Raw genomic sequence first — 144,179 nt, forward strand, 5'->3', positions numbered from 1 at the left:
TGAAGCATTTCAACAGAAACCTCAAAGGCAGCAGGAAACAACTGGGTTGTTCAAGCTGCGCGTTGCTTCGACCTGCTTTTGTTGGTTTTATTTTGTGGTGGGAGGGTGCTTACGGAAGGTTAGAATCGCAGTGAGTGATTCTATGTCACGACACTGGAAAAGTGGCAAAGAAAGATTAACAAGGATAATACCGAAAGTGAAAGATTGCAGCTGTCAGAATAGAACAGGACATGGTTTTATTCCACTGACTCTGTTTTGTTGCTCCATAGTTATAGCTGATGGTGCCCGAGGATAGAAATCACAACTGACTGGAACAGTCACTCGTAACAAAATGAGGTCCATTCAGGATAATGGGCACCAAATAATAAAGTATTTATTCTTCATGGGATGTGGGCGTCGCGAGCTAAGCCAACATTTGTTGCCCATCTCTAATTGCCCTTGATCTGAATGGTATTTAAGAGTCAACCTCATTGCTGTGAGTCTGGAATCATATGCAGGCCAAACCAGGCGAAGACGGCAGATTTCATAGAATCATAGAAACCCTACAGTACAGAAAGAGGCCATTCAGCCCATCGAGTCTGCACCGACCACATTCCCACCCAGGCCCTACCCCCATATCCCGACATATTTACCCACTAATCCCTCTAACCTATGCATCTCAGGACACTAAGGGGCAATTTTAGCATGGCCAATCAACCTAACCCGCACATCTTTGGGAGGAAATCGGAGCACCCGGAGGAAACCAACGCAGACATGAGGAGAATGTGCAAACTCCACACAGACAGTGACCCAAGCCGGGGATTGAACCCAGGACCCTGGAGCTGTGAAGCAGCAGTGCTAACCACTGCGCTACCGTGCCGCCCCTAAAGGACATTAGTGAACCAGATGGGATTTAACGGCAATCGACTATGGTTTCGTGGGTCATCAGTAGATTTTTAGTTCCAGATTTTTATGGAATTCAAATTTCACTATCTGACGTTGTAGGGTGCTAACCGGGGTCCCCAGAGCAGGTCCTTGGTCTCTGGATTACTATCCCAGTAGCAGTACCACTCCACCACGGTCTGCCCTGAAACTGAGTGAACAGAGGGATGAAGCAAACGCCGGAAAATATTTAACTCAGTATTGGGCAACTGTTTCAAACAGAGAGCAGGAGGCCATTCAGTCCCTTGCGGCCGTTAAACGGGGATAGCAAGAGGCCACGGAGTCTGCTCGGCTTGGAGTTGCACCATACTGGTTCTTTATCTTTAGTCCTTTGTTTCATATCCACCCTACCCCATCACACGCGACTCTCCTACTGACCAAAACCCCATCTATATCAAGTATTCAATGACACAGGCTCCACAGGCTCACGATTCCCTGAAAGAGAAAATATCTGCTCATGTCTCTCTTAAATGGGCTACTCTAATTTTTAAATGGTGTCCCCGAGTTCTTGACTCCACGATAAGGGGAAACATTCACTCAGCATCCACCCTTGACAAGTTGGCGTTTCCTTCTTCTAAACTCCACTGGGTAGAAGGGCCAATCCCCTTTATCTCACCCCAGAAGATAACCCATTCATCTTAGTCAAGTGAACGTTCACTGAACTGCTTCTGATTAAATTATACCCTTTCTCGAAGAAGCAGACCAAAATGGTACAAGGCGCCTCAGAAGTGATCCCACTTAGAGCTTGTGCATCTGTACCAACACTTCCATACTTTTATCCTCTATTCCGTTTGCAATAAACTCCAATGTTTCATTTGCCTTCACTTGCCTTTTTTGCATTCTAACTCTTTGTGATTCATTAATCAGGACACCCAGAACCCTCTGCACCTCAAATTTCTCCCTCCACTCTCTCTCTGTTCATCAATGATACAGACCCAACGGTCCCAGCTCTTGCCGGCGACTGGCCCATTGCTCTCAATCTCTGAATAAGTATATTGTTTAACAAAATTAAAATAAAAAAAACCGTGGAGGCAGAAAATCTGAAATAAAATCTAAAATTGTTGTAAAAACACAGCAGGTTAAGCAGCATCTGAGGAGGGAGCTCCAGTCCAATATAACTATTCAGAATTAGAGTCATGTGGACGCCAAATGATTCTGTCTCCATTGGCCCAGCCAGAGCCTGTGAGCAGTTGCCACATTTTCTGTTCCGTTTACAATGATTACTAACAGATTTGATTACAGAAAGAGGAGTGACCCACCCTCACCCCATCTCATATTTGTTCCAATGATTTGAAAGGAGCCATCAGATGCCAACTTCACCTCTTTATGTGCGCTTCTGGACCGGATTGAATCGTGAGAAGCCAAGAAGCATAAAAACATACAAACTAGAAGCAGGAATTGGCCATTCGCCCCCTCAGGCCTGCTCCGCCATTAAGTTTGATCATGGCTGACCATCAAAGTCAATATCATGATCCCGCCTTCTCTCCATATCCCATGATCCCTTTAGCACCAAGAACTATGTCCAATTTCTTCTTGAAATCACACTATGTTTTGGCTTCAATGACTTTCGCTGGTAGTGAATTCCACACATTCACCACCCTCTGGGTGAAGAAATTTCTCCTAACCGCAGTCCTAAAAGGCGTATCCTCAACTGTGACCCTTAGTTCTGATAGCGATGGTCATGGAACTGCGGGGCTATGTCAATCCTCGACTGCCTGAGTGTCGAGAACATCTCTGGACAGCACCCGTTTACTTTTCAATACACTTTCTTTTTAGGGAGAGAGGCAGTGAGATGAATATAAAGCGAGGCGGGGTGCGAGCGAGATATGGAGTGAGATATTCAGAGTGAGGGCGAGAGACAATTCTATTCAATCAGGTTTGCACCCTCTCCGGGTCTAGTTCAACCTCCCTGAGGTGTCTGCCCGGGACTGAAAGAAGGGTTCCCTGTGCAGCTTACCCAGGATTCTCTACAATTGGTGGCACGGTGGCACAATTTTTAGCACTGTTGCCTCACAGCGCTAGGGACCCAAGTTCGATTCCCGGCTTGGGTCACTGTCTGTGTGGAGTTTGCCGTGTCTACGTGGATTTTCTCCGGGTTCTCCGGTTTCCTCCCACAGTCAAAAAATGTGCGCGTTAGGTTGATTGACCATGTTAAATTGACCCTAGTGTCAGGGGGATGAGCAGGGTAAATATGTGGGATTACGGGAATAGAGTCTGGGCGGAATTGTGTTCGGTGCAGGCTCGATGAGCCGAATGGCCTCCTTCTGCACTGTAGCGATTCTCTAGGATTCTATGAAGCAGAATGTCCTCCATTTTGCGAATTTTGTAGCGGGGCAACTGCACGCCTCTGCAGCTCCAGAGTTCCCCCCTTGTCACCAGAATGTATTCGGGATGACCTCAGAATTGTCCAAGTGAAACTGCATCTGCCACTCCTTTGCCCACTCAGTTCATTTTGAAATCCCCTGTTCCAACCTCCTTCAGTTCGTCAATCGTGGGGGTGGGGCTTTCAATCAGAGGGGGAGGAGCCTGGCCAGCATATGTACGTCACTTCGTAAAACATTTCGTGACTCAATGATTTCAGAAAAGGAGTTCGGCTCCCAACAAGACACAACGCCCTTGTATTGTTATCTTTTTCACTTCCCTGTCAGAAGAAAGGCCGAGCGAACAACATGTTAGTGTTACTGAGCCTCGCGATCTTACTTCAATGTGAGTGATTATTAACTCATTTATTCTTACCTCTGCTATTTTTTCTTTCTATCTTTCTTTCCCTCTCCACCTCACAGATTATCCTAGTTCTCACCTCTTCCTCTCCCGTCTCATTGCCAGGTGTGAACTCGCAAACTATCCGCCAGACTCCCGCCGTTGTCTCCAAATTTCCCGGGCAGAGTGTGAAACTGACCTGCTCTGTCAGGGGCTCCAGTAACCCTGCTATGTTGTGGTACAGGCAATACCCAGGAAAGGAGCTGCAGCTGATGTTTTACTCCGCGGTTAGCGGTTCCGTGAATCCAAATGAGCCGGTGGACGGTTTCTCCGCCGAGCGACCGAGTAGCTCTGAGTTCCACTTGAATTCCTCCAGCCTGCTGGTGAAACAGTCGGCAGTGTATTATTGCGCCTGGAGTCTTCACAGTGACTCAGAGAGATGGAGCAGTTCAACAAAAACCCCAAAGGCAGTAGCAAACAGCTGCTTCACAAAACACTGCGTGGAGCTTTCAATGTTTCTTCGTGCAGAGCGAACATATTTTTCAGAATAAAATTTGGACCACTGGCAGTGTGAGTAATTAGAGATAGAGCAACACTGGAAAGTTCGGAATGACTTCGGTCATTGGCAAGATTTTAGAGATGATGTGGAGATGCCGGCGTTTTAACATATGCAATGCAATGCCGGGAAGATTTTAGAGTCCATTATTAAAGATGAGATCACGGAGTACTTGCAAGTGCATGATAAAATAGCGATGAGGCAGCACGGCTTCGTTAAAAGGAGGTCATGTCTGACAAATCTGTCAGTGTTCTTTGAGGAGATAACAAGGAAGTTAGATAAAGGAGAACCAGTGGATGTGATTTATTTAGATTTCCAGAAGGTCTTTGACATGCTGCCGCATATGAGACTGTGCAATAAGTTAAGAACCCATGGTTTTAAGAGTTAGATCCTGGCATGGATAGAGGATTGGCTGACTGGGAGAAGATAGAGAATGGGGATAAAGGGATCTTTTCCAGGATGGCAGTCGGTGATGTGCCTCAGGCGTAGGTGTTGGGACCACAACTTTTCACAATATGCATTAACGATTTGGAGGAAGAAACTGAAGGCATTGTTGCTACGTTTGCAGGTGATACAAAGATATGTAGGGGGACAGGTAGTATTGAGGAAGCAGGGGGGATGCAGAAGGACTTGGCCAGGCTAGGAGAGTGGGCAAAGAAGTGGCAGATGGAATATAATGTAGAAAAGTGTGAGATTATGCACTTTGGAAGGAGGAAGGGAGGCATAGATTATTTTCTAAATGGAGAAATGCTTAGGAAATCAGAAGCACAAAGAGACTTGGAAGTCCCTGTTCAAGATTCTCTTCAGGTTAACCTGCAGGTTCAGTCGCAGTTAGGAAGGCAAATGCAATGTTATCATTCATGTCGAGAGGGATCGAATACAAGAGCAGGGATGTAGTTCTGAGGCTGTATAAGGCTCTGGTCAGACCCCATTTGGAGTATTGTGAGCTGTTTTGGGCCCCGTATCTAAGGAAGAATGTGCTGGCCTTGGAAAGGAGGAGGTTCACAAGAATGATCTCTGGAATGAAGAGTTTGTCGTATGAGGAACGGTTGTGGACTCTGGGTCTGTACTCGTTGGAGTTTAGGAAGATGAGGGGGATCTTATTGAACCTTACAGGATACTGCGAGGCCTGAATAGAGTGGACGTGGAGAGGTTGTTTCCACTCGTAGGAAAAACAGAACCAGATGTCACAACCTCAGACTAAAGGGATGAACCTTTAAAATTGAGATGAGGAGGAATTTCTTCAGCCAGCGACTGGTGAATCTGTGGAACTCTTTGCCGCAGAAGGCTGTGGAGGCCACGTCATTGAATGTCTTTAAGACAGAGATAGATACGTTCTTGATTAATAAGGGGATCAGGGGTTATGGGGAAAAGGCAGGAGAATGGGAATGAGAATCATATCAGCCATGATTGAATGGCGAGCATACTCGATGGGCCAAGTCGCCTAATTCTGCTCCTAAGTCTTATGGTCTTATCGTCTAATGAAACGGTGTTTGGGTAAATGAACAGCGACATTGCCAGATTACAATTACCAGGAAAAGTCGAACATGTTGGATTTTCAGCAAAAGAGAAGGTTGGGGATGAGCTGATGGAGACCTTTGGAACTATTAACCAAGTTTGATGCAGGGAAAATGTTCCCACTTGTGTCGGACACCAGATTGAGGAGATCATCACAATAAGATAGGCATTAATGAATCCAATCGGAATTCAGGCCAAAGTTCTATGCTCAAACCTGGTGAGGGACTTTGGGGTGCATGTCCAAAGATCCGTGGAGGCAGCAGGATAGATAGATAAGGTGGTTAAGAAGCCATATGGGATACTTAGCATTATTAGTCGAGGCATAGAATACAAGAGCAAGGAGGTTATGATGGAGCAGTATGAAATGCTCGTTAGGCCACAGCTAAAGTATTGTGTGCAGTTCTGGTAGTCACTCTAGGATGTGATGGAACTGGGGAGGGTGCAGTGGAAATTCACCAGGATGCTGCCTGGGCTGGAGCATTTCAGCTATGAAGGGAGAGGGGTTAGGGTGGGGTTGCTTTCCTTAGAGCAGAGAAGGCTGATGGAAGGACTGATGTAAGTGTACAGAATTATGAGGGCCATGGGGTAGATGAGAAGAAACTTTCCCCTTACTGCAGGGATGGACAACCAGGGGAGAATAATTAAGGAAAGGGGCAGGAGATTCAGAGGGACTTTGAGGAGAAACATTATCACTCAGAGGGTGTGGCAATCTGAAACCCATTGCCTGAAACTGTGGTAGAGGTGCGAACCCACACAACATTTAAGAAGCATTTAGATGAGCACTCGAAACACCATCGCAGACAAGGCTATGGACCAAATACTGGAAAATAGGAACATAATAGGTCGGAATTTGATGGCTGGTGCAGACACAATGGACAGAAGGGTCTCTTTCTGTGCTGTAAAACTCTAGTAATGACAAGTAATGATACACATGGAAATAAAATAAAGACAGCAGGAGCACATGAAAGAAATGGCCGATTGAAAGAAATGCGAAGTAACAAGAGAAGAGGATATTTTTTTGGGCGCTGAAATTTTCCTTCAGCAGCCAGCAGAGGGCGCTCCAGGACCAGAGTATCTCACAATATTTATGAAACATAGAAACATAGAAGTTCGGAGCAGGAGGAGGCAATTCGGCCCTTCGCGCCTGTTCCACCATTCATCACGACCATGGCTGATCGTCCAACTCAATAGCCTAAACCTGCTTACTCCCAATAACCTTTGATCCCATTCACCCCAAGTGCTATATCCAGCCGCCTCTTGAAGATATTCAATGTTTTGGCATCAACTACTTCCTGTGGTGATGAATTCCACAGGCTCACCACTCTTTGGGTGAAGAAATGTCTCCTCACCTCCGTCCTACATGGTCTACCCTGCATTCTCAGACTGTGACCCTGGTTGTGGACACCCCCACCATCGGGAATATCCTCCCTGCATCTACCCTGTCTCGTCCTGTTCGAATTTTATAAGTTTCTGTGAGATCCCCCCTCATTCGTATGAACTCCAGAGAAAACAGTCCTAACTCAGTCAATCTCTCCTCATACATCAGTCCTGCCATCCCTGGAATCAGCCTGGTAAACCTTCGCTGCACTCCCTCGAGAGCAAGAACATCCTTCCTCAGAAAAGGAGACCAAAACTGCACACAATATTCTAGGTGTGGCCTCACCAAGGCCCTGTATAATTGCAACAACACATCCCTGCTCCTGTTCTCGAAACCACTCGCAATGAAGGCCAACATAACATGTACCTTCTTTACCGCCTGCTGCACCGGCATACTTACCTTCAGCGACTCGTGAACAAGGGCAATTTCCAGCCATTCAGGAAGTAATCTGCCTTCTTTTTGCTTCCAAAGTGAATAACCTCAGATTTATCTAAATTATGCTGCATCTGCCATTGATTTACCCACTCACCCAACCTGTCCAGATCAAGCTGAAGGATCTTTACATCCTCGTCACAGTTCGAGCTCCCACCCTACTTGGTATCAGCTGCAAACGTTGAGATGTTACATTTTGTTCCCTCATCCAAATCATTAATATATATTGTGAATACCTTGGGGCCCAGCACCGATTCCTACTCTTTGTTTCCTCTCTACCAACGAGTTTTCTATCCATCTCAATACACTTGCCCCAGTCCCATGCGCTTTAATCTTGGACAGAAGAAAGTAAGTAAGCTCCTCTAGTCTGTTGCTGAAGTTTGAAGTTTATGTTTTAGTGTCACAAGTAGCCTTACATTAACACCACAATGAAGTTACTGTGAAAATCCCCTTGTCGCCTCACTCCGCCACCTGTTCCAGTATACTGAGGGAAAATTTAGCATGGCCAATCCACCTAGCCAGCACGTCTTTCGAACTGTGGGAGGGAACTGGAGCACCCGGAGGAAACCCACGCAGGGAATGTACAAACTCCACATAGACAGTGACCCAAGCAGGGAATCAAACACGGGTCCCTGGTGTTGTGAGGCAGCAGTACCAACCACAGTGCCCATGCTGCCCATGTGCCACCACGCTGCCCCTTCCTGCCATGCTGCCAAATGCACCGATCCTTAAAATTCCTTCTTAAATGCCTAAACTATTCAGTTACCTACCCCAAAATATTTTACAGCCATGGGAATACAGACAACCTTTTTACCCCTTAACATTTGGTAGCATTCTAGTCAAAGTGCATTCCACACCCTCCAGGTACAATATATGCTTCCTAAAGTGCGCAGCCAAGAAGTGAGCACAATGCAGCAGGGAGTTCATTCAACCCATCGAGTCTGCACGAACTCCACAAAACAGCATCTTACCTAAGCCCTCCCTTCCATCCCCGAAACCTTGTGCATTTACCATGGCTAATACACCGAACCTACACATCGTTGGACAATAAGGGACAATCGTGCATGGTCATATTTACCTAATCTGAACATCTTTTGACTACGGGAGGAAACTGAAGGAAATCCACAGGGGTATGGGGAGAATGTACAAACTCCACACAAGACCAGAGTCAAACTCGTGTCCCTGACACTGTGAGGCAGCAGTGCCAACCACAGTGCCACCAACGCTTGTCCAAAAGATATCAAGGGTCCTGTAACTACTCAAGTGGAACGTCCTCCATTTTTATGACTGTTCTGTTGCTGTAACGGCTGAACCTATGATTCTTTTTTGCATCTCTGTTTCCCTTTCTGTTCAAATCTTTGTTCACTCACGAAACCTATCTATACCACCTTGCAGTCTCCTTATGTCCGCTTCACAATTTACTTTCCGACGTGTCTCTGTACCAAGAGTAAACTTGGCAACCACACTTTCTATTCCTTCAAATACGTCACTTATATCGTAAAGCATTGTGTCTCCAGCACTGATCTCAATGCAGACAGCCCGTTACATCTTGCCAACTGGAAAATGACATCTATCTTTACTTTGTTTCTCGCACAAATATTTTTTTTTGTTTCAGGCTGGGAGCCCTGCACTCATCCCCCTGGCATACCTCTAGTTACGTCTTGCCACCCAGAAAATACCCATTTACGGCTTCCCTCTATTTCCTATTAGCCAACTGATCTTCAGTCTATTCCAACATGGCATAAATTACACCACCAGCTTTTATTTTCCACATTAACCTTTGAAGTGGCACTTTATCAAATGCAGTCTGGAAATCCTAAGTATAGTACATCCACTGGTTCTGCTTGATCCACGGGACATGTTACTTCTTCAAAGAACTGAAATAAATTTGTTAACTATGATTTCCCTTGCCCAAAACCATGTTGACCCTGCCTGATTACCCTGAGTTTATCTGAGTACCCTGACATAACATCTTCAATCATAAGTTCGAACCTTTTCTCTATGACAGATCTTAAGCTAATCGGCCTGTAATTTCTTGCTTTTTGTCTCCTACATTTTCAATATATGAGTTACGTCGACTATTTTCTAATCTATTGAAACCTTCCAGAATCTGAGAGATTTTGGAAAATTGGAGTATGTCACTCGCTACTTCTTTTAAGACTCGAGGATGCAGTCCATCAGGCCCCGGGGACTTGTCAGCCTGCAGCTCCAACAATTTGCTCGGTACCACTTCATTGGTGATTGTAATTTTATCGAGTTCTTCCCTCCCTTCCAATAACTGATATACAGCTGTTTCTGGGATGTTACTTGTATGCTGTACAATGAAATTGTTGCAAAATACCTGTTCAATTCATCTATAGTGTCCTTAATTTCCATTATTAATATCGCAGATTCACTTTCTTTCGCACCAAGCCTCATTTCCTCTTTTTAAGTACGTATAGAAACTCTTATCAATTTTTTAAAAATTCTAATTAGCTTTCTTGCTTACTCTAATATTTCCCTTCTTGTTCATCTCTAAATAATTCGCTGCTGTTTTTATGTTCTTCCACCCATCTTTACACAATTATATGTTTTAAGTTTGATTGCTTCTTTAAATTTTTATCTAACCACGGATGGTAGGTCCTCCCTTTGATTCTTTTTTTCTTGTTGGACTGCATCTGTTCTCTGTATTCTGAAACATCCCTTGAAATGTCGGCCATTACAATACTATTGACTATCCTTTAATCTCATTTACCAGTTGAATTTGGCCATTTACCAGCTATATTTTCATGCCCTCATAATTGCCCATATAAAAGTTTAAAATAATAGTCTTGAAACCACTCCTCTCGCTCAGCGCCTTGGATATGAAGCCATTATTTTATTCTATCTCGTGACATAATTTTAAGTCCACTGTAGCTTGTTTTCTGGTTGGTCCCAGAACCCTCGGTTCTAAGAAACTATCCCGAAAATATTCTATGAACGCCTCATCCAGGCTATCTTTGTCCACCTGATTTTTCCAGTGTACATATAGTCCAAAATCCCCATGATTATTGGCGTATCTTTCTGACAATCTCAATTATTTCTTCCTTTCTACTATGTCCTACCGGCACGCTGGCATAGTGGTGAAGTCGGGAATGGGTTAATGAACTTTGTCACACTTAAGCATTAAGGCCCGAACTCTGTGATTTTGTTGAGAACACTGCAGAGTTCATGTTTTTGTCAGAGTTCGGTGTTTTTCATGTCTGTGCCAGATAAGAAGAACAGCTATTCTTGTTATTCAGAAATGCGATTAACCCAGCTTGAAATAAGCTAAACAGTCTCCATTTTCATGTACCTTTGTTTAACACGATGCAGTTGACATGTGTGCCTTCTGTCTTTGTATAACCATAGATTTATATATATATATATTCATCATACGTTATTCATCTTATCCTGATATAAAGTATTATACAAACTTGTATGTATATTAGTTAACTTGTTTGTGCAAAACCTGTGATGTTGTTTCAAGGATATAAATGACGAACAATCGTGGCCTTGGAGATCGAACAAACTACGCAGAGGAAGATACTGCTAATACAACAAGAATCTCACCATGAACAATGACAGACATCTTAGAGAATTGCAATGTAATAAGGGCAGGGCCCGGGACATATATAAACTCTGTTCTTACTTGTGTTCGATGAGAAGGCTGGGGGTCCACTGTTAGGAACCTCACTTCTCCCACAATTGTGAAAATAAACACTGCATTTTGAACCACTAATAGTGTCAGAGGTTTTTTGCCTACAACAGTGGTTAGCAGTGCTACTTCACAGCTCCAGGGACCTGGGTTCGATTCCTGGCTCGGTTCACTGTCTGTGCGGAGTTTGCACATTCTCCCCGTGTCTGCGTGGGTTTCCTCCGGGTGCTCCGGTTTCTTCCCACAGTCCAAAGATGTGCGGGTTAGGTTGATTGACCAAGCTAAATTGCCCCTTAGTGTCCCGGGATGCGTAGATTAGAGGGATTAGTGGGTAAATATGAATGTTAGAGGGATTAGCAGGTAAATATGTAGGGATAGAGGGATAGGGCCTGGGCGGGATTATTGTCGGTGCAGACTCGATGGGCCGAATGGTCTCTTTCTCCACTGTAGCGTTTCTATGGTACTGCACTTTGCTTGAGGTTTTGCTTCCTGATTTCGCCCGGCGGCTCCTACCTCTAATATACCTGCCCCCACCAGAGAGCGCACTTTCCCCTAACCATCATCTCGACTGTTTTAAACATTATAAACATGTCAATTCGATCACGCTCCAAAGTTCTGAATCTATGGAAATGCAGGTTAGATTTATCGACACTGCTGACTTTATTAACACTGTTTCACCGACACATCGTTGCACCTGTCTGATGTACTTGCACTGCAAACTCTTTACTGTTTTTCCCCTCTCCATTCACCTGTGAATGTTCCTATGGCAACCTTCTGCTCCCAGCAGCCTTTGCGTTCCACCAATCAGAATGAGACGGGGGTTGTCCAAAACTGCGCTTATTATTTCCCTCGATGTTTTGTAAAGTCCAGGCTTGATCCTCTCAATACGCCAGGCTCCGGATCTCGAACCTTCACTCATTTTGAGGGGAAAAAGAGCAAAAGATGCACCTGTTACTGGGTTTGATAATCATATTTCGCGGTAAGAACATTTAATCATATTTTGCCTCTTTCTTTGTCCCTTACTTTATTATTGCTTCTCATTTTCTTTCGCTCTTCTTTCCCGTCCTCCCTCCCCCTCGTTCTTCCATCAATTTTCTCTTTCTCTCTCCCCGGGAATGTCCAACTAACTGGCCTTCTCTTCCCCACCCTCTTCGACAGGCGTGAATTCACAGACTATCCAGCAGACCCCTGCCGCTGTCTCCAGATCCTCCGGGGAGGCAGTGGAACTAACGTGTTCCCTGGTCGGCACCAGCACTGCTTCAATGTTCTGGTACAGACAATTCCCGGGAAAAGAGCCTCACTTGATGTTTTACTCCATGGCTGCAGAAAGCGTGAATTCAGAAGGGACGGTGGACGGTTTCACAGCCGTGAGACCGAATATGAATAAGTTCAACCTGACTGGCTCCAGCCTGCGGGTGAAGCACTCGGCCGTGTATTACTGCGCCTGGAGTATTCACAGTGACTCAGAGAGATGGAGCAGCTCAACAAAAACCCCAAAGGCAGCAGGAAACAGCTGCGAATGATAAAACCAGGTGGTGTCGGATCCGCTTCGCGTTGTGCAAAGACCTCTACAGACATGTTCATCACAGGGACAGCTGCCTCTTGACTGCGGTTTGAGAATCTGCTGATAACCGTTAACCCACTTCTCTCAGACTCAAGGCCGCTTCTGACGTGCTTATCAAATGATGTGTTTCCAGACAGAAAATAATTTAACCCCTTGATTCTCTTAGCGTGTCGAAACAGAAGCCTGCACTGTCTGAACTAAAGAGGCCGTTCCAACCATTGAGTCTGCGCCAGTACTCTTCGTAAAGTCAGTCCAGTTAGAAATCTCAGCCCTCTTCAATGATCCCTCCCGATTCTTTTCTCTCGCAGTTCTTCATCAGCTTCTCCGTAAATGCTAGTGAATGGTGAATGCTATTTTCCTCAAACACGTTTTGTGTAAGCGAGGTTCACATACTCACACGCTTCAGAGTAACTGAATGGGTTTATTACTGACTACTTTATAGTCATAGTCCCAGATTTGGTCGTTCCTATCCAATTCGTGCCCCACCCCCACCCCATCCCCATCTCCGCTGTCTTTTGACCATAGAGTCCATTTAATGTCCAACGTTCCCCCTTTCAAATATGTATTCCATTCTCTTTCGAAAGTTATAATTGAATCAGCTGCTATCATCCTATCAGGCCGGGTCCCAAGGACTCGCTGTCTCCCACTACTTTTTCTGCCAACTATTAATTCTATGGTTCACCACCCTATTACAGTGGAATTATTGTCTCATTGTTAACCTTATAAAAACCCAATATCATTGTGAGCACCTCTCTTACATCTTTACTTATCATTCTGTGCTCTGCCTTGTATATGACACTGCTGAACCGAGGATTGGGATGGAGTGTGAGTTACGCAGGAAATGGAGGTAAGCTTGTTAATCGCAACCGGATGCTTCTTATTTAATGAGCTACAGAAGAGGGGCCTGAGTGGTCCCGAGCTCATTAGTTTAAACAGCCAAGCAGTATCGAATGAAGCTATCACGCTACGTAAAGTTTATTATCTAATATTAATGGTGTCACTAATTTCATGTAAGTCAAAGTAACAAACCTTTGGAGAGTTGTCGCCTCGCTGGTAGGAATTTTGTCTCGAAATCAGGAGATGCAAGGGCCGACTCTTTCTCCTGAGATTTGAGTTCATCATCTAGGGTAACACTCCCGAGGTTAGTGCAATAGGAGTTCGGCATTTTCAGAGATGCCGAATGCAAATAAGACGACCTCCGTCTCGTTGGAAATAAGTGACCCAAGGGCGGAATTGATAGAGTAGGGAACTTCACAGCAGTATACTGAGTCAACATGTATCCTAGAATATGCTCCAAAAAAGCCCAAATGCACTGCTCGGATTTATTCATTTCAGTTATTGGGAGCTCGCGTTGCTTAAATTGGCAGCCGCGTTGGCCCCATCAAAACAATGTCGAGATTGTATCGTATTATTTCTTGGTGTTAAGATTTGGGACTTTCTGAGTTCGGGAAAGACGCTTTATGAATGGATGATGTCGTTTTCCCCATATATCGTCCCTGTCTAATCGATTATTGACTAAAACGATAAACTAACGGATGTCTTATTCGGCAGGAATACTTGCCTCTTACGTGGATCAGGCGCCATCCATGCTAACGATTGCAGCAAGGAAGTCTGCGCGTTGAAGAACGCCGTATGTTCTGATACAGACAGTGATCAAGTCGGAATTAGAAGCTCATTTCTATCATGCTGGAGCAAGGGCTGTCACGAAGTACACCTCTGAGTTGTTTGGGGTATCAGAACCAGCAGAACGCTGTTTAGTTTCGATATGAGGGACGCGGCTGTCTCTCACACCGCTCTTTATTTCTGCGCTGATACTTCCACCGCGTTTGAGAAGGCGGATCCACAGCAACGACAGCCTGCACCCAGGGCTCCTTTACACCGGCAGATGGCAGAATTCGGTAGGTTTTTCTGTTATCATGGAATGATATGGTAGGAGGAGTTGAATCTGATCACGTCGCTGTGCCGACACTTTCAAAGAACTATTCAGTAAGTTCTAGTCCCCTGCCTTTGTCTCATAGCTCTGAGAGAGTACCTCTTTCAAGAATCGAGCCATTTTCTTTATTGGTAAAATTGGCTCACTAGTGGGATATTGCATTCCAACACTTAAGAAATAGTGACATAAAAAAACTTACCATATGCCAGCTGATCCTTAAATCTGTCTCGTCCGTTGACCGAATCTTCTGTCACTGGAAGCAATTTGTCCTTAATTCCACTAACAAAACCCTCAATAATTTTGAAGAACTCTATTAAATCTCCCGCTGCAATCTCCGTTTTCAGGAGAACAATCCCATCTTTTCCAGTCCCTCCACATTAGGCCACGCCTCTGATACGGTACTGGTAAATCTGCTTTGCACCTCCCTTAGGGCTTGAAACAGTTCCAAAATTGTAGTTCCCAGAATTTGGCACAACACCTCAGCTTAATGGTGACTCCAAATGGTTCAGCATGGTCTCCTGCAATTAATCTGCATTTTTATATTGAGGTCGCATTCCTTTATGGGCTTCTCATTTGGTCCTTGCACTTCCAAATATAGATACGTCACCAGGTCTCTCTGGCACTGAATCTCCCCGTTATTCATTTACATTGTTAGTTGACAGCATTGGATTGAATGTCACTGCTTAATTTCCACCACCAGATGGCAGCACAATTGGGAAGCATAGCTCTTCAAACCCACCATTCCACTCTATCATTCAGGCTGGCAATTTAGTGAGTGATAATGGTCTTGACCATTCTGCCTTGTAGACAGAAAAAGAGCGACTTTAATAATGACTTTAACAACAATAAAGGCAATATTGGCTTTAAAGGGTTATTCTGGCTGAGATTTAAGAAAGTTGGGATATTCGGCCAACTTATAATTAAAAACAGATGCAGGTCGCAAAGTTGCTGTGAGTTATGACCTGGTCTGGGAACTGTGATCTGAAGCTTCCTGTGTTGACCAAATATGGGGAGTTGTTTACTTTGAGTTAGATCTGATGGCACCAATGTTTTATGGGTTATATGTGAACTACATGCAATCTGAATCAAGAATAATGGCGCTGTTTACAAGTAATTTCATTAGCTGCTCGAGCCATGGGATCCGTTGCCAGTTACACCATTGGCTGGGTGCCTTATCGCCAATAAAAGCAGAAATCAAAACAGTTCTCACTTATATTTGATGTACAGGTTGAACAGTATGCACACTGGAGAGGTGATGGCCTAGTGGCATTATCGCTAGACCATTAATCCAGAAATTCAGCTCATGTTCTGGGGACTCAAGTTCGAATATCGTCACGGCAGATGGTGGAATTTGAATTTTTAAAAAAATGTCTGGAATTAAGAATCTACTGATGGCCAGGCAACCATTGCTGATTGTCAGAAAAACCCACCTCGTTCACTAATGTCCTTTAAGGAAGGAAATCTGCGATCCTTACCTTGTCTGGCCTACATGTAATTCCAGAGCCACAGCAATGTGGTTGACTCTCAACTGCCTTCGGGCAACGAGGGATGGACAATAAATGCCCATGTTCCACGAATGAATAAAAACACAATTTGTAACTTGCCTAGTAGTGAGAAAGTAAATGAACTTCTTCCAAGTAAACACAGTAAGAAGTAACGCAAACACTGTTGTGATCGTTCAAAACATAGAGTCGCGCATTTGGGTCGGATTTAATACCAAGCAAATATGACGACGAGGTATAGATAGATATCAACCATGAGGGCATAACAACATATTTTCCCTATCCTGGGCAAATGGGCTAGGAGGTTAGCACGAAACATTATTTTATCTTAACAAGAATTAAGTAAACTTTATAAAGAAATGGTCCTACATGCAATTAACACCTCATACGGCCAGTCAGGGGACAATGGAAAATGAAATCAATAGCTGACTATCAGCCCAGGAAGCCAATTAGAAACTGATCATGTCCAACTAAACCATCGTCTCATTTAGACGAATCAGAATGCAACAACGTCATTGATCGCGCTGTGGATTATGGTTCTCATTGAGTTAATAAGCGAAGCTATTCCTGATCAAATTGCGCAGCAAGTACCCGCGGCCAAGAAAGGAAGTACAAGTTATGGGGAGAGAACAGGGATCGACTGTCAACCTGTTCCCAGAACCGAACGGAAACCAAGAGCCGTAGTACGTTAGTCAAGTCTTTGATAAGTATAAATCTACAATTTATTAAAGATTTCCTGAGTCACTTCACCAAACTATCGCTTGTTGCCTAAATGGTTGAACTTTATATTTACACAATTGACTTCAAGTTCAAATAATGCCTCAAACTTACGGGAGTAATTCCAAGAGGATAAGAACGGAAATCTGACCGTGATTACCACCCCTGGAGTGTTTTGGTTCATGACACTAGCACCCAAGAGGTAGATGACAGCAGGATGAATAACCGATCATGTCGTCAGAGCCGGTTAGTATGACCAGAGCCTCCTCCCCAGCTCCTGCGGCTCTGCTGTAAGTATATACAAGCATGCGAGGCCATTCTGCCTCTCCGACCTGTTTGTGCTGCATGTGTGCAAGAGTTGCTGCAATTCTCAGCGTCCATACCATTCCAGATTCTGGCTGTTTCAGTTTCACTGTTTTTTGTACACTGATTAGAACAAGAATTTTCACACCCCAAGTCTCACCTCTCCGTCGAGGCACACCAGAGTACAGGAACACGACAACTTGCATTCCTATGGCTCTCTTGATGGTCACAGGGCGGATAGACATTCTTCACGGCTTTTGAAATCGAAGAATCATAGAATCCCTATAGTACGGAAAGAGACCATTCGGCCCATCGAGTGTGTACCGACCACAATCCCACCCAAGCCCTATTCCCGTAAACCCACACATTTACCCTGCTAATCCCCCTGATACTAAGGTCAATTTAGCATAGCCAATCAACCTAACCCGCACATCTTTGGACTGTGGGAGGAAACCGGAGCACCCGGAGGAAACCCACGCAGACAGGGGGAGAACGTGCAAACTCCACACAGACAGTGACCAGAGACTGGAATTGAACCCGGATCCCTGGCGCTGTGAGACAGCAATGCTAACCACTGTACCACCGTGCCACCCTTTAAGTCTTACACTTGAAGCCGACAATCAATAAATACACAGCGGAATCAGGCAAAGAGCAAAGCTATGTAGTACGCAGGAATAACAGCAGGGAACCACACATTTTTAACAAGTTAACCCATGCGTTTAGCCGTCTGGGTGAAAAAAATATAAATATTCTCAGGCGCGTTTACACGCACTGCACCGTCAGTATTCAATCTCTCAACCGTCACAATGTAAGCAATCTCGAATTGCGCCTTAGAGCTGTAGGCAGCCCTTGGATCTCTACCTTAATTATAACCGGGGGCGGGCGGGCGGGGCTGGGGGGTGGGGCGGACGGGCAACTGAGCCAGTAACACAACAGGTTCCACCCACCGCCAATCGGATAGCTGCAATTGGATACTGATGCAGATCAGGATTTCTGATTTGTTCGCATTGTATTCCACCAGAGCGCCTGAACAAGACCTCATAACGGAAGTGAGAAGTAGGAAGGAAACAAGACTCTCTCCTGATGTCACTTTGAAATTGGTCCAGTTGCAGATTCAGCCGCCAAGCCTGCAGGATGTTCTTATCGTTTCTCTTTGTTATCCTCTGCGCTCTGTTTTCAAGTATGTATTCCAGATTTATAACAATACTGGCGCCAACATTATATCAACGTTGATCGAAAGAGATTGGCAAGAAAAGCAACAATTTTATACTAGCGGCATTGGCCTGATGTTACGTCTTTGAATATTTGCTTAAACTGTGTGGAACATGATATGTGATGAAATTTGGAAGTAAATACATTTTACTCATGGTTTTCTTTTGACTAAATGACCGTTATCTTAACTAATAACGCTAATCGAACGAATCTCAGGTCATCCCTTTTCTCGCTGACTTACTCGCCATCTATGTTGCACATATCTTCTATTTATTTGCACCGATCTAACCTTTCTCTGTGTATATTAAGTCTGTCTCCCATCGTTTTATTTTACAAGCTAGTTGGTATCAATATACTTAGTCTACTTATCCGTTATCCAGCACTATCCCGCCAGTTATATATCTCTTTTTTATCTATAGATCGGTTGATGGATACATCCATCCATTTATCCATCATTTCTGTTTTATAATCTATTCACTGTCTATCTATAAGTTTATCTATCTATTATCGATCTATGAATGTTTCTACACATCTGGTTATTATACGTTGAATGGTGCTCTGAATTTTGTAAATATTTTCTTTATTTCTCCAGGCAAAACATTGGCAGAAGTGATTCACCAGTGGCCAAGGGTGCTAACGTCGAACAGCGGCGGGCAAGCAGAGCTAAACTGTTATCAGAATGACAGCAGCAAATCAGTCATGCTCTGGTACCGGCAGTACGACGGCAATGGTCTCATTCTAATTGGTTATTCTCGCACTGGAACGTCACCCGCTTATGAAGAAGACTTTAAGGGCGAGGTGGAGATTGAAAGAGCCGAGGAAAAAAGGAGCACCTTGAAGATCTTAAAGGTTAAGGCTGCAGATTCTGCGGTGTATTACTGTGCAAGCAGTGAGCACACGGATGAAGACTGTATTGGTGGCTGTACATGAACCAACTTCAGAACCGACCTGAAGCTAAAATTCTTGACAAGTGTTAATGCCTTTCCGCTTCACAGGCTGGGTTACAGCTGGTGAGTGATACATTCAGCAAGAGCTTGATGACAGAGGAAGTTTTTGGAGGTGAAGGAGAGGCAGAAAGAATGTAAAAAAAAGGTTCCCCAGATCTTCGTGTTCATCCTGTTATGTTTTCATACCTCGTTGAGTATGCTAAAATCCAGTCAGGATCACTGTTCTGGATTCGGTTAATTAAATTTAATAATTCGTGGTCTAAATAGTGCAATACGATACTGCAGTGAAGCATGGAAGAAGCCATGGAATAATTCAACGTACCATTTCCGACCACTTAATTTATTCATATTTGGACAATAAATGTCAGTAATATTGGTTTCGTTTAAGTTAAATTATTCATGTCACAAGTAGGTTTACATTGAAGTTACTGCGAAAATCGCCTCGGCACCGAAATCCAGTGCCTGCTTGGGTGCACAGAAGGAGAATTTAGCATGGACAATGCACCTTAGCCAGCACGTCTTTCCGACTGTGGGAGGAAACCGGAGTACCCGGAGGAAACCCACGCAGACACGGGGAGAACGTGCTGACTCTGCACACTCAGTGACCCAAGGTCGGAATTGAACCTGGATCCTTGGCGCTGGTGAGGCTGCAGTGCTAACCAATGTGCTACACTACTTTTCAGCATGAGCGTCCAGATTCAACACATCTTCGCAATAGGTTCAAATTCCACCAGTGCAGCTGGTGTAATAAGTGTCCAATTAATAAACTCTGAATAAATGCTACTGACAGTAATAATGACCAAGAAACACTGGCTCGTTGTCAGAAAAAACATTCGGTTCACCAATGCTCCTTTAGTGATGGAAATCTGCCATCCTTGCCTGCTCTGTCTTGCAAAGGAGGCAGCAATGTAGTTGTATTGTTACTGGTTTAGGTAATCCTCTGGGTATTCAAGTCTGAATGACTAGTGAAATTTGAATTCAATAAAATCTGGAATTACAAATCGAATGATTAACTTGAAACCATTGTTGATTGTCGTAAAAACCGCCCTGTTTCACTAACGTACTTCGGGGAAGGAAATCTGCTCGACAAGGCAGTCGTGTCGTGGCATTGCCACGGCATTAGTGATCCAGAGACCCAAACGATCTGGGGGCCCGGTTTCAGATCCCACCATGGCAAATTTGAATTCAACAAAAATCTGGGATTTAGAGTCCAATGATGTCGATTGGCGGAAAAACCCATCTGGTTCACTAATGTTCTTCTCGAAGCAGTAGTGACAAGTATTCTCTGGGTAGGAGAGTTAAACAGCTGTTGCCAAGAGTGCTGAAGTAGCATCACTACTGACAGAGCTAGCAGAGATCTGAACGGCATAGCTGCTAGATTAGATCTGTGGCGGGCGTTGGGAATCAACAAGAAGGGAGGTGATTAAAGTGTAAACCGCATTGCTGCGGATCTGGAATCGCATGTAAATGACAGATTGCCTCCCCTGTCCTCACCCAACACATGGTCCACCTCGACGACGCTCTTGGAAAGAGTGATTAGAAGACGATCCATGTGGAGACGAAGTTTTCACATTGAGGATATCCTCCAGCATGTTGTGTGGCCTTTCTAAATTGGATACATTTTGAACAGATCTAGAAACTCAAATCCGGTCATCCATGAGGCGCTATCGGCCATGATAAGCATAAATTTATTTAACCACAATCTATAAGCTCACGGCATACCCCCACTCTACCATCACCACCATGGGATCACAATGATTTTATTCAGAGTGCAGCCGGGCATGCCAGGGGACCACCAGGCACCCCATGTTGTGGCAACCTGGTGAAATTATATTATAGGGCCGCTTGCATGCCAAATATTATCAGCATAGACAAGAGCTAAGCAATCCAGCAACAGGAGGAAGACAGTCCACAGATATCCCCATCCTCAGTGATGGGTGGAGCGCAGCACATAAGTACAAAATACAAGTCTGATCACAGCAGTCAGCAAATTTAATTCAGTCCATTGGATATCAAGAAGCTGATGAAAGGACTGAATTCTACTAAGGACAAGGCCCCTGACAAACTTCTGGCAATAGTATCGAAGAACTGTGCTCCAGAACTATCCCTGTCAAACTGTGCTCCAGAACTATCCCTGTCCAGACCCAAAGTCTTCCTGCAGAATTGTAACACTGGCATTCACTGACAATCTAGAAATCCTGTCGACAAAAAGGACAAATCCAACTGGCAAGTTACTGCCCGGTCAGCCTTGGAGGGCCGACGGGCCTGTTTCCTGTGCTCGACTGTTCTTTGTTCTTTGTACTGTTGATCATCAGTAAAGTGATGAAAGGGGAATTAACATTGTTATCAAGCAGCACTTACAGAGCAATAACCTGCTCAGTGGCACAGTTTGGGTTCTACCAGGGTCATTCAGTGCCTGACCTTATTAAAACTTTGGTCCAAACTTGGAGAAAGGAACCGAATTCCAGAGGTGAGGTGATAATGATTGTCGTTGACATCATGATATAGTCTGACTTTGAGTGGCATCAAGGAGCACGAGTAAAACTCGTGAATGGAAACCAACTGAAATTCGGGGGCAACTCTGCACTTGTCTAAAGCACACGTAATACAAAGGGGAATTGTTGGGGTTGTTCGATGTCAGCCATCTCCCCCACCAAAGGACATAATTGCAGGAGATGCTGAGGACATCTCCCGAGGCCTAACCTTATTCAACTGCTTTATCAATGTCCGTTCGTCGATCGTAACGGTCAGCAGTCATTATAAATGCACAATGTTCAGCACCATTCGCAATTACTCAAGTACTGAAGTAGTTCATTTCCAAATGCAGCAAAGCTTGGACAACATTCAGGCTTGGGGTGATAAGTGACAAGTAAGATTGGAACCACAAAAGTTTCAGGCAATGACGATCGCCAAAGGGAGAGCACATAACCCATCGCCCGGTCACATATCGTGGCACTGCTCATTGAATCCCTCATAATCAGCATCCTGGAGATTACTATCGAACTCGACCAGCCATATAAACACTGTAGCTGCAAAGGGTGGGTCTGACACTTGGAATTCTGAGGCGGTGAACCCACCTCCTTACTCCCCAAAACCTGTCCACCACCTACAAAGGGCCAGTCCAAAGTGTGCTGGAACACTCTCATCTTGATTGGATGAAGGCAGCACCAACACAATGAAGAAGCTTGACACCATCCAGGACAATGCAGCTCCCTGATTGATAATCCATCGATCACATTTAACTGTCAGTCCCTCCACCACCGATGCACAATGGCAGCAGTGTATACTATCTGCAAAATGCACTGCAACAACTCACTACGGCTCAGCACAATCCAGACCCACGAACCCTACAAACTAGGGAGACAAGGGCAGCAGACACATTGGAACATCACCGGTTGAAAGTCACCCTCCAAGCCACATAGGGACCTGACCTGGATCTATATCGCCGTTGCTGCAATGTCGTTGGGTAAAGTTCTGGAATACTCCCTAACAGCAGCGTGGGTGTACCTACACCATACGTACTGCCAGCTCAGGAAGGCAGAATTAGAATAAGCTGGTGACGGGATGAAATGAAGAAAGGTAGGTGGAAGCTAATGTGTATCATGAGAGAATCATAGAATCCCTACAGTGCAGAAGAGGCATTCGGCCAGTGAGTCTGCACAGACACTCCGGCAGAATGTTGAACCCGGGTCTCTGGAGCTGTGAGGCAACGGTGCTAACCACTGCACTACCGTGCTACCCGTAATGGATCACAAACACCAATCTGGACCTATGTCATTACCTGAAACCGAAGAGACAACTAAACGCATGGTGGATTTCAAGATATGAATTAAGAGGTCATCCCTAGTCAGCTGAACACAGGAAATCAAAGGGTCTTCTCCTGGCACATTGTCGCCACTCCTGCTTCTGTATCTCCAATGAAGTCTGTGGCATAACATGCCTGCAGTGTGAAATTCCTATCTAATGAACTGAAGCGGAATGAGGAACTGAACTTGACATGTTTGCTATATCAGCAACAAATAAATCAAAGGTTGCTACCATGATGCTTTGCAATTATCTTCGGCGTGCTGTTTTAATTTTCCAGGTAGGTTGGTCAGAAAAAAGAGCCCATGAAGGGATTATTCTCCTTGTATTAAGTAGTGCATGTCTAGACTAAAATACATTTCGAAGAAATATAACTGAAGTAATTGAAACAGGAAAAGGCAATTGGGCTCCTCCAACTTGTTAAACAGCAAAGCCTTTTTGTTTTGTCCTCCTTCACCAAAGGAAATCCGTGTCACCTTTCCCACCTGATCAATTCCTTTAATCGTGTGAAATACCTCTTTACCTCCTATGGTCAAAGGAGTATGAATATGCGTAGATGCTAATAATACAGAGACGGCTGCTTTCCCGTCCATCCAGGCTGCTCCGCACATACGTCATTTATAACAATGTACAAACTGCCCATCCGCTCAAAACAATGTGAACACCTGGGACAGGATAAAAATCGGACTGAAACCCAAGCTAATTTCTGGGGAGCTATCTTAGAATTGCCTCTCCGACCACCTTTAAATTCTAAAAGTTACAGCCGGAATTATCCGTTGACCTGCTAATTCAGCACAGTGCGTACCTTTGGCAAGTGGTATTCCATGCCCCAGACAGAACTTTGCGAAAGCTTACTTGAAATAATTCAGATTAATATCAATTGTACGAGACGACAAACTGTTCCAGAGGCCATTGTTATTTAAGGAATTAACAGTACCCTGAAACTTAACCCGGATCGAACATCATGCAGTTTGCAATAATGGCCCCTGGTCCTCCCTAATCTGGAACGATTGTTTTAACCGGAACACAATTTCTTCCCTTCATTATATAATAAACCTCCATCAGACCACCCTGAGGCTTCTCTACACTAAGGCACAGACAGACTACAAGCTCTTGTAGCCTATATCAAAGTTACAGATTCATTAGGCCAAGAAAGAGGCCATTGAATACTTTGGGCCCAAACCTGCTCTCTGTAAAGGCATCCAATCTGACTTCCTCTCCGCTATAACGCTGTAGCCCTGCAAACTTATTTCGCTCAAATCCCCGCCCAATTTCCCTTTCAAATCTTCTCCTCCTCCAGCAACCTCCTAGCAACGAACTTCAGGCCTTAAACGTTTGTTGCGTGAATTTATAGAAGTTCTTCCTTACAACCTCCCCCATTTCGCAGGCGTTTGGGGACTCGTCGACGCCGCCATTTCTGGGACCCATGTTCACTTGTTTCAACAGCCCTCCTACCGGATGAATAGGGACGGGTAGCTTCACTGCAGCACAGGAGAGCCAACTGGAGTCACCCAAGAGAGGACTGGCTTACAGTCCCACTCGGAAAGGCAAACGCTGCTCCTTGACAACTCAGATATTTAAAATATCCACCTCAGCACCTTTGCGAAAGCCTTAATATCACCCTCATGAGAATGAGCCAAAAGTGAAAAAGTGTTTCCGAAGCTCTGTTGCAGTCAATATATTGTAATAGAGTCAAACAATGAACCCATTCACTCTCGAGTTTGCTGATTGGTTTTCCACATGGGTCTTCAGACGCCCTGGGGAATGTATCTTCCTTCCTCTTCTCCCTTTAATACCTTCTGTGCACATGTTGAACCCATCCCACATGGAAAATACTGCACTTTATCCAATGAAACATCATTTGCCAATGAGGCGCACAGTCCCTCGAAACACGAAATATTCAACTGAATCCAAATAATATCTGCGGACCTGGCACTCGCACGGACCTTTCTGTAACAATTTTGCACCCACTTTCCTCCAGCCATTAATCGATGTAGCACACTATACAGACAGTAATACATTTGGTAGCCAGACCGCTGTGGTTCCTTATCGAAAGGTTTTCGAAATCTAAGCAAAGAACGCTTACTCGCCTTCACTCATCATCCAGAAGCTTGGTTTTACGGTGGCGAACTGATGAAGGGCAGGTCCTCTGCTCATTCCTCCACGCCCCTCAGTCCTGAACATTTTTCTTCATTTTCTTGTAACAAACTGAACGAATGAATCAATTTCCATGAGCAATGAGAGCTAAAAGGAAGAAGCTGAAGGCACCTCCGCCAATTCTGGAACCCGGGATCCAAAAAAGGGCCAGTATTAGATGAAGGCAAGTATGTAGACTGTTTGTGGGACGAGATGAGGTTCAGGCTTGGGTTATTTTCGCTGGAGCTGTGAGGGCTGAGGGGTGACCTGACAGAACTGTGCAAGATTCTGAGGAACATGGACAGAGTGGATAAGGAGCAGGTGTTCAACTTTGTTGAAGGGTCAGTCATGAAGGGACACAAGTTTCAAGGTAAGGGGCAGGAAGTTTAGCGAGGATGTGAGAAAAAAATCTTTACTCAGAGGGTGGTGATAGTCTGGAACGCGCTGCCTGGGAGGGTGGTAGAGGTGAGTTGCCTCAATTCCTTTAAAAGGAACCTAGATGAGCACTTGACACGCCATAATTTCCCCAAAATATTCTATAAGTTCATGTGACAGGCTGATTTTATCGATCTGCTACATCAAATCCATCTACAAATTAAAATCACTCATGATTATTCCTGCACCTTCCTTACAAGTCCCCATTATTTCCGCTTAGAGTGTAGTTGTTGCCAGGAGGGTTATTAAGCTATTCCCACACGTCACAACTTACCTTTGTTATTTCTTATCTCTACGCCCTCGGTAATGACCGAACGACAGTGTAGCTCTCCCTCAGTACTGACAGCACAAGACAGTACAGCTCCTAATCAGCGTTGATCTTCTGGCCGTGCATTACTCCCTCAGTAATGCCCTTCAGCAGTTCGGCACTCCATTGGAACTAAATCTCCAAAATTGCATTGTAACGTCAGTACTGAAGCTCCGGCAGTACCTGGTTGGAACAGTACTGTCCCTCCGACACTGCGGCACTCCCTCGGTACTGAAGATCGTACAGTGTTACGCTCCCCAAATATTTGATCTCCCGACATTGGCTGCGCTCAGTCTGCCTTCCTACATCGGCAGTGCAATAATCTATTAATAATCCCTTTTGGGGTGCAGCCATGGATTTTGTGGTCAACTCTCTGGAGTAGAATCACTGGCAATGTCTGGTTTGCAAGTGAGAGGGTTATCAACTGAATCACAGATAACAGTCCTTGGACTTCCACTCGAGAGTCCAATTGATTGGTATTGGTCTTTTAAGCGACATTTCTAATCTTCAATCATGGACTGGCAATGGAGGTGGAGATCATTGATTTCGCTTTCTGTGTCGTTATGGGCGCTAGGTGTCATCATTGCTTCAAAAATACTGGTAGATTTTTGATGTCCTTCTTCTCCGTGGGCCCGAGGCTCTGCAATTCCCTTCTTTAACATTGTCACCTTCCCTCTTCCTCCGCCGCCATAATAACTCGTGTGACCCGCTGTGAATATTGGCTTATATAATTTCCTTGGGAAGTTTTGTCAATGGACATTAAAGTCGCTATGTAAATACAGTTTGTTGTTTCGTTACAACCTCTAGTGGGGTGTGGTAGGTTTTTGAACTGAAGGGTGGTTTGCTTGCACCTCTGTGACATTACTGGCAGTACAGTAATAGGTCGCCTCATCTTCTGCATTCGCCCCAGTTATATTCAGGATAAGGGATTTGGTATCAGTCTTCGTCGCTTGGTACCTATCGGAGACGCCTTTTTCTTTCTCTATGTCCGTGTTGTAGATGTATGAGCGCAGAAGCAGCCGCAATCCCCCAGTTTCCTTCTGTTGGTACCAATACATGTAATTCAGCATTTGGCTCTGTCGGCAGTCGAACTCCACGGTTCTTCCCCGCTCAACGGACTGTCGCGTTGGAGATTGGAAGATCCGGTGCTCCTGACAAATCACATCTGTAACAGAAAAATGGAATCAAATTTAAAGGAGTGGCTGGCTACTAATTTTATAATGAGCAAATGGCGCAGCAACATTATGAAGTGAACAAGTAGGAGGTTTATTGTTAATATCCAAAAGTTGCCCAGCCAGGGTCTCAGCTCCGCCCTTACATCCGTCACATTTGCCTTCCCTGACTGGTTTAGCGCCAAAGGCAGGAATTTCAATTCTAAACATTCAGTTAAACGTTTCAATTTCTGTAAAATAAATATAAAATCATCAAATGGAGTGGGCGGACCAAATAACTTACAAGGCAGCATTAAGACAACGAGGCATGAATCAGGACCCAAGTACATTCTGCCTGGATCGTATTATTCTCCGATTCTTGTTTTCCTGGTTGTTCGAGCCTCTTAGTTTTATCAACGGCGATACTGTATCTGCGATATGTTTAACCCGGACGATATTAAACTTCCCTATGGGCCTAATCAGTTTATAAATCAGCAGTGGCTCAGTGGAGGCTGCTGCGTTTATGGCCCGCGTCAGAGACGGAAGCAGAGTACGTCATGTGATAATGTAACGTGACAATCCTAACTACATTAGAATACACTGAAGTAGACTTCACTGAAACCGGTTATCTGAGAATTGTTACATTGCTCTTGTCGGAGATTGTTGCACACGAATTGACTTTGACAATGCAGACACTTCAAATAAAGGTACTTAAATGCCAGTGAAGCTTTGTTGACGTGCTGAGATGGCTACGTACCGCCGAAATTGCTTCGAGCTGAATATATTTGAGTGTTAAGAGAAAGTTCAAACTCGAAACGATTCGTGGAATGTGAGTCACCTTACCAGAATCATAGAAACCCTGTAGTGCAGAAGTGCGCCATTCGGCCCATCGAGTCTGCACCGACAACAATCCTACCCCAGGGCCTATCCCCATCACTCCACATATTTAACCCGCTAATCACTCTAACCTACGCATCCCGGGACATTAAAGGGCAATTTTGCATGGCCAATCAACCTAACCCGCACATCTTTGGAGCGTGGGAGAAAACCGGAGCACCTGGAGGATCCCACGCAGACACGGGGAGAATATGCAAACTCCGCATAGACAGTGATCCGAGCCGGGAATCGAACCCAGGTCTCTGGAGCTGCGAGGCAGCAGTGCGAACCACTGTGCCATCATGCCGCCTCTCTCCATGGAATGTGTGGCCCATCCCTAATTACCATTGAAATGAGCAGCTGCCTGAGCCACTTCTGGGGGCACTGAGGAGTCTATCCTATAATAATGTGTCTGGTGTCTCATGTCCGTCGTTGGATTCTCTCCCTTAAAGGGTATTAGGAAATCAAACATGATGGTTTCACGGTGTTATTATTACTAAATTTGTTAACTAAATTTAAATTCATCCAGCTGCTATGGTGGGATTCGAAGGCATACCTCCACAGCATCAGGGTGCATTGTTGAATTACTTGTCAAGTGATGTTGCCACTCGGCCGTTGCCTTCCCCTAGCTCCTCATTACACGTTCTTACATAATACGATGGAGATGAGGTAGTAGCCCTCGTGCGCATAACTTCAAGTACAAGTCTGGAAGAACGTCGCTGGCGCCGTGTCAAATTCCTAGATAGGAATTCCAATAGCACAACACAAGGACTTTGTGGTTCAAATGGTCAGCACACCACCACCTTCTCGAGAGCCTTTTGGAATTGGCAATTAAATGTGATAGAATCAATGGTACTCACGTCCCATGGACGAAAACTAAATCATATCTTGAAAACAGGAAATGATCTGTGCTTCTGCCCTCTGGTGGTCGCGAAGGACCTGCAATGAAATCTCAACATTCGATGTCACTATATTGTGCATTTGGTTGTGACAGACCATCCAATGGCGTAATAAATGTCAACGCATAATTCCAAGTATTGTCTCTGAGGACGCGTTAATTATCTGTTTCCTTTTGCAAACACCTTTAGGGATCTGGGTTCTAAACTGCATAAATTAGAAACCATTTAGGGCTAATGTCATAAATACATGCATTGAAAAGAAGGAATAGACAATTATTGGAACTGTCTCCTTGTAAAGACGCAGCTGAAAAAGATATTTTGTCTATCAAAGTCTACTTTTGAAGCTTTTTTTTGTATTCATTCACGGCTTTGTTGGCTAGGCTAGGATGTACTGCCCATCTCTAATTGTCCTTGAGAAGAGGTGTTGAAATACATTCTTGAACCGCTGCAGTTTACCACAGTGTTTTCAGGGATGGAGTTCTCAAGGTTTCACTTAGGGACAGTGAAGGAACAGCGATATATTTCCAAATTAGGATGGTAAGTGGCTTTGAGTGCACCTTTCAAGTGGCAGTGTTCCCAAATATCTGCTTCCGCTGTCTTTCAAGATTGCATTCGTCGTGGATTTGGAAGACGCTGTCCAAGGATCCTTGATGAGTCCCGGCAGTGGTAGAAGGAATGAACATTTGTGGATGGGGTGCCGTGGGAGCGGGCTTCATTGTCCTGGATTGTGCCAACCTTCTTGAGTTTGGTTGTTTCTCTACTCATTCACGCAAGGGGTGAGTGTTGTACATTATACATTGTTGAGTCAGGAGGTGAGTTATTCACCGCAGAATTACTAGCCTCTAAACTGCTTTTGTAGCCACAGTAATTGGAAGGTTAGTACAATTAAATTTCTGGTCAATGGTTACCCCAGTGTGTAGATACTGGGGGATTCAGCGACAGTAATTACATTGAATGGTACGAGGCGATGGTTAGATTTTCTCTTGTTGAAGATGGTTATTGCTTGGCCCTTATGCGGCGGGAACGTTAGTTGTCACTTGTCAGCCTAAGCCTGGATTGTGTCCAGGTCTTGCTACATTTGGACATGTATCGGCGGGAGTTTCCGGCCTCGCTCGCCCCCTAAATCGGAAAATCTCGCCCAAGTTCAACGGACCTTTCCATGGTCCGCCCCTCGCCCGCTCCGCTTCCCGTGGCGGGCGGGACGGTAATATTCCATCCCGTTTCAATATCTGAGAAGTCGTGAATGATACTGAGGATTGTGCAAGTCTTCAGTGAACATCCCCAATTCTGAACTTACGACAGAAGGAATAAACTAAGATATAGCGAATGTAGCATTGTGTTGCTTTTGTGGATCATTTGCTGCTTCGCCGTTTGATGGCCTGATGTCTGGATTGTGGAGTCATTGATGAACTTTCCGTTTGAACATTTGCGTGGGATACTAATTGTCGATCCCAGTTTGACTTGGAGAGGGGTGATGAGCCATTTTCTTGAATACAACTGACTGCATTGATAATCCACTTCTGAGAGTTCTTCAAATTCAACCGCTCGGCTGTGCATTTGGGGGGTCTGTTCTGCCAAACAGGGGGTGGGAATCTGAGTTCCTTCCCGAAAGGACATTGCTGCCAGTGGATTTTCCTTTTTGCAGAAATCTAGTTGTCATGTTGTTGCAAATGCTGGTAATAGCATGCAGCATGGATTCATGAAGGGAAAGTCGCGCTTGAGGAATTTACTGGATTTTTATGAAGATGTGACTAGTGCGATTGACAGAGGGGAACCGGTGGATGTGGTGTTTTTAGATTTCCAGAAGGCATTTGATAAGGTGCCTCACGAAAGGTTGCTGCAGAAGATTGGGGTACACAGAGTTGGGGGTAAGCTGTTGGCGTGGATTGGGGATTGGCTATCTAACAGGAAGCAGAGAGTTGGGATAAATGGGTGCTTTTCTGGTTGGCAGTTGGTGACCAGTGGCGTGCCGCAGGGATCGGTGCTGGGGCCTCAACTGTTTACGATTTACATAGATGATCTGAAGGAGGGGACTGAGTGTAGGGTATCAAGGTTTGCTGATGACACGAAGATGAGTGGGAAAGCGAATTGCGTGGAGCATGCGGAAAGTCTGCAGGGAGATTTGGGTAGGCTGAGCGAGTGGGCGAGGATCTGGCAGATGGAATATAACGTTGGCAAATGTGTGGTTATCCACTTTGGAAGAAATAATAGTAAATTGGAATATTATTTAAATGGAGAAAAATTATATCATGCTACTGTGCAGAGGGACCTGGGGGTCCTTGTGCACGAATCACAAAAACTCAGTCTGCAGGTGCAGCAGGCGATCAAAAAGGCGAATGGAATGTTGGCCTTTATCGCGAGGGGGATAGAATATAAAAGCAGGGAGGTCTTGCTGCAACTAACAACTATACAAGGCACTGGTGAGGCCGCAACTGGAGTACTGTGTGCAGTTTTGGTCCCCTTACTTGCGAAAGGATATATTGGCCCTGGAGGGAGTGCAGAGAAGGTTCACCAGGTTGATACCGGAGATGAGGGGTGTAGCTTATGAGGAGAGATTGAACAGATTGGGTCTGTACACGTTGGAGTTTAGAAGGCTGAGGGGTGATCTTATAGAGACATATAAGATAATGAAGGTGCTGGATAGGGTAGAGGTAGAGAGATTCTTTCCACTTAGAAAGGAAACCAGAACTAGAGGGCACAGCCTCAAAATAAGTGGGGGCCGGTTCAGAACAGAGTTGAGGGGAAACTTCTTCTCTCAGAGGGCAGTGAATCTCTGGAATTCTCTGCCTATTGAAGTGGTGAAGGCTTCCTCGTTGAATATGTTTAAATCACGGGTAGATAGATTTCTGATCGATAAGAGAATTAAGGGGTATGGGGAGCAGGCGGGTAAGTGGAACTGATTCGCGTCAGATCAGCCATGATCTTGTTGAATGGCGGGACAGGCTCGAGGGGCTAGATGGCCTACTCCTGCTCCTATTTCTTATTTTCTTATGTTCTTATGTTCTTATGTTGAATGAACAGAATTCAAATTTCCACAGTGGCGAGACTGGTGTCTACCATGATTGTTCCAGGACTCGGGATTAATAAGCACGTTTTGTAAATACAATTTTTAAGCATATCTTCGCACGCACACTTGTTCCCTTCGGGGAGTAGTGGGGACTCCGTGGAAGGATCGGGGTGCTGATTGTAAGCCAGTTCATAGAACCATTGAATCCTACAGTGCAGAAGAAGGCCACTCGGCGCATCGAGCCGAATCCCACTCAGACCCCATCCCCGTAACCCCATGCAATTACCCGAGATAGTTCCCCTGACACTAAAGGGCAATTTTGCATGGCCAATCCACCTAATCCGCACATCTTTGAACTGTGGGAGGAAACCGGAGCACCCGGAAGAAACACACCCAGACATAGGGAGAATGTGAAGATTCCACACAGATAGTGACCCGAGGCCGGAATTGAACGTAGGTCCCTGGCGCTGTGAGGCAGCAGTGCTAACCAGTGTGCCACGGTGCTGCCCTAAAATGGCAATGAGCTCCCCATCAGGGCATTGAACCCATCAGTCTCAGGATTGCTGCCTGTGCCACGGGAGGGTGAGGGCAGGAATGGAGTGAGGTGGAGGATGAATGTGTGGCTGAGGGACTGGTGCAGGGGTCAGCGATTCAGGTTCCTGGACCATTGGGACCTCTTTAGGTAGGTACGACAGGTATGACCTGTACACAAAAAACGGGTGGCACTTGAATCCCAGGGGGACCAATATCCTGGCGGTAAGGTTGGCTAAGGATACTGGGGAGAGTTTAAACTAGATAGGTTGGGGGGAGAGGATCGAGACGAGGTGACTGGGAGCGAGGAAGTTAGCTCGCAAACAGAGAAGGGTTATCGACGGTGCAAGAGGGAAGATGGACGGGGGATAGAGAAGGGGAGAGCTCAGACCAAAGGATTGAGACGTGTTTACGTTAATGCCAGGAGTATAGTGAATAAAGGGGATGAGCTCAGAGCGTGGATCGATGCCTGGAAGTGTGATGTGGTGGCCATTACGGAGACTTGGATGTCTCAGGGACAGGACTGGATACTACAGGTGCCGGGATTCAGATGTTTCAGGAAGGACAGGGAGGGAGGCAAGAGAGGGGGTGGAGTGGCACTGCTGATCCGGAATAGTGTCACAGCTGTAGAGAAGTGTATGCTGTGGAGGGATTGTCTACAGAGTCTCTGTGGGTGGAGGTTCTGAGTGGGAAGGGGTCGATCACTTTGCTGGGAGTTTTCTATAGGCCGCCCAATAGTGACAGGGAGGTGGAGGAGCAGATAGGGAAACGGATCCTGGAGAGTTGCAATAATAGCAGAGTTGTTGGATGGGAGACTTTAATTTCCCAAACATAGATTGGAATATCCCTAGGGTAAGGGGATTGGATGGGGAGGAGTTCGTTAGGTGTGTTCAGGAGGGTTTCCTGACACAGCATGTGGACAAGCCTACAAGAGGAGAGGCTGTACTTGATCTGATACTGACCAATGAGCCTGGACAGGCGTCAGATCTCTCAGTGGGAGAGCATCTTGGGGATAGCGATCATAACTCTATCTCCTTTATGCTTGCATTGGAAAAAGAGAGGATCAGGCAAGCTAGGAAAGCGTTTATATGGAGTAAGGGGAAATATGAAGACATAAGGCAGCAAATTAGAGGAGTAAATTGGAAGGAGGTATTCTCGGGGAAATCTACTGAAAAGAGGTGGCAGTTTTTCAAGGAATGTCTGTCCAGGGTTCTACAGGACAATGTTCTGAGTAGACAGGGAGGAGTTGGTAGGTTAAAGGAACCGTGGTGCACGAAAGCTGTGCGGGACCTAGTCGAGAAGAAAAGGAAAGTGTACAAAAGGTTCAGAGAGCTTGGCGAAGATAGGGATCTAGATGAGTATACGACTTGTAGGAAGGGACTAAAGAAGGAAATTAGGAGAGCCAGAAGGCGTCACGAAAAGGCCTTGCCAAGTAGAATTAAGGAAAACCCTAAGGCGTTCTATAAATATGTGAAAAGTAAAAGGATGAGACGTGAAGGAATAGGGCCTATAAAAGGTGAAGGCGGAAAAATCTGTACGGAACCAGTAGAAATGGCAGAGATGCTTAATGAGCATTTTGCCTCGGTTTTCACAGAGGAGAAGGACATGGGTGGATGTACTGTGGGCTCGCGGTGGACTGAAAAGATTGAGTATGTGGACTTTAACAAAGAGGTTGTGCTGGAATCTTTGAATGGCATCAAGATAGATAAGTCACCGGGTCTGGATGGGATGTACCCCAGGTTACTGTGGGAGACAAGGGAAGAGATTGCAAAGCCTCTGGCGATGATCTTTGCATCGTCGATGGAGACGGGAGAGGTGCCGGAGGATTGGAGGATTGCGGATGTGGTTCCTATTTTCAAGAAGGGAAATAGGGATAGCCCAGGAAATTACCGACCGGTGAGTCTAACCTCAGTGGTTGGTAAGCTGATGGGCAAGATCCTGAGGGATAAGATTTATGAACATTTAGAGAGGTTTAGTATGCTCAAGAATACTCAGCATGGCTTTGTCAAAGGCAGATCGTGCCTTACGAGCCTGGTGGAGTTCTTTGAAAATGTGACTAAACACATTGACGAAGAGAAAGCGGTAGATGTGGTTTATATGGATTTTAGTAAGGTGTTCGATAAGGTCCCCCATACAAGGCTTCTAGAAAATGTGAGAGGGCATGGGATCCAAGGGGCTCCTGCCCTGTGGATCCAGAACTGGCTTGCCCGAAGGAGGCAGAGAGTGTGTATAGATGGGTCTTTTTCTAATTGGAGGTCAGTCACCAGTGGTGTGCCCCACGGATCTGTTCTGGGACCCTTGCTGTTTGTCATTTTCATAAATGACCTGGATGAGGAAGTGGAGGGATGGGTTGGCAAGTTTGCCGACGACACGAAGGTTGGTGGGGTTGTGGATAGTCTGGAGGGATGTCAGAAGTTACAGAGGGACATAGATAGGATGCAAGACTGGGCGGACAAGTGGCAGATGGACTTCAACCCAGATAAATGCGTAGTGGTCCATTTTGGCAGGTCAAATGGGATGAAGGAGTACAATATAAAGGGAAAGACTCTTAGTACTGTAGAGGATCAGAAGGACCTTGGGGTCCGGGTCCATAGGACTCTAAAATCGGCCCCGCAGGTGGAGGAGGTGGTTAAGAAGGCGTATGGTGTGCTGGCCTTTATCAATCGAGGGATTGAGTTTCGGTGTCCAGGGATAATGATGCAGCTATATAAGACCCTCGTCAGACCCCACTTGGAGTACTGTGCTCAGTTCTGGTCGCCTCATTACAGGAAGGATGTGGAAAAGATTGAAAGGGTGCAGAGGAGATTTACAAGGGTGTTGCCTGGATTGAGTGGCATGCCTTATGAGGATAGGCTGAGGGAGCTCGGTCTTTTCTCCTTGGAGAGACGTAGGATGAGAGGAGACCTAATAGAGGTATATAAGCTGTTGAGAGGCATAGATCGGGTGGACTCTCAGAGGCTTTTTTCCCAGGGTGGAAATGGCTGCTACGAGAGGACACAGGTTTACGGTGCTGGGGGGTAGGTACAGGGGAAATGTTAGGGGGAAGTTTTTCACACAGAGGGTGGTGGGCGAGTGGAATCGGCTGCCGTCAGTGGTGGTGGAGGCAAACTCAATAGGGTCTTTTAAAAGACTCCTGGATGAGTACATGGGACTTAATAGGATGGAGGGTTATAGGTAGGCCTAAAAGGTAGGGATATGTTCGGCACAACTTGTGGGGCCGAAGGGCCTGTTTTGTGCTGTAGTTTCCTATGTTTCTATGTTTCTATGAACCCATGTCTAGCCGCGTGACAGGCGGGGATACTAACCACTATAGTGACGAGGAAGTCTAAGTTGAACAGCATTGGGTACGTCCCTTCAGTGGTCAACGGGTCCTGATGTTGAAATCGAACCCGAAGCTTCGTGCACCGTGATATTTTCTAGTCCGACAATTCCTGTGTGCTTAACAGTTTTTAAAGGACGTTTTGTACATGAGATCACAAGCACTAAAAGCGTCCAGATGATTGTGTTGCCTGCCCGATGCCAGAGATCGGGATATTTGCTCAGGGCTGGGGAGGAACTTGTACTGGGAGGGGAAGGATCCAGTGGTCGTGGTCTATGTACGTACCAACAACATAGGTAGGACGAGGAAAGAGGTTCTGCATAGTCAGTATGTGGAGCGAGGCACCAATTTAAGAAGCAGATCCTCAAAGATTATAATTTCTTGATTATTACCTGAGCTACGAACAGATTGGCATAGGGCAAATAAGATTAGATAACTGCTTACGTGGCTGAGCCTGGTATGGGAGAAGTGGTTTCCTGTTCATGGGGCACTGGCACCTGTAATGAGGAAAGTGGGATCTGTGCCGTTGAGAGGACTACACATTAAGCGTGCTGGGGCTGATGTTGTAGTGAGTAGCACCACTCGCAGAGAAGTAGAGAGTAGAAGTAGAGAGAGTTTTAAAGTGAACAAGGAGGACAAGGGATCAAATTTAGGAAGACGTGGTATATCAAAGAGTGAAACCAAGGTAAGAGAGAGAGGTGCTCATATAGGAAGTTATAAACGGGTCATGGCAGGAAAGGACAGATCGTAGAAGTTTAAGAGTAACTCAGTAGGCTCTGCATATGATTGCATTGAGCAAACTGCTCGGTCTATAGTCTGCCAAATCCCCTGGTCTGGATGGTCTTCACCTTAAGGTCTTGAAAGAAGTTGTGACTGAGATGGCTGATACATTGGTTTTAATTTTCCAAAATTCCCTAGATTCGGAGCAGGTTCAATTAGAATGGAAGAAAGCGAATGTAACTCTCTTATTCAAAAAGGGAGGGAGAAAGAAATCATAAAGCTATAGAGTTTACGGTTTATTTATCAGTGTCACGAGTAGGCTTACATTAATACTGCAATGAAGTTACTGTGAAAATCCCCTAGTCGCCACATTCCGGCGCCTGCTCGGGTACACTGAGGGAGAATTTAGCATGGCCAATGCACATTGCAGCAAATCGTTCGGACTGCGGGAGGAACAGGAGCACCCGGAGGAAACCCACGCAGACACGGGCAGAACATGTAAATTCTGCACAGACAGTGGCCCAAGCCCGGGAATCGAACCCAGGTTCCAGGAGCTGTGAGGCAGTAGTGCTAACCACTGTGCCACCGTGCCACCCACAGACGAGTTGGCCTAATGTCTGTCAGAGGGAAAATGTTAGAAGCCGTTCTTAAATTTGTTATGGCAAGGCATTTGGACGCCATCATTTAATCAGGCAGAGTCTGTATGTTTTTGTGAAAGGGAAATGATGTTTTAACAATTAATTGGAGTTCTTTGAAGCACCCACGTGTGCTGTGGAAAAAGTGTAACCGCGTGGAGGTACTACATTTAGATAAAGTGCCTTATCAATTGCCTAAAATAAAAGCAAATGGTGCAGGCGGTAACATTTTGGCATGGATTTATTATTGGCTACCTAACAAGAAACAGAGTGTTGGCATAATTTTTTATGGTTGGCAGGATGAGGAGTGGTGTGTCTCAGGGGTCAGTGCTTTGGTCGCAATTTTTTACAATTGATATAAATGACTTTGATAAAGAGACCAATGGTATGGTTGCTAAATTTGCCAATGACGCAAAGATAGGTAGGAAAGTAAATTGTGAAGAGGACGTAAAGATGCTACAAAGGGAGATAGATACGTTAAGTGAATGGGCAATGGTAACATTTTGTCTAAATGGTGAGAGATTGCAGAGTTCTGAGGTGCAGATAGATCCTGGTGTCCACGTGCATGAATCACAAAAGGTTAGCATACAGGTACAGCAAGTGATTAGGAAAGCTAAAAGGATGCTATCAGTTATTGTGAGGGGAATTGATCACAAAGTGGGGAGATTAGTTGTACAAGGCACTGATCAGAGCATATCTGGAGCATTGGGTACAGCATTGGTCTCCTTCTGTAAGGAAATATGTAAATACGTTAGAAGCAGTTCAGGGCAAGATTAAGAGACTAACACCAGGAATGGCTGTGTTGGCTTACGGGGAAAATTTGGCGAGGTTAGATTTGCAGCAACTGGCGTTCAGAAGAGTAAGAAGTGACTTGATCGAAACCTTTAAAACCCTGACGCGTTTTGACAGAGTGGGTGTGGGGAGGGTGTTTCATCTTGTGGGAGAATCTGGAACTGGTGTCACTATGGTCGCTCATTTAAGACAGGAGGAGAATATCTTTCACTTAGGGGGTCAAGAGTCTCTGGAACTCGCTTCCTCAAAAGGCAGTGGAAGCAGAGTCTTTGAATATTTTAATGCCGAATTGTATAGATCCTTGATTAACAAGAGGGTGAATGGTTATCCGTGCAGGTAAGAATGTGGAATTGAAATTACAATCAGATCACCCATGATCTTGTTGAATGGTGGAGCAGGCTCGAGGGCCGTATGGCCTACTCCTGCACTTAATTTGTACGTATGTTGCGCAGTTGACAAGGCACCCAGACTGTATGAGATGCTTCCAAGGATGCTGAGGAAACTTTACACTCGAAATTTCAGAGATACTGGCCATATTCTTTCAGTCCTCTTTAGACTCAAAGATGGCGCCAGAGGACAGGAAATATCTACCCAACATGCGGTGAAAATATGCAAGGCACTATCATATGGATTTGGTTGTGTTGAATAACACATGGCTTTAAGTGGTTCTCGTTAACGATAGGACGAGATGAGGAAGAGTGGCAGGGGAAGTGATGTGAGAATAATGTACGGTTCTTTCAAGACGTCGGGCCCAGGATCAGCGGGCGGAAATGTCTTGATGCATCCTCGATGACTGCATAATCCGTTAAGTCACGTTAAAGTGCTTCCGGGCTTCAAAACAGAGATAGTTTAATTTCCTGTCTGGGAGCCGAGTTTTAAAGGGCTAAATTATACATTACGCTGAATTTTTGGATGCTTTGCAAATTCTTCAAAGGACACAGAGTCTGCGAGAGAAATTGGTTAACGGTTTTCAACAAATGTTTCAACGGCTGTCAGGTGTCAGGTGTGCCGCGAGATTGGTATCTGAATAGATGAAGCCATTTTGCACTCTGAATCATCCTTGACATGTTTAAGGTTTTAAGTTCATGTTGAAGGTGGGGTGGGGGTGGGGGGGGGGGGGCGGGAGTGGGGGGGGGGGGGGGCGGGAGTGGAGGTGGTTCTTCTCTTACAGCTGCGAAAATAAGGAGAAATTTGAAATGGATTTCGGAAATCATGAAACGCTTTGATAACGTAAATAATGAGACCGTGCAGAAGCTGACATGATCGTCGTTAAGCATGGAGCACTGACTTAAGATAAATGGGAAAAAAGACAAGAGAAAGGAAGCATGGGAATATCGGAGTAGAAATAGGCAATTTGGCTCCTCGAGCCCATTTTGCCATTCAACTAGTTAATTTTTCCCGCACTATATCCATATGGCATGATCAGTCGAGGTATAGATGAGTAGTGAAACCTTCTCCACAGCCAATTGCTTCATCTGGAATAGCATTGCCTGGAAGGACATGACAGCAAATTAGTCCGTAGTTTTTAAAATGCAATTGGAAAATTTATTTGTATTATTTGCAACGGGTCAGGGCGGAACCGCTGCACACTGGTTAGCACTGCTGCCTCACAGCACCAGGGACCTGGGTTCGATTTTTGGCTTTGGTCACTGCCTTTGCTGAGTGTACATGTTCTCCTCGGGTCCGCGTGGGTCTCCTCCGGTTGTTCCGGTTTCCTCCCGAGTCCGAAAGACGTGTTGGTTAGTGCATTGGCCGTGCTAAATTCTCCCTCAGTGTATCCGAATAGGTGCCCGAGTGTGGCGACTCGGGGATTTTCACAGTAACTTCACTGCAGTGTTAATGGAAGCCTACTAGTGAAACTAATAAATAAAACAATAAAGAATATGAATTCATCATTAAGCTCTGTGAAAAGGAAAAATCTGGCACTATGGACTGAATGCTCTTCTTCTGAGTTGTATCAGTTTATAATTGTTATATAATCAGTACATGACTTGTCTCATAAAGTGCACAGATATCCTAACAGAATGGGTATCGCCAAAAGTGATGAGTATTTCTAATAATGAACAATACATTACAGGTCGTAAGACAGAGGAACAGAGTGACATAGAGAAAGACATAATCTCATGTGAAAGAAAGCGAAACAGTCATAGAATCATCGTATCCTACAGTGCAGAAGGGGGCCATCCGGCCCATCGAGTCTGCATCGACCACATACCCACCCAGGCCCTATTCCCACAACCCTATGCATTTACCCGAGCTAGTCCCCCTAACACTAAGGGGCAATTTAGCATGGCCAATCCATCTAACCCGCACATCTTTGTGAGGAAACCGGAGCACCCGGAGGAAACCCACGCAGACACGAGGAGAATGTGCAATCTCCGCAAAGACAGTGGCCCAAACCGGGAATCAAACCCGGGTTCCTGGCGCTGTGAGGCAGCAGTGCCAACCACTGTGCTACCTTGCCACCATCAACATTAATGAAATCAGTAAAGAGAATTTATGTTATTTCTTTAAATGTTGGAATGTAATGAACAGCGTTTAGGTTATAGATCGATAACAGCTGTAGATAGATAACAGCGATAGAGAGATGGATGGATGGACGGGCGGGCGGACGGACGGACAGAAGGAAGGATAGATGGATGGATATATAGATAGATAAATAGATGGACAGACAAACAGGTTGACAGATAGATAGATAGATAGATAGATAGATAGATAGATAGATAGATAGATAGATAGGTAGGTAGATAGATAGATAGATAGATAGATAGATAGATAGATAGATAGATAGATAGATAGATAGATAGATAGATAGATAGATAGATAGATAGATAGATAGATAGAGATAGACAGACAGACAGACGAACAAACAGACAACAGACGGACAGCGAAAAAGATAAATGTATCTCCCATTTGGTTCTAGGATTTATTTTGGGTTTTTGCTGAGCTCTTCCATATCTCTGAGTCGCTGTGTCACTCCAGGCGCAGTAATACACGGCGGAGTGATTGGCCCACAGACTGGAGGATTCCAGGTAAAAGTGGGTGTTGCCGTGTTTTCTAGCGGTGAAACCGTCCGCCGCGCCGGAGGTAGTGAGCTTTCCAGCATACCAATAGAAAAGGTTCTGCGGCTCACGGCCAGGCTGCCATTTATACCAGTAGAAACTGCTGCCAGCATCTGCTTTTGTGCAAATGCATTCGATGCTGATTGGAGTGGCCGGGGAACTGGATATGTAAGCTGGAGTCTGTTGGACCAGCACGGCCGCGACATCTGTAAACCAGAGTGAAAAAGCAATGATGTTAACATTGAGGGGATACAAGAACGGAGAAGTAAAGTGAGAAGGGAGGCGAGAATGAGAGCGGAAGAATAAGCCAGTGATATATAGATAAAGAGTGAAAACCAGGAAAAGAGAGGGGAGAATGAGGGAAACAAGACAACTTGAGACAGAGAGATAAAACAAAAGGCAATTGATCCGCTATAACTGGGCTAGAGTGATATAAGGAGAGAGAGGAAACACACAGGGGCGCTGAAAGACAAACAGACGAAGGAAGAGATAAACTAAAGAAGGAAACGAGGCAGACAGGTCGTAAGAGAGAGGAACAGAGTGACATAGAGAGAAAAACAAAGGGACAAAGAGATACAGAGTCATCAAACAGAGCGACTCTACACTTTGAAATGGAGTGAACGAACTCGTAAAGCGGATTAAACCCTAATCGGAACACACAAGTAATAACAGTGAGCATCACTGATAACTCAGAGGTCAATTTCACCTTACCTGGTAACAGGAGCAACAGAACCCAGAGACGACACCCATACATCTTTAAAGTGTGTTTAACTGCACGGGGTGCTGTGAGGGAGAATCTGTCCTCCTTCAAGTTGTTCGGCGTCGAAGTGCAAGGGAACAATTTCTTATTGGTCGTTGGCTCCTAAATGTCATTTCCGGGGTGTAGCTAATGCGGGTTCTAGATATTTACTTTTCGTTCTTTAACAGCAGATTCTAAGTTATTTTAAACCTGTAACTGTTAGAGTTAATCTGAATCATTCGCCAACTTCTCAATGAGTGGCGAACTTTAGTCTGAATCCAGTCAGTTGTGAGCCTAACGTTGTTTATCCCCGCTACCGTTGCAGTCACTTCCGTGTCTGAGTCTATCTGACTGGTTGGACTTTAACCTGGTGTTGTGAGACTTCTTACTCTATCTGACTGCACAGTGGATATGTTGCTGGTGTAGTGATATGGAAGAGTAGGCCATGAGTTTAGCTCCCTGTCCTGGCCGCCGATTGAATCAAATTTGCAATAGAAAGCGGATATCAATATTAGTGTCAATGAAACTATCGGATTATGGTAAAACCAGACTGATTCATTGATGTCCGGAAGGCAAGCAAATCTGCCAGCTGCACTCTGCCTTGCCTCCACGTGATTCCGGATCAGACCAATGTGGTTGATTAGCTCTCCTCGGGCATGGTCTAGCCAACCATTCAGCTGTCAAGAAAGTGGCTCGCCACTAATTTCTCAACGGCTATCGAAGATGGACAGTATTTTTTGAACTTGCTACTGACGCCAGCATCCTGTGAATTTAAAGAAAGTGTTTTGCCTTTTCATTCTCCCCTCCCTTGGATGTATCCGGAGAGAGCGAAAGACAGACAAAAATTAAGAGAGGGCGAAACAGTGAGGTATCGAGAGAAAGAACGAGAGGGAGATTCACACTGAAACTCGATTCTGATTGGTTCAAGTGGAGGAGGGGTGTGACTAACATTGCAACGCTGACTTCTGGGCTTCTTGTTCTTTCCAATGATTCAGAAGAGCGGGTTGGTTGGTCCCAACGCTCATCGATCCTGTTCTTAAACGTTAACTGATCAAGGGGACACTTTTAAAGATGCATCTTTTGCTGGCTCTGATGATGCTGTTTCAATGTAAGGGAAGCAATAACTATATTTAATAACATTCATTAATGATATTTTTCCTATATTTTTCATTCCGCCAATCTTTCCCCAAATCTCCTGGTTTACTGACCTTCTCCCTTTCGCTCTATCTTTCCCAGACGTGGACTTGCAAGTTATTCACCAGCTTCCCGTTGCTGTATCAAAATTTCATGGGGAAGCATTGGAACTGATGTGTACTGTGAAGGGGAGCAGTAGCACTCTCAACCTGTACTGGTACAGACAATACCCGAGGAAAGGGCTGCAGTTGATGTTTTACTCCATGCAAACAGACCGCGTGCTCTCAGAGGGGTCGAACCACGGTTTCAGCGCCAAGCGAGCAAGTAAATACGAGTTCAGTCTGGCGTCTCCTCACCTCAGGGTGAATCATTCGGCCGTGTATTACTGTGCCTGGAGTCTTCACAGTGACTCAGATAGATGGAACAGCTCAACAAAAACCTTAAAAATAGCAAGAAACAATTGTGTGAGATAAAACCAGCGAGTGTTCCGCCATAGTGGCGTTTAGTTTGCAGAGCGACCGCCTTTTTAAGAGAACATTAGACGCGTCAGAATGGAGAGTGAGAGATTAGGTATCGTGAACTGAATAACATGCAAGGGAACATTTACAAGGATTACGTCTGAAATGAGTTATTATCTCTATCTGCAGTGATAAACAGACTCTGGCTCTTATGGCGATACTGTGCATTTAAGAAATGTATTTTAATAATGTTTCTCTGCAGAATGTTTCTAGCAGGCTCCAGAATTTTGTTGGCATCGTGTTCTCTGTAACAGGTACCCTTTATTGCTGCGAAAGCACTATGAATGATGGTATGATGATTGATATCATGTGTATTTTAATCTGAACTAATGCGATATTCTGGGGTTTTATTAATCCTTTGGGGATTGATGAGTGGAGTTTGATTATAGATGATTGACCAGTCAGGTGATATGCCTTGGGACAGCTATTTGTTTAGAGAGTATTGCAAGATTTTTGTTTCGTTTCTCAGTTGCTGCCAGAAGCTAGTGGAAGAAGACGGTCTCTCTCTCTCTCTCTTTTTTCCAGAGGCTTTTTGGGAAGTTCCAGGACTGGGAAACCTCGGGGATTTTATCCACTGCTCAGCGGGACCAATTCACAGCAGATGTTAACGGCTGAAGATCCAGCATCACGTGAGCATACTTGTTTCTGTGCCACGTCTGAAGAAGGGTGTGTCTGTGGGATGGTGTTTACTTTGGAGCAGCAGAGATAGTTAGCTATTTGGAGTTATACTATGTCCTGTTTAATACTTGTAATTGGTAAACGTTATGTTAAATCTTTCTGTTACATTTTAACTGCTTTCATAAATAACTGAAGTCTAGATAGATTCGAGGTGAAGAGGATGTTTCCACTAATGGGAGAGACTAGAACTGGAGGGCGCAACTTCAGAGCGAAGGGACGCTCCTTTCGAACTGAGATGAGGACGAATTCATTCAGCCAGAGGGTGGTGAATCTGTGGAATTCAGTGCCACAGAGGGCTGTGGAGGCCAGGTCATTGGATGCCTTTAGGACAGAGATAGATAGGTTCCTGATCAATAAGGGAATCACGGGTTACGGGAGGAGGTAGCAGAATAGGAATGAGAATGATATCAGCCATGATTGAATGGCGGAGCTGAGTCAATGGGCCGAATGGCCGAATTCTGCTCCTATATCTGATGCTCTTATGGGCTTATAATAGGAAGGCATGATGGCACAGCCGCTAGCATTACTGCCTCACAGCACCAGGAACTCTGGTTCAATTGCGGCCTCAGGTGACTGTGTTGAGTTTGCACATTCCCCCTATGTCTCCATGGGTTTCCTCCAGGTGCTCTGGTTTCCTCCCACACTTCAAAGATGTGAGGGTTACGTTGACTGGCCATGGTAAATTGTCCCTTAGTATCAGGGGACTTGCAGCCTAAATACGTGGGGTCACGCGGATAGGGCCTGGGTGGGATTGTTGTTGCTGCAGGATCGATGGGCCGAATAGCATCCTTCTGCACTGTATGGATTCTGTAAACTTTGTTCGATAAAAACTGCCTAGTGGGTCACTTGAATCATACCTGGAGTGTCAGACCTTATGCACACCCATGCCAAAACGTAGGGTCTAGATTAACTTCATAAAACAGCTTGCAGTTTCTGTACTTGGTCTTAACACTCCTTAATTGGGAAAGAGAAGGTCAAGGGGTGCCATTTACAACAATGATGCCGTTGGATGTGATAGACGTGCAAAGAAAATGTTCATGGAAAACAGTAACTATAAAACAAGTCAGTGAAATATATCAAGACAAAAAAAAGAAAGAAGAAAGGAAGGAAAGATAGATAGATAGATAGATAGATAGATAGATAGATAGATAGATAGATAGATAGAGAGATAGATAGATAGAGATAGAGATAGATAGATAGATAGATAGATAGATAGATAGATAGATAGATAGAGAGAGAGAGAGAGAGAGAGAAAGGGAGATAGAAAGATAGGTGGATGGATGGATGGTTGGATGGATGGATGGATGGATAGGTGGATGGATGGGTGGATGGATGGATGGATGGATGGATGGATGGATGGATGGATGGATGGATGGATGGATGGATGGACGGACGGATGGACGGGTGGGTGGCTGGCTGGCTGGCTGGATGGATGGGTGGATGGATGGGTGGATGGATGGGTGGGTGGATGGATGGATGGGTGGATAGACGGGTGGATGGATGGATGGGTGGGTGGATGGGTGGGTGGGTGGATTGATGGGTGGGTGGATGGATGGGTGGGTGGATAGGTGGGTGGGTGGATGGGTGCGTGCGTTCATGGGCGGGTGGGCGGATGGATGATTGGGTGGATGGATGGGTAAGTGAATGGATGGGTGGGTGGATGGATGGATGGATGGATGGATGGATGGATGGATGGAAGAATGGATGGATGGATGGGTAGGTGGGTAGGTTGGTGGATGGGTTTGTGGGTGGGTGGGTGGATGGTGGGGTGAATAGTTGGACGGACGAACCGCGGCTTTGACAATACATTTACTTTCTGCACAAGGACAAGGACAGCAGTGGTTGATTTTGGGTGATGAAGCACAAGAGCATCGAAGCAAAGTTCATTCAGAAGGCAGGGATATGGAAGGGCCATTCAACCCCGCTCGAGATTGTTCCATAAGAATCGGATGAGGCAAAGTCAGCTCCTCACGACTGTTACACGACGACAGGAGGAGTACCATTTAGTCTCTCTCGACCCTGTTGGAGGGGGACATGAGGGAGCCATTCAACCAAACTCAAGCCTCTTATGCAACAACAAGACGAGGGCCACCCTGCCCCTCAGGCCTTTACACTGCAATAGCAGGATGCTCTTTCAACCCATGTCGTTCTGTTCCATTGGCGAAGAATAAGGCCTTCCGGCCCTTCTGTCGCCTAATTCACGGGAACAGGGGCAGGGCATTCAACCATTCCCGACTCTGTTACAAAGGAACAGAGGCATGCCATGAAAACCCAAGAGCCTGTAACCTAGACATTTGCGGAGCCCAATTTTGTTAACTAGGGTTAAAGTGTAATACTTAGTCAAACGCTTTTAAAAAATCATGAAGAAAACATAAGACTTCAGATTCACAGTAAAGTTGAATTAGCAGATTCAACTGTTATTTTTATTCAGGACTTCTTTATTATGTAGTTCTGATTTCCTCCTTCTTGTATGTTACTCGGCAGTCCATTAATCAACCTGAGTTTCGATGTTCCAAACGGTCTTTGAGACTGGGAGGAAGGTTTTCAACTCAGCAAGAATCTAGCTGGTGACAGAAATGTGCCATTCGGTAAACTCAGATGGATTAATCCTACTAAGTAGCATACAGAAAGGGAGAAGATCAGAATGACACAATAAAGAAGTCCTGAATAAAAATAACAATTGAACCTGCTAATTGAAAATGACGAGAACACTCCATGGTAACTGTAGGCGGGCATAAATTTTGTGGGTATTAGGATTAGAATATTTCTTAAACTATAACTCGATAAATGAAGCAAAACAGGACAGCATTCAGCCAGAAAGGTGTGAGTAAGGCAAACAGACATCTTTTAAACACAGAAACCAGGTTGACAAAGACTCAGGAACTCGCATCAATATGCTATTCAGAAAATATCTTGAGACCTGGAAAACTTCCTGACATCCCATCAAACACCCATTGTCCAAAGGAATTCAGAGACATAAAGCAATTATCACACTCTTAAACCAAACTTTACATATTAAAACTCTAGACCAGAAAACCCATTAACGGGATAACTATAAAAGAAAACCATTTACACATCAAACTCCACACCCACAAACCTATTGAAACAGGATGATTATATCAGGAAACCACTCACAAACCATTTACATATCAAAACAGATCGTTACTATAACTATACTCCGTTTTGGCAGGCAGGCAGAGTACTTTGCGGGACTGTCTTGTCTGTGTCCTGATTGTACCTCCGTCGACGTAAAAAACTATAATAAACTGTGCTGTTATCGATCTTGGCTCTGGGTGCGAGTGGTGTGGTATCTGTTCACTCGCGCTAACAATTGGGGGCTCGTCCGGGATCGTGACCGCCGCTGGAACATCGCCTCTCAAACACTGGGTGAGTATCTTTACTCATTTAAAGTCCGCGGGAATTCCCAGTGCCAGCGGTGTTCCACGGCTGCCGCGATCTGAACTTGTGAACAGAGCCCGATCGAGAGCTGCACAGCGGGGTAGGTTCTTCTTTGGGCGGGTGAGCGGGGTCGCGAATTGTAATTGATTGTGTACTGTTGCATTCCGTGTATCCCTGACAGCGGACCCGACCAGACATTAGCTGACCCAAAAGGTACCTAAGGAAGACAAGGGTTAAGTGGCCGGGAGGCCGGGAGGACGTCCAGGGTTAGGGCCAATGAACGCGGACTCACGAAGTTCGGTTTAAGTCCGGGCGCTGCAAGTCGGGTAGGACCTCTGCAGGCGCGAAAGTCTGGGCCACTGGAAACAGATCCGCGAGGAGTCTGCTACATGTCCGGGCGCTACTAAGTCTGGAGCCTCTGTGAGTGCTTCGGGCACTACAAGCAGGAGACCTCTGGTAGCGCGAAAGAACGGCTACACGCCGGGGGAACTCCTACCTGCGGTCAATCCCACGCTTGTCCGCACCCAGGTCAGGGTGATTCCCGGGGAGATAGGGAAACGGCGAGCCTCTGTGGATTGATTTAGCGGTAGGATTTGGTCAGGAAAGAGTGGCCCCCGGCCCCTGTAGTCGTGGTCAGAGCCCCCCCCCCTGTCTCTGTGAGCGGTGATCTCCCCGTTACATGCAGGACGGGCTCTGCGTGTTACTGCTGAAGGTTTAAAGGTACTGACAGTGGAAACACCAAACCAGGAACCCCAGGGATACCTACACAAGTATCTGTGGGAAGCACCAAACCAGGATTAGTACACCACTGATCTTAGCTAAGAGATTCGACATGGATAGCATTGAGACCATTTTTGAATGGGGGCCGGAAGGGTCCCTCACCCGCTATCTAGCAGATAAAAACAAGAACCTAATTAAAAGCATGATTAAAACAGGGTGGAAACCCCAAGACCCCCTTGAGAGCCAACGGGAATGGTGGGCAACGGAAAAGAGGAACAAGGATGATAAGGCTTGGATCCTCATACTAAAGGCACACCTCACCCTAGCAGGGCGAGTCCATAAATACGTTCAGGATAAACAAGAAAAGGCTGAACAGAAAAAGCATGCTGCTGTGATGGCTATTAACCCCGTGTTGCCGGCACTGACCGACTTCTCCCGTGAAGCCCCATACGAGGAATGTCCCGATTGGGAGTGCTTAATAGACGAGACAAGTCCTCGGTGCCCAACAGGGGGGAGTCCCCCGGTAACCACCGATCCCCCAAACGCCAAAGCAGCACCTCTTAAGATCGAATGTATCCCAGGGGGACAAGGGAGAGACGGGCGAGGAAGGCAGGCCCAAATTAAAATGACTTATGTGTCACTCTCGCCAGGGGACACTATGAAATTACTAGAAAAGCTCCCAACCCTGCAGCCCAGGCACAGTAACGCAATTTTTTGGCAAAAGATGAAAGAGATGCAACTGTGCCACAACTTACACAACCGAGATATAGCAGGGTTAGTAAGAGCCAAGATGCCCGAGAATCACTGGGCTCGGCTCCGGGCAGAACACCAGAATGGGACTTGGTGTGCAGACCTAGACGGGAGCCGCCGGGAGCAGGAACAGGCTCTGACAGGCTTTAAAAACGATATCATCCTGACCATGGGGGAGGTCCCCGTGAGTTGGAGTGTAATAGTAGGAGTAACGCAGAAAAAGGAGGAAGGGGCTCAGGAATACGGGCGACGAAAATTCGATGCCTTTGTAGCCCACGGAGGAATGCCAGATGCAGATAGACAGAACCCGGCATTCCTCCAGTTATATAGGGATGGGCTGAGCCCAGCACACCAAGCTATCCTAAAGACAGGATTGGTAAACTTTAACACCTTCGATGAATTAGAAAACTGGGCTGTCACTGTAGACAACCAGCAAGGGAAAACACAGGGCGCCAGAGCAGGGATATCAGCGGTAGGAACTGAAGGAGGAAATTGCTACAGGTGCGGGGAATTAGACCATTTCAAAAGGGAATGCCGAGCTATAATCCCGCACCCTCCTAATACATGTAATAAGTGCGGCAGAATCGGACACACCGAATCTACCTGCAAAGACAGAAGGATCCCAAGGAGAAAGGGAGCGCCCCCGAAGAGACTGGAGAAAACCCCGGCAAGCGCCCCAGATATAAGGGAGAATGAGGTGGTTTCGGACCCAGCGCACCTCAGCCACCAGCAGCTGCTGGACATTATACAAACCTTGGCGGCACAAAAATCTGCATGAGTGGCATCGGCCCCCGCCCCGGGAACGGACCCCCGTATCTGGGTGAATGCATCGTTAGGGGGCCGGCGATGCAAAATATTAATAGATACGGGGGCTTCGATATCCCTCACCAACATGGCACTACCCACCACCCACCGTTCCATAGTAGTAGTAGGAATAGGGGGGGATAGGACTATAGCATATCAGAGCGAAGCAGTGTTACTTGAGGTAGAGGGGATCATACTCCCCGTACACTTCTGGGTGGGCCCAAATGAAGAAGGGACAATTTTGGGAATAGACCTCCTGGGAGAGTTAGGAGCAGTGGTGGACGCTTTCAATAAGCGCCTGCTGTGGACGGCAAGGAAAGAACACAAGAGCGGGATCCAAGGATACTGGGTCCCTAATAAGAACGTAGCAGCCATAGGCATGGGGGCTCCGGCTCCGACGGCCCGAGACTGGAAGAAGGAGGGACTAGTGGGACTCTTATGTCAAGCACTACCCCGGGTCTGGGCTACAGGCAAGCAAGACTGCGGTCTCGTCACAATCCTTCCTTTACAAATACAAGGACCAGCCCATGCCCCTCATAAACAATATCCCATAAAACCCGAGGCGTTACAGGCAACCGAAACAATCGTCCAGGCTTTGGTTAAACGGGGCATCCTGAGACCCACCGTGTCCCACACAAATTCCCCGATGTGGCCCGTCCGTAAGCCAGACGGGAACTACCGACTAACCATCGACTATACCGCCCTGAATAAGGTCACCCCAAAGGAACACCCTATCGTTGCGAGCCCGGCCACTATATTTAACGGACTGCGACCTGAATATTGTATCTTCTCCGTGCTAGACATAGCAAACGGATTCTGGTCAATTCCACTCCACCCAGACTCCCAGGAGAAGTTTGCCTTCACCTGTGGAGGTAGACAGTACACCTGGACCCGTCTCCCCCAGGGATTCCACAATAGCCCCAACATATTCCACCGGGTTATGAGCAAAGCCCTCGAAAATTGTAACTTATCCCCCTATGAGAGCGCTTTTCTCCAATATGTGGATGACATCTTGATCGCCTCCACTAACCCGACGGGGCATTTGGGAGCCCTGTCAGTAATCCTGCGGGGCTTACAAACAGCAGGATTTAAGGTTAACCCAACCAAAGCACAACTCGCAAAACCAGAGGTCCGATATCTGGGGCATTACATAAGTCAGGGAAAGAAAACCCTTCCCACGGACCGAAAAACAGCAATTGCCAACATGACCCGTCCGAACACAGTTAGGGGGGTGCGTAGGGTAATGGGACTCTTTAATTACTGTCGGAATTTCATCGATCAGTTTGCATCCATAGCAGAACCTATCCAGCGATTGGTAAAAGGGGGGAGGCCGGGGGCAGAAATCATTGAATGGGGACCCGAACAAGAAACAGCATACTCCCACCTGAAATCAGAATTATTAGCGGCCCCAGCCTTATGCCTGCCCAACATAGCGAAACCGTTCCATCTTTTTTATAATGCGGAGGACGGATTCTATAGCTCCGTTGTGACTCAAGAAAGTGGGGGCACCATGAGACCTGTAGCATATTATTCGGTGCGGCAGTCCCCGATAGCCAAAGGACTACACAAATGTGTGGCAGCCCTGGACTGTGCCGCATGGGCAGTCAGGGTGTGCGAACCCATTACTATGTTAGGACAGATCATCCTGCACACAAAACATACAATAGTAGAATTATTAAACACAGGTCGACTCCGAACTGTTTCAGATGCTCGAAGGGCAACTTGGGAGGCAGTGCTCCTTCCTCAGGACCAATCTATTAAAATCGTACGAGATACCGGAAGAAACCCAGCAGAGGGGTTCCTTCCAGACGGCAGTCCACATCACTGTCCGATTAACCCAGACATGGATACAGAGGATGGGATTAGTGATCAGCCACTGGAGAACCCCGATATAATACTATACGTAGACGGGTCCCGAAGGCAGGTGGAGGGACAGTACCGCACAGGATGGGCAGTGGTAGATCAGGAAGGAACACTAATAGCAAAGGGCACCATGGGGGGGGAGACCTCTGCTCAAGTGGCCGAGCTTATAGCATTAACAAAGGCCCTTAGCGCAGGAAGGGACAAAAGGGTAAACATATACACGGACAGTCAATATGCGTTCGGGGTGGTTCACGACTATATGATAGCATGGAATAGGCGCGGATTCATTACCGCAGCGGGGGGACACATAAAACATGAAAATATAATTCGAGACCTGGCCACAGCATCCAGACTACCCTCAGAAGCAGCCGTAATTAAAATAAAAGCCCATCAAAAGACAAGGACTGTAGAGCAGAAGGGGAACCAACTAGCAGATGCCGCTGCTAAAGCTGCAGCAGGGGAAGCCCTCCCACAGATAGCTGCCATCACCTCTTCCCCCATGGAAGAGATGGATGTTCATAAACTACAGGGTAGCGCTGACCCAGACGAGGTGGCGCGGTGGAAACAGACCGGGGCGTCCTTAGACGAAGATGGTATATGGAGGAAAGGACATCAAGTAGTCGCCCCCTCATTCATACAGGCGGAACTACTTCGACTCCACCACGAACCAAACCACTCCGGACGGGATGGGACCCTAGCTCGTTTATCAGGAGATTGGTGGTGGCCAGGGATGGGGCGGGATGTAGCTAAGCACTGCCAAAGATGCATCATATGCGCACAGCATAACCCTGGCCGGCCCCTGAAGGTTAAACTAGCAAACCAACCCAGACCAAAGGGACCTTGGGAAAACCTCCAAATTGACTTCATCGGCCCTCTACCCACCAGTCGTGGGAAGAAGTACTGCCTGGTCCTCATTGACCAGTTCACCCGATGGGTAGAAGCCTTCCCAACCCGGGATTGCGGGGCAACCACTGTAGCCCACATCTTAGCATATGAGATAATACCCAGATGGGGAGTCCCGTTACAACTGGACTCCGACCAGGGGACACACTTCACAGGCAAGGTAATGAAACACGCATGTAAAACCTTAGGGATCCGACAGCGGTTCCATATACCATACCACCCCCAGAGTGCTGGAATGGTAGAGAGAATGAATCGCACCCTCAAGAACACGATAGCAAAAACTATCGCAGAAACAGGTCAGGGGTGGGTAGATGTCCTTCCCTGTATCCTGATGCGCCTACGGGCCACCCCAGGTCGAACCATAGGGCTCACCCCGTTCGAACTAATGACCGGGAGAGCAATGCGACTCCCCGAAAACATCGCCGTGGGAGGGGAAGAAATGACACCCCTCCGAGACAAGCTCAAACGATATGTGCAACACTTAGATTCACAACTCCGAGACCTGCACCACACAGCCAGGGACCAGCAAGCCATTAGAGACCAGGCTAAAAAGGAAAATGTCAGTCATACCCCCACCCTCCCTCGAGTAGGGGATAGGGTTTTGATTCGGATTGCCCCAGACCGACCCGGGTTTGCACCGAAATGGATGGGACCCCACGAGGTTATCCTTACCAGCGATACATGTGCGTGTGTCGATGTGAAAGGAAAAGGCCGATGGAAACATTGGTCGCAATTAAAATCCTATCACCACGGGGAAAGAGGACAGAGCAGACTGACTGAAAGGACATAGGATGCTCCGTCCACTCCACGTATTGGCCCTTAACCATCTTTGTCCTTACAGCGGAAATCGAAATAACAACCTTTATTTTCCAACACTAAAGGAACTATATGCCAACCGAGGCATGAATGTATATATGTAGATAGAAATAAGAATAAGATAAGTAAGACAAGTTCATCACCTAATATGAACCTAACGACTGGCGGCCACCAGGTTTTATATATCCTCCCCCAACCCCTCTCCAGAACCATGTGGACCACTTGGAGGATGATCCTCGCGGCGACCTTCCTGACGAGTGTGGCACCCGAAGAACACCCCATCTACCCGCGATTCCACGGGGTAGCCTTCAACACATCCGAGGCACTATGTGTGCCAGCTGGACCGGACCCTATGAACAGTAGAACTTATCTTAACGCATGGCTACAAGTTTACCCGGGTATCAACGAGATCTGCTTCACTTGCACTTTAGAAGGACTCCGAACATGCATTCAACAGCGGGACCTCCAGAACAGAGACCAGTGCGTTTTTGGGACTCTCTGCGCCCTCCCCGACAACCCACAAGAGGCCCGACCACAGGACACTTTGAATTCAAACATGGACATTTGCGGCTATTACGGACTTGTTGAGGCTCCCGCAGTCTCATTGTATGTATGTTTTGCACCGCTTCCAACGCGGGCCCCCACGACCACAAGGCCCGAAATCTTACCCTGTCCCTTGCAAAGCAGGGGACCGGAGGGAGGACTGGTGTTGTGGAACGAGGGGGAAATTGTGTACGACAACGTAAAACATGAGGTGGTACCTGTCCTGATCGACATTTCAGGAATCCAGGTACCCAGGCATTGCTCAGAACAGGTACAGAACTTGTATCAGATGTTAGAGAGAGAGACCATAAAACGGGCCATTGACGCAATGGGGGCCACACACTACAGGGGAAACATAAACACCAACACGTACCGAAGCAAACGGGGTATTATCAATGATATGCTCACAGGGCTGAATACAGGAGACACAATGATTAACTCCATTGACATCCAGGGCCTCAACAGTAAAATTGAACAGCTGAAAGGGGTAATGAAAAACATATTACAGCGGTCATTAGACCAGCAGGCGGAACAAGCATTCTTAGGGGAAGCGGGCGCCCATATCCAACTAGATGGGATTGCAGTGTTAGAAGCACATGCCCGAACTATCAATCGCCTCATAGACAGGGAAAGGGAAGACACTGCCCGGGTACAACAGGGACAGTTATGCCATGCATATGGTCAGTGGATGGTGGCACAAATACGACACAATTTGGACCAGGTACACAGGGGGGAAGTGCCCGATTGGATCGACAGCGCCCAACTAGCGCAACTCGCAGATCAGAAGGGGGTGCTGGATGACCGGACCCTGAAGGGGATGACACGAGTATATCCAGTAATCCCCGACTGCGAGGTTAGTGAGGGCACCGGGATAGGAATGGTTCTGCTAATTCCAACGGTCACACAGGACGCTGGACCATTCCCCATCTTCCGAATTGAAAATATTGGTGTTGTTAGGGGCAATGCTTCCCTCCGCTACCACATAACCGAAAACATGGCCATCTCCAAACATGGCATAATGTCCAGTGTTTCTCTCGCAGGGTGCAAGCAGAGGGGAGAGGTCACCATCTGTCCTCACCCACTGAGACAAGGAGAGGCAGCAGAATGTGGGTTTAACCGAACACAGGACTGCACCTTAGAGATTATACCCGTAGACCCACATTTCGCCCGGGCAGGATACGGGGGGCGGGGTAGATACTGTGTAGCCACCACACGTACATCATTCACATATAACGGATTAACATGCCCAATCCCCAACCCTAACTTCTGTTTTACCCCTCGCAAGCCAGTCACTATAGGTCAAGCTCACATCACCAATATTCGAAATAGGCAGACCATAGCCTTTAATGCCACAGACCCCCTAAAAGACAACCTAAGAGACTACCAAGAACCCGAGCAAGCCCCCATCCCACACCTGACCGAAGTCCTAAGGGAGCTCCGACTTAAAGTAGGACACTCCGTCCGATTATACCACCGGTTACAGTCACACATCAAAACCTTGGAACAAGATACCGAGACGGCGTTACGAAGTCAAACATGGGTACAGAAGGTGTGGGACTGGGGTCTAAATGTAAACATCCACCCCTGGGTCCGAATTACATCGCACACACTGGTGGTCATCCAACTCATCTTAGCCCTTTCCTGGGGATTGGCTACATGTTATACCTACCGCCAGCGGAAGAGAATGAAAGCACATAAGAACTTAGTTAGAACAATTGGTATGATGGGGCAGGTAGCCAAGCGGGATGATTACTCCCGCCTACACATGATTTGACAAACTCCGGGACTCCCCTAAACTGTACGACTGCAGCGTACGGAGGCAGGAAGCACCGGACACAAAATATAATAAAGGGGAGAAAGATCGGTTAGAAAAGTGAAAAGGAAATAAACAACAAAAATTCACTTTTGACCGACAGGGGGGACTGTAGGCGGGCATAAATTTTGTGGGTATTAGGATTAGAATATTTCTTAAACTATAACTCGATAAATGAAGCAAAACAGGACAGCATTCAGCCAGAAAGGTGTGAGTAAGGCAAACAGACATCTTTTAAACACAGAAACCAGGTTGACAAAGACTCAGGAACTCGCATCAATATGCTATTCAGAAAATATCTTGAGACCTGGAAAACTTCCTGACATCCCATCAAACACCCATTGTCCAAAGGAATTCAGAGACATAAAGCAATTATCACACTCTTAAACCAAACTTTACATATTAAAACTCTAGACCAGAAAACCCATTAACGGGATAACTATAAAAGAAAACCATTTACACATCAAACTCCACACCCACAAACCTATTGAAACAGGATGATTATATCAGGAAACCACTCACAAACCATTTACATATCAAAACAGATCGTTACTATAACTATACTCCGTTTTGGCAGGCAGGCAGAGTACTTTGCGGGACTGTCTTGTCTGTGTCCTGATTGTACCTCCGTCGACGTAAAAAACTATAATAAACTGTGCTGTTATCGATCTTGGCTCTGGGTGCGAGTGGTGTGGTATCTGTTCACTCGCGCTAACAGTAACGCATTCCAGATCCTAAGCTCTCGCCACTTACGATGGGTTGTCCTCATATCATCCTTCGTATTTTTGCCATTCACCTTAAATCGGTGCCTTCTGGTTCTCGACTCTGCCGCCAATGGGACCAGTCTCTCCCTGACTGCTCCCTCCAGACACCTCATGATTTTTAACACCAAGTATCATTTCAAGCTCACCTTCTCTAAGGAGCACAGTTCAGTTTCCCCAATGAATCCATATAACTGACGTCCTATATTTCCAGACTCTTTTTCGCAAATCTTTCACGCAACATTGCCTTTCATAGCTGAAGACGGGAATGGGTTAATTAACTTTGTAATACTTAGTGATTTGTAACAGGCATTGTAGAACTTGTTTTCATGTCTGTAGAACTTGTTTTCGTGTATCCAAGAACAGTTAAGAGAAGCAGCTGTCCTTGCTGCTGTACACAAGCTCATGATTTTTCCAGCTAATTGTGTTCAGGAATGTGGCTAACCCAGCTAGAATCCATTTTGTGTTCTTTTATATAATGTACCTTTGTTGAACAAGGTGGAGCTTACATGTATGCCTTCTGTGATAGTATAATAACAGATTCATATATATTATTTATATACTATTCATCCTTACCGATATAAATTGTTATATGGGCCCCTGTATTTCAGTTAACTTGTTTATGCAAACTTATATTCTTGTATGCTGGATAAACAAGCCACAGGTGTCCACATAGAGGCGACAAAACAGACAGCCTTGAGATGGCCACGATTACACGGACTACATGAAGGACAGAATCGCTGAGGCAGCAATAATCGTGAGAAAATGCGGACGTGACCATGGGCGAAAATATATGTATAAATATTTGTTCTGAACCTGTATTCGGCGAGAAGTCTGGAGACCGCGTTAGGGATCGGACTTCTCCCACAAGCTTGTGAAAATAAACTACTGTACTTTGACTCACGACTAGTCTTAGAGGTATTATTTACCTACAACAATATCCCTCCAAAGAAGTGCCGTCCTGAGTTGGACGCAGGACTCCAATTGAGACAGAAGTGATGTTTTGTTGTGGTTTAACATGCTCTCCATGCTCTTGCACTCTACCTCTATTTGCAGAGCCCACGATTCCTTATGCCTTGTCAACTAGTTTTTCAAGCAGCCCTGACATGGTACACGGTTTTTTGTACAGATACCTCAGGTCACTCTACTCTTTATAATTTAGCATCCTTTATTTCGATTGCCTTGCCTTGCTCTTCCAACAAAATGCATCGATTCACATCCCTTCTGATATGAAGAGCATCGGTAGATTAACCAGCAGTAAAATGTTTTCAACCGAATCCAGATGCCAGGGATTCGAAAACAAAATCATGATATCATCAAAACTGGTGGATTCAATCGTGAAGGCGCAATATTCCAAGATGATACAGTCCATCTAACATCTGTCTGTCTATCTCCGTGCTGCAAAACCATTTAATTATCTATTGAAGGCCAGAATATGAAAGGTGTTGATACAAGACACACAAACATGAAGAAAAAAATGTTGATCTCTGAGACAGAAAAAGGACGAACAGTACAAGCGAGCTCCAGAAATGACATCAGTTGCTTCTTGTCGCGGCACATAAAGGGTTTGAAGCACTGTGCTCCATCAGTTGCAGCGCAGTAATAAGTCGCTGTGTCACCGGGGTCTACAGACAGAATTTTCAGAATGCACCTTTTCAGATCGACTCTAATCACCTCAAATCGCATCTCCAACCCTGCCTCGAAAGTCGGTTTGCTTCCAGATACGTCTATTACCACAAGCTGGAGGCCCTGCCCGGAGTACTGGCGGTACCAGAGCATCCTGATATAATCGGTGTCCTCCTGTTGACAGGTCAATGTTGCGTTGGTCCCTCGCCCCGCAGTTACTTTCCTGGGAATCTGAGACACTGAAGCACATCGACATTGATCTGAAGTGAGAAACCAGATACAGGATTCGGTTAACGCAGCGACATCAGGGAAGCGTTTGGATAACAAGCACTCCCGTATATCTTAGTATGTTTTCTAATTATTAAGAGATTAAGGATCGTACAGGACACGAAGGGAACAATTGGCCCAAATGTGTTTGTGACAGTTCTTTGAAAGTACGATCCAATCAACCTAAATCTTCGATCGTTCTCGAGTAAATTTAGATTTAATCTTAATGTATTAGTATTTAATTTCAGAAACTGGAAGAGGTGTCACCTCGTAGAATACGCGTTGGTTCCGTGAACAAACAACGGAATAAAATAACGAACGCCGTTCCAGATATGGAAGAAAATAAATGAGTTAGATTATATGTGTAGATGATTGTTTTAACTTGATAAGGAAATTAAATTTAAATACAACGGGAACAACGATTTGTTGTTAACTTACACGGCATGAGCAATACAGAGGCAAAGAGCAGGAGATTCAAGTCCATCGTCTCGGGGATAGAAGCTAAAGTCTAGCAGAGGAGCAGTGGAAGCAAAATATAGAGCCTATTATTGAAGCGATTCGGGTAAGGTGTAATATGCGAGCTTGAAATGACGTCACGGATATTACAGATCCCTCTATCTGAAAGCTACGAACGGAAGCAAATCATTCGGCTATGAATATCTGCTATGAATCGGCGGCACGGTGGCACAGTGGTTAGTACTGCTACCTCACAGCGCCAGGGGCCCGGGTTCGATTCCCGGCTTGGGCCACTGTTTGTGGAGTTTGCACGTTCTCCCCGTGTCTGCGGGGGTTTCCTCCCACAGTCCAAAGATGTGCAGGTTAGTTGAATTGGCTATGCTGAATTCTCCCTCAGTGTACCCGAACAGGCACCGGAGTGTGGCGACTGGGGGAATTTCACAGTAACTTCATTGCAGTGTGAATGGAAGCGTGCTTGTGACTAATAAATAAACTTTACTTCAAAGAGATTGATACAAAGGTTCTGAATTCTACCAGCTTCCGGTCCACGGTGGTCGAATAGTGAAGTGTTTCTTTTGCAGATCCGAAATGAAAGCAAAATACTGCATGCTGCAAATCTAAAAAAAAAACTTCGGTCTTTAAAGAGGATTCACATTATGCTCGAAACCTTAACTCTGCTTCTCTCTCCACGGGTGCTGGCTTCCCGAATTGTTTCTCCGAGAGCCCCGGAATGGAAGGAAGTTGCGAAGCAAAATTCCGCTCAAACTCAGAGCCATATTCACAACCGGATCCTACACAAATCTGTGGATAGTTGCGCCCTCAAATTTCCGAGGAGCGGCGATCACCACCGGATCGGCACTCCTCTCCTTTGGATCTATTGAGCACATTTATCTTCGAACACTGGCCACCTCAAAGCGATAAGCTTAAAGGTCCCTGTGTTTAAACGTTTCTTTGACAAGTCAGGGAGAAGGTAAATGTACGTACGCTGGATCGTGGACTGGGGTGGGCGGCACATCAGGATGGGTCGGTGGTGAGTCTGAGGTTGTGGGGGCGGGAGGTCAGTGAGACGGTGGGGTGTCCTCAAGTGATCGGCGGACAGGCACTCGTGAAGCTGGGGGGAGGGGGGGGTAGTCGAGCGGATGGGGGTATTTTTGGGGAGGGGAGGTGGGTGGTGGAGGTTCAAGTATCCAGGAGCTGAAAGTAGTTTTAGTCCCTGCAGGTCTTCCTAGGCAACCATTCTGCTGAGAAGCTCAGCGCAATCTCAAGTCTCCGGTTTATATCAGAGCATTAGATGATTCCAGGTGCAGGGTAATTGTCCATCGGGAATTCAAAGTTTCCGGGCATTTTCCATGCAGTCGATTCCGGGGGAGGTGGCGTCAGAGGACTAGAAAATTGCAAACTCTGCCCATGGAGTGGTGAGAATATGCAATCCATTACCTCAGAATGTTGGCTGTGCCGAATAGTATCCATGGCGGAGAGCTTATTAAGGGTATGAGGGAGAAAGGATTAGAGGTGTCCTTGATAGGGTGAGAGAAAGCGAAATGGGAACGGGGTGATGTGAGAATAATAAATAGATCTTTGAAAACGTCGGCCCCGGATCAATGAGGGAATTGACTTTGATCTGTGGTCTATGATTCTATGATGCTTTACGTCACGATAAATTGCTTTCCTGCTTCAACCAGAATTTCCCATCTGGGAACCGAGATTTGAAGGGTTAAATTCCTCACAGTGCTGGACACCTAGGTGTTTTGAAGGTTGTTCAAAGGACACAGAGTGTCTGATAGAAAAGTGGTTTAACGGTTTTCAACAAATGTTTAAACGGTCTTCGGGAGCCAGGTGTGCAGTGAGATTGGTATCTGAATAGTTGTCGCCATTTTGGGCTCTGAATTACACTTGGCATGTTTAATGGTTCCAAGGTTAAGGATTCCCTGTTTGGGTGGATTTGTTCCTCTTAGAGCAGTGAAAATAAGGGGAAATTTGAAAGAGATTTTGGAAATCGTTGGGCGTTTTGATAACGTAGATAATGAGAAACAATGCAAGGACTTAATATCATTTGAAAGGATGGCAGTTAAACAGAGACCATTGCTTCATGTTGAATGGCAAAATAACCAGATTGGGAACATAGGAATGTATGAGCAGGAGTAGGCCATTCGGCCCCTCGAGCCCTCTTCCCCATCAACCTGTTCATGGTTGTTCTACTTTAACGCCATTTCCTTCCCAAATCTCTTGATCAGTAGATCAATAGGGGATCAGTAGCAAATCAGTGAGAGATCAGTTGAACCTTTTATCGTAACGAAATATACCCTGTGGATTGGCAATGCCTGAAAGGCAGTGGAAGCAAATTCCATAGAAAATGTTAAAATGTAATTGGAGAAATATCCGAAGCAGAATATTTGGAACACGTCAGGAGAATATGCATTGATCAGATTCCTTAAATAAAATGCTGGCATTATGGACGGAATGCCCTTCCCTCGAGTTGCATCAGTTTCTGATTTCTCTCGTCACGACCGCAATAGCGTGAATACCTCGTGGCAAACCCCCATTTTTTTATTCATTCGTGGGACATGGGCGTCACTGGCTCGGCCAACATTTATTGCCCAACCCTCGTTGCCTGATGGCAGCTCAGAGCCAACCATATTGCTGTGGCTTGGAAGCCACATGTAGGCCATACAAGGTAAGGATTATAGATTTCCCTCCCTAAAGGGCATTAGTAAAGAAGATGGGGTTTTTCCGACAATCGTTTCATGGTCAATATATTCTTAGTTCCAGATGTTTTAAACTTAAATTCAGATTCCACCATCTAACGTGGTGCGAATCGAACCCGGGCCCACAGAGCATCAGCGGAGTTTTTGGATTAAGAATCTAGCGATAGTAACATTAGGCCATCGCCTCCCCCTATTGGGCCGGCAAGCTTGGAAAATATCCAATGGCATAGTCGCGAGCTATGTGTAATGGCTTGTTCTTTATCTCCGCCCCTTCTTTCAGTAATAGAACTAACCAAGTTACCCCACCTCGAAAAGGGTTCGTAAAATGCAGAGACTGGCTTATCGGAAATTCCTGAATGGAATGCTAAAAAAAACCATGTATATTTTAATGTGAAGTAAAAGAGATGGTGATTCAATGTTAGTAAAATAAATCAAAAATCAGGATTATATTACATGTTTAAATATTGAAACCTGATGAATGCAGTTAGTTAGGTAAATAAAGATGTTGAAAGTTCAGCAATTTATGACAGTTGGATACATCGATAATAAATACATTGATAGATAGATAGATAGATCGATAGATAGATAGATGGATAGATAGATAGATAGATAGATAGATAGATAGATAGATAGATAGATAGATAGATAGATAGATAGATAGATAGATAGATAGATAGATAGATAGATAGATAGATAGATAGATAGATAGATAGATAGATAAACAGATGGTTGTAACTCCTATTAGTTTTTCGGATCCACTTGGGGTTTTTGTCCAACTCATGCATCTTTATGATCCACTGTGTAAACTCCAGGCGCAGTAATACATGGCTGAGTGATTGGCCCGCAGGCTTGAAGACTCCAGGTAAAAGTGAGTGTCGTCCGGTTTTCTGGCGGTGAAACCGTCCACCTCCCCTTTGGGAGTGATCGCTGTGCCATAGGAGTAGAAAAGATTCTGAGGCGCACGGTCAGGATGCCATCGATACCAACTGAAAGAGGAGGTAGACATAGCTTTTACGCAAAGACATTCGATGCTGACTGCAGTGCCCGGAGAGCTGGATATGTAAGCTGGAGTTTGTTGGACCAGCACGGCCGCCACATCTGTAAAACAGCGAGAAAAGATAGAGATATTAACCTTGACACCCCTTGAGGGGATACAAGAACAGAGAGCGAAAGAGGGCGGAGGCAAGAATGAGAGCGGGAGAGTAAGGCAGTAATATAGAGATAGAGAAAGACAGAAAAGCAGGCAAAGAGTTCGAGGCGAGAATGAGAAGGAGGGGCAGGAACAGAGGGAGAACCAGGAACAATCGACAGGGCATGAAGGGATTGAAAGAAAGAGGGAAAAAGAGAGGAAACACACAGAGTCACTGAGAGACAAGTGGACGAAGGTCGGGTCAAACTAGAGAAATACATAAGCAAAGAATTCTAAAGAAAGAAACAGAGTGGCAGGGAGAGAAAAACAGAGTGACGAACAGAGACTACGGCAACAAAGAGAGACAGAGGGAACCTACACCTTCAAGCGATGTGACGAATCTCAGAACTGAGGTTAACCCCTAATTGCGACACGCAGCGCAAAAACAGTGAACCTCACTGACAACTCAGAGGCCAGTTCCACCTTACCCGGTAACAGCAGCAACAGAACCCAGAGCCGAGAGCTGTACATCTTTGAAGGGTGTTTAACTGCAGGATTTCTCAAATTCTGGACAGTGAGAATCTCTCCTCCTCCAAGTTGTTCAACGTATAAGTGCAAGCGACTACCTTATACTGGGTTGACACACCCATGTCATTTCCGGGGTGGAGCTCATGCGAACCGGCACATTTACTTTTCGTCCTTCGCTAGCAGAGTCTAAAGTTAGTTTAAACCGGCGCCACCAGTGGTGGATTTAGTCTAAATCCGTCAATCAATTGTATCCATTTCTCTGTCTATCCCTGCTTTAACTCTCCGCAAACAGTGCTGCTTGTCACTCAAACATAGCATAGTAGAAATGTTGCTGGTCTATTAGTACAGAAGACGAGGCTAATTGATCCATGGACATCAGTTTCACACCATATCCTGGCAGCAATTGAATCAAATCTGCAATAAAGACCCTGTTTTCAGTATTAGTGTGCATGACGCTACTGGATTTCCGTAAAAGCCTGTCTGCTTTACTCATATCCATTAGAGAAGCAAAGCTGCCATCCTTACTCGGTCTGGCCTCTGCATGATCCGCCACAGGCAAATGTGGTTGACTGACTGCCCCCTGACATGGTTTAGTAACCCAATCCGTTGGCCAGAAAATAACAGCACCAATTTCTCAAGGAGCGTTAAAGGACATAGTTGCTCGTGACGCCAGCTCTCCGTGAATGAGTGAAATAAAAATGTTTCCCTTCTTGCACTGCCCGTTTTTCTTTCTACCCTGAGTCACATTCTCTACTTCTTCGGTTTTGTTGCCTTGCCCCAACTTCTTTTGTCATTCTTCAATCGCCAGGCACAGTAAAACACCATCCAGTGCCTCCCCTGCAAGCTGGGCCGTGGCAGGTGGAAGGTCGAGCCATCGGATCTCGAGGCGCAGAAATGTTGCAATTCTCCCAAAAGGTCGATCCTGTCGCTGCTGTCAGAATGGAAAAGGAGCAAAAACTCTCGGTTTGAGAGCTGCCGATACCAAACGAATCTCCCCGAATATTTCTGCTCTTTTGGGGAAATCGAAGCTTTTCAGATGTTCCACAATCCGATACCAATCGCATGTACGTCATCCTAGAACATGAATATATTTAGTCATTGAGAGTGCCCACTTCCTCACAGAAGGGACGACAGAGAAGCGTGAGTCATCTTCTGAAGAGGAGAAATGGAGGGGAGGTTTACTTCAGGTTTCCAGTGATGAGTAGGTTCAACCATTTGGAGAGTCTGGAGAATCTCTTGGGGGAGGGAGGGTGCTGTTGGGAGAGGCTAACGTTCAATTCGGGAAAGGTTCAGCATCCGTCGATCAGAGTATAAGGTGCACAGGAAAATCCTCTTTCCATTTCTACACATTAGAACGAATCTAATGAAGTTATTTACAAAATCGTTGCTCACTTGAATTCTTGTAGAACGTGAGGAATGTATGTCAGTCGCGGATAATCGAAACGCTTTGTCGCTTGAGATGCAGAGATTGCAAAATGTTCATTCTTAAATCCGGGTTAAATTTATTTGGTGGTGTGTCAGATGCTGCTTTCTTAATTTCCTTTTTTTTTCTCTGTGACCATTTCTCTTTTTGTCCCTTCCACTCTCTTATTTATCCGCCACTTTCTGCATTTCTTCATCACTTCTTTTATCCTGCTTTCGAAAGAATACTGTAATTATGTTCCAAATGTTGAGACACGAGGGACAATGGACGAGCAGTCAGATTGCAGTCGGGCAGGGTATACATCATTGCATTTTGTTGGACGTTTATAATGAATATTTTAAAAGTCCAATGCCCTGGTAGCCTTGAACTCAATGTGGTGGGAGTACAAATAGTATCATGGAATCATAAAATCTGATAACGTAGAGGGAGGCCAGTCGGCCGATGTTGTCTGCACCGGCATCCGAAAGAGCTACTCAGCTACTCCCATTCTCCAGCCCTTTCTCTCTATCCCACTAAATTCATCACTTTCAAATATGTATCCAGCTCTCTTTTGAAAGCGCCAAAAGAATTCGCTTCCACCACTCTCAGCAGACTCCAAATCCCAACAACTCTGAGTGCAGAAAATTCTCCTCATCTCACTCATAGAAATCATAGAAACCCTACAGTGCAGAAGGAGGCCATTCGGCCCATCGAGTCTGCACCGATCACAATCCCACCCAGGCCTTACCCCCACATATTTTACCTGCTAATCCCTCTAACCTACGCATCTCTGGACTCTAAGGGGCAATTTTTAACCTGGCCAATCAACATAACCCGCACATCTTTGGACTGTGGGAGGAAACCGGAGCACCCGGAGGAAACCCACGCAGACACGAGGAGAATGTGCAAACTCCACACAGACAGTGACCCGAGCCGGGAATCGAACCTGGGACCCTGGAGCTGTGAAGCAGCAGTGCTAACCACTGTGCTACCGGGCCGCCCAAAATAGCTGGCCCTGGCCCTGGCCCTGGCCCTCTTGCTGGTCCTGGCCCTCTTGCTGAACAAGTTGAAATTGTGACCACCTATTCATTGACATACGAAACAGTGGAAGCAGAATATCCTTCCTTACACTGTCAAAATGGTTCATAATTTTGAACACCTCAATAAGGGAATCTCTTAAACTTCCCTGATCCATGGAGAATAAGCCCAATTTCTGAAATCTTAACTTGTATCATAAATTCGCCATTACCTGTAGAAATAGGGAGAATCTCTGATGAAGAGTTCAATAAATCACTGGTGAGATTCTGCCTGAGGTGTTGTGTTATGTTCTGGCTCTGTGCCCTAACTTCCCCCCTCCTATCCAGTCCTAAATACCTGCTTTACGACACCATCCCCAACACTCTGCCTCTATTTCTTCCCTTTCTATCCGTTTCAATTTCATATTCCTTCCTGCTCTCCATTTCTATTATTTCATCCTTTCCTTCTCTCCTATTATCCACACTTTACTAGTTCCTCCCATCAGGTCTCATCCCCCATCCCTTCTACAATCCTTCCATCGATATTCCATTTACCAATCACCTCATCTTTGCTCCCACAACTCATTCCACTCGCCACTGTCTCCTTCTTGCTGACCCTCCCCTCTCCTCCTTCTGTCTCTCTATTCCCTCCTAACTTCTCCTTCCTCTCAGTGCCACTGCTCTTTCCTATCCTCCTATTCCTTCCTCTCAGCACAAACAACATTAAACTTAGGGACGGGTTGGTGAACCAGTGATGTCAGGCCCTAAGTTCGCATCCAAAAGGGAACCAATCGGTGCACTATCGAAAATGTTTTCAGGACTGCATCAGAAGCTGTGAAGTAGCTGAGGCCAATAGAGTTGCATGGTCTGTGGGACGAGGTCACTTCAATGTAACATAAGGAGCTTTTCCAGACATCACGGGTTGCAGCTGAGTGTAGTTGGCTTTCAGAAAGTGCGGGAGGAACAAAACTGGATAATGGGGAAGTAATCAGAATTTGTTATAATTTGTCCGTCCGTCCGTCCCTCCGTCCCTCCGTCCATCCGTCCATTCGTCCATCCATCCATCTATCTTCGTTCTGTAGTTTACAGTGGATGGTGATTTGTGATTTCATTGATTTCGATTAATCTACCTGACCTCTTTCATTTCAGATAATGATATTCTATTTTTAAGATTAGAACATTATCCATGAATGTTCTTCTCGTTAAATTAGTTGCTATTTTTAATCATATATTCCGTGAAGGGTCGTTGAGGCTATTAGTGCCTCTGAGTATTTCCTGGATCTTCCAACGAATGCCCACTCATTTTTCAAAGTTTCCAAAGAATCTGCTGTACCATCGTTCAGTGTTTCCAAACTGATGAAACGCACAGAGGAGATGTCCAAAACTCTGCAATTATGAATCTTTTGCCAATATCCTAAAATCAGTGTCCACTGGTGATCGTTCCTTTACCTGTCCATATTACGGTGGCATAGTGGTTAGCACAGCTGCCTCACAGCGCTGGGAGCCCGAGTTCGAATCCAGCATTGGATGACTGGATAAAGTTTGCACGATCTCTGTGTGCCTGCGTGGGTTTCCGCTGGGTGCTCTCGTTTCCTCTCATGGCCCAATCATGTGCAGGTTAGCTGGATTGGCCCCTTAATATGTGCAACATAAATGCGCGAGGTTAAGGGGATAGAGCTGTGGGTGGCCCTGGGTAAGCTGCTTTGTTGGAGGGCTGGTGTGGACGCGATGGGCCAAATAACCTCCTTCTGCACTGCAAGGATTCAATGATATTAGCTCCTGATATTTAAAGTGTATTCATCAAAACACGTCAGGGTTTTGTAGAGGTCTCTTAGATCATGCCTTAACCCATGAAGGAAGCCATTCCAGAGGCACATAAATTTTTAAACCCACGAATATATCACCCACGATTCAAATATTGCAAAAGTGAGACCTGTGTCTAGATACCCTCCTCAAGGGGCAGTTGCCGGACAGCCGTTTGAGCGCATGGCCATGAAAAGACTTCTCCAGCAATTTGAGAAATAAGATAACATGAGAAATAAAAATGCTATATTGTCCCCACACTTTGGATAAAGAGGTTGCTTCTGAATTCCCTTCAGAATTTTAAATTAAGAATAATCGAATCAAAGAATTCCTACATTGCAAAAGGAGGCATTTCAGCCCATCGAGTCACCATTGACTCTCTGAAGACCATCTTCCTCAGGCCCATTCCCCGAATCCCAGTAACCCTTGATTACCAAAACTAACCCATCAAAACTACACAATTTTGGACACTAAGGGCAATTTAGCATGGCCAATCAATCTAACCCCTGCATATCTTTGGAGTGTGGGAGGAAACTGGAGACTCGGATCAAACCCACGCAGACACGGTGGCAACGTGCAAACTCTACACAGACAGTCACCCAAGACTGGAATTGAACCTGGGTCTCTAGCGACATGAGCCAGCAGTGCTAACCACTGTGCCAACGTGCCGCCTAAGTAATTATCTAATATTGATGAAGGTTGGTTAACGCATCCACTCTAACGATCCTCTCTGTTCACTCCTATATCCCTGCATTTAAGTTCACCCTCATGAATTTATGCAATTATTTTTTGAACTGATGATTGAATCTGCTTTGATCACACTTTCTGGCGGTTCATTCTCGCTTGCAGATCTGACTGATTTAAACAGATTCTCCGAGCAATCAGGTACTTTTGAGTTCTGCTAATGAGTTCCCTGATGATAATTTACTAACTGACGAGTCGCGCACCGGAAATGGCGACTCATACAAAAGCAAAATACTACGGATGCTGGCAACATGATAAAAAAACCGAAGTCTGGAAATCATCAGCAGGTGTGGCAACAGGTGATGCCTAAACTGCTGAATGTTTCTCACATTTTCAATTTTTACGCAGGAAATAACAAGTCGTGTTCTGGGAGCCAATTAAAAATAAAGAAAGATTTGCCCCTCCCATTTGTCTACTTAACATTCAGGACAAAGCGACAGCGAATCCCACTCAGTGTTGAGAACTTTGAGATATGCTACAATAAAAGGGCTCAGTGGTTTCACGTTGTGAATAAGCAGATCTTTCAGCTTCCGAGGATGTCTGTGTCTCGGCTCTACATTTCGCGACTGCTGATAGCTGGTTAGGTGGAGTCGAACGGTGAGGTGTCAGTGATCCTCACTTTAATTGTTTCCGGAGTTGAGCTGCTTTGACGTTGATATTCCACTCCCCACTCCGCAGGGATAAATTCACCACTCACCAGGGGTTAATTCACAGTTAGGTTGCCAGGTTTTTCCATAACTCTTTCAATACCCGTGTCTTTTTCTGCCCTTCTCGGTCTTTCACAGTTTTCTCACTCTATACTGACCCTCCCTGTGTCCGTTTGTCTCTGTGCCTTTGCGTGTTTCCCTCGCTGTCATTATCTCACTCTCTCCATCTTATCCCAGCGATTGTTCTTGCTTTCCTTTTTGTAGTTCCCTTGCTCTGTGTCCGTGTCCCGCTCAGTGAGTCTCCTCCTGTCTGTTTGTATTTCTTCTATTTCCCACCTTTAGTTGTCATTCTGTGCAATGTTGCATCTCTCATACACGAACACACACACGCTCACTCACTCTCTCTCTTTCATTCACCCATATCTATCTTTCACGCTTATTTTATGTGCCCATCAAGGGATATCAAAGTTAACTTCCTTACTTTTCCATAGTCGGTTTTACAGACATGGCGGCCGTGCTGATCCAACGGACTCCCTCTTCTATATCCAGTTCCCCGGGCACTAAATTCACTATCAAATGCATTTACACGGAACCAACAGCTGGAACCTATGTCTACTGCTTCCGATGGCACCCTGACCGTGAGCCTCAAACCCCTTTCTATTCTAACTTCGCTGGAAGAGTCATTCTGCACGGTGAGGTGAACAGTTCCAACTTGAGTAGGCCCAACAACACCCACTTTTACCTGGAGTCCTCTGGTCTGTGGGCGAATCACTCGGCCGTGTATTATTGCGCCTGGAGTTTGCACAATAACTCCAGAGACCAAACCCCTCAACAAAAGCCCTAACAGGGGTCAAAATATAATTATAGCCGACAGGACTCTGCTGTCGGTCAGCCTGTGTGTCTCGCTGTGTCAATCAATCAATCCGCCCGCCGCGCTCCCGTCCGCCCGCCCGTCTGTCTATCTCTTACCTTTTTCCGCCCCTGTAGTTTACACCTGAAGGTGAATCAGAATTTTATTTCATTGATCGAGTAATCTTTTTGCTCTTTTTTTTTCAGATTATGACATTCCATTGTTAATAGTAAAACTTGATGCACGAATGCTGTTCACGTTACATTAATCGCTATGTTTGATAATCTATTCCGTGAAGAGATAGGCTATTGGTGGAATTGTGACTTTCCCGGCTCATCCTGTTTGGAAGTTTCTGTTGAGTTTGCTGTAGAGCGATGAACAGTCTTTTCCAGATGAGGAGGATATTAAACATCTGCAACTCTGAATCTTTTGCCAATTCACTGAATTAGGTGTCCTCTGGTGAACGTTCCTTTACCCATCAATGTTAGCTCCTGATCTTTCATATTTATTTACTCATCAAAATACTGCAGATATTTGTACACCTTTCAGATATTTCCGTAGCCTCCATGCTCTAAAGGGAACAATTCCATAGAAAAAGAAATAATAAAGTCCATAAATGTAGTATCCATGATTCAAACAGTGCAAGTGCGATACATCTCTCCAGATACATTCCTCAATGGGGCACCTGCCCTGACAGCCGTTTGTGCATATGGTGAAGGCCGTTTACGGAATCTATGCTATTCGCCTTAACCCCTCCCGTGTGCTAAGGCCCAGGCCAGACACTCCAAGGTGTTTTGTGAAGTTGGCCTCGACCCTAAGTTTTACATTTGATTTTGTGATTGGTGAGTATAAGTTGTTTCACTCCAGGTATGATTCAAGTGACCCACTTGGAAGCTTTGCTCAAACAAAGTTTATTTAAGGACAGAGTTACGATATAACGAAAATAATTAGCATAACATTTACCAATTTAAAGACTTAAACATGACGCAGTATAAACCTTCACAGCTAGCTATTTCTGTTGTTCCAATTTAACAGCAATACCCCATTAACGTACAGCCTTATTAAGAATTAGTTATCACTAAAATAAGTATGGTCACATAATACTAGATTTCCTGGTTTTAACACCAATGGTTGGAAATCCAAACAGCAATTTTCAGGGAATGATATATCCTCAAGGCAGCAAAACAGAGAAGTAAACCTAGTCTCTCGCAGCTTCCAAAGCAGAAACACTTTGACAGCAGAAAATCCAACTGGAGAGAGAGGGAAAAACACCGCTTTCTCTTTCGCAGCTCCAAGCAGCACCTGAACTTGAATATCTGTGTAAGCCCAGCTTCCACCATCACATTACCACACCTGCCAATCATCCCAATTAAGCCCCACCCTGCAAAATCCCAGGAGAGAAGAGCACAACAGCATTAGTTCAGATTAAAACCAACATTCTGGCCATTAGAAGCAATTATGCTGTTGCAGCAACAATACAGGATGCTGGTAGACAGGACGGCTCCGAGTGCATATAACTATTACAACAGACCTTGCACAAGAACAAAGCTCAAACACGTTTCTTCAAGGCACAGTATCCTCACATGTGAAAGTCAGTTTTAAATTGTCCCCACGCTTTTGGTAAAGAGATTGTTTCCGAATTCCGTACAGGATTTATAAGTAATTCTCTCATATTGATGATGGCTGGATAAATTGTCCCCTATTCAATTAGTCCCATTCTCTGTTCGCCCCCATATCACGGTATTTAGTTTCCCCGTCAATATTTTATCCAATTCAATTCAGAAATATATTATTGAATCCGTTCCGTTCTGACTTTCAGGCAGTTCATTTTCTTTTGTATAACTGACAGATTCTGCCAAACATCTGGTACTTTTGCCAATGCTCTGAGTTATCTGATAACACTGTTCTTCCTGACTGGCCCCGCACCAGAATTGAGGACTACTAAAAAAGCAAAATATGCTGGCATTTTAATAAAAACCGAAAAGTTTGAAATGTTCAGCAGATCTGGCAACATCTGTGGACAGAATCAAATTTACCGTTTCAACTCTGCTGATAACTGTTTTGGTGAACGTTGCTAGTATTTTCGCTTGTTATTCAGGAAATGACGAATCCTATTCTGGGAGCCAATGAAAAAATAAAACATATTTGCCCCTCCCATCCGACTACTTAACATTCATAACATGGGAACAGCAAAGTCCACTCAGTTTCCGGAACGTCTGAGATATTCGACATTAACACGGCTCAGTGGTTTCACGTTGTGAACGCACGGGTCTTTCAGCCTCCGGGGATGTCTCCGCCTCAGCTCTGGGCTCTGTTGCTGCTGTTGGCTGGTAAGGTGGAGTTGAAGGGCGAGGTGTCACTGATCCTCGTTGTTATTGCGTCCGAGTTGAGTTGCTTTGGAGTTGAGGTTCTTCTCCCGATCTCTGGGAATTCATAGTAGATACAGATGATCTGCAACTGTTAGGATGCCGCTTCTTTCCGTCACTCTCTCAGTCCCTGTGCTCCTTTCTCTCTGTCTCACTCGTTCCCGAGTTGTTTTCTCTCACTATGCCGACCCTCCCTTTTTCCGTGTGTCTCATGTGCTCTGCTTGTTTCCCTCACTGTCATAATCTCAGTTTGCTTCTACATATAACAACCATTGTTCTTCCTTTCCTATTTGTCGTTCCCTCGCTCCCTGTCTGTGCCCCGCTCATTATGCCTTTCTCTCTCTCTCACTCTCCCCCTCTGTCTGCATTTCTTCTGCTTCTCGACTTTTGCTCTCTATCTCTGCAACTTTTCATCTCTCTCTCTTTCTCACGCACACCTTATTTTCATTGATTCACCCCCATCTATCTTTCACTCTCATTTCTTCTGCCATTCAAGGGATATCAAATTTAACCCCCTTGTCTTTCCACAGTCGGTTTTACAGTTACGGCGGCCGTGCTGATTCAACAGAGTCCCTCTTCCATATCCAGTTCCACGGGCACTACAATCACCATCGAATGCCTTTATGCAGAAGCAGCAGCTGGCAACTATTTCTACTGGTATGAATGGCATCCTGACCGTGAGCCTCGGAACCTCTTCTATTCCAGCACCGTTGGCAGCGTGTTTCCCACCGGTGAGGTGGGTGGTTTCACCGCGAGTAGGCCCAGCATGACCCACTTTTTCCTGAATTCCTCGGGCCTGTGGGCGAATCACTCGGCCGTGTATTATTGCGCCTGGAGTGTACACAGTTACTCACATAGATGCAAACCCTCAACAAAAACCCGAACAGGAGTCAAAATATAATTGTAGCCAATTAAACCCTGTTGTCGGTCAGCCTCTGTGTCACACTGTCTGAATGTATACATGTATGCATGCATGTATGTATGCATGCATGTATGTATGTATGTATCTATATATTTATCTATCTATCTGTCTATTTATCTGTCTATCATCAATCTTCGTACCTGCAATTGACAGTGGTTGGTGAATCATGATTTATTCCATTGATATCAATTAACCTTTTGTTCTCTTTCATTTCAAATTATGGCATTCTATTATTGATATTTACAACATGATACATGAAAGTTCTGATGCTTTTCTCGTTAAAATAATCGCTATTTTTAAGTATCTATTCCAAGAAGGGATAGACGAGGCTAGTGGTTCTATTGTACCTTTACCCACTCTTCCAAAGAACACACTCCTCCGCTTTAAATCTGCTGCACCGCCATTCTGAGTGTTTTCCACGTGATGACAGTGCAATCAGGAGGATTCTAGACATCGGCAACTCTGAGTCTTTTGTCAATTCCCTTAAGTTGTCCTCTGGTGACCGGCCCTTTACCTAACGATGTTAGCACCTGATTTTTCATATTAACTCATCAAAGCACTTCAGGATTTCGTCCGTTTTTCCGATCTTCCCCTAGCATCACTAATCTGAGAGGAACAGTTCCACAGAAAGGAAAAACCTTTAAATCCCTAAATCTGCCACCAAGGTTTCAAATAGTGCAAAGGCGAGACAATTCTCCAGATACGTTCCTCACTGGGGCACACCCTCAGGCAGTTCATTCTCTGTTGTATAATTGACTGATTTATACAGATTATCCTAAGCTTCTGGTACATTGACGAACGCTCCTGAATTTGAGTACTATGATGAAACCAGTGGTTCTGACTAGCCACACCCCAGAAGTCATGAGGCAACAAGATGCTCGGATGCTGCAAATCTGAAATAAAACTGAAAAAAAGCTGGGAAAACTCGGCGACATCTGTGGAGAGAATCAGAGTTACCTTCTGTGCTCAGATGGTGCCAGAACTGCTGAATATTTCTCGCATTTTCTATTTTTACTCAGAAAATGACACCCGTTCTGGGAGCCAATGAGAAAATGAAGAAAGATTTTCCCCTCCCATCCGACCATTCCGGACATGGCGATAGCAAATCCCACTCAATGTTCAGAACTTTGTGAGTGTTACGAACACAACGATCTTTCAGCCTCCGGAGATGTCTCCATCTCAGCTGTGGGCTCTGTTGCTGCTGTTACCTGGTAAGGTAGAACGTCAGTGATCCTCGCTGTTATTGCTTTAGAGATGAGTTGCTTTGGATTCGAAGATCCCTTCCCAATTCCCCAGGAGTTCACTCACACCCATTGAAGCTACAGATTTTGTGCACCTGTTAGGATGCCAGTGTCTTCTTCCTTTCCCATCACATTTTTTTCTCTGTCTCACTCTGTTCTCATAGTTTTCTCTCTCTGTGCTGACCCTCCCTTTGTCCGTTTGCCTCTCTGTGCTCCTGCTTGTTTCCCTCGCTCTCAGTATCTCACCCTCTCCATTCATTTATCCCAGTGATGGTTCTTGCTTTTCCATTTTATTGTTCTTTCACTCCCTGTGTGTGTCCCGCTTATTATCCCTCTTTGTCTCTTGCTCTCCCGCTCTGTCTATGTTTCTTATGTTTCTCACCTTTAGTCATCTTTGTGTCTAAGGTGGCTGCTCTCTCTCTCTCTCTCTCTCTCACACACACACACATATGTTCATTCGCGCTATCTATCTTTTGCGATAATTTCTTGTGTCATTCGGGGGATATCAAAGTTAACTCTCCTGTCTTTTCACAGTCGGTTTTACAGATACGGCGGCCGTGCTGATCCAACAGACTCCCTCTTCTATATCCAGTTCCCCGGGCACTAAGGTCACTATCAAATGCATTTACACGGAAGCAACAGCTGACACCTATTTCTACTGGTATCGATGGCGTCCTGACCGTGAGCCTCAGAACCTTTTCTATTCCATGGCTGGTAGAGTCAATCCGCCCGGTGAGGTGGACGGTTTCAGAGCGAGTAGACCCAACGGCACCCATTTTTACCTGGCCTCCTCCAGCCTTTGGGCAAATCAGTCGGCCGTGTATTACTGCGCCTGGAGTGAACGCAGTGACTCACAGCGGTAAAAGAGTTCAACAAAAGCCCTCATCCGGGTCAAAATATAAATAGCCAATTGAACTCTCACGTCTGTCAGCCTCTATCTATCTTTGTGCCTGTAGTTTACAGTGGATGGTGAATCATGATTTATTTTAATTAATCTTTTTTTGTTCATTCGTAGGACATGGGCGCAGCAAGCCGACCATCATTTATTCTAGTTGCCCGAGAGCAGTTGAGAGTCAACCACGTTGCTGTGGATCTGGAGTCACATGTAGGCCAGACCAGTTAAGGACGGCAGATGATTTCATAGTCATCAGTAGATTCTTAATTCCAAACATTTTTGATTGACTTTAAATTGCACCATTGACGTGGTGGGATTCGAACCCGGGTCCCCAGAACATTAGCTGAGCTTTTGGATCAATAGTTTAGCGATAATACCACTCGGCCATCACCTCCTCTTCTTGCTCCCTTTTATTTCAGATAGTGACATTGCATTACTAGCATTGAATCATAATGCATGAATGTTCTGACGTTCTTCTCATTAAGTTGGTCGCTACTTTTAGCAATATATTCCGTCAACGGGCGGCACGGTAGCACAGTGGTTAGCACTGCTGCTTCACAGCTCCAGGGACCTGCTAAATCTTGTCTGTTGAAAGTTTCTATTGAATCTGCTTCCACCATCCATTCAAGCACTACCTCCCAGATGATAACCATTAGCTGTGGAGAAAATTCTACTGATTTCAGTAGATATCAGTTTCAGTGTGCCCTCATTTCATCTTTCCAAACACTTCGCGGGTCGGAAGTCTTTCAAATGTTGCCTTATCCTGACTACTGCAAGGGTAACAATTCTGCACAATCAGCAAACTCAGATCTCCACAAATTTCTCAGCAATCATTACCACATTGCAAAGACCAGACATCTCTAGGAAACACTCTTGACGGCAGTTTGCACATCTGTTGAAAGTCATTAACCCAGCGTTTATCAGACATTCGGCTCCTGGTGGAGAGTTCGTAAATAATCTAATACTTCATTCCGGAAAAGACATAACCCTTTAACTTTCCGTCTGAACTCGATATATTTATCTTTTTCATATGAAAGAACAGGCCACGAGAACCATGAAATCATAGATGACACAACAAGACCATTCAGCCCTTCCAGCCGGGCCCGAAGGGCTTGAACGAGCTACCCATTTGGTCCCACGTGACCACAGGAGGCTCTGCCAACTCTCTTCAAGTCACCGTATCAGTATCCAGTTCTTTCTCCCGTATCTTCTTATTCGGCTTCTCATAAAATGCACATATAGCTACTCGCTTTTTGATCAGCAAGGGAGTCAAGGGTTATGGGGCAGGGTCGGGTGCAGTCAGGAACGTGGAGCCGAAGCCACAACCAAATATGCCACTTTACTAAATTGGAGCAGGTTCGAGGAGCCGAATGGACCATTCCTGCTCCTAATTCGATCGTAAGAGTTTTAACAACAGGTTTCCAATCTGTGTGCCTGTGTTTCTGACTTTCATTAGATCGACCAGTTGCTCTAAGCCATCAACATAACTGGATTCTCTCTTCGCCTCTTTCCCTATATGTTAACGCTTGATTATTTCTCCGAATCTGTTTTGAAACCTCCTGTTGCTGTCCCCTCTCTTAGGAAGAAGTGTTGTTGTCCTGTGAACGCCAATGTGCGTGCCTGAATAGTGATATTCCTTTATTCCAATCATGTTACTCAGGAGTGACCGCCCTGTACTTCACAGTGACTGGCGGATGCTCTCATACGGCAATGCGGTCGCTGATTTATGCCGCAAGTATTTCTGTTGTGGCTGGGCTCCTTACTTTTTTTATCGGCTTTTTACTATTGACCGGTTTAAGCTTCAAGGTGACGCAATTTCCAACCATGTGGCCGCATCCCGCATTTCAATGCCGAATGCATAAGGGCTGCTATCATTTCTGGCGAACATGCGTTTAGACCCTTTGTTGCTGGCTCCCTTATTACTGATGCCCCGCAAGGGTCACGATTAAGAAACTACTCTCCGACTTACATCAACGAGTGACAAACAGACAAGCTTAGATATCAAGATCTGATTGTGTAATGCACATTCCCCTCATATGTTATTTAATTTACTGCCGTGAAAATTATGTCAGAAATTTAGTAGTGTAGGTTGGAAGAAGGATGGGGCGGCACGGTAGCACAGTAGTTGGCATTGCTGCTTCACAACTCCAGGGACCTGGGTTCGATTCCCGGATTGGGTCACTATCTGTGTGGAGTTTGCACGCTCTCCCCGTGTCTGCGTGGGCTTCCTCCGGGTGCTCCGGTTTCCTCCCACTGTCCAAAGGTATGCGGGTTAGACTGATTGGCCAAGCTAAATTGCTTCTTAGTGTCCTGGGATGTATAGGTTAGAGGGAAGAGCGGGACAATGTATGGGGTTACGGGATCTGGCCTGGGTGGGATTGTTATCGTTGCAGACTTGATGGCTGAATTGGCCTCCTTCGGCACTGTAGGGCTTCGATGATTTCTATGACGTTGATTCCGCTATCAACATGGCCGCAGATTTAATAAACTTGGCAAAATAGTCAATTCGGGATATAAAGAGATTTTATTTTTACGCAGCAAGATTTTTGATACCTGGAATACACAACCTTAAGTTGAGCAAGTTGAGTTCTGACTTTCAAAAAGGGAACTTGTCTCTACAAGTGCTAATGTTAAGCGATGGGGAAGGAGGGTGGTGGTGGGAGTTTCATTGTGATGCGTCACAGTTCAGATGTCTTCCTATTGTGCTGTATCATTCTGTCTGGATTTTCCGTGTGCTTTATTCAAACGGGTTGCCGACTAATTAACCAATAAAATCGACTTACTAAAATATCAATGCACTGCAAAATTAATCTAAGGGACCGTACTTGTTATCTACCGATTCCTTAGCAGCGCATGGTGCTCAGTGCCCACGTTCATCACTAGAAACCAGGCGGAAGCATGCAGCGGGGCTGTTTCTACAGTGCCTCTGTTATGATGGCCACGGGGAATCGTCAATACATCTTCCCGAAGACCTCATAGAATGAAAAAGAATGACCTCATAGAGGGATAAAACAACGAGGCGTTTAAAATCAGCTGGTTCCACTTGCGGAATGAAAATATTACAGCTAATGATATGTCAAACATTAGTAAGATCCATAAGAGCAAACTACTGCGGATGCTGGGATCCAAACACAAAAGAGAAAATGCTGGGAAATCTCAGCAGGTCTGACAGCATCTGTAAGGAGAGAAAAGGGCGGACGTTTCGAGTCCAGATGACCCTTTGTCAAAGGGTCATCTGGACTCGAAACGGCAGCTCTTTTCTCTCCTTACAGATACTGCCAGACCTGCTGAGATTATTATGATCCATAATCAGAACAATGAACAGTCCTGGACTGAAATACTCAAATGGGAAGCATTCCAAGCCAAGTTAGTTCAGAATTCATAATCGATGCATCTGTTAAACAGCACAATGGAAGCTGTCTATTGTTGGCGTTATGAAATTAAATGACATTGCAGTGGAGAAAAAGTTAATAAACGGAAGCTTTCACAAGTGGAAGCAAATTGCGCAGCAAGTGACTGCTGTCCAGAGGGAAGCAGTCGAGAGAGAACAGAGGTCGAGAGTCAACTTGAGCCCAAGACCAAACCGGAAAGCAAGAACTGTGGTATACCGGTCAAGTCCCGCCCTGCATTAATAGGTATCCAGAATTCATTAAAGGTTTCTGGAGCACCTTCTCCAATCTGTCTCGTATTTTCGAAATGGTTAATGTTTCAAATGAACACAATTAGAATACAAGTTCAAATCGTACGCAGAGTTTACATTAGATCCTATTTTAGTTATTATCACAAACGTTTGCCCTATGCTCACCATCTGATTAACCATTGAAAACGGTTTCGTTCTAGTTAACTTATCATCACTCTTCATAATCATGAAGACTTCTGGCTCATCGCGGGGAGAACTTTCCCTTCCTACTGATAAAGTACCAATTGCCCACTCTTTATAGAAATTATATTGCAATGTTCTTAGTCAGAATTTAGTTAATCCAGGCTAATGTTTCGTAACTGGCATCGCCTTTCTTGTACCACTGAACTGTTAAACCAAAGAGATTAGGGTGTATTTAATTTACCATCTATATTCTTAGCGCAATGCTACAGCAATAATGGTGTTGTGAATTGATCATGGGCGATGGATCCTTATGTCGTCCTGGACCAGGAATCCAGAAGTCTGCAATAATGATTTGAAAAGAATCCACATCCCACCACAGCACAATGGGAATTTGAATTCAGTTCATTCAGTACTTAGGTTAAGAATTCTAGTGTCAGCAATGAGGACCATGAAACGACGAAACCGTTACAAAGAAACTCATCGTACACACATATCCTTTCGAGAAAGTACTCTGTCACCTTTATCCTGTTTGGCCTTCACTTGACTGCAAACTGGTCAGACATGTGAAACACAAATGACTCTTAACTGCCCGAGCTATGTGTCAGCAAGCCTCTCAGTTGTATTCAGGAAGACCATTTTCCATTAACTTCTCCGGAGCGATTAGCGAGAACCGATCAATAGTGGCCTCACGAGCCCAAATCCCATGAACCAATCAAAGTAAAAGAAACAATCTCTATCAATTGCGCCTACAACAAATGGAGGCAGAAGATGATGAAAGCATCGAGCGGCAGAGATACCTGAGACCGGAGGTTCAACGTCACGCAAACTGCTGCACAATTTAATTGTCTGCTATGTCACAAAGTGCTCTTGTCTGAAATAGGTCTTGCAAGTTTGGCTCAATATTATATACATTCATCGTCTCTCTCGGAATCTAGTGGAAATCATGATTAGCCTGTCCAAAGACAATGCGAATCATAGGCATCACTGACCTCTTAAGGTGATCATCAAGGGCAAATAACTCCTTTGTGTCTTGCAGGATTGCTTTTAAGTACAGAATCGTAAATCTTTCCACTAAGACAACCCATTCATTTCAGAAAGCAACCTAATAAATCGTATGTGACCAGTCTCCAATGAAAGTAGGTCCCTCCTTGAACAGTCAAAACCTGGACGTGGTACTCCAGATTCAGTCTCAGCTATACACTGTAGGATTATAGCACGACTTCCTATTATCACAGAAAATCAGTTGCTGTTGTCAAACTGTGAATGTTTCTTTATTACGTGATATGAGCTAGGCGGTCCATAGCATTGACAAAACAAATGATTCGGCTTCCGTTCTATCGCCCTCAGATCCACCAGGGGGCCACTACATAATCATACTGACAAACGAGTATTTTCTTTCGGTCTGACAGAAGATATGGGCGCTATATGAGTATTATGCCATCTTTGCTGGTTGAGTATCAAAAAATAATTTTTATCGTCCTCCATTTAAGGAATATTTCTTTTAAAGCAGACCGTGTCTTATTTCTCTAAATTCCATTGCAATTTTAACTACCTTGGGGAGAGTTATAGAACAAAGAGATCTAGGAGTAAAGGTTCATAGCTCCTTGAAAGCAGAGTCACAGGTGGACAGAGTGGTGAAGAAGGCATTCGGCATGCTTGGTTTCATTGGTCAGAGCAGTGAATACAGGAGTTGGGATGTCTTGCTGAAGTTGTACAAGACATTGGTAAGGCCACACATGGAATATTGTGCACAGTTCTGGTCACCCTATTTTAGAAAGGATGCTATCCAACTAGAAAGGGTGCAGAAAAGATTTACTGGGATGCTACGGGAACTTGCTGGTTTGAGGTTTAAAGAGAGGCTAGATAGACTAGGACTTTTTTCCCTGGAGCGTAGGAGACTTTCGGGTGATCTTATAGTGGTCTATAAAATAATGATGGCCATAGGTGAGGTAGATAGTCAGCATCTTTTCCCAAACGTTGGGGGATCTAAATCTAGAAGGCATAGGTTTAAAGTGAGAGGGGAGAGATACAAAAGGGTCCAAAGGGGCAATTGTTTCACACAGAGGGTGGTGAGTGTCTGGAATGAGTTTCCAGAGGCAGTAGTAGAGGCGGGTACAAATTTGTCTTTTAAAAAACATTAGACAGTTACATGAGCAAGTTGGTTAAAGAGGGTTATGGGCCAAACGCGGACAATTGGGAATAGCATAATGGCAAAAACTGGGTGGCATGGACAAGTTGGGCCGAAGGGCCTGTTTCGTTGCTGTAAATCTCTATGACCCCTAAGATCCGTGTATCTCCCATTGTTCCTTTTCGAAATTTAAGGTTTGATATTGCGATATGTTACCCCTTTTCGAAGTTTAAAGTCTGGTGTTGTGATGCTTTACCCCTTTTCGAAGTATAAGGTCTGATGTAGTCTAGGACCAGACGGTACAATCTCAGAATAAGGGGTCACTCATTTACGACAGAAATGAGGAGGAATTTCTTCTCTCAGTGGGTAGTGAGTCTGTGGAATGCTTTACCACAGAGGGCTGTAGAGGCTGGGCTGTTATGTACGTTCAAGGTTGAGATCGCCAGTTTTAATCAGTAAGGAAATCGAGGGCTATAGGGTTGAGACCGGAAAAAGGGATTTGAGGATTAAAACATCAGATCAGTCACGATCGCATTGAATGTTGGAGCAGAGTCGATGGACCGAATGGCCTACTCCTGCGCCTACGTGTTGTAGTAACTTTTGGCCTGCTTGGACCATCTCCACAGATAAAGAACCGATAATGAAATAATTTTTGAAGTGCAACCGTAATAGTCATTTTGAGAAACATAGCATCAGTACGGAAAGGTCCCACAAAGGACAAGGTGAAAAACACCAGACGATCAATTTTAGTGAACATTTATTCTCACTGGCACCCGGACTGAATGCCCTTTCTCTTCCTCGGAATCACAGCCATGATGCATTTTCGGTCTGCAGTTGGAACTTTGGTTTATCATCTCAGCCACAAGAAAGTTCATGAATGCTGCCCCTTCCCACAGTGTGATATTTCCTCCGTACTGCGCTTGGAGTGTCAGCTTTGATTGTGTGCTCAAGTCTCTGCGGTAATATTTGAACCTACATATCTCTTTCTCAGCTGTAAGGTGCTAGCCACTAAACCACTGCTGGCTGATAAAGGCAAATCGGAGGAAGTGATCAGTTACATAGGGGCGTTTGATGTTCTCGATCAATCTCATTGTGAATACTACAACGCGCTTTGACACCGTCAGCACGCTATAGACTAACCAAGAAACCAGCAGTCGGAAATATGCTTTTCGCCTGAGGTATCAGAGGATAATGCGGTTGTAGTCGCAATGATTTGAATGAGGTCAGTACTCTTGTCGCTTCTCCATGTTTGGCGCGCTGGCGCTTATCTTTTCAGTTGCTCATTTCAGAGGACATTTTCAATTGTCTAAGATCCGTCTTGATCTAAAGTCTCATTCATTTAATCATCGACTTCATCATCATGGGTTCTTCAAGCTTGTTGCCTTTTTTGGTGATATTCACGAATGAGGTTCAGTGCTTTACCTGTCGAGAACTTCATCAGTGCTTCGCTACTCTCTCCAACTGACACTTCCATCCACACCTGGAACCACATTTCACAACTTTTAGTCTTTGGACTTCCGCTTTTCTCAAACTGCACATTTCAACTCCGTTCTGCAGGAGACCCGGGGTTTTCCGGCCCCGTTGTGGTGGGACCCGCTGCGGAGGTTTGGCGGCCCAGCCACAAGTCCATTGACTTTCGGCCTGAGCTGCAAATGCTGGCGAACGGGAAGCGGGGTGGGGGGGGGGGGGGGGGGGTGGGGATGCTTAAAATGCGATCCCATTTCACCATAGATTTAGTCATAGAATCCTACAGTGCAGAAGGATGCCACCCAGGTCCTATCCCCATTACCCCATGCTTTAACCTTAGCCAGCCCCCCTGACACTATCAGGCAATTTAGCATAGACAACCCACCTAACTCGCACACCTTTGGACTGTGGGAGGAAACAGGAGTACCCGGGGGAAACCCACGCAGACACGGGGAGAGTGTACAAACTTCACACAGAGTGACCCAAGCCGGGAATCGAACCCGGCTCTCTGGCGCTGTCAGGCAGCGGGGCTAGCCATTGTGCCACCGTACCGCCCATTTATCCTGACCTCCACTGCCCAGCAATTATATATTCAAAACCTCATAACGTAGGTATTTTAATTTCGTTCCATCAGCTTTGACCACTTCGTTCAGTTTCATCCATTAGTATTTGTGGATCATCTGCTAAGCTTGACACAATGGCCTGATTCTTGCACAACTCACTACCTTCAACAAACGTCTCCTTTTTGAATACTTTATAAACTTCCAAAAGACACTTGATGAAGCAACCTTCGACGCCAGAGAATAATGAGAGTGGGGCCATTGCAGACCATGTAGGCAGAGTGACAGGGAAGAGGAAGGTGTGGCGAACAACTCAAAACAGTAAACGTTGGAAACTTTCAGCAATGCCGGAGTTTTCTTTGGAGACAGAAATAAAGGTTAGCACAGTCCAAATTATCCGACCTTTCGTCAGAATCTTGGATTTGATTTCAAATCTTATCTATGCTTCTCTCTCCGCGGATGCTGTCAGATCTGTAGAATATTCCCAGCATTTTCTACTTTTAATTTCCAATTTCCCGCATCTGCGGTGGTTTGCTTTTGTTGTATTGGGGCAGAAGGTGTTGGATGCCGCCATTTCACCACACATCCCTTTATTGTCTTATGTTCTGTGCCATTTATTTACAGTTAACCGCAAGCGTCATTGGCATCGTTTCGACAGCGTTCCCAGGCCCTTGTTGAATTTGTTTCGACCTTTCTTGTCGTAAACGCGGGAAAATAGCACTGATAGAATCCTCGCAGAGCTAATCTCAAGTGTTATTCATGTTCACAAGTCTTTCAGGACTCCCATTCATATCCATACGATATTTCAATTAAATAGCCACAACTTGCATTGATATAGCTATTTGAAACTGCATGATCAAAACGTCGCAAGGAGCGTAATTCAGCCCATGTTTGGAGTAACATGAAGATATATTCGGGATGGGTGATCCGAATCTTGCTAGAGTTTGAGTAACATCTTTATGGAGGGTTGCAAGGTGGAGAGGTTTAGGGAAGGCGTGGCAGAAATCTGGCCACAGACAGAGAAATGCCAAGGTCAGAATTTGGTGGGTGGGAGTTCTGTCAGGTACCCTGAACCAGTTGCAAAGAAACAGACTGTTCAGAATGGTCCTCCCCTTCCCAGTTCAGCTCCCCCCTGCACCACGCCCCCTCACGACCTTTTCCAAATTTCCCTTAAAATGCATCGACGTTCTTCGCCCCAATCCACACTTTTTGAACATTCTTACCACTCTTGGGCAAAAGAAATTCTCAGGAATTATCGATGATGATCTTATACTTCCAAAACACGCTGGAAACTTTAACCTGTTTCTCTCCCTACAGATGCTACCAGACCTGCTGCGCTTTTCCAGAATCCTCTCGTTTTGTTCGTATTCCAGCATCCGGAATTACTGATATTTAGAGTTCTGTATCCCGTAAAAGCAGAACCATCTTCGATGCGTCTCCCTTTTTGGAAAACTGCATAATTTTAAATGATTCTATTCGTTCACTATCAACCCTTTGTTTCCCGAGAATAGAGTCCCAGATTGTTCTGTTTGCCGAGATAGGTAAAATGTCTCATTTTTAAATTTTTCAGCAAATTCTCCTTGCCTCCACATCCCTTTTGTAAACTCCATGCCATCATTGTCTACATTATTCTAAATGTCGATCCAAATAGTGGAGTTTTACCATAATGTTCTTGGGTCAGTGTTGCCCGGGTAACATTTGTAATTAACAATGGATTCACACCTTCATAGAACATAGAACATTACAGCGCAGTACAGGCCCTTCGGCCCTCAATGTTGCACCGACCTGTGAAACCAATCTAAAGCCCATCTAACCTACACTATTCCAATATCATCCATATGTTTATCCAATGACCCTTTAAATGCCCTTAATGTTGACGAGTTCACTACTGTTGCAGGCAGGGCAATGCACTTACTTTACTCACTTCAAAATCGCATTTATTGCCAATCGTTCCGTTCCGTTTCTTCATTCAACTTCTTCATTTTCTGTTAGGTACTTCTTGCAACCGATATAAACAGGAACAGCATCCGACGTTTATGTGTACATTAAGCAGCTAAGCAATAAAAACAAAATGGTGGATCTCAGAATGGTTTATTTTGGGGACAGGTGCGCTGTGACGCGGGACTATTTGCAGAGAAATGCACAGGAATGCAAACAACGCCACACATCAAAATGACAGCTGGGCTGGAATAGAAATCTGAGTGACAGAGTGTGCATGATTTGCTGCATAAACGACTTGTGTCTCTTTGAGGGAAGGAGACGGGTAGTTCCTGACATCCAGTGCGTTGTAGATATAATGAAGATAATCCGGGAGGGCACAAGCAGAGGACGCAAGAATGGTAGGGGAAGGTCGGATGAATGGTGGAATCAAAAGAAGAGAAGAAGCCAGGAAGTGTAGTGGAAGTGAATGGAGGCAAGATTAATGGCCGGATGACTTCCTCCTACTCCCATGTAACAAGTCAATGGATGAATGGCCGCCTAAACCTGTCCAAGAGGGTTAAAGTCTCAATGACCGCCACCTACCTATACAACAACGGGGATTGGTGCAATGGCCTGCCTCCGTCTTATACAACAAGCTCAAGTAAGGCTTAGTCTCCCTCCCGCCTCCCCCTTTTCCTGTGTAATAAGTGCAAGGGGGTGACTAGGCCTTGCTCTTCCTGTATAACAAATTGGATGGGCTGAATGACCTCTTCCAGTTCTTTTGTAAAAGACCTTTTCAGTTATTTTGTAAAAAGATTACTTGACCTTAATAAGCCTCTTTCTGTTCCAACCTAACTGGCACATAAAGGTGAATAGTCTCCTCCTGTTCCTATCCAAGATGCTTCAGCGGATGAATGACCGCCAGTTGTTCCCACGGAAGAAAGCGCGAGGTGCTGAATAACATTCTCCCACTTTCCAAAAGTCTGAGCAGTTTTCGATATCTCAATCTCAAATCACACCACGAGATGAAGAGGCGGGGCCTTGCACCGCTCGAGCTCTTTTTGTATGAGCATAAATTACCGTGGGGACAGGGGGGACACAGTGATAAAATGCAATGCAACCTCCGTACAAAAACCTCGACGCACACGCCTATTGGCAGATCAGCAGAAGATCAGTGACAGTGGAGTCAAAGCGATCGACATCTCATGGTGATAATGGTAGGAGCATCGGAAAGGGCTTTGCACAATTGTCCGTCCAGTGCCTGTTTCTGTAAAATGAATCGTTTTTTGTTATTTGTGGAGACACACAAGGCACTCTACATCCTCAGATCTCTTCAGTGTCCTGGCCAACATTAATCGCTCTACTAACATAAAAATGACCTGATCACACACATCACTGCTATTTGATGTGATTTCTTGGCGAAATCAGCTCCTGATCACTTGCTGAAATATATTTCATTGCTTCCAAAATGCATTGGTCTTCCTCGTGCATTGTTAAGCACTGCACTATTGCCTAACAGGCCACGTTGATGTAAACCGACCTGCTGATGTGCTGGGACAACGGCCTATTTCGGGAGTGGCACCAAACTGACGGTACTAGGTAAGAAATTTGATTTCTTTCTCTCTAAATGCACGGCGGTGTGCATCCTACGCTCCGAGGGACGGAACTCAATATACCCCTTTATTTAGAAAAAGACCATACCTGTTCCATCCTCCAGCAACACTAAGTCGCTCGATGCCAAGCCAGTATACTTGGAGACGGCTGTACCGATTGGTTCAAACAGAAATGGCGAAGCGGCCATACTCTGAATACAGACACGACCTGTAACTAATTGCTAATTGGACCTCTAAAGGATGCTGTAGAACTAATAGATTAAAATTTGACCCATAGAGATCAGATTGCAGGGCAAGGTAGAATCCACAGATTAAACTAAAATATACAGGTCAGTATAGCTTTCATATATTATCATGGAATCATCTGGGCTAGAATGGAATCCATGTAGTTCAACGGGATCATTCAGATTGGATATGGGCAGAATGGAAAGCAATACTGTTTTGAGGCTTTTTGAGAGGATGGGGTGTCACCGTGCGACAGATGTGAATTATTTTGGACAAGGAACCAAATTAACAGTTTTGGGTGAGTCGAATGTCGTTCTTAATTCTCGTTTATCCTCCAAGCGGTAATCAATAAGACGTTTAATTTTGCAAACCATGCAACATGAATCATGTCCACCTGCCTCGTAAATGTTTATCTCTAAACGGAGCAAACTCTCTAAGTAGGGAAGGGACAGTTCAGGGACCTGTTCATGACTTAGAATTGAGCATCGTGCAGGGAACACAGTTTACTTCGGCGACGGGACGAAGTTGACAGTTTTGGGTAAGGTGACTGCGTTCTTCCTATTGACTAATGTATATGTCTAGACGCACCTAAATAATCGCGAGGGCCAATATTCAGTATTTGGATATAAAAAGCTCAGCACTGATTACATGGGCTAGGTTATCATTCTCATGAATACAGAACATGAAATGTTTATATAATCGAGGCGTTTAAAATGACTGAACGAATTGGTGGAGTAGATTGAGGGAAAAGATTTACTGTTGCCAAGGGAGACCAGAACATTTTCAGTTAGAACAGGCCGTTCTAGTTTGATGTCGGAAAGCTCCCATTGACTCAAAAGGTAGTGGGAATCAGGAAATTACTTCCCAAAAAGCTGTTGAGGATTTGAAAAATCCAAACTCCCTATAGATAGGCGGAGGTAAGCAATGGTGCCTAATGTGGCTGAACAAAAACTGGATGATGGGGTTAAGGCACATTGATGATGTGACAGGCTCAAATGGCCGCCTCCTATCCCTATGTTCCTACGTTTCGTAATGGTTATTAACATAGCAAAAGCTCCAATAAAACTGAACTCACAACCCAGACTTGGAGGGGATTTTACTACAGCCCTGTACCTCTGTGTTCTGCTAGTGAAGCTTATTTCGGAAGTGGGACAAAACTGGTCGTTTTAGGTAAGTGAATACATTCCTAATACTGGAGAAAGTTGGTTCAATTTACGAATTCATGCGGGAGGTGGAGGGAGTGAAAAAAATCGGAATTTGGTTCATTAATTTCAACTTTACAGCTTACTATGGCAGACTGGCTGATGTTGAACTCGTTTCACTGTAGAAAATGAGTCAATATTAGGAAGAATCTCTCAACCAAACAGCAACAATGTAGATGCAAACAAAATTATTTGGTCAATGAGGGTAGAACAGTAAACAGAGGACACATCTGTCAGACTAAAATCATCAGGCTCAATTGTTCTTTACTCTGTTTAGTCTAGGTTATATGAAGAATATGGTACAGGCATTAGATATGGTTTACAAATGAACAAGAATGGTAGTGAAACTAATGGCTATAATTATCAGGAGAGATTGAAGCGGCTTGAGCTGAAGGGTGACCTGATAGCGATTCAGATTATGGAAAGTGCTTCCAGAAGATAGACCTAGAAAAGGGCTTTCTCTGTAGTGGATCAGAAGTAGGGTAGGAGCCATCAATAGAAGAAAGTCACTCATAAATCCAATTAGAGAAACATCTTACCACAGAGAGTGGTGATAATTCGCTACCACAGGGCTAAGGTGAATAGCATAGATGTTTTTGAAGATGAAGCTGCATAAAGACATGAAGGAGAATGTAATCGAACCTGGTGGAAATTGAACGTTATCCCACGCAGTCCTCACTAATCTGTAACAGTAATAAATTCATGTATTTTAAAATTACTCTTTGAATAGTGCTGTTAAGCTATTTCGTATGTGCACAATTGGGGGAACAAAGAATTCATCCTTGAGCGTATGAAATCAAAGAGTTACATTTTTGTGAGAGGTTCCTTGAACTATGTCTGCAGTGTATTAAATATAAATGGTTAAGAGGTGTTCAAATTGATCTGTATGAGATTATTATAGGATTCAGATGTCTAACGAGCACTAAACTGTTCGCTCTGGTGTGGCGAGTGCTCACAAAGGGGGTGAACTTCTATAGTTAGAGCCAGACTGGCCATGAGCGATGTCAGAAAGAATTGTGTTGACATAAAGTCTAGTGGAATTCTTAAAATGTCTCCCCCAGGAAGTTGTTAGGACTGGAGGGATTTAGTGGAGGGCATTGAACTGAGGAAGGGGCATTCTCAATTGAAAATTTCAAATGTCTGATTTACTGATTCCTAGATAAGCCATGATCTAATTTAATATTAGAACAAGCTCATTCAGCTATATGGCTTCAGGCCATATCAGGCCACGTTCCATTGTTATTATGTTTTTAGATCCTCGTGTTCCTTTGGTCCTACGTTCCTCTGTTTCCATTGTTATGTATAATCCTCTCGGGGCACAAATCACAGAAAGGTTAGATGTTTTATAACAGGCATGAACCTTTGTGCTCTGGCAGCACCTACTATTTCGGAGCTGGGACAAAATTAACTGTTTTAGGTAAGTGTATGTTTAGATAAACATACATTTATATGCATAGCTTTATCTACCTGCCAACCTAGTTATTTACCTATATGTCTGTATATCCGACCATCACTGATGTGTTTTAGTATTGTTATTTAGTATAGTGCAGGCGGGTATGACCCTCTGCACTTTGGGGAAGGAACGAAATTAACGATTTTGGGTGAGTTCGATTTCTATTTTTATTAAAGCAAGAGTCGTGTGTTTTGAGCAGAGTTGAATGACTGATACTACGAAATTTTGCAGCACTGTCAGGACTGCAGAATTGAGAGCACATTTAATTTCAATTAGATACCGCCTCGTTAGTTCATAAAGTTGCATTAACTTATAGTTATCTCACGCTAAGTGAAGACCTCTATCAAATGTTTGGAGCAGTAAGTGTTGCGGAGCGTTTTTGTGAAGTGACATGATGATGTGTGAACAACCAACCCTTGTATTTTGGAGATGGAACTAAACTGACTGTCTTAGGTAAGCGAGTTGTTCAAAATGTATCACTTAACACATGGTCATTCATCTCATTGAGGCACTTTACATATCGGTTTAAAGAAAGGGGACAATATGAAATGTGGAAAGACATTTGAAAGCGTATTATTAAAGAAGTAACAACTCAATAACTTACTGAATGGAAAGGAAAATGTGTGGGGTTGAAGGGCGAACGAGGGAGGAATTGAGAACCATATATTGAGAAAGATTGTTGAATAGAATAAACTAGAGCAGGAGGAGGACATTCTGACAGTCCAACTTTTTCTGACACTCAGAAAGATTATGGCTGATCTGAACATGACTCAATTCCACTTAACTCCCTGTTCTCCAGAACACCCAGACCCCTGTAGTTAAATATCCGTATAACTATCTTGAATATATTCAATGACTCAGCCTCCCCAACTCTCTGAAGTAGATAATTACGAAGATATGTGACTGTGCAAGGGAAGAAATTCCTCCTCATCTCCGTTTCAAATGGGTAACTATTTCTTCTGAAACGATTGTGCCAGAATTTTTGTTTCCCACGAGGAGGAAATTTCACTAAGCATTTCCCTTGAAAAGCCCCAGTCAAAATCGGATATTTTAAGCTAATATCTCTAGTCGGTTTTCAATCTCCAGATCGAGAGGAATGAATAGATAAAACTGGCAGAGGATAGTAAATTATAGAGACATGACTGCAGGAAAGAATAAAATGTAATACAAAACCAATATGGCAAAAGAAAAGGTATGGTGGGATGTAACACAAAACAATATGATCCAGCTGTGTTCATTAACTGAGGTGTAGAGAACTAAAAGAATTCTAGTTTTATTACAACCTTGTAACATAGTGTCAGGAAGCTATGATTATACATTTGGTGCTGGTACAAGACTCGTTGTTTTAGGTAAGTTATATAGCGTTCAATTGCGGTATCAGAGAAAATCATTGCATGAAGACTGAGAAAATAATGTCAAATTGCAATGTAAAATTATTGAAAGCTTTCTATTGAACCGATTGTCTGATATATCAGCACAGCCTTAATCATATTCATGTTCAAGTTCCATCAATTTCTGCTGCACAACCCCATATGGAATATCCAATATTTCCTGGCAGAAAAGAACAATTTTGTGTGCAGCAATCAGCATGTGATAACTGCCTTGAATGATGGAGGCAGAATGCTCTACCCCACTCCTAGTGCTCCTGTATCAATATAACGGTGGTTGATGGTGGACGTGAGATAGCAACAGAAATAAATGAAGAACATTAGAATGAAGAATTACTGATTATGGAAAGCACATTCATTTATAAAGCACTTACAAGAGGTTGAGCAGGAAAACTATATTTAACATTCACGAGTCACTAGTTAGTCTCAGCTGGAGTAATGTATCTTATTCTGCGTGCCGCTCGTTAGGAAGGATCTCAAAGCTTTGGATATGTTGCACAATCAGATTCAGTCGAATAGTTACAGAGATCATACCTGAATTCAAACGATATATTATTACAGGGAACGATGACACAAAATTGTATTTTATTCAATGGAACTTAAACGGTTAAACGGTGATTTCGGGATATTGTGGGGAATTGTTAGTGTAATAGAGAGAAACTATGTACGTTGTGTAATCAATGACTTGGGCATGATCTAAAAATCAGAGGCATATCTTTCGGAAGCGAAGTTGACAAATGCTTCTACAGACAAATGATGTCTGCACTGGAGAAGCGGGAATGGTTCTCCTCAGAACAGAATACGTTAAGGGAAATTTTGACTGAGGTCTCGGAAATAATAAAACAAAATCAGAACAATACCCATTGGCTGAAGTATCTGTAGCCAAAGGGGGCATACTTAAGGCAATTGATTGCCTTGGAAATCTATCACCATTTGTCACTGGGTCAAATACTTGGAAAATCCCACCCTAAAAGCACCACAGGTGTGTCCATACCACATGGACTGCAGCTGTTCAAGAAGGCGGCTTCTTATCATATTATCAAAGGTAATTATCGATAGACAGCAAAGTTGGCCTAGCCAGCAAAACCTTCATCCTGTGTATGAAGAGAAATGCATGAACTGGCTAAATGCGTGAAAGGAAAGTATTTGCTCTATCGTACAGGGTAATGTCCAGTGACTATATACTTAAACATATTGGGAAATAATCTAACTCAGAATTGTAAGAATTTGGGGAGATTCATCTGAACGGTTGTTGATTATTGACTCTATCACTAGATTCAAATGGGATTTGTACGAATACAGAATCATAAGTACACGGAAACTAGATCAAACCATTTAACCTTTCCAGTCTCTTCCAGCATTCAATAGATAATGGCCGATGTTCTCTCCAAGTCCAAATGCACACCTTTGCCCCAGAACCAGGATATTTCTGTTTGCATAAAGTAAAATCGAACAGGGATTTAAAGGTTGTGAATAAATAAGGGATGATTTGCCATTTGCGGAAGACAGATGCAAATTTATAGCTACTTTTGTCCGTGGAATTGTTTCGCTCCTGAAAGATCTGGCCTTATTTTGTTTTTAATTGTGTCCCGGAGCGATAAGGTACCAGCCTGTGGGAAGTTTTCCTCTTCTCTTCTATCCTATCAATTCCGCTAACAAAAAAGTTGAAAGACACCTCTCAACTTTCTAAACACCATTTCGTGTAATCCTTCCTCGTCTTGGTTCAATTAAATTTCTAATCTGATTCTAGTAACTCAGCTTTATTCCCCAAAGGCCAACAAGCAGATTGATTTGATTTGATTTGATTTATTATTGTCGCATGTATTAGATACACTGAAAAGTATTGTCCCTTGAGCGCTATACAGACAAAGCATACCGGTCATAGAGAAGGAAACGAGAGAGTGCAGAAAGTAGTGTTACAATCATAGCTAGTGTGCAGAGAAAGATCAACTTAATGCAAGGTGGGTCCATTCAAAAGTCTGATGACAGCAGGGATGAAGCTGTTCTTGGATCGGTTGGTACGGGGCCTCAGACTTTTGTATCTTTTTCCAGACGGAAGAATGTGGAATACGTATGTCCGGTGTGTGTGGGGTCCTTAATAATGCTGGCTGCTTTTCCGAGGCAGCGGGAAGTGTAGATAGAGTCATGGGATGGCAGGTTGGTATGCGTGATGGATTGGACTACATGCACGACATTTTGTAGTTTGTTGCGGTCTTCGGCAGAACAGGATCTGTACCAAGCTGTGATACAACCAGAAAGAATGCTTTCTATGGTGCATCTGTAAATGTTGGCAAGAGGCGTAGCTGACATGCCAAATTTCCTTAGTCTTGTGAGAAAGTAGAGGCGTTGGTGGGCTTTCTTAACCTAGTGTCGGCAAGGGGGGAACCAGGACAGGTTGTTGGTGATCTGGACACCTAAAAACTTGAAGCTCTCGACCATCCCTACTTCGTTCCTGTTCATATAGGGGGACAAAGTTGAAGATTGACGACTGAAAAGCAAGATTATTTTGAGTAAAATCGGGTACAGAAAGAATCATGATCAGAGGGAAATAAATATTATACAACGGGAGAGGAGAGAAGAGGGAGAGAAAGAAAGAGAGGGAGGGAGAGAGAGAGATCGAAAGGAATAGTAATGAAAATGTAAGTTTAATAAAATCACCGTTTTAACATTTGTAAGAACAACTTGCAACCTGTAAAAATGGAACATGGAATCAGCAGTGCAGAAGGAGCCCATGTGGCCCATCGGCACCGACAACAATCCCACCTTGGTCCTGTCCCCGTAACCCCACATATTTACCCTCCCAATCCCCTTGACATTAAGAGGCAAATTAGCACGTCAATTAACTTAATATGCACATATTTGGACTGTGGGAGGAATATGGAGCACCCGGAGGAAACCCCCAGAGGCACGGGGAGAACGTGCAAAACTTCGCACAGACAGTGACCCAAGCCGGGAATTGAACCCGGATCCCTGGTGCTGTGAGGCAGCAGTGCTAACCAGTGTGCCATTGTGCCGCCAAATTATATTCCATAATTTCTGGGACAGTGAGGTTTATCACCATGGTGTTAAGATTTATTACATCGTTAAAACAGCAATTACTTTGTTGATAACAAACTTAACTTTCTGTGTCAAGTGTGCCATCAGTGTTGATTTAAGCAATTTTGTTGTCTACTGCTGTATCCTACAATCGTCTTATGCCCCCCAATATTCCAATCTTCAGTGAAGAAATCATAAATCTCTATGCACCTTGGAAAGTATGTCGATAATAGCATTCCAAGCTAAATAAACAGGGAAATACACTGAGATGTCTGCGGTAGGCTACTATGATGCAAAGGGCCGGATGACTTTGACTGATTTCCCTGCTAGTGGAGACACTCAGATTAAGAGGACAGTATTTTGAAATTAGCGTTCGAGTGAAATCAGGATTTCTGTTTTCGCAGAGAGGCAAATAGAAATGTGGCGCCGTCGTCCCCGCCACCCCACCACACCCGCCTCTTCCCCGCTGCCCCACATCCTAAAACCAACCCCACCAAAATAGGACAGTAGGTTCCGTATTTATTTTCACCGACGTGGCAAGAGAAAAGCAAGGTTCGACAAGTACCCATTATTTAAAAACAATGAACACAGCAATAAAGGGCTGCTGTAGAGTTGACAACAGATGCAAATCCTTGTCAACATTTTCAAAAAGGAAGTAGCATCCATGTTATCTGCTCTAATTAAACATAATAAGCTACAGAAGAGCAGGAGGGGACCATTCATCACTTGGCCCTATTTTGCCATTCAGTTAGATCGTAGATGATCTAAATTTTAGCTCCATCTAACCACGTTTATTTCTGTAGTCATGAATACTCCTATGCAACAAAAATATTGTGTGTCATAATCAAAGATTGGTCAAGGGATTAAAAGATGAGACTTTAGATGGAAAATGGCCCTTGCCTTTCTTCATGAAAATAGTTCAGTTGCACAAATATTGAGGTTAAACGCATGGCGAAACATAATTTAAAGCCTTGATTTAAAACCAACATCAGTAGAAAGCACCAAGTAGTTTAACAATTGCACTCTGTATACTAAATGAACAAAGGGGGTCAGCTGGCTTCTTCAGATGTGAAGATCATCAGCACTCATTTCCCATCCTCTGTTTACCTGAAGCAGGTGTTACTGGGTTTGCTCCTTAAACCATTGGTACTTGGCTTAGGTACAAGGGAATGGCTGCTTCAGTGAGTAGTTGAGCGGTAAGCGCGTTGAGTCGGATAGGACTCACATATAGGTGAGGACTGAGCGAGGACACCAGGTTTCCTCACTCAGGTTAGTGAACCAAATGGGTTTTCAATTACAATCGAACTGCTTCAGGATCACTTTTATTATGCAGCACAGTTCATTTGGCCCACCGTATCTCTGTAAGTTCACTGAGAGAGTTATTCCATTTGCATTACCTGCGATCTTCCAGCTTTGTTCTACAAGATTGTCCTTCACAGGATAGGTGCAATGCTTTTAAAAGTTACTATCGAACCTTCTTGTACCACTGATACAGATAAAACATTTCTGGTCATACCTATTCGCGCATTAAAATAAAAAAAGTCACCCCTCGCTTTGATAATGATAGTGTGTCCAGTGGTCATCAACTTACCTGCCAGAGAAACAACTTATCCATTTTACCTCAATGAAAACCCATCATTGTTTTTGAACGCGTCTATCAAATCTCCCCTTAACCTTTTTTGTCCTGAGGAGAAAAATCCAAGCTTCTCCAGTCGATCCACAAGAACAGAAGCCCCCCTGGTTCTATTCCGATAGATTTGCTCTGAACCCTCTCGAAATGCCTTGGGATCCTATATCAGGTTCGCTACCCAGATATGGAAATAATTCGGTTGCCATGTTATTTCCAATTAGTCAAGATATAAACCACAAGAAGCAACATTCCAGTATTTACCCCCCCCCCCCCACCTATTTAGACATATTTGTGCTGCAACCAATAACTGGATTAATAGCTGTAATACAAAGATTATTAACTATGTTGTAATAACACAAACACTTTTATTGAGTTGACGTTAAGCTTTCAGTGCCGAGTGAGTTATTATATAGTTACTATTATTTATTTGTTACTTTTCAAAGCTTCCATTTCTGGTGTTTAGCGATTAGTTAATTATAGGGTTTTGTGCACACTTTAACATGTTTAAGGGTGTGAACAGGTGAGATGGGGCAATCAGGAATTAGGTTTGTAGTTTATCAGAGACGGAACATTATGCATTTGCAAGGTTTGTGCACTTATCAAATTCTGGCCTATTTGTCTGATCCCCATTTCATTCTGTCGAACATTGACTGCTTTTCTGTTAGCTACCCGGACTCGGAACTGCGAAAACTCGCCGCCCCACCCCCCAATACCCGTTCTCCCTCTCTTCTTCTTTATAGCCTCCCAACACCACGCCCACTCCCGTCTCTTTACTCCGTTAATAACCATGTCATCACCCCCCCCTCTTTTATCTGTCACATTTAGGCCATCTGCACATAATACATGCTTATATCAGTCGTCATAATTTTTCTGCCCGATTTCCCCTTCTACTGAGCACGTTGGAATATTTCTTTTGCACTACGACAACAGCGTTACATAAATTAAGCACTTCTTACACCTTGTCTGGAGCATTATGTCCAATTCTTGTCCATACATTAGGAAGGGTGTCAAAGCTTTCAAGAGGCTGAAGATGAGGTTCATGAGAATAGTAACAGAGCTGAGGGACTTCAGGTATGCAGACAAACTGGAGAAAGTACGTGTGTTCTCCATAAAGCTGCGAATCTGAAGGGGCGATAGGCGATGTTGTTCCATTTATAACATGATTACAATAAAGTTATACCGACAACTAGCCAGAAAGGCAGACAGAATGAAAAAGAAAATAGAATTGAAGACGCACAAGGGAGTGGTACAAAACATGTTCCCAGTGAAAAAGTACTATTATTCACACAAAAGTTAAACTTGGATTCAGGCTCTACTCAAACTGAAATCTTTTCAGAAACAATGCATCATGGGGTGCTTAAGTCTCTTTGCTCTATTTCGCCTATCTTCCAAAATCAATAGCTCCAGGTAAACATGCGACGTTGTCAACCCAGATCTGTCATCAGCAGCTCAACTGGTTGAGAAACAGATTATTGTTCAATATATCTACAACGCAGCACTCTTCCCTCCAAGTCAAGAAGTCATTGAATCAAAGTCCTTCTCGAGGTTTGTGTCCATAATTCAGGCCGATGCTGTGGGAGTTTAGTGCTGAAGGCACAATCCACTGTCGAATGGTCAGTACTGAGAGAGTACGTAACTGTTGGAGGTCAGTAGGTTACTACTGAGGGAGTTGGGGTGGGGGTGGGGGGCATCCTTCAGATGCGACATTAAGCTCAGGGTCCATTAGTTCTCCCGGGTGGGTGAAAAAGACCTGAGTGTCATATGAAGATGAGCAAATTCCTTCCCAGTGTTCTGGGGCCAATAATTATCACTCAACCAACATCAGTAGAAAATATATGGCCGTTGTGGGAACTTAACTGTGCGAAATTAGACTCCAATGCGTTATAATATTACAACCTTAGATACTGTTCAACACAGTGTACATTGTTTTCCTGTAAATTGGGGCTGGATGTCGTGAAAGTTGCTCACAAATTCTCTCTTTAAGTTACACTTGCCTCCCAAACCCAATCCCCACACTAATGGAGTGAATGCATTTGCACAGTACAGTTGTTAAATGCCACGCAGATGAATGGTTGCCATATCTAGCCAAGCATCTTTCACTGTAGCATTGTTTTACTGACCTATGAAAACTCAATATGTTATTTGGGGCAACGGGATTGTATTGACAGTTGTGGGTAAATCATGGTCAATCTTTGAACGCATTTTGAGTATGAGGAGCATAACAAACCTAAAAGAGAGAACATGCCCTTATGGTTCTGAAATATGTACAGGTGTTAATTAGAATCGTAGAATCATAAAATCCCTATGGTAGAGAAGGAGGCCATTCAGCCCTTCGAGCCTGCACCAGCACCAATCCAATACAGGCCCTGATCCCGTAACTCCATGTATTTACCCCGTTAGTCCACCTGACATTAAGATTCAATTCAGCATGGCCAACTAACCTAACCCGCACATTTTTGGATTGTGGAAGGAAACCGGAGTACCCAGAGGAAGCCCATGCAAACACAGGGAGGATATGCAAACTCCATACAGACAGACAGTCACCCAAGGCCCGGAATTGAGCCCGGCTCCCTGGCACTGCGAGACAGCGGTGCTAACCACTGGACCACCCTGCTGCCCTACATAGAATTACATGGAACTCACAACGAACCACTTTTCATCCCACCTCATCTAATCCAAAAACATATTCTGCTATATTTCTTTCTAAATTATATCTTTATTCAGAATCATCCTCAAATGCATCGATGATATTTGTCTCAACCAGCACTTTGGTAGCAGGTTCCACATCCTCACCACTTCCTGGGTAACGTCACTTCTCCTGAAATTTTCAATGGATCTAGTGAGTTCATAATACCATCTAATTCTGCGTTCAACTTAAAAGAGCCATACTCAAATCACAAACAATACTCTTAAACGTAAGCAAAACCAATTAGGCATGTATGAGGAGAGAATTGGTTAAGGTGAATTGTATAAATAAACGAAACTGTATGGAGGGAAATTAATAGTAAGCAAAATTGGTTAGCACTGCTGTCTCAGAGCACCAGGGATCCAGGTTGAATTCCAATTTTGGGTGACTGTCTGTGTGGAGTTTGCAGGTTCTACCTATGTCTGCGTTGGTTTCCTCCAGGTGCTCTGGTTTCCTCCCACAGTCCAAAAGATGTGCAGATTAACTTATTGCCAATTCTAAATTGTATCCAAAGATGTGTCGGTTAAGGGGATTAATGGGGCAAATATGTGTTGTTACATGAATAGGACATGGGTGGGATGCTCTGTCAGAGAGTCAGTGCGTAATCGATGGGCCGAATGGCTTCGTTCTGCATTGTAGGGTTTCTATGTTTCTATGAATTTTTAAAAATGCAAAATCTTTAACAAACATATATTTGATTAAAAAATAAAATCTCATTCGGAAACACCTATCCGTGGCTCACTCAGAAGGTAAGAACGATGTTGGATTAAAAGAAGAGGTTACAATATTGCAAAAAGAAAAGTAGCAAGTCTGAGGATTGAAATTGGTTGGATAACAGCAAAGGATTAACCAAAGATGGAAAACAGGGAAAAGGTAGAATGCGAGAACAAACTAGGCAGGAGTGTCAACAGAATCCAAGATCGTTTATAAGTATATAAATATTTAAAGTATATAAAGAGCAAGTGAATAACTAAATGAAATGGAGAGAGGAGAAATTATCATGGGGAATGATGAAATGGCAGATACGTTAAATATATATTTTATGACTGACTTAACAGTAGAAGACATGAGTTTCAGACAAGAAACACATGACAACCTAGACTGAGAAGGTTAAGGAAATTAATACTACAGAATAAAGTATTGGCAAGATTAGAGAGACCAAAATCCGACAAATTCCAGGGACCAGAAGGCGTGCATCACAGTGTTCCAAAAGAGATAGCTGCAGAGATAATGGATGTGCTAGATATTATTTTCTTAAATTCCTTATATTTGGGAATTGTCGCATTGTATTAGAAGTTGGCAAATGTTACACCACTTGTCAAGAAAGAAGAGACAGGAAGCAATGATCTTCAATGCAGTTAACCTAAATCAGTTGTGGGGGAAGTGCTGCAATTTATCATTAAGGAAGTCTTACTAACGCACTTACAAAAGCATAGTCTGATTAGAAGAAGCCAAGTTGTTTTGCTAATCCTATTGATCGTCAAAGAGACTTGAGTGTGCTTGTAGATTGAATTCAGAAAGCGGGCAAATGTGCAGCAAGCTAATAGGCAGGCAAATGACTTGCTGGCATCTATGGCAAACAACATTAGAGTACAACAATAAATAAAACTTGCTGGTGATAGCACATCCGAAATATTGAATGCAGTTGTGGAATCCACATTTAAGGAATGGTATACATGCATTGGAGGCAATACAACGAAGGTTCACTAGATTGGTCCCTGGGATGAGAAGGTGATAAACTAACTTGCATTTTTATTTTCTGGGGTTTGAAAGTTGATAGGTGATCTCATGAAAACGTGTTAAACTCTGAAAGGGCTTGATGGAGCAGATATGGAGAGATTGTTTCCGCTGCTGAGGGAATCTTAAGTATAGAGACATAGTCTTTGGATGAAGGGGCAGATGATTGCAAACTGAGATGAGGATAGCTTTCTTCATTCAAAAAGTTGTGAAGTTTTGGAAGCTCCAGCCTTTTCAATCCAATTATTTTAATTTATAGTTTAAGAGAGTTATTGGTGCAGAGAGTGCAGAGAAGGTTTACCAGGATATTGCCTGGTATGGAGGGTCTTAGCTATGAGGAGAGATTGGGTAAACTGGGCTTGTTCTCCCTGGAAAGACGGAGAATGAGGGGAGACCTAATAGAGGTGTACAAAATTATGAAGGATATAGATAGGGTGAACAGTGGGAAGCTTTTTCCCAGGTCGTAGGTGACGATCACGAGGGGTCACGGGTTCAAGGTGAGAGGGGCGAGGTATAACTCAGATATCAGAGGGACGTTTTTTACACAGAGAGTGGTGGGGGCCTGGAATGCGCTGCCAAGTAGGGTGGTGGAGGCAGACACGCTGGCATCGTTTAAGGCCTGGATAGTCACACGAGCATTCTGGGAATGGAGGGATACAAACGAATGGTCAAGTTGGACCAATGAGCGGCACGGGCTTGGAGGGCGCAAGGGCCTGTTTCCTGTGCTGTACTGTTGTTTGTCCTTTGTTCTTTGGTAATCTTATTCAGACCAAACATTCTATGCATCATTTGCTGTGTTAGGAATTCGAATATTTATATTCTAATGAAATTGTAACATATTTAACAGTAAACCCAGATCTGTTTATACTCGATATTAAGTATCTTCCATTGAAAATGCAGCTCCCTGATTAAAATGATGGACAAAAAGGCAGAGGGGGAAATGAAGTCATTTTTAAAGAGTGGGTTATTTGATCCTGAATGCACTGCTGGACATGGCGATGGAAGTAGATCAAATCGTATTATTTTTGAAGGAAATGGATAACCAATCAGAGAGACCAACTTACTGCACTATGAGAGGAGAGAGAAGGTGGATAAAATGGGGCAAACGTGATACCTCCACCAAAGTGCTTGCACTCGCATGATAGGCCGAATGGCCTAGTTAATCGCCATATAAGATGATGGCCACGTTGCTGATCACACGGGCTGAAATAGACATCGAATAGAACTCTACAGGGACAGAGTGAGTGGTAGTCCATTAACCTGAAAACAAGAATCCAGATCACACCTTGAGATTGACGGGAAAAGATTTCCTGCCCCACGCAGAATTACACTTCATATAGTGATCTAATCTTTAATATAGAAACATAGAAACTAGGAACGCAAGAAGGCCCTTCGACCCTTCGAATCTGCTCCACCATTCAATATGATCATGGTTGATCCTCTATCTCAATGCCATATTCCCACTTTTTCCCGAAACTCGTTGATGCCTTTAAAATCTAAAACTAAAATACATTTAGATCTAATTAAACATTTTTCCCTAACTTGAGTTGTCCTTCAGAAAGCTGAGGTGAGCTGCATTTTTGAATGGCTGCAGTCCCCGTGATGTAGGTATGCCCACAGTTTCCTAACAAAAGCGTTCTATCACAAAAAAATCTTAGTCTGGTTTCATTCTCATCCGTGTTCTCACCATTTATTTCTGTTTAATTTGCACACAGAACATGATAGGAAGGATGCCACAGTTACGGTCTTTGAACCCTCTCCCGACGAGATCAAAGAGAAGCACTGTGCGACTGTGGTTTGCCTTGTATCTGACTTCTACCCCGACAATATCGAGATCACCTGGTTCGTCGATGGCGACGAAAGGGAGGCCAATGACAAAAGCATTCAAACCGATCTCAAATCCATCTCAATGGATGGGAACAAGACCTTCAGTATCAGCAGTCGCCTGCGATTCAAGAAAGAAGACTGGGTCAAGACCAAGACGGTCAAGTGTGAAGTGAAACACTATACTAACGGCTCAACGCCAGACATCCACATGGACATGCTTAACGTCAAAGCTGGTAGGCTCACTAAAGCGATCCATGCCATTCTGCTTTAGCTTCGAAGAAAGCAGTATCTTGCATGGTTCCTGTGCTCCTCTCAGTGATCAAGTAGATGAAGCTGTAGATCAATAAATAGCTAAATGAATAAGAACAGAGAACAAATGTAATGAGAAACAATGTTAAAAATTGTATTTAAGTGACTGTTGCAAGATAACAAACTGAATATGACTTACAACTATTATGATATGCATCTACGCAGTAATTCCACAACGTGTCAGGTGCTAAAATGTTTTTTTCCTCCATTTCTTTCAGAAATCTGTGGTCTAAGTAAAGGTAAGTCAACATATCCTCCTATCTGCTTCTGGGCACTACGCATTGGGAAGAGTGGGAGTTTCCTTCAGAGGATACAAAGGAGATTTACGAAAATGGCCCCAGAGATTGAGGGTTTAGATGCAAGGTTGGCTTGGAGAAGATGGGGTTGCTATCCTTCCAGGAAAGGAGATTGAATAAAGATCTGATGGAGATGTAAAAATTGTACTAGATTTAGACAACGTAGACAAAGAAAAGCTAGTACGTTACGCGATGGTATAAGTACTAGGGGACATATATAATATCTTGGGCAAAAGCTGCAGGGGTAACTTGAGGAAGTATTTGTTTTATGCAGAAAATGGTAATGGAATGTTAATGGACTGCCCAGGAACGTTGTGGAAACACAGACATCAATGATTTTAGAAGGAAATTAGATGGACAAATGAGAAAAATAGAGTTGCAGAGCTACAGGGATGTAACAGGGGGATGGAAATGACTGAACATTTCTACAAAGAAACATCACTGACTGGATGAGCCGAATGGCCTTCTTCTGTTCTATAGTGATACTCCGGCATTAAGTCGCTACAGCACATAAATTGCAATATTGAAATTATTATCGTCACAGTTATTTATTGCTATAACAAATGAATTAGCTTATCTTTTAAAAATTGAACAATACATGAACATGACAAGATACAATTCTTTAATGCTAATCTATTGCTCTCAGTTACAATTCAAACAATATTCCTCTTACAGACATAAACCTTTTTTAAAAATCGGTTAACAGAACACAGACATACATGCAGTGACTGAGGTTAGCAGGCTTTGAAGCTTTCATAAAGCCTTTGGAGAGAGAAACAGACACTGTTTTCTTCAGACAGATCAGGCAGCAAACTGTTTGTATTTCTAAAATATGAAACAGAAGCAGTATTTCTTTCCTGTAAGCTTACCTCCTCCCATTAACAACATAACTATGTTCCTGCCAATCAAGCTGATCGAAACTCTTCTCTCAAACCCCAGGAGAACCTAAGTAAACACAAATGCATTAGCTCTGCTTAAACAAACACTCCATGTCTAAAATGAATACTTGTTCTCCCAGCTACATATTTAAGGTTGTCTTAGACAAATCAGCACCCTGCAAAACAGATCTGAATTCTAAACATAATTCTGGGAAAAAACATGATATAAATATATTTCTGAAAGGTGCCATATCACCACAGATCACATAATCGTTACGTCACAGATGGAGGCTATTCTGTCCATTGCGTCTGCACTGGCTCTCCAAATAAGTATCATGACCTAGTGCTTTCCCCGCCCCTTCCTGTACTCCTGCAGACTGTTTCTATTAAAATAATTTCACAAAGCCCTCCTGAATGCCTCGATTGAATTTGCCCTCGACACAATTCCAGGTGGTGCATCCCGGACCGGAAGCACTTGCTTTGTGAAAAAGTTTCTTTCTTGCATCATATTTGCATCTTTTACAAATGTCTTTAAACTGTGCATGCATATTCTTGATCCTTTTATGAGCGGGAGCAGTGTCCCTCTATTTAATCTGTCCAGACCCCTCATGATTTCGAACATTTTGATCAAATCTCTTATTAATTTCTTTCTCTCCAAGGGGAACCTCTCCAATATATCCTCATAACTGAAGTTTATCATTCCTCTCCAATTCATTCAAGTTCTTCCCGTAGACTGTCGCCCACTGTACACAATACTCCAGCTAAGATCTATCCAATCTCCGGTATAAGTTGGCATAACCCCCTTGCTTTTATACTCTGTATCAAATACTGTATGCTTTATTAACTGCTCTCTCCACCTGTCCTGCCATCTTCAATGATCAATGTGCAGGTCCTTCTGCTCCTGCACCCCCCTAAGAATTTTACCACTTATTTTATGTTGTCTCTCCATGTTCTTCCATCCAAAGCTCATTACCTCACATATCCCCACATTGGACCTCATCTGCCTCATATCTGCACACTCCAGCAACTTGCCTTTGTAACTTTCAAGTTATACACATTGCTCCTGTCATATTTTAAAATACTTTCCAATTTTGGTTTATCCACAAACTTTGAAAGTGTCCCCCGCACAGCAAAATCTCGATCATTGATATTGATCAGGAAAAGCAAGGGTCCCAATACTGAACACTGGGGAGAACAAGTACAAAGCTTCCCCCAGCCCAAACAAAATCCATTGACCATTAATATCTCCTTCCTTTTATTCAATCCATTTGGGGTCCACGTTCCTGCTGGGTTTTTTTTCACAAGTCTATTGTTTGGCACTCTATCCAATGCCCTTTAGCCTTTTATGATATCCAATGCCGTTTATGATAAAACTCTTGTAAAGTGGGAAATGTAATTGGACTTTCCAATGGAGGTCTCCTCGACTCAACTCAGCAGAATATATGTTTCCTTGTGATAAGGGAAAAGAAAGGCTTGGCAGTGGGTGGATGGAGTTGACTGGAATTACATCTGTCTTGAAGCCGTTATAATCCAGGTCAGAAACTTCAAGGTGTTTTATGAAGTCAGCCCGGATCATAAGTTTTGCACTTCGAATTTTGTCATGGGTAGGCATAAAATATTTCACTCTAGGCATGCTTCAAATGTCCCTCTAGGGAGCTTTCATCAAACAAAATTTATTTAAGAATATAATTAACACATAGAAAATGAGCAAGAACTTTTACCAATTATAACGATGAAAGAAAACAACCATGATATTGCATAAACCTTAACAGCCCAATGTACTGTTCGAACCAAATGAACCTTCTTACAAACATACGCCCATCCCAGATTCAGCACAGAAAATAAGAATGCGCACGTGATGCTGGATCTTGCAGCTTTCCAACCCCCTCTGTGGTTTACTCATTTGGAGGGTGAGTTGAAAACGCTGAGGCCTTCCAATCCTGATACTTTGAGCACACTTCAAGAGACACAGGCACTCCTTGCCTCGAGGTACGAGCTAGCCTGCCTCCAAGAGCTGAATTTCCAATACAAGGGAGAGACACTGAAATACAGCTTGCAGTATGCAGTCCTAACAGCTTCAAACTAGCCAAACTGAAAGAGAGGTTCTCCACCTGAGCTGTCAATCATTCTTCCCCCATCAATTCAAAGGAGTCGTAAATTCCAGGAGAGTGCATTGGGCCAAATTAAAAGCTATCTAAAAGCCTATTACATGACACCAGCAACAATCAAAGAATATCGGCTCAGACAGCTTGGGAACCAACACAAAAGCCCAGGCCCTCTTAAAAGACTTGCAGAGAAACATGATGGAAATACATTTCTTAAAGACACAGCAGCATGACAAAAACTCATTCTGTGAGATCATCGTGCAGATGTGGCACAAAAAACCCAGGCGGAATTATGCTCTTTAGGGAAATAAAGTGTTCTAGGGCCACATAACATCCCCAAATTCATTGTAGCCAATGAAATCTATTGGAGGTTTAGTCACAGCTATAATGTGATGATCACAGAAACTAGTTTGCAGGTACTAACCTCCCCAAACAGAAAGAGATATATGATCAGATAATCTTCTTCTCGTGACATCGGTTAAGGGATAGGTTGAGGCCCAGGGCACAGTGGAGAACACAGTACTGCTGCTGGATCCATCTGAGGGGGCAGGCATGTCATATATTTAATGTCTCATATGAAAGAATGCTCGTCTAATGCTACTTATAGCGAACTGGAGTAGGCATAATGACATTGCTCCGAAGGGAGGAATCTCCTTACTGAGTAATGGATTACACAAACTCTCAATCCATGCACCTTTTAGTTACCAATTAAAATCTTGCTTCATATTTGGGGGAATGGTGGTACAAAAGATAGAAGTGCTCATAATTGGACAGATAATATTATTAGAGTAGACTTAATATAAGGAGATGGACCTCGATCAACTTCACGCTTCAATGGATAATATTATATTTCTACAATTTAACTCATACACCAGGATCCTAAGATGATGATATGTTCTATTAGCTAAGAGTAGAAGAGAACAGAAATTCCAAAGTTGTTATTTATATTTACTTCACAGAGGCAAAAATGCAAAGCATGCAAACAGGAAAGCTGACGTACCTGATCTTGATCTGCAAAAGCATCTTTTATGGGATATTCATCGCAATACTTGCTTGGAAAACGAAGGTAAGATTAAACTAAGTATGGTAAAACTTACATTCTAAAACTGAAACTGCCTTCTTTTTGGTAGTCTAGCCACGAACAAAAATGGTTATCATTCAATCGTTGAACACCTCTGCATACATGTAATGACAGTCTACAGATTTTCTGCAAAAAAAAATCCATTCTAGTTTCATTCCAACTGTTGCATTTTATATGACCTTAATGGAGAAACTCATTTATGCATTCATGGAAATACATGAAAAAATGATAGCACATAAATTACCCAGTCGGCCCAAATGGATTCAGATATTCCATGGTGCCTATCTCAGTCTAAATGGTGCCCACCTCTGTTTAAACATCACAGTAGTCCCATTCCACTGTGACTAACCTGAGCGCAGTGACCCTCTGTTACCATGTACGTCTATTTATCTATCGTCTGTCATTAAATCATCTATGCTATTCGACTCAATAACTCCAATCAGTGGCAATTCTAGCTAGTTTTGGGGTTAAATACTTTCGATGTGCAACTGGCTGTCTTATATTAATGACATCTAGTTTCTGATCCTTGGTCTACAGAACTCAACTTCCTATTCAGTCCGATTACCCACGACACTAAGTAAAAAGAAAACATCAATTGAATACAGTTCGTTCCATTGCGACTATTCGGCCTGAAAACAATATATCAGGACAGCATGTAGGCTGGCTCTAGGGGAAATGCAAAATGGAGGAGAGAGTTTGTGGCCTCAGGTTGTTAAATTAAATTCAATGTTGAGTCGAGAAGGCTGCCAAGTGCTTAATTAGAAGATGATTTTTCCAGCTTATGTTGGGATCCGCTGGAACATTGCAACAGGGCGAGCACAGAAATATGAGCAGGAGATCAAGATGGTGAATTGAAATAGCAAGCAATCGGGGATCGGGTCATGCTAGCGGATTCAGTAGGAAAGTGATGAGGTGTTGCGCGTGACAGAAGAGTGGGCCAGGATGGTCGAAGAGAGAACAGCCCCTTACGAATGCTTACAGGGGAGGGAGAAGAAAATGTGTTTGGTGGTGGCATCCATAGAGTTGGGTGAAAATAATCCTTTGAATGTGATGGCTGGTGGGGTGGAAGGGAACGCTATCATGGTTCTGAGAGAGGTGGGAACGGGTAATGTTAGGAGTGCAGAAAGTGGGTCGCAAATGGCTGAAATCCATGTGTAAGTAAGGAGAAGCTGTTCAAATAATATGTGAATCAGTAACTAAAGGACACAGATATAGAATAATAGATCAAATAACCAAAGGAGAAGATGAGGGAGTATTTTCATGCAAGGAGTTGTTATGATCTGGAATGCACTGCCAGAAAGGAAGTCGAAACACATTAAGTACCAACTTTTAAAATGTCGTTGGATTTATATTTGTGGGAAGCGGGATCACACAACAGGGAGCTAGCATGAATTGGATATTCTTTTGAAATGCCAGTGGGGTGACAGGATGGCCTCTTCCTCGGAAGTATGATTCTGATTTAAAATGGTGGTAAGGCCGACTTTTTTTATTGTTTACTAGACGTCTTACAGCAAAAGGTTTGATTGAGCATCACACACATTGAATTGGCAAATAGTGGAACACACGAGAGAGGAAGAAGAGAGAATATGTGAAGATTGCGAAAACCTTGGAAGTGAATTTTGTTCTATCAACTCTCGCCACAATGATATGAAAATTGGTGCACCATTGCTGCCGGAGATGAATGGAGAAATCTATGTTCTGTTTTAGCTTTTCGGTTGAAATAACTTCTTTCATATTCTTGACATTGCTTTTATTAAATTTTCCTGTGTCTGAATAGGTTAGGCTTTGAGGAATTTGCAACCTCTTTCCAGGTCATTTGTTAGTCCACGTTATTGCAATCTTTGTAAAGAATCATGGAATCTAACAAAGGAGACCATTTGGTCCCTCGTGCAATGCCTACCTTTTGAAGAAGATCCATTTGATCCCAAATTGAACAATTCCAGCTTCTCAAACCTCCCCATGAAACTAAAGCTCTTGTGCCAGTCCAATAAAGCTGTGTATATTATTAAGTAGCAGAAAGCACATTATAACTGAAATCATGTTTAGTGCATCATAACATATTTTGTTCTTATCTAGTAGTGCATAACTGTCAATGTTAGTTTTAGAATTCTCCTCATAGATTGTGGACGGAGACTGGGGTCACATTTGTTATAGGGTTCTCAGTGCGTCTGATAGTGACAGGTAGCTTATGATTCTTTATTCATCTGTTCTGCTTGTTCACTGTTTAAGAAATAAATAGAATATTCCTACCAAAAAACCGTTTCTTCTCACAATTATTTCAGTCTTCTCTCATGCTTAGATTTTGCTAAACAACAATGTCCAGCTAACCATTTTTATACGTGTTTGCTGGGGGTGGACATCAAGGAATATCGAGTAAATGTGGGGAAATGTGGCTTAGATGCAGATCAGCCACAAGAATTGGAACAGGTACCGGGGATATAGTCACACCATCCTGTTCCTATGTAACATGCAGTGGAGGAATAATTTGCCTTCTCCTGTTACAATGCAACTGATTCCAGGGGTTTGAAAGATCTCTTTCAATGCAAACAGCCTCGTGGCTGAAGGGCTTTCTGCCAATTTTATCTAACAACCTTAAGTGGGTTCAAGAGCTTGTTTTATTTTCCTGTAACAGATCTGAAGCGGCTGAATAGGTGCCAAATATTGGACTAATATCCCTGAGCGGGGAGGTGTTTGTTTTATTTAATATGGGGGAGGGGGTGTAATGGGCCACACTAGGGAAACCAGCACATTTTCCCATTCCTAATTGCTTTTGAGAATGTGTTAATTAGCGACGTTCTTGGATACAATTTCATGGGGCAATTAATTGTCAGCCATATTTTTTTTAATTTCAAAAATATACTTTATTCACAAAACAAAACTCTCCAATAAAACATTGCAAAATGACAGATCCAAAAGTCATGAACAGTGCAAAAAAGAATCATTTTCACAGTACAACACAGTGCTTATTTACAAAACATTACATTTCGTTACATTTCATTTCTTAAAACTATATACATACGTCAGAGTTTACTTTAATTGTCAGCCATATGGTTATGGGCCTGGTGTATCATAGAGGCCAGACTATATAAAGATGATATGTTTCCCTACCCGATTTTGCGAGTATCCAGTAGCTTCAAGGTCAACATTACTGATGATAGATTTTTTGTTCCATATTTTCAGTAAATTCTCTTAATTTAAATTCTCCAGCTGCAGTAATGTGATTTGAGCTGACATTTCTGGACTATTTACCCAGGATGTGGAGATGCCGGCGTTGGACTGGGGTAAGCACAGTAAGAAGTCTCACAACACCAGGTTAAAGTCCAATAGGTTTATTTGGTAGCAAATACCATAAGCTTTCGGAGCGCTGCCCCTTCATCAGATGGAGTGGTTATCTGTTCTCAAACAGTGCAAACAGACACAGAAATCAAATTACAGAATACTGATTAGAATGCAAATCTCTACAGCCAGCCAGGTCTTAAATGTACAGACAATGTGGGTGGAGGGAGCATTCAACACAGGTTAAAGAGATGTGTATTGTCTCCAGACAGAACAGCCAGTGAAATTCTGCAAGCCAAGGAGGCAAGCTGTGGGGGTTACTGATAATGTGACATAAATCCAACATCCCGGTTTAGGCCGTCCTCATGTGTGCGGAACTTGGCTATCAGTTTCTGCTCAGTGACTCTGCGCTGTCGTGTGTCGTGAAGGCCGCCTTGGAGAACGCTTACCTGAAGATCCAAGGCTGAATGCCCGTGACTGCTGAAGTGCTCCCCCACAGGTGCTCCTTCACGACACACGACAGTGCAGAGTCGCTGAGCAGAAACTGATAGCCAAGTTCCGCACACATGAGGACGGCCTAAACCGGGATGTTGGATTTATGTCACATTATCAGTAACCCCCACAGCTTGCCTCCTTGGCTTGCAGAATTTCACTGGCTGTTCTGTCTGGAGACAATACACATCTCTTTAACCTGTGTTGAATGCTCCCTCCACCCACATTGTCTGTACATTTAAGACCTGGCTGGCTGTAGAGATTTGCATTCTAATCAGTATTCTGTAATTTGATTTCTGTGTCTGTTTGCACTGTTTGAGAACAGATAACCACTCCATCTGACGAAGGGGCAGCGCTCCGAAAGCTTATGGTATTTGCTACCAAATAAACCTGTTGGACTTTAACCTGGTGTTGTGAGACTTCTTACTCTATTTACCCAGGCCACTGTTACAAGTATGCTACGATCCGTCACAAGCAATTTCACTAAGGATCCTTTCTGTCGACTCCTGGTTTAGACAACTTCACCCCCAGATTTGACAGAGAACAAAGCACCCCTTCTTTTATAAATGGTATCTCCACACGAGCAATTATTCTCAGAGACAGTAAATAATTATGTAAGTCGGAGATTCGTAATGGTAGGCCAGTGTAGTTCCTCTTTTATCCTATGGGAGTGTTGAGCGCCAATGTTGGGGGAGGGACAGAGGCAGGTATCTCTGCGTTAAACGCCTCCATACCAAACCCCTCTACATAAGACCCTGGCAACATGTGAAGCCCCTCGAATCTGTTTAGAAGATTTAAAGAGTCCTGGGCTGGTCTGTGACGTAACTTAATAGAAATGTATAAAAATAGCAACATGAAAATAGGCAAAAGTCTCATGTTTTCCACACCAATTGTTCTGTTCGTCCCAATCTCTTCTTGTCCCCTTCATTTTGGCACAAGAACAAATCCTTCGATTCTTTTCTTCATTACCACTATATCGGGATGCTCCTTAAATCTTTTTGGTTTCAAGAGTTTCCCTGCGATTGTGAAATCCACATTCTGACTGAATTCTCCAATTACTGACTACCTTGTAGAGTAATTCTTTCTGACCCCTTCCAAGAAATTGAAATATTTTCTCTTCATCTACTCTTTCGATCTCCTTTGCATGTTTACCGCTATACCTCTATAAAACTATCAGTCTGCTCTGTCTTTTCCACAGACATGAGTTACAGTTTGTTCAGTCTTTCCTGATGGCTAACAACACAAACTGTCCTGATTTCTAGGAATCAAACCACATTTCATTGGATACAGACATTGGAAGGGACGTTTGTTATCATACTGAGTGATCAATACTGATATACATCAATTCAATCTCTAAAGCAGCTTTGGAAAGTTGCAGGTAGAACCTGTTTAGGGAATTCGGAACGTTCTGTGAGAGATGGTTTTCCTTTCCACTGTTTCTCTCGATCTGCCTCCTGTTCCAACACTCTACACCGTTTTCCCACCAGTACTCTATCCCTATAAACCTCCGTCCTCTCTCTTCCTAAACCTTACTTCTTCCCATCTTTCTATTCTCCCCATTGTCACTTTTTCTTTCTGTTCATCTACTCTCTTTGTTTCCTCGCCCTCTGTCCCTTTTCTCTCTACCTATGTCTTCATAATCTACTGCAGTAACTCTCCCGTCATCTTTCCGGAGTCCCCTCTCCCCCCCTTCCCCCGACCCCCCGTTGCTTCCGTCCCATTTTGCTACCTGCTACCTCTTTCGTTCTTCCCTCTCCATGTTTCTTGGCAGTTCTGACCCTCACATTTTGTCTTTCACTCCATCTTTTCAAACCCTATTCCTAGCTGCTTATCTCTCCCTCTTTCACAGTTTCTGTCCGCCTCGCTCACTCTTGCTGTTTCTTTTTCTCTCTCCCTCTTTCCATTAACTGTCCTCTTGGTCGATTTATTTATCCCTCTATGATCTATCTAACCCCGCTCCTGCTTTCTCTCTCTCTCGGCCTCTGTCCACTGGCTCTCTAATTTTCTCTGACTCTTTTTCACGCTTCCTCTCCATCTGACTTTGTTTCTTTCTCTTTTATTATCTCTGTCCCTCGCTTGGTCTTGCTCTCTATTACTCTCTCTCTCTCGCTAAATTCGCTTCCGATTCTTAACGTCAGCAACACACAGCTTACAAGAATGTCAGCAGTAACAATGGAAGCAATCAATGCGCGAAGGCAGACTTGATCAAAATTTTAAGTTAATGGCAGAAATGTAATTTTAGCTTTGTCAGAGAATCCAGCTGTAGGAGTGCAAAAGCTGACCACAAGGCAATAAAGAGTGATTCAACATTAAAATCCACGTCTATTGTTACTGCGTCAGTCACTCAGACATCTCTGGAAAATACTGACTCGAAACAAGACTCGAACTGTGGAGAAAAACATTGAGCAGCTGCACGGAAAAAAAGTCAAACGGAAGCGGTGGGATGTGAGCTTACAAACATTGTGGTGTAGCTTTGAGCTGACAGGCGCATTTCACAGTTTCTAAAGTCGGTCGTGGGGCTACGTTTCACTTTGCGGTTTAACGGAATGTGCCAGGTGTCCTCACAGCGCTATCAGTTTGGAGGCCGGTTCACTGAGATGTTGTTCTCTCATTTCCTCCTTGGTGGAAAAACTGACTCTGAGCCTCTGCACCTGCCATGTGGAGGCTGGGCGTATTTAACAAAACTGATCATTTTATTTTCATTTAATTATTCTTCCAATCTTCAGTTCTTTTTCCATTCATCTTTTCATCTTTCATTGGCCACATTTTCGTTCTTGATTCTTTCAATATTTATTGTTTCTTTAATGCAATCCAACTTTCTATTTGTCAGTCATTTTATTATTTGTTTCATTCTTATTATTCTTTCTTTCTCTCTCACTGCCTTTCATAAACTCATAGAATATTACAGCAGGGAAGGAAGCCATTCGGCCCATCGTTCCTGCACTGGCTCCCGAAAGAGCTACCCATTCTCCAGCCCTATCTGCGTAACCCTTTAAATTCATCACTTTCAAGTATGTATCCAGCTCTCTTTTGAAACCTCCAGTGGAATCCGCCTCCACCCCTGTCTCAGGCAGCACATTCCAAATCCCAAGCACTCTCTGAGTAAAGACGTTTCTCCTCATCTCATTATAGCTCTCTTGCCGAGCATCTTAAAATTGTGATCCTTAGTCACTGACATACCAACTAGTCGAAACAGCATATCATTCTTTACCTTGGTAAATTGTTCATAGGGTTCATAGGGCGGCACCGTGGCGCAATGGTTAGCACTGCTGCCCACAGCTCTAAGGACCTGGGTTCAATTCCCGGCTCGGGTCACTGTCTGTGTGGAGTTTGCACATTCTCCCCGTGTCTGCGTGGGTTTTCTCCGGGTGCTCCGGTTTCCTCCCACAGACCAACGATGTGCGGGCTAGGTTGATTGGCCATGCTAAATTGCACCTTAGTGTGCTGGGATGCTTAGGTTACAGGGAGTAGCAGGGTAAATATGTGGGGTTACATGGATAGGGCCTGAGTAGGATTGTTGTCGGTGCAGACTCGATGCGCCGAATGACCGTCATCTGCACTGTAGGGTTTATGATAACTTTGAACACCACTTTTCCTTTTTGTTTTCATTCCTACACGTTTTCGTTCCCCACTTACTACTTCCTTGTTAGATACTCCCTTAAATCTATTTCCCGATGGATTCATCGCCACCTCTACATTCATCATGTTTCGCCAGTTTATTCTTTCATGTGATGCGGTTGGCACTGGCAGGACCAGCATTTATTTCCAATCACCAATTGCCCATGGCATGATCACTCCACCACCGTCTCTCCCTGCATCCGAACAAGCTCGCTTTATTTCCAGCTACTTTTCATGCCTCCACCTCTTCTTTTTGAACGTAGCTCAAGATGAACAAACACGATTAACAGAGAAACAGAGTAAAGATTTGGAGAGCAGTATGAATTGTCCTCGAGTGTTCCAAAGACGAATCATATTTGACTTCGCACAATACCTAATTTGATCCAAAGATGTGCGGGTTAGGTTGATTGGCCATGCTAAATTGTCCCGGAATGTATAGGTTAGAGGGATTAGCGGGGTAAATATGTGGAGTTACGGGGATAGGGCCTGGGAGGGATTGTTGTCGGTGCAGACTCGATGGGCCGAATGGCCTCCTTCTGCACTGTAGGAATTCTATGATTCTATGAATCTGTTTCTCTCTCCACAAATGTTGCCAAAACCGCTGAGTTTTTCAAGCACTTTTTCTGTTTTTTTATTTCGGATCTCCAGCATCCACAGTATTTTGTGATTAGGATTAAATGTGATCTCTACTGCTCCCCACTCATCTTCATGCGGTGGGCGCAATTTTAAGGACATGTGGATAAATATTTGGACAGATAGATAGGGAGACAGGCGGACAGACAGATAGACAGACAAACAAGACTGTCAGATAGATAGATAGATAGATAGATAGATAGATAGATAGATAGATAGATAGATAGATAGATAGATAGATAGATAGATAGATAGATAGATAGATAGATGGACAGACAGACAGGTAGGCAGGCAGACGGACGGTCGGACAGACAGTCAGACAGACATTCAGACAGACATATGGACAGACAGACAGACATACATACATACATATTATATATATATATATGGATAGATAGATAAATAGATAGATAGATAGATAGATAGATAGATAGATAGATAGATAGATAGATAGATAGATAGATAGATAGACAGACAGACATGTCGTTTTGTGAAAATAGCCAGAGGTGACAGGCAGAAAGTAATTGCATAGTGAGCTGTGATAGATGCCGTTCCTGAAAATATAGATTTAAAATATCTAAAAAGAGAGTGTATTATTTACTTAAATGAAAACATTTGCTAGAATATGTGTTCACAGCGCGAGATGGGAGAGTGGCGCTAATGGAATAGCTCTATCCAATGGGAAAGACATGAGCACAAGGCTTAATTAGCCGCTTTAGTGCCATTGGAATCTGTGACAAGAGTTGGAAGGTTCAAGAAGAAACAAGAGTTGTGATGTGCTTGTTAGTCGCGCGGGACTTAATTCCTTCTGGTTGTTCAACCTGTGGCAGTTAGGGGACCAGTCCATCACATGGATTGCTCCAATTCATGCACAAGCTTTCAACAACGAAACTTTACTCCTTCAAGGGGCAACACGGTGGCACTGTTGCTTCACTGCGCCAGGGATCCAGGTTCGATTCCCGGCTTGGGTCACTGTCTATGTGGAGTTTATACATTCTCCCTCTATCTGCGTGGGTTTCCTCCGGGTACTTCGGTTTCCTCCCACATTCCATTGTTGATGGAAGGGAGTCCCTGATTATTTTGCGTATGGAAAGTTGTTTCAAATGGTGTTCCACAGGACTCAGTATTGGGGCCCTCCCAGCTTGTGATGTATAGTAATGATTTGGACGTGAGTGTGGAAGGCTCGATTGGGGAATTTGCAGTTGACACAAATATTGGCTGAGTCGTGAATAGTGCAGAGGATAGCCGCAATCTCGAAAACGACAAAGATGATTTGGTGGAGTGGGCAGCAGATGGACTTTAACATAGAGAAGTGAGGTGGCACGGTGGCACAGTGGTTAGTAACCCAGGTTCAATTCTAGCCTTGGCTGGCTGTCTGCGTGAAGTTGGCACGTTTCCTAGTGTCTGTGTGGGTTTCCCCTGGGTGCTCCAGTTTTCTCCCACAGTCCAAAGATGTGCAGGTTAGGTGGACTGGCCATGATAAATTGCCCGATAGTGCCCCAAGTTGTGTAGGTCAGATTAATTAGCTGTAGGAAATGTATGGCATTACGGGGGAATAGAGAGGGAGAGGGCCTGTGTACCCTGTCAGAGAGAGAGAGTCGGAGCAAGCACGATGGGCCGAATGGATTCTTCTGAACTGCAGAGAATCTATGATTCTCAGTGTGTGGTAATGCATTTAGGGAGCACAAACAGTTATAGAGAACAAACAATAAATGGGATTATACTAAGAGGGGTAGATGAAGTGAAAGAATTTAGTGTACAAATACATAGGTCCTTAAAGGCTGCAGTTGAAGACAAGATTGTAAAGAAGGCATGTGGAATGCTCTCCTTCACTGGCAGAGGTTAGAATATAAAAATAACGTTATAAATGTAGAAACTGTATAAAACACTGGTGAGGTCACAATTGGAGTTTTGCCCGCAGTTCTGGTCACCACATTACAGGAAGGACGTCATTGCCCTGGAGAGTGCAGAGTAGGTTTACAACACTGTTGCCAAGGCTAGCAAAGTGCAGCTATGAGGAGAAATTGGATAGGTTGAGGTTATTTCCCTTGGAATAAAGAAGGCTGATGAGTCACTTCATCGAGGTGTACAAAGTTATGAGGGGAAGAACTAGAGTGGATAGTACAAAACCGTTTCCCTTAGCAGAGAAAATAGAATCAGGGGACATGGATTCAAGATAAGTGGCAGAATGTTCAGCTGGGACATGAGGAAGAACTTTTTCATGCAGATGCGAGTGGGTTTCTGGAATTTGCTGCCCGAATTGGTGGTGGAGACAAAGCCCCTAAAACACTATTTAAAAGGCCATGATGTGGAGATGCCGGTGTTGGACTGGGGTGGGCTCAGTAAGAAGTCTCACAACACCAGGTTAAAGTCCAACACCTTTATTTGGAATCACGAGCTTTCGGAGCACTGCTCCTTCATCAGGTGAGTACTGGACGACGAGTACCCTTCGTCATCCAATACTTCCCCGGAGTGAGGAAACTACGAAATCTTTTTCGGAGCCTTCAACATGTCATCGATGAAGATGAACATTTTGCCAAGGCCATCTCCACACCCCCACTACTTGCCTTCAAACAATCGCACAACCTCAAAAAGACCATTGTTCACAGCAAACTACCCAGCCTTCAGGTGGACAGCGACCAGGACACCACACAACCCTACTATGGAAACCTCTGCAAGACATGCCGGAGAGTCGACATCACACGTGAGAACATCACTCACCAGGTACACGGTACATGCTCATGTGACTCGGCCAACGTTGTCTACCTCATACGCTACAGGAAAGGATGTCCCAAGGTGTGGTACATCCGCGAGACCATGCAGACTCTACGACAACAGATGAGCGGACACCACGTGACTATCGCCAGGCAGAAACTGAAAGCCAAGTTCTGCACGCATGAGGATGGCCTCAACCGGGATCTTGGATTCATGTCACACTACATGTAACCCCCACCATTTGGCCTCGGTTGCAAAATCCTACAAACTGTCTTGGCTTGAGACTGTTACTGTTCTTTAAAAAAATGCCTGGACCTGCACCTTAAGTGCTGTAAGTTGCACGGCATGGGCCCAGTATGGGAAGGTATGATTTGAAAGGGCAGTTGGGTGTCCTAGGGCTGGCATGGACAAGATGGGTCGAATGGCCTCCTTCTGTACTGCAACTTTCCTTCGGTTCTGCTACCACTGCCCTTTATACTGGGTGCATACTGACAGAATTTCTGATGGCCAACATCTAATTTTACGGGTAAACCCCTACCAGAGAAAGAAGTTTTCTCCCTATATACCATATCAAAATGTTCAATCATCTTTAACACTTCGATTTCATCACTCCTAAGTCTTCTATACTCGAGGGAATTGAAAGTCAGGAGTGAAAGTATTTCGGGTCTTATCTTTCCTCCCTCTCTGTAATTTGATGTAAATATTTTGACATACTCCCATCAGAGAAATCACTCGCACTGGCAAAGAACCATAGAATGATACTGCACAAGTGAAGGTCATTCGGCCCGTCGAGTCTCTGCTTGCTCTTTGGAAGTCCCATCCTGCAGGGCCACTTCTCCTATCTACACTATTAATTCAATCCAACCCTTGAATATCTGCAAATCTCTCTGCACTGTTTTGTTTCACTGCTCTTGTGGAGAAAACTTCTCAAAATGCAGAAAAGCAATCAAATAGTACAGGTGTGCAGAGACAGAAAGCAGTCAAGATGTGAGATTACTGCCATTTTTAAAAAGTAGGTCAAAATATGCAACAAGTAAGAAAACAACATGTTGTGTCGGTTTAAAGACAAGCGAATCGGAGTGTAACACGTTATCTGCAGGAGCCCACATACATTGTATGTTCCACGAGCGTGGTTTAGATATGAAAGTAGGTTAAAGTGTGAGATAGCAGAAACATTAGACTAATAATCCTGGGCTAACAAGGTGCAGATGTGAGTTCTAATCCCGTCATGATAGATAATTTCACGTTTTTAATCTTCTTTCTTTGGTCCTTGTATATTTTATGTAATCCAATATTTCTTGCCGTTTCTTAGGCCCTGCATCTATTGTGAGAACTATGTCGTTCCCCATTTTCACTCTGAATATAATTCCTACAATTTCTGGTAACAAATGTTAAGCCCCGTATCTGCTATTTGTTTTCTACGATGTGGGATTCCTTTATACTCTGCATGTTTTGTGTATTTCCGGAAATTCCTGCTTTTCCAGGTGGACCCCATATCCATTGTGCATGTCCTATGTTGAGGTAACGAACTGAAATGCTTTGTACAGGTGACAACTGGTAGGAAATAAAGGTATCATTTGAATAAAGCCTTTATTAACATGTTCATTGTTGAATTACAAGAGTGGGAAGTGGTTCCTGGAAGTGAAAGGAGGTATCTTATCTGTTTGCATGTCTCTCTTAGAGTGCCATTTATTGTCCATTGTCCATACTCTGACAGGTGATACGGGAGGTGATAGGCCAGTATTTATCACCCACCCGTAATTGCCCTTGAGAACAAAGAACAAAGAACAAAGAACAATACAGCACAGGAACAGGCCCTTCGGCCCTCCAAGCCCGCGCCGCTCCCTGGTCGAGGATTGAATCCTGAATCCAGGATCCCCGCCCAATTTTCCAGCCTATCTACATACCAATATCCTATCCACCGAGCTGTCCCTCACAGCTACGATGCTTTGTTCATTACAACCTATTAACTTACCCCCACCCCCCCATTCCAGACCATGTGATCTCCAGGGAGAGGCGAAAACCCAGAGTGAAAAACCCCAGGGCCAATATGGGGAAAAAAAATCTGGGAAATTTCTCTCCGACCCCCTGAGGCGATCGAAACGAGTCCAGGAGATCACAATGGCCCCGATCGGAAAATGCTTCCCAACCCTAGTCATTTCCACTTCCACGAACACCATATGAATTCCCTGCCCCCGAGACAGGTTCCCAACTATCCGCAGTCTCACTCTGTACTGGCACCAGCAAGATGATCATAGAATGAAGCCTTGAAACGAGAAACCAGGAACAATTAGCCCGCGCCGCTCCCTGTTCCAAACTAGACCACTCTTTTGTATCCCTCCATTCCCACTCCGTTCATATAGCTGTCTAGATAAGTCTTAAACGTTCCCAGTGTGTCCGCCTCCACCACCTTGCCCGGCAACACATTCCAGGCCCCCACGACCTTCTGTGTGAAATATGTCCTTCTGATATCTGTGTTAAACCTCCCCCCCTTCACCTTGAACCTATGACCCCTCGTGAACGTCACCACCGACCCGGGGAAAAGCTTCCCACCGTTCACCCTATCTATGCCTTTCATAATTTTATACACTAGAGAAGGTGGTGGTAAACTGCCTTCTTAACCCGCTGAATTCCCCGAGGTGTAGGTGCACCCACAGCGCTGTTAAGAAGGAAATTCTAGTGTTTTGACCCCGCGACAGTGAAGGAACGGCGATATATTTCCAAGTCAGGATGGTGAGTGACCTGGAGGGAACCTCCAGATAGTGCTGTTTCCATGTAACTGCTGCCTTTGTCCTTCGAGAAGGTAGTGTCCGTGGGTTTGGAAGGTGCTGACGAAGGAGCCTTGGTGAGTTCCTGCAGCGCATTTTGTAGATGATGAACATGGCTGCCACAGTTTGTCAGTGGTGGACGGATTGAATGTTGTGGAAGCGTAAGCAATCAAGCGGGCTGCTTTATCCTGGATGGTGTCAAGGTTATTGCGTGTTTTTGGACCTGCACTCATTCACGCAAGTGGAGAGTGTTCCTATACACTCCTGACTTGTGCCTTCGAGTTGGTGGACAGGTTTTTGAGGGGAGGAGGTGAGTTACTCGCTGCAGGATTTCTAGCCTTTAACCAACTCTGACCGCCACAGTATTCTATATGGCGAATGCAGTTCCGTGTTTGGGCAATGGTAACGCTCTAGGTGTTGATAGTAAGAGTAATGGTAATGCCATTGAAAGTCAAAGGGCGATGGTTAGATCCTTTCTTGTTGGAGAAGATCATTATCTGGCACTTGTGTAGTGCGAATGTTACTTGTGACTTGTCAGCTCAAGCTTAGATATTGCCCAGTTCTTTCTGAATTTAGACATGGCCTACTTTAGAATCCGAGGAGTCACAAATGGCGCTGAATATTGTGCAGTCATCGGCCAACATCCCCACTTCTGAACTTATGATGGAAGGGAGGTCCCTGATGCCGCAGATGAAGATGGTTGGGCCTAGATCACCACCCTGAGGAACTCCTGCAGAGGCGTCCCGGAGCTGAGATGATTGATCTCCAACCACCACAACTATCTTCTTTGTGCCAGCTATGACACCAACCTTGATTCGCATTGATTACAATTTTTCTCGGGCTCCTTGATGCCATACTACGTCAAATGCTGCCTTGATGTTAAGGGAAGTCACTCTCCCATTACCTCTGCCATTCAACTCTTTTGCCCAAGTTTGAATCAAGTCCTTAATGAGGTCAGGAAATTGGTGACCCTGGCGGAAGCAGACTAAGCGTCTGTGAGCTGGTTTTTGCTGCGTAAATGCCACTTGACAGCAATGTAGTTGACCCCTTCCGTCAATGTCCTGATGACTGAGAGTAGACTGGTGGGGTGGTAATTGGCCTGGTTGGATTTATCCTGCTTGTTATCTACAAGGAATACCTGAGCACTGTTCCATATTGCCATTTAAATGCCAGAGTTGTTGTTGTACTGGAACAGTTTGGATAGGGGTGTAACAAGTTCTGGAGCACAAGTCTTCAGTAGTATTGCCGGAATGTTGTCAGGATCCATAGCCTTTGCAGTGTCCAGGGCCGTTTCCTGATATCACGTGGAGTGAATCGAATTGGCTGAAGATTCTGTGATGCTGGGGACCTCTAGAGGAGGCCGAGATGGATCATCCAATCGGCACTTCTGGCTGAAGATTGTTTCAAATGCTTCACCCTTATCTTCTCCACAGATGTACTGAGGTCCTCCATCATTGATGATGGGTATATTTGTAGAGCCTCCTCCTCCAGTGAGATGCTTAAATGTCCACCACCATTCACGACTGGCTGTGGCGGGCCTGCCGTGCTTAGATCTAATTCGTTGGTTTTGGAATTGCAAATCTCTGTCTATTACGTGCTACTTAAACTGCTTTGTACACAAACTATCCTGTGTTGTAGCTTCACCAGGTTGACACCGTCTTGAACCATTGCATTTCATGTTGTATAAGTGCACTCATAGTGCTGCGAGGGAGTGAGTTTCAGGTTTCTGACCCAGTAAAGGAACGGTCAGCGAGTTCCTTGTCCGGTTGGTGGGTGAATTTAAGGCGAATTTGCCATTGGTGGTGTTCCCATACGCCTGTTACCTTTTTCATTCAACATGGTGGAGATGACAGGTTTGGGAGCGGTTGTCCTAGATTCCTTGGCACACCGTCCATAATGTAGATGGCGCACGCTGCTTCCACTGTGATTCAGTGGTGGAAGGAGTGAATCATTAAGGGGATGCCCAGGCGATCAAGATAGTTGATTTGTCTTGGATAGTGTCGAGTTTATTGATTGTTGTTCAAGCTGCACTCGTTTGGTCAAATGCAGGATCTGACATTTTAATATTATATTACAGAAAGACGTCATTGGCTAGGCCAGAATGTATTGTCCATCCCTCCCTACCATTGAGAATGTAGTGACGAGCTGTTTCCTTGAACCGGTACAGCCCATGCCGTGTTAATGATGGAGATCCAGAATTTTGACCCATTGACAGTGAAGTAAAGGCGATGTATTTTCAATTCAGGATGGTGTATGGCTTAGAGGGGTACTTGCAGGTCCCCACGTATTTGCTGTCCTTGCCCTTCTAGGTGGTACAATTCGCGGGTTTGGAAGGTGCCGCAGGAGGAGTCTCGAGACTTGCTGCAGTACATTTGTGGATTGTGCCCACTGTGATTGCACACACTGCTGCCATTGTGGCTGAGTGGTGGAAGGGGTATATGTTGAAAGGTGGATTCTGTGCCAATCAAGAGTTCTCCTGGATGGTTTGGAGATTATTTTGTTTTGTTGGAGGTGCACTCATTCAGGCAATTGGAGATTACCCATCGTACTTGTGACTTACACCTTGTAGATAGGGGACAGGGTTTAGAGAATCAGGAGGTGGTCGCAGGAATCCCAGCTTCTGACCCTCCCTGGCAGCCGTAGTATTTTTTTCTGGTTTTCCAGTTAAGGTTCAGGTCAATGGAAACGCGCCAGGGGGATTATTCGATGGTAATGTCATTGAATGTCAAGGAGAGATTGTTGGATTCTCTCTTGATGGAGATGGTTATTGGCTGGACTGTGTGTGGTGCAAATGCTTCTTGCCACTTATCAGCCCAAGCTTGGATATCATCTGGCTCTTGGTGCATAAAGGTAGAGACTGTTCCAGTAACTGAAAATCGTGGAATCATCAGTTAACATCCCCACTTATAACTTTATTATGACGGAAATGTAATTTATCAAGCGGCTGATTATGGTTGAGGGTCGGACACAAGCCGAAGGAACTCCGGCAGCAAAGACCTGGACTGAGATGATTGACCTCCAGCAACCGAAGCCATCTTGCTTTGTGCTCGGTATGTCTCCAAGCAGTGGACTGGTTCCCATTGACTCCAGTTTTGCTCGGGCTCCATAATGCTCCAATCGGATAAATGTTCCCTTGATGTCAATGGAAGTCACTCTCACCTTCCTGGACTTTTGTTCGCGTTTTGACCAAGAACGTAATGAGGTCAGGATTTGACTGACCCTTGAAGTGTCATTTTATAGCGCTACCGACAACACTCCACCAATCTGCTGATGATTGAGAGTAGACAGGTGAATGGCAATTGGCCTGTTTGGAATTCTCTAGCTTTTCATGGACAGGGTACGCATGGGCAGTTTTCCATATCGCCAGGTGGATGTCAGTGTTGTAACTGTATCGGAACAACTTGGATCGGAGAGCAGTTAATTCTGACGCACAATTTGCAGCATTATTGCTGGAACGTTGTCTGCCTTTACAACCATTGCAATATCCGGTGTTTGCAGCCGCTTCTTGGTTTCACGTGGTTTTAGAGTGGCATATATAATGTTGGGGACCAAAGGAGCAGACTAAGATGGATCAACCTTCTAGCGGAAAATTGTCCCAAATGCCTTGTCTTTTGCATTGTTTAAAGTTTATTTATTAGTATCACAGGTAGCACACTGCAATGAAGTTACTGTGAAAATCCCCTAGTCGCACACTCCTGCCCGGATACACTAAGGGGGGGATTTAGCATGGCCAAAGCACCCAACCACCACATCTTTCGGACTGTGGGAGGAAACCGGAGCACCCGGACGAAACCCAAGCAGACACGGGGAGAACGTGCAGACTCCACACAGTGACTCAAGCCGAGAATTAAACCCGGGTCCCTGGCCCTGAGAGGTAGCAGTGCTACCCACCGTGCCACCGTGCCGCCGCTGAACTCGCCAATCATTGAGGATGATGGCATTTCTGCAGCCTCCTCCTTCAGTAAGTTGTTTAATTGTACACAACAATTCGCGATTGGTTGTGACAGGACTACAGAGCTTCGGTCTGATTCGTTGGTTGTGGGATGACTTAGTTAGATCAACCACATGCTGCTCTCGGTGTTTGGCACGCAAGTGTTCCCGTATTCTAACTTCATCAGGTTCACGGCTCATTTTTAGGTATTTTTGGTATGCCCTCATGAATTCGTCTTTGAAGAAGTGTTGATGGTAATGGCAGTGTAGAGGATATCCTGGGTCATGAGGTTACAGATTGTGGTTGTGTACAATTCAGCTGCTGCTGATGGCTAACATGCTCATGGTGCTTCTAGCCATCACCTCACCTCATTCTGAGTTGCTTGATTTGTTCCAAATCTATCCCATTCAGCACAATGATGCTGCCAGACAACGTTCTGGAGGCTATCCTCGATGTGAAGTCCGGTCTTTGCCTGCACAAGAACTGTGCAGTTGTCAATTGTACCAATAATGCCATGGAGAGATGGATCTGCGGCAGGTAGATTGGTCAAGACAAGATCAAAAGGTTTTCCCTGTCTTGTTAGTTCCCTCAGCAGCTGCCGCAGGCCTGGCCCAGCAGCTCCGATCTTTAGAACTCGACCAGCTACCAAGGAATGGCGATACCAAGCCACTCATGGTGATGAACATTGAAGTTCCCCGCCCAGATTACATTCTATGCCCTTGTCACCCTCAGTGTTTCCTCCAACTGATGTGCAACGTGGAGAACGTGGGGCGGCACGGTAGCACAATGTTTATCACTGCTGCTTCACAGCGCCAGGGAGCTGGGTTCGATTCCCACCTTGGGTCACTGCCTGTGTGGAGTTTGCACCTTCTTTCCGTGCCTGTGTGGGGTTCCTCCGGGTGCACCGGCTTCCTCCCTTAGGTGCATTGACCCGAACAGGTGCCAGGCTGTGGCGACTAGCGGAATTTCTCACTGCAGTGTTAATGTTAGCCTTACTTGTGACTAATAAATAAACATTTAACTTTAAGTACTGTTTCATCAGCTGAGAAGGATGGTGGACGGTACATGGTAATCATAGAAATCATAGAAACCCTACAGTGCAGAAGGAGGCCATTCGGCCCATCGAGTCTGCACCGACCACAATCCCACCCAGGCCCTAACCCCACATATTTACCCGCTAATCTACACATCCCAGGACTCTAAGGGGCAATTTTGAACCTGGCTAATCAACCTAACCCGCACATCTTTGGACTGTGGGAGGAAACCGGAGCACCCGGAGGGGACCCACGCAGACACGAGGAGAATGTGCAAACTCCACACAGACAGTGACCCGAGCCGGGAATCGAACCCGGGACCCTGGATCTGTGAAGCAGCAGTGCTAACCACTGTGCTACCGTGCCGCCCTCAGCAGGAGGTTTCCTTGCTCATGTTTGAACTGTTGCCATGGGACTTCATGGGGTCCAGAGTCAAATGTTGAGAACTCCCAGGGTAACTCCCGATACCCACCCCCATCAGCTGATGAATCAGTACGCCTCCATGATGAACACCACTGATTCCTTGTAGGTGCTGGGCAATGTTGGAGGCGTCAGGGGCTAAATTCTTTGGCACATCATTCTCAGCCTCTGAGAGTTAACATCATTGATATGGCTGGTTTGATTTAGTTTCCTGATTAATGACAACCCGGAGATTGTTGATGTCGTGGACTCGGTCACAGACATACCCGTGAATGCCATGGGGGATAGGTCGATTCTGTTTTGTTGAGATTGGTCGTTCCTACGCATAGTTGTTCATGTTGAAAGTCTGTTCATAACCAATAGAGAACAACAATATGTTAACGCCACAGTCTTGGCTCAATTGCCTGCAACCGATTTCCCATGTTTTCATCATTTGATATGGAAAGTGTTATGCTGTTGATGCTCTGGCCCCAGCTCAATTTTTAAAAAATCATCAAGTTTTGGAAGACTAAAGTGGAAACAACAACCGAAGGGAAATGATTGAATGGAATGTTTCAGTGATGGAACTTTTTAGCCATTGAACTTGGAGCGTTCGTAACAAGTGGAAACTGATTTGGGGTCATTGGTTTAAAATTGAATAGGGGCAATGAGAAGAAAAGGTTTTGACGGAGCCAGTGGGAGGCACTGCTTGAAAGGATGGTGGAAGCAACTCAATAAGAGCTTTCACCCGATCTTTTAGATACAGATTTGAAAGCAGGAGTATATTGAGGTTGTGGAGATAGAATAGGAGAGGGAACAAATGTTGTAAACTGTTGTAAAAGCCACCGTTTAACATCTAGGAAAAAATTTGGATCAAAATATTGAGTAGAGTTCATCCATTTAGCTCTCTGCCTCTTCCTGTTTCTTCAAACACCCCCCCCCCCCCGCCCCCCTTCCCCAATCTCTTTTTCTCTCTGGCTTTGTTTTCTAACTTGTTTCCTCTCTCGCTCGCTCTGTATTTCCCCCACACTCTTTCTATCCCTTTGTCCCCCAACTCTCCCTCTCTGGTTCCCAACACTTTTTATCTCTCTTTTTTCTGCATTTTTGACTCTCTCATTACTTTTTCCTCCGGTTCTATTTCTCTCTGTTTGTCTCTTTATCTCTCCATCTATTTCCTTCAGCCAGTCTCTTTTTTCCCGCTCACTTTCCCTAGCCATGCGCCTTTCCATTTGCTCTCTCTCTCTCTCTCTGTATATGTCTCTCTCTCTGCCTCTCTCTCTATCTCTCTCTCTATCTATCTCTCTGTATATGTCTCTCTCTCTCTCTCTCTGCCTCTCTCTCTATCTCTCTCTCTCTATCTATCTCTCTACCGATCTGTCTCTCTCGATCTGTCGTTGTCTCACTTTCTTTCTGTTTCTCATCTGTCTATTCCTCTCTCTGCCACGGTCCCTCTGTCATTTTGTTTTTGTTGCTCCCTCTCTTTTACTCTCTCTCTATCACACACACACCATCCGACTCGCCCTCCAACTGCCCCTCTTGCTTTATTCCTCACTGGGAACGGAGGAGAAATCCCAGAGACCCCCCATTGCAGGACTGCAGTGGGCTCAGGCCTGGACTCAGGGTCCATTCTCACTGGAGGTTGAAAACCTGGAGAGATTGGAACTTTGGGAAGGAACGAATGAAGCCAATTTGAATAAAGTGTCCGAGCTGCCTCATAACGTCTCTTTCGGCACCGACATGGTGACTTGGCCATGTAAAGAGAACTCCCTGAAACTGATCAAACTATAGGTTGTGTTTGCGATGCATGCTGTTTCTGTACCTTCTCCACTGAAAGACAAGGCCCCAAATTCCAACTTTCTACAACTACTCTGAGTCACAACAACAACCTGAATTCATATAGCATCACGTTCCATATTAGCAGACGGATTCCCCTGGTCCGCACCAGTTCTAAGTCAGCTGCTAGGCGCCGGCCGTGGCCATCCGCCCGCCGGGGAGATAAACAGACACTGTAGCTGGGTCAATCCAGAGGAAGGCCCCGGCGCTCGCCCAGAGCCACCACCGCCCCGGAAGGCGGCGCCTTGCCCAGCCGCGACACGTGCCCAGCCCCTCTTTGCACCCCAGCCCGACAGACCCAGCCCTAAGAGCCAATCCTTATCCCGACGTTACGGATCTGATTTGCCGACTTCCCTTACCTACATTGTTCCAACATGTCAGAGACTGTTCATCTTGGAGACCTGTTCCCCAGGAGCATAAGATCCTCAAAATTTGACATTGAGCCAGGTGAGGACAGCTGTTATAAGTTTGATGGGACTTAAGGAACCTCTGACGAGAACAGAAGAGGTTTTGAGAAGGAGCTCAGTTTATTTTAGAAATTAGACAGCCAAGGGCATACGCGAAGATAGGTATACGAGAAAAAGGAGGCGGAAGAGGCTATTAATGCCCTCAAAATCTGCTCCTCCGTTCGATAGGCTCCGGACTGATCCACCTCAACTCCACCTAACTCATGGACCAATATTTTTATTTCGCTCCCGGTCTGTTTCATAATACTCCTGTGATATGCTTTGCGCCGTTTCGAAACATTAAATGCGTTGTATAAATAGATTTTAAACGTTGAAGTTATTTTGATTTTGAAAGAATTTCAGAGGTACATTTAGCGATGCAGTTTCTGATGACGAAAGAGTCTGTGACATGTGAAAACATATGAAAATAGGAACTAGCCCATTCATATGAGGGGTTACGAATCTTTATTCACGTAAAGAGTCTGTGTGTGTGCGTGTGGTGTGTGTGTCTCCATTTCTCCACCTCTCTATCTTGGCTCTTGTTTACGAATTTTGCATTTCCTTCCATGCCCTGAAATCTATCAATTTCTATTATTCTATGTCTTCTTTGCATTTCCTTCCATTTGTACCCATCGTTTGGTCCTGCCCTAAAATATCACCCTATCTCTCTGTTTATTTAAAGTAAAGTTTATGTTGTAGTCACACGTAGGCTGACATTAACACTGCAATGAAGTTACTGTGAAAATCCCGTCGTCGCCACACTCCGGCGCCTGTTCGGGTACACAGAAAAAGAATTTAGCACGGCCAATGCAACTAACCAGCACGTCTTTCGGACTGTGGGAGAAAACCAGAGCACCCGGAGGGAACCCACGCAGACACGGGGAGAATGTTCAGACTCCGCAGTGACCCAAGCCGGGAATCGAACCCGGCTCCCTGGATCTGTGAGGCAGCAGTGCTTACCGCTCGGCCAGCGTGGCGCCCACTTACTTACTTTGCATCTCGTTCATTCTCCTACCCTTCCTCTCCTCCAGTGCGTATATTGTTAAAATAAACTGTACTGATGTATGCACTTCGTCCATGAAAATTAATATTTCAGAGCAGGAACTCTCGTAGTTATAGTTGCGGAAGCCGTCCATCAAAGAGGCTCTCATTTATTAGTCGACAGCTCCCTCCTGTGGTTCAGTGAAGAAATGTCAGTGTTGGGGAAGGGAGCAAGGAAAATTTACATTCCACAACAACACAAGAAATATAAGCAGAAGTAGACCAACAGGCACTTCCAGCCTGCCCCGCCATCCAATGCGATCATGGCTGGTCTATATTCCCCTATATTTTTCTTGCACCGTCAAGCTATTGACACATACGAAAGGATTCGCTGCAGAGCCAGAGAACTCTCTACGTTTATACTGAGCAACTGAAGAATGTTCAGACAAAGGTTACGAAGTGCACACAGGCACCCTAGCAGTACTTTATATTAATCTCACTCTTGACGATGACGTTCGACTGTTAGAACTTAATAATGACGGTTAGCACTGCTGCCTCACAACGTGAGGAATCCGGGTTCAATTCGGGACTCAGTTGACTGCCTGTGTGGAGTTTGCACTTTCTCCCCGTGAATCCGGATGCTTCGGTTTCCTCCCACATTCCAAAGATGTGCGGGTTAGGTTGATTGGCCATGTTAAATTATCCCTTGGTGTCAGGGGGACAAGCTAGGGTAAGCGAGGGACCTTTGCTGTTTGTAATATATATAAATGATTTGGAGGAAAATGTAACTGGTTTGATTAGTAAGTTTACGGACGACACAAAGCTTGGTGGATTTGCGGATAGCGATGAGGACCATCAAAGGATACAGCAGGATGTTGATCAGTTGGAAGCTTGGGCAGCAAGATGGCAAATGTGAGGTAATGCATTTTGGAAGGTTTAATACAGATGGGAAATATACAGTAAATGACATAACCCTTAAGAGTATTGATAGGCAGAGGGATCTGGGTGTACAGGTACACAGGTCACTGAAAGTGGCAACGCAGGTGGAGAAGGTAGTCAAGAAGGGATACGGCATGCTTGCCTTCATCAGCTGGGTCATTGAGTTTAAAAATTGGCAATCATGTTGCAGCTTAAAGGAACCTTAGTTAGGCCGCACTTGGGATATAGTGTTCAATTCTGGTCGCCACACTATCAGAAAGATGTGGAGGCTTTGGAGAGGTTACAGAAAAGATTTACCAGGATGTTGCCTTAGCTATGAGGAGAGGTTGTAGAAACTTGGGTTGTTCTCACTGGAACGTCAGAGGTTGAGGGGCGACCTGATAGAAGTGTATAAGATTATGAGATTATAAAATTAATCTCACTGGCTGTCCTGTCTGGAGACAATACACATCTCTTTAACCTGTGCTTAATGCTCCCTCCACTCACATTGTCTGTATCTTTAAGACCTGGTTGGCTGTAGAGATTCGCATCCTAATCAGTATTCTGTAACTTGATTTTGTGTCTCTGTATGCCCTGTTTGAGAGCAGATATCCACTCCATCTGACGAAGGAGCAGCGCTCCGAAAGCTAATGGCATTTGCTACCAAATAAACCTGTTGGACTTTAACTTGGTGTTGTTAAAACTCTGACTGTGTTTACCCCAGTCCAACGCCGGCATCTCCACATTAAGATTATGAGGGGCATGGACAGAATGGATAGTCAGAAGCTTTTTCTCAGAGTGGAATAGTCAATTACTAGGGGGCGTAGGTTTAAGGTGCGAGGGGCAAGGTTTAAAGGAGATGTACGAGACAAGTTTTTTATACAGAGGGTGGTGGGTGCCTGGAACTCGCTGCCGGGGGTGGTAGTGGAAGCAGATACGGTAGTGAGTTTTAAGGGGCGTCTGGACAAATACATGAATAGGATGGGAATAGAGGGATGTGGTCCCCGGAAGAGTAGGGGGCTTTAGTTCAGTCGGGCAGCATGGTTGGTGAAGGCGTGGAGGGCCGGAGGGCCTGTTCGTGTGCTATAATTTCCTTTGTTCTTTGTTCTAAATATGTGAGGTTACGGGGATAGGGCCTGGGTGAGATTGTTGTAGTTGTAGGCTCGATGGGCCGAATGGCCTCCTTCTAGACTGTAGGAACTCTCTGATTCTCTGATTTTAAAATATTGCTTTTGAAAGGCAACCCGAGTACCCTGAGAAAAGTAACCTGAAAATAGATGGAGCATAGATCCCGGATGGTGTCCACATGAGGATCCTCGGGGAAGTGGGGAAGTGTTGTATTAGCACCTGGGTCCATTTTGTAAAGGCTTGTTTCACTGAAGACTGGAAGGATATGGTCCCACTATTTAAAAAGAAGGCAAGACAGACCCAGATAAATATAAGCTCAGTAGTTCGGTATCAGTAATCGGAAAGATGCCTAAGAGACTTATTAAGAATGCAGTATACGATTATCTGGCTAGAGGGGGGATATACTAGTGGCACCCAACATGGCATCATATAAAGACTTGAATCATGTCTTATAAATGTGCTTATATTTTTGAAAAGGTCCGCAGAATTGCAGTGAGTGAAGGCAAATAGATATTGTCGACACAAGTTTGGAAAAGGTTTCGTCCTGGAAGAGCATTATGGGAGCATTTATGGGAGCATTATGGGAGCATGAGCAGCCTGGGAATGGAGGGATACAAACGATTGGTCTAGTTGGACCAAGGAGTGGCACAGGCTTGGAGGGCCGAAGGGCCTGTTTCCTGTGCTGTACTGTTCTTTGTTCTTTGTTCTTTGTATAGGCATCGCAATATGAAGATACATATGAGAGAATAGATGAAATAGTGACCAGGAATGAGATGGGAAGTCTTTAGAGATCGATGTGGATTTCTTCGGGAGTCTAGTGGCCAGTATTGTCCCAGTCAATGATCTGGGTGTTAGTGGTTGCGGGCACCGCCAGTAAACCTGCAAATCGACGAGTAGCAGGTGTGTCGACGATATTCTACCTTTCAGGAGGATCTGGCATGTACTGGGACCCTAACTGGAAAATGGTGCTTAATCTGCAAAAGCATGGTGTTATACACGGCGAGAGAGCAGATGCTTCTGGCTATATGAAGACTCCAAACTACAGAAAATATATACTGCTTGGGATTCTTGGGACAGAGCCATTTACTGAGATCATTTTACTTTTAATTCCTCTTCTAGCTGGCTGACTGACTGGATGTATGGACGGACGGATGGGTGGGTGCACAGGGGAAGCGGAAATAGGAAGATAGATATAGAGATAGATAGATAGATAGATAGATAGATAGATAGATAGATAGATAGATAGATAGATAGATAGATGGATAGATGGATAGATAGATAGATAGATAGATAGATAGATAGATAGATAGATAGATAGATAGATAGATAGATAGATAGATAGATGGATAGATAGATAGATAGATAGATAGATAGATAGATAGATAGATAGATAGATAGATAGATAGATAGATAGATAGATAGATAGATAGATAGATAGATAGATAGATAGGTAGATAAACGGGTAGATAGGTAGGTAAGTAGGTGGATAGGGAAGGTTGTCGGTGGGTAGGGAGGTAGTTAGGTAGGTAGGTAAGCAGAAAGACAGACAGACGAAAAAAGAGACAGAAAGATAGACAGGTCAGGTCTCCCACAGTTATTTCCTGTTTCCTTGGGGTTTTTTGTTGAGTGACTGCGTCTCTCTGAGTCACTGTGTAAACTCCAGGCGCAGTAATACACTGCTGTGTGATTTGCCCACAGCGCGGATGACTCCAGGTAACAGTGGTTGTTGTCGGGTCTTCTGGCAGTGAATCCGTCAACCTCACCGGAGGAAGGGTTAACCGTTTCGCGATAGTTGGAATAGAAAAGGTTCTGAGGTTCACGGTCAGGGCGCCATCGATACCAGTAGAAGTAGTCGCTTGCATCTGATTCCGTGTAAAGGCATTCGATGCTGACTGGAGTGCCCGGGGAAATGGATATGGAAGTGGGAGTCTGTTGGATCAGCACTGCAGCAACATCTATAAAACAGAGAGAGGGAGGGCAATATAAACACAGGGATAGTTTGCACGCGGATGACGAGCAGGCAGGGAAAATGAGGGAAGAGGGGACAGAGAAACAGAGAGACACAAGGAGACGGAGCAACTAGGAAAAAGCTAGGGCGGCAGAGAGATTAGAAGAGGACAGATGCTGACATGGGGAGAGAGAAAACTATGCCGTGAGAAAAGAGAGAAGGGGAGATAGAGATGAGGATTTGCAGACAACCAGAGAAAGAATCAAGGGAGTAGTAAGTGGACAGTCAGGCAGTGCCAGACAATGGCGACGATAAACGGAAAAATGGATAGAAACAGAGAGAGATAGACATAGTGATATTAAAACAGGGGGATCGAGAACAGCCACCAATAAGCAGTGTTAATGTAGTAAGTCAAGGCTGATTTCCAAATGAAGACATCGAGGGCGGTCACATCCAGAGTCCAGCTCTACATTACCCGTTAGCATGAGCAACGCAACCCAGAGCGAGGATGGAGCCATCTCTGGAGGTTGATCTCAATGTCCGCGTGTTTATAGGGTGAAATCGCTGAGCCTCTGTCTGACAGTACAGTATCCACAAAGTGCTGGGCACTGGGGGCGGGGGGAGGGGGGAGATTGTCTGCAATGTTATATGGTCAGAACGGAGGGGCCTTCTCCTAAATAGTTAATTAGCTCCCACCTTTGGTGAGGTAATCTCCGGGGCGGGTTAGAGAGCACCCGCCCCCACCCCTCGCCCCCAGTGTAACTCTGCAGTAACTGGTTGGATCCTGTTGTACCGGGTTTTTGTCGCACTCATCCTGTTCATTGTGTCACTGTGCAGTTGCCCAGGCACAGTAATACACCCCAGAGTGGCTCGTCCGCAGGTTGGAAGATTGCAGGTGGAAAGTAGAGTCGTCGCTCCTCGAGGCATTGAAGCCGTCCACCTCCGTCGTCGGCTGGATTTGCTCAGTGTTGGGCGAGTGGAAGAGCAGCGAAAGCTCACCATTTGCGAGCTGGCGGTACCAGTAAAACTCGGAGCTGAAGGAACCCTTTGCCGAGCAGAGGATTTTGAGGTTGGAATTCAGGGATTTGGAGATGACAGTCGGACGTTGCTGAACTGTGCCACCAGCTACACCTGCGAATAGGAAGAAAATCATGGGATAATCTTTCAGGGCGTCTTCAAATTCGGAGCCAAACTGCGACAAGCGATTACCGAGGGAGACTCACCGTGCAACAGAAGGACAGACACAAAAAACTGAATTAAATACATTTTGATTAACAGCTCGCACAAGATAAACCAACCAGACTTTGAATTTCAAACATCTACAGTCATGTGTACACTTGGCCATTTATACAACTGCCCTTCTGTTTGATTGACAGCCACTTACTCCAAGCCCCGCCCACTTATAGTCTAATTGCCGATCCCTCCCCCCCGCCATCCCCATCACTCCATTTCACTAAAGAGCCTCCTCCTTCGCGCTATTGTGCCAAATCTCCTCTGCACCCTCTCTGAGACCTTGACATTGGTCCGTAAATTATGGTGTCTGGAATTAGGCAGAAAACACCCACTTCGGCCGGGAAATGCACATTATTTAGCACGTCGATGAATCAAACCGTGAGAAAATTGTCGATAATTTCAACTCTTCCAGGATGTGGCGAATAAAACAGCAACGTGAGGGAAATTGCAAAGGCACTGTGCCGGTCACGTGTAATCATAGAATCATAGAGTCCCTACCGTACAGAACGAGACCATTCGGACTATCAAGTCTGTACCGACCACAGTCCCACCCAGGCCATATTTCTGTTACCCCACACATGTACCCTGCTAATCCCCCTGACACGAGGGTCAATTTAGCATGGCCAATCAACCTAAACCGCACATCTTTGGACTGTGAGAGGAAACCGGAGCACCCGGAGGAAACCCACGCAGACACGGGGAGAATGTGCAGACTCCATTCAAGCAGTGACCCAAGGCCGGAATTGAACCTGGGACCCTGGCGTTGGGAGGCCGCAGTGCCACTGTGCTGCGAGCTGTTGGTTTTGGCAACAGTCCCGAAGAGTCATATTGGGATCAACACTTTAGACTCTATTTCTCTCTCTCTCTCTGCGGATGCTGCCAAATCTGCAGAGCTTCCCCGGCACTTTCTGTTCTTCCTGCACACAGACCAGGTTAAACAATAAATCCGAGTTAGTTGATGAACGATGGATTAGACATGAAGATCTGTGTTGTCCCACAGCGTTCAGCAGAGATGCAGCGGCACAAGGATGTGCAACCAGAACCACCTCGGCTTTCCCAGTGTAGCCAATTAGGAAGGTCCTTTCTCGCCATACATTGAAATAGATCCGCCTTCTGATAGGCTGCTCCCTCACTGTAGGGATTCTATGATTCTATGACTTCAGACAGGATCGGGATAAATAGGTTACTCTCAAGTTGGCAGACTGTGATTGGTGCAGTGCCACAAGAACCGGGCTGGGGCCTGAACGGCTTGCAATTTATATTAAAGAAGGAACCGGGTGCATTGGAAAGATAAAGATATTGGAAAAGTAGGATGGGGGGAGGAGGAGGACACACTGGAAGCTCCTGGAAGCCCTTCACGTTTTAATCTGATCCGAATCTCACAATACGTTTGATGATCCCGCATCTCACCTTTTGATTGGCATTCACCTCACCCCCTCACTTATCAAGTTATTGTCCCCACAGTCTCAGTGAGAGACCCACCACAAACATTGGTGATTCCACCTCCTAGCAGCGTGGTTGATGAACCCGGAGTCGCTGACAGACTTGAGGCTAAACGGACGGTGGTGGCCTTTTTGATGATGGAAAGTTTTTGTCACAGAGTCGAACTGTTCTGGAGCGCTGTGCTCCATCAGAGGTTGCACAGTAATAAACCGCCGTGTCTGACCCTCTGACGCCGTCCAGCCGCAGCTCCGATTTCCTATCATCCGTACTTCTGGTGATGGTAAACCCGGCGTTAAAACTCTCTTCATACTTCACTTGACTCCCCGACATGTAACCGATCAGAGTGAGCCCCTTCCCGCGGCGCTGCCGGTACCAGAGCATGGTAGTGCGGACCGTTTCATTCTGATTACAGTTCAGTTCGGCAGCCCCATGTTCCTGCGCGGCGAGTGTGGCCGGCCATTGATGCACCACGTCTCTCGAGAAAGCGGCTGCAAAAATATTTCCAATATTAATATGTAAAAAGTTAAAGCGGGTAACCGCTAAAGTTATCTTTGAGAAGAAAATCGCCCATCAAACTGAGGGCCATTTAATTAGACGCATTCCCCTCTCTGCAGCCCCAGATCTTGACAAATCTCTGTCGCCAACACACCAAAGTTCCATTTTGAAAATTACTTTAGAATTAGCTTTGAGCGGCTCCCAGAAGACTATTTCTCCTGACTGAAGACTATTTCTGCTTGAAATAAAAATCGCTTTATATCTCTCACTGCCTCATTTGCCAATTGCTTTACATGACATGTTGCGACTTTGATCCCTTGATATGGCTCATTTAAAGCTTATTTATTAGTCACAAGTAAGGCTTACATTAACACTGCAATGAAGTTACTGTGAACTTCCCCTAGTCGCATACAGTCCGGCGTTCGGGTCAATGCACCCGAACCAGCACATCTTTCAGACTATGGGAGTAAATCGGAGCACCCGGAGAAACCCGCGCAGACACAGGAAGAACGTACAAAGTCCACACAGACAGTGACCCAAGCCGGGAATCGAACCCGGATCCCTGGCGCCGTGAAGCGAACCCGGATCCCTGGCACTGTGAAGCAGCAGTGCTAACCATTGTGCCACCGTGCCGCGCGCTATAAGACTCACAAAATTATCCCTGTAAAAGATTGCAATAAATCCCCTGCTTACATGGCACCAGAAGGATAATAATGAGGGCGAAAGAATCTAAAGGCATCTTGGATCGATTCAGAACTCAGTGACAGTGCCCTTTAACGCAATGTTGCCTGACGCCCCCTGTGACGTTGGGGCTGAGTTAATAAATCCGCTTAGAAACGGATGCGGAAGTACCAAATGGCGGCGTCAATCTCCCAGCACAGCCGAATTGGAGCTGCGCATTTGTGTCCATGTGAAAGATCAATGCGAATGTTGGAATGCGCTGCCTGCAAAGGCAGTGGAGGCCGGAAACCTTACAACCTTTAAAAGTATATATAGGGATGAGCATTTGAAATATCACAGCATTCAAGGATGTGGGACAAGTGCAGGAAAATAGGATGAGCGCGCCCTTAGTGGCAGTTATTGTCGGTACAGACTCGATGGGCTAAAGGGCATTTTGTGCCCTGCATGACACAGGGGCGGCACGGTAGCACAGTGGTTAGCACTGCTGCTTCACAGCTCCAGGGTCCTGGGTTCGATTCCCGGCTCGGGTCACTGTCTGTGTGGAGATTGCACATTCTCCTCGTGTCTGCGTGGGTTTCCTCCGGGTGCTCCGGTTTCCTCCCACAGTCCAAAGATGTGCGGGTTAGGTTGATTGGCCAGGTTAAAAATTGCCCCTTAGAGTCCTGAGATGCGTAGGTTAGTGGGATTAGCGGGTAAATATGTGGGGGCCTGGGTGGGATTGTGGTCGGTGCAGACTCGATGGGCCGAATGGCCTCCTTCTGCACTGTAGGGTTTCTATGATTTCTACTTCTATGATATCATCAACTCCACTTCCCTAAAATTGGATATATCATGACATATACTGTCAACCCGGGGCCACGTGAAAACTGTGTGCCGAGAACGCCCGTTATAGATGCCGCCCAGATTTTCCCTTCAGCAGAATTTGAGAATGTTACAGATGTATCCGAGGATCGTCAGAAACAACATTGAAGGAGAAAAGAATAGAAAGATTGCACGGGATGAGGACGGGGGTCGGAGGGGAGCTTCATGTGGAACATGAACGCCAGAACAACAGTTCACATTTATATAACGCCCTTAACTCTGTAAGATGCCCAGAGAGAATTCAACCCAGCATTATAAATCGAAACAAGACACCCAATCACACAGGAGATGTTAAGCCAAAAGACTAAAGATCTCACCAACTTTTACAGATGCACCATAGAAAGCATCCTTTCTGGTTGTATCACAGCTTGGTATGGCTCCTGTTATGTCGAAGACCGCAAAATAAACTACAAAAGGGTCGTGAACGAAGCCCAGTCCCGGCAAACCAGCTTCCCATCCATTGACTCTGTCTAAGAACAAACAAAGAACAATACAGCACAGGAACAGGCCCTTCGGCCCTCCAAGCCCGCGCCGCTCCCCGGTCGAGGATTGAATCCTGAATCCAGGATCCCCGCCCAATTTTCCAGCCTATCTACATACCAATATCCTATCCACCGAGCTGTCCCTCACAGCTACGATGCTTTGTTCATTACAACCTATTAACTTACCCCCACCCCCCCATTCCAGACCATGTGATCTCCAGGGAGAGGCGAAAACCCAGAGTGAAAAACCCCAGGGCCAATATGGGGAAAAAAAATCTGGGAAATTCCTCTCCGACCCCCTGAGGCGATCGAAACGAGTCCAGGAGATCACAATGGCCCCGATCGGAAAATGCTTCCCAACCCTAGTCATTTCCACTTCCACGAACACCATATGAATTCCCTGCCCCCGAGACAGGTTCCCAACTATCCGCAGTCTCACTCTGTACTGGCACCAGCAAGATGATCATAGAATGAAGCCTTGAAACGAGAAACTTCCCGCTGCCTCGGAAAAGCAGTTACCATAATTAAAGACCCCACGCACCCCGGACATTCTCTCTTCCACCTTCTTCCGTGGGGAAAAAGATTCAAAAGTATGAGGTCACGCACCAACCGACTCAAGAACAATTTCTTCCCTGCTGCTCTCAGACTTTTGAATGGACCTACTTCGCATTAAGTTGATCTTTCTCTACACCCTAGCTATGACTGCAATACTACATTCTGCACTCTCTCTTTCCTTCTCTATTAACGGTATGCTTTGTCTGAATGTCGCAAGAAGCAATACTTTTCATTGTACCCCAATAAAAATCAAAGAGATCGTTTTGAAGGACTGTCTAATGGAAGGAAAGTGAGGTGGACGAGAGATCTGGATACAGTAGATAGGGAGAAACTGTCTCCACTCGTGAACGGATGGAGAACGAGGGGCGAAGAGATGTTAATTTACTGGTGAAAGAAACAAAAGCGGTTTAAAAAATCTTTTTCACGCAGCGAGTGGTTAATGCTTGGAAGGCACTGCCCCAGAGTGTGGTGGAGGCTTGTTCAGTTGAAGCATTCAAAAGGAAATTAGACTGTTATCTGAAAAGGAAGAATGTGCAGGAAATACAGGGAGAGGGCGGTAGAAGGATGCCAGGTATGTTGCATATTGGGAGAGCCGGTGCAGGCACAATGGGCTGTGCAACACTGATTCTGTGATGAAGTTGGCCATGCATTCATTTGCCTGGGACTCAGGATTGCAGCTGGCCACTGCTGGTGGAGTGGCACGGTGGCACAGTGGTTAGCACTGCTGCCTCACAGCGCCAGGGACCCGGGTTCGATTCCGGGTTTTGGGTAACAGTCTGTGTGGCGTTTGCACGTTCTCTCCGTGTCTGCGTGGGTTTCCTCCGGGTGCTCCTGTTTCCTCCCACATTCCAAAGATGTGCGGGTTAGGTGGATTGGCCATGCGAAATTGCTCCTTCGTGTCAGGGGGGACTAGCTACGGTAAATATATGGGGTTGTGGGGATGGGGCCTGGGTGGGATTGTGGTCGGTGCAGACTCGATGGGCCGAGTAGTCTCCTTCTGCACAGTAGGATTCTATGATTCTAAGATTATCCGAAGAGCGACTTCTAACCGGGGACTCTCAGAACGAGAGGCGATACCTCAGAGGGTGATGATAACGGAGAGAGAGAGAACGGCGAGACCATGGAGGCATGGGGGTGAGAATTTTAATGAGAATGAGAATTTTTAAATCAGAGTTTTGATCGAACGCGTGTCATTGTAGGTTAGCGCGCAAAGCAGTGATGGGTTAATGGGACTCGGTGCAGGTAAAGAGACTGGCAGCAGAAATGAAGATGACCTGAAGTTTGCGAGGGTAGAATGCGGGAGACAGCCAGGGCTGCCGTGGAATAGTCAAGTCTAATGGGAATAGAGACATGAATGAGAAAGTTAGCAGCCGATTCGCTGAAACAGAGGCGAAGAACCGCGAATTTAATGGGTTACTTGGGAGGAAATAATAAGGGCAAAGCATGAGGTCGGAAGCTGATCTTGGGGTCAAATATTACCCAAACTAATGGATTTAATTTTAGGTTGTTGCGAGGGAGAGGAATGCAGTCACCAGATAGTGTGGAGTTGCCGGCATTGGACTGGGGGAAGCACAGGAAGTAGTCTCACAACACCAGGTTAAAGTCCAACGGTTTATTTGGCGTCACGAACTTTCGGAACGCTACTCCTTCATCAGATGAGCGAAGGAGTAGCACTCTGAAAGCTCGTGCTACCAAATAAACCTGTTGGACTTTAACCTGGTGTTGTCACCAGCAGGAGAACAGAGTTTCGAACTGAATCGAAAAGAAGAGCTTCAATCTTTCTAGTATTTGACAGGACTAAATTTCTACTTTTGCAGTATTGGGCGTCTGATTAGCAGTCTGATCCTTCAAAATCAGTGTAGGCAGGGAGAATGGGGCTAGTGAAGGGGCTAAGCTAGTAGACATAGGACATAGAACATTACAGCGCAGTACGGGCCCTTCGGCCCTCGATGTTGCGTCGACCTGTGAAACCAAAAGTAGGGTGAGGTGGAGATAGATGGGGACTTTTTCTGTGGAGTATAACCATGCGCATTGGTCTAATCGCTCGTGGACCCTTTGCAAACATGTGAGCTGCCCTCTAGAACCGCTACCTAGGATGTAGGTACAGGCAAGGAGCTGTTACACCGTGGGAGCAGTTCCGGGACTCTGAACCAGTTCAGTTTCTAGTCAATGGTAACTCTCTGGATGTTGATAGCGGGGATTCATCAATTGCAATGCTATTGGATTGTCAAGGTGCGATGGTTAGATTCTATCTTGTTGGACATGGTCATTGACTGGCACTTGTGTGGCATTAGTTCTTCAACACACCACCCTGCTCTCCTGTCCACATGTCCATCTTTGGTCTTTTGCAATGTCCCAGTGAACCCCAACGCAAACCGAAGGAGCGGCACCTCACCTTCCGATTGGGCACATTATAGCCTTCTGAACTGAACATTGAGTTCAACAACTTCAGAACATAAACTCTCCCCTCCACCTTCACCCCATTCCCATTTATTTTATTGCATTCAGTTTCTTCTTTTCATCTCATTCACCCATTTTTATCAACCATCTTTCTCACATCCATTTTTCCCTTGATTGTCGAAAATGTCTTATCTTTTGCACTGATGTGCTGGGCTCCTCCATCACTGAGGCTGGGGATATCTGTGGAGGCTTCTCCTGCAGAGTGTTTACTTAATTGTCCACTGCATAACCGGATGACTAGTTAAGCAAAGTTGTTTGGATAATTATTACTCACCAACATTTACTGTGATGAAGCCATTTAAAGTCAATTACACAGTGTGGGGCTTGCATTACGCATGCCTGGGTGATACCTTGGTTAACATCCGGCTTTATAGACATGAGCTTGTCCAACCCCTTGTAACCCTTAATCCAACAGACCCTCCATATCTCTGCAACCTCATCCATTTTCTCCGCTAGTTCTATATCCTCCACCAGATTCTACAATCCTCCTTATCTCTGTCTCCACCTGCGACCACTACAACCTTCCCTATCTCTGTAACAGCAGCCACGACAGTTCTCCATATCTCTGTGCCCTCTTCCATCCCACGCAGTCTCCCTTATGCATATCGCCTCCTCCAGTCCCTACGACTCTCCTTATCTCTACAACCTTCTCAAACCCATCTAACCGTCACTATCTCTGTAATCAGACTCAGACCATTTAAAATTTCATATGTTGGACACATCCATCAGTCCATACAACTCTCCCTATCAGGGTGACCTCCTCCAGCTGCCAGATCTCTCTGAGAGTTGTGTGACAGCCAATTCTGATCTCTTGAACAGCACCCCCTCCCCCCGCGCCCTCTAACATTTCGATCTCTCTCCCATTGGCGGTCGTGCCTTCAGATGCAGGAGATTAAGCGCCCGAACTTCTGCCGAATGGGTGGAGAATTTACTTTCTCCACCTTTTAAGCGCTCTTTAAAATTTACCTCATTGACCAAATGTTTGTTCAGCTGTCCTAATATGTTCTCTTGTTATTTCATGTTAATCTGTTCTTTTCACATTCTACGCCCAAAAATATGTTTTGTCCAATTCAGATTAATAGTGTTTGGCATCGTCTGTTCATTCCCGAAAGGAACGCTCATGGATATGTAAATAATAGTGCTGCACTGTCTGAGGGTCAGTACTGAGGGAGTCTGCAATGACTGGAAGTCAGTAAAGAGAGAGTTATTGCATTGCTTGAGGATCACTACTGAGGGAGTCTGCACTATCTGAGGATCTTAACCGAAAGAGTGCACTGCCTAAGGGTCAGCACTGAGAGAGTCTGTACTGTCAGAGGGTCAGTACTGAGGGAGTCCGCACTGTCAGAGGGTCAATACTGAGGGGGTCTGCACTGTTTGTGAGACAGTGTTGAGGGGGTCTGCACTGTTTGTGAGTCAGTACTGAGGAAGTTTGCACTGTCTGAGGGTCAGTACTGAGGGAGTCTGCACTGTCTGAGGGCCAGCACTAAGTGATCTTCACTTCCTGAGGCTCAATACTGAGGGAGACTGCACTGTCTGAGGGTCAGTAATGAGGGAGTATGTACTATCTGAGTATCAGTGTAGTGGGGGTGCTGCACAAAGGTCAGTACTGAGAGCCAGTACTGAGAGAGTGTTGCACTGTCAGAGGGTCAGTACTGAGGGTGTCTGCACTGTCGGATGTTTAGTACTGAGGGAGCCCTGCACTGCCTAATGCTCAGTAATGAGGGAGTACTGCACTGTCAGAGGGTCAGTACTGAGGGAGGGCTGTACTGTTTAATGGTGAATACTGAGGGAGTGCTGCATTGTTGGATAGTCAGTATTGAAGGAGCACTGCACTGCATTAGGCCTCCTGTGTTCTCGCGGGAGGGTGTAAACTATTTCTCCTCCTATTGGGAGAACAGCTGGATATGATGTGTCTTTACTATCATCCAACTAACGTCACTGAAAACGAATAATCTGGTCATTTCTCTCATTCCTGCACATTCGGATGTGTCTGTGTTCCAATCTGCGACCACGTTTCCAAAATACAGAAGTCACCAGAAAATTTTCGTTGTTGTCAGGCAGATTATTGGCTGGATCTGTGGAAGGGAAACAGAGTTAACGTCACTATTACAGTTCATGGACAATCCATCTGGATATTTAGGTGAAATTTTAACTGTGTTCCTCTCTCCACAGATGCTGTCTCACTTGCTGAGTATTTCCAGCATTTTTTCATCTTTGTTTCAAATTTCCAGCATCCGCAATGTTTAGATATATTTTCATTATTTGCGAGGACACGGTGGCACAGCGGTTAGCACTGCTGGCTCACAGGGACCCGGGTTCGATTCCCGGCTTGGGTGACCGTCTGTGTGGAGTTTGCACGTGGTCCCCGTGTCTGCGTGGGTTTCCTCCAGGTGCTCCAGTTTCCTCCCACAGTCCGAAAAGATGTGCAGGTTAGGTGAACTGGTCATGCTAAATTCTCCCTCAGTGTATCCGGACAGGCGCCGAAGTGTGGCGACTCGGGGATTTTCACGGTAACTTTGTAACAATGTGAATGTAAGCCTACTTTTGACGAATAAATAAAAACTTTAACTTTTAAACCGGTTTTGAAAATCGCTATGGAAGTGTAGATTCTATCTCTTCTTTCACGTTACCAGGCGCTGAGGTTTTTGACGGGACATTGCCCCAGATCACACCGCTGTGCAGCACTGGTTGCACAGAAATACACTGCCGTGTCTGCAGGGGCGGATTGCAGAAGCTTCAGAGTGGACTTTCTATCACCATCACCGGTAATATTAAAACGGGTTTGGTCTTTTTCTTCGTAATGGACCATTCCTCCGATCTGAATGTACCCTATCAAAGTCAGGCCCTGGCCAGCGGATTGGCGGTACCACAGTATGGATTGAGGAGTGGTTTGCCGTTCATCGCAGTCAATTTTTGCCAGCTTTCCCTCGGCTACCACCAGTGTGAGTGGACTTTGGAAAGGCTGCAATCCATGCGCTAGGTCTAAAAGAAAATGGAACGGTTTCATCGAAGGTGCCACAGAGAGTAAGAGCATTTTCACAATCCGTTCTAAAACATCCCTGGTTCATACAAATCTTTGCAAACAGCCCCTGGTTAACCCTGTCTGTATTTTCATTGTTAATCATTGGAACAGCCAACATATCCTTGAATCAATTAAATATTAATCGACGCGGATGATCGTCAAATGCATTGACCGAGTCTTGTACGAGTGTCTAAGATGGTTACTTTAATCTAATTGATTTCCTCGTGGCATACATTGGTACCAGAATATTTTTAAATAAGTTTCCCGCCTGCTCCCCATACCCTTTGATTTCCTGATTAATTCGCATCCTTGAATATATTCAGCAATGCAGGATCCGCAATCCCCCAGGTAACAGTATTCCAAAGGCTCCGGAGTGTGGCGACTCGGGGAATTTCACAGTAACCTCGTTGCAG

General features: G+C 44.8%; 1 protein-coding gene and 1 gene segment (V, D, J or C); one reads left to right on the forward strand and one right to left on the reverse strand.

The window, feature by feature from the left end:
• Positions 1-62,294: 62,294 nt before the first annotated feature.
• On the reverse strand, positions 62,295-63,167 carry LOC144511100 (putative non-functional immunoglobulin kappa variable 3-7). The segment is given in 2 exon segments: positions 62,295-62,605; positions 63,125-63,167. Coding segments are annotated over 2 exon segments (354 nt in total).
• An 8,622-nt stretch (positions 63,168-71,789) lies between these two features.
• Positions 71,790-108,665, forward strand: LOC144511398 (T cell receptor beta chain MC.7.G5-like). Of its 2 annotated transcripts, XM_078241715.1 has the most exons (7): positions 71,790-71,956; positions 72,523-72,830; positions 87,020-87,084; positions 101,634-101,978; positions 102,273-102,293; positions 106,293-106,399; positions 107,915-108,665. In XM_078241715.1, the coding sequence occupies exons 3-7, from the start codon at positions 87,021-87,023 to the stop codon at positions 107,939-107,941; spliced, it is 564 nt and encodes a 187-aa protein (XP_078097841.1). In that variant the 5' UTR covers positions 71,790-71,956; positions 72,523-72,830; position 87,020; the 3' UTR covers positions 107,942-108,665. The 2 variants fall into 2 exon arrangements, with proteins under 2 accessions (XP_078097841.1, XP_078097840.1); XM_078241714.1 differs by lacking the exons at positions 71,790-71,956; positions 72,523-72,830; positions 87,020-87,084 and adding an exon at positions 89,314-89,405.
• The last annotated feature ends 35,514 nt before the right edge of the window (positions 108,666-144,179 follow it).

Source organism: Mustelus asterias, chromosome 24 (assembly GCF_964213995.1).
Source record: "Mustelus asterias chromosome 24, sMusAst1.hap1.1, whole genome shotgun sequence".
Classification (NCBI taxonomy): domain Eukaryota; kingdom Metazoa; phylum Chordata; class Chondrichthyes; order Carcharhiniformes; family Triakidae; genus Mustelus; species Mustelus asterias.

Bases quoted from the DNA above. Each gene is read 5' to 3' on its own strand.
- LOC144511398 (XM_078241714.1), top strand. From the start codon at position 89,327: ATGTTTTATAACAGGCATGAACCTTTGTGCTCTGGCAGCACCTACTAT. The intron at 101,979-102,272 runs GTAGGCTCACTA...CATTTCTTTCAG, and splicing joins CATGCTTAACGTCAAAGCTG to AAATCTGTGGTCTAAGTAAA. The intron at 106,400-107,914 runs GTAAGATTAAAC...ATTGTTTACTAG, and splicing joins TACTTGCTTGGAAAACGAAG to ACGTCTTACAGCAAAAGGTT.